Raw genomic sequence first — 144,179 nt, forward strand, 5'->3', positions numbered from 1 at the left:
TTTTTGTATAATTAAATTTTTTTCCAAAAACTACATTTTTTTTTGTTGAAAAATTTTGTGAAAATTTTTTTTTACATTTTCTTAAGAAGCAAATGATAATACACAAAGTGTGGAAAATTTAATCAAGCTATCGGGAAAATTTTTAATTTTGAGATTCATTCAAAGAGAATTGAGAATTCAATTTTAGGACTTTTCTAACCTAAAAAAAACAATGTTAAGTATATTTTCTCCTAAAAAAGAACTTTTTGTTTTCAAAATAGATCTTTAAAATAATTTTGTTTTCAAGATGATTGTTTTTTTTTTCTAATAAAATTTTTTTTTTTTCATAAATAACTGTTTACAAAAAAAAATTTTTTTTTATAAATATTTTTCAAAAACAATTTTTTGTTTTGTAGAACTAAATTTTTTCCCAAAATAATTTTTTTTTTCAAAACCTCATTTTTTTGGTTGACAAATTTTGGGAAATAATTTTTTTACATTTTCTTAAAGAATTTTTTTGCACAAGGTGGCGCAAAATAATTCACCCTATTGGACAAATTTTAATAACTAATTATTCAATGTTTAAGACTTTAGTATTCAATTTTTTTCCAAAATTTTAAATTTTTTTCTTGAAAAATTTTGGGAAGCACTTTTTTTCATCATCTGAAAGAATTATTTACACAAGTTTGCGCAAAATTAGTCCCCCTATTTGAAAAATTTTTAATTTTCAAATTTTTTAATGTTTATAATAGGACTATGAATAAGTTCGTGCGGTTTTTTCGAAATTTGAAACTTTATTGACGTAAAATGGTTACAAATTTAATATTCAAAATATTGTCCATCGCTTACTACTACTTTTTCCCATCTTTCTGGCAATTCACGGATTCCCTTTGTGAAAAATTCGGTCGGTTTTGCCGCAATCCACGAATCGATCCATTTTTTGACTTCATCGTAATTACGGAAGTGCTGGTCAGCCAGGCCATGTTGCATCGATCGGAAGAGATAGTAATCGGATGGCGCAAGGTCTGGACTATACAGCGGGTGGGGTAGGACATCCCATTTGAGCGTTTCTAAGTATGTTTTGACCACTTGTGCAACATGTGGCCGAGCATTGTCATGTTGCAAAATAACTTTGTCGTGTCTATCGGCGTATTGCGGCCGTTTTTCTCGCAGTGCTCGGCTCAAACGCATCAATTGTCGTCGGTAGACATCCCCCGTAATCGTTTCATTCGGTTTCAGTAGCTCATAATACACAACACCCAGCTGGTCCCACCAGATACACAGCATAACCTTCAGGCCATGAATATTCTGCGCCGACGTCGATGTTGAAGCATGGCCAGGGTATCCATACGTTGCCCGACGTTTTGGATTGTCGTAATGGACCCACTTTTCATCGCCAGTCACAATTCGATGCAAAAAACCCTTTCTTTTGTGCCGTTGAAGCAGTTGTTCGCATGCCATAAAACGGCGTTCAACGTCTCTTGGCTTCAATTCATACGGCACCCAATGGCCTACCTTTCGGATCATTCCCATGGCTTTTAAACGTTTGGAAATGGTTGATTGATCAACTCCCAAAGTTTTTGCAACCTCTTCTTGCGTTTGAGCCGGATCTTGATCGAGCAATTCCTCCAATTCGGTATCCATGAACTTTGGCGGCGCACCCTCGCGTTCTTCGTCTTCCAAGCCAAAATCACCACTTTTAAAGCGTGCAAACCACTTCTGGCACGTTCGCTCAGATAGAGCATGCTCACCATAAACTTCCACCAAGATACGATGACTTTCGGCTGCTTTTTTCTTCATATTAAAATAATGAAGAAGAATTCCCCGCAAAAACACATTATTTGGCACGAAATTCGACATTTTCAAGTGTGGTAAAAATATTGTTGTTTACGCTTCAAATAAAAAACTTATACTGACGTTTGTGCCTTACGACAGTAGCTCTCCAATGAATGTTTGGAAATGTGGATCGATGGAATAATAATCAAGTTACGCCATCTGTTGTAAAACCGCACGAACTTATAAATAGACCTATTATTTTGGTAATATATATAATTTTTGAAAGAGAAATATAATATTTGTAGACTTTTCTACATTTGAAAAAAACATACCGAATATATTTTCTCCGAAAAACATAATTGTTTTTCAAAAAAAATTTTTTTTTTTTTTTTTTCAGAAATAGTTTTTTCCTTTCTCATATATTTTGTTTTTTTGTTATCACGCTAGGGACCAAAATGTCTATGCGTGGCTTAATGCCAACCAGGCTATCAAACTTAACTTTTTATTGAATTTTGTTTCAATTTTTTGTTGAATTCTGTTGAAAAGTTTCGATGATTTCGTATATTTCTCATAAAAAGTTAAGAATATGCTCAGTACTACCTAGAAGTTTCATAGTGCGATTTCTTTAACTTTCTAAGTTATACTCAAATGCTTATAGCGAACCAGTGAAAATTCAGTGCAAACTACCTGCATTAGGCTCTCTTCTCAAATAACTATGTCTGCTTTTTCAGGAAAAGTGTGGCACCTAATTGTTAACTCTCGGAGAAGTAAAGCCGTGCTTAATTGACTGCAGTTCAATTGAACCGCCCGGCTCATATGCCTCGAATGCATTCATCTAAGCATATCTGGGTTAAGTCTTGCAAACGTTCTATGATGTCCACTTTTAAGTGCATGTGAACACAAAGTCATATGCAGGCATTTAGCTGCTACTGTTAAATTTTACCTTCAGTGCGGTAGAGCAAATTAGCATAATTTAATTCGCACTGCTACCAACTTCATATGTAGCTACGTTGCTATGTCAAAATCAATAAATTTAAATGCAACACATCAACACAAACCAAATTACCACAGGTGAAGATCTTCAGATGTCAATACCCATTCACTATTAGAAGAGCGTCATTAAGGCCACTTTACTAAAATTGAAATGAAGTGGCTTCCAGCCGGTGTGGGAGCTATTGTCTATAATCAGCATCTGTGGATCAGTGTGTGGCATAAAGGTAGAGTTGCACGCAATTAATTGATAACTAGGAAGCAACGATATTTATTATTCGATGCGCAATTCAATTTCATGCACTGAATCCAGTTGATATCCAACTATACACTGGAAGTGTATTGCTGTCCGGCATAATTTTGATTTATCTCATTGATATGCCTTCCTTAATGCACTCCATGTTTGAAATATGAGATTCAGATCATCATTAAAATCAGATATACGATTGCCTTATACAAGGAGGCGTAAAATTATTCGCTCTATAGGAAGATTTATTGTCTTTGCAAATGGCATCGTGCGTCAATCATATTTCCCATTTGTAAAGCAGACAGCTACAGAAACAAAGCCATGGAGTGTGTAAAGGTTAGAAAAGAGATTTCCATCACTCAAGATAATTCCTTTTTGTTTAGTAAAAAAGTTATTCAAAAACGAAACTGGAAGATTAATTTTGCACCACCGGGTTCAAGGAACCACAAAACTGTGTGCCGAAAACCGGGAACAGCATTCGATAATCAGAACTCGGCGACTATGGTAAAATACGATGGTGGAGCTGGGCTGATGTAGAGGTGTATGGCAAGCTCGGTCGTTAGTAAAATGTAAGACATAGTAAGACTAAGACTAATAGTACTTCAACAATATTATAAACAACTGGAATATTTTTAACATACAAGTTTCTTAATCTAAATTTTACACCAGTTCATTTACGAATCAATCCAATATATTTAACTTAACTATAATAATAAGAAGAAAAGCAGTAGTAGGCAAAGAAAAAAAGGATTTAGAAAAGAAAGAACAAAAGTAGTAATTAGAGAATGTAGAGAGAAATTTAATGCCTTAATTTAATGCAATCAAACAGTTTTAAAGTAATTATAGACTTGTGCCCTGAAGTTAAATCTGTTAAGTCCAGACTTCACCGTGTCGGGTAATGAGTTCCACACTTTAACAGCGTTAATGAAAAATAATCTAGATGATGATAGGCAATTAAATTTTGTTCCAGCACAATTACGTACATCCTCACAAACACCAAACCTAAACCCATAGAGCACTCATCGGACGTACTCGAGAAGAGAATCCGGCAGCGTACTATAACCAGCAAAAAAGTACTCGTAGATTTCCTTAACCCTCCATTAGACACCTTTTTTCAAACCCTCGGTTCGGCGCCCGGGTCTGGCCAGACTTCTATGTACTTATATGCATTTGTGTGGGAATATGTGGCAAATGCGCCACATTTATAATTAAACTTTAATTAAGGCATATATTTTTAGTTTCTTACCCTTTTAATTGAGTTTGGCATGCATTGAGCTACCTACAGAAGTAGAAATAAACGCTGAAAATATTTTGGTTTGTGAAAAAAATCGATTTTTGAAGTGAAACTTCTTAGGCGTCGATGGACGAGTGAGAATGGAGAGTGTAATTTCAAGGCCATGCAACGTTTTGGGCATTTTCGTTCCGCGAGAGAGAAAAAAGATATAACGTAGAGGAAAAGAAGAGAGAGAACTGTACCTTATATATATCTTAGATACACTTTAGGCTATTTTTCCTTGTGGCTGCTAGTGAGAAATAGCACTGCCTACTTTTTGGCGCTTGTTTGTTGGTGCCTACTGATTGGAGCGTTTTTTGGTCCCAATTTTTTTGGCGTTTTTTTTTTTGTGCCTACTTTTTGCCGCTTATTTCCGTTTCCTGGCTACTGCTTGGGCGTACTGTAAAGTGCTATCCATTCCGGCGTCGGATTTATTGGTATTGCCTTGCGGTAATTTGTGCAGTTGCTGCGGTCCTGGAATTTCTGCATTTGTGCGGGTGATGAACGCTTGGAGTAGTGCGCGTTGTTACCACGGTGTGCCCAGCGTTTACCTACCCCAGTCGACCCTTCTCCATTTTTTGTAAATTTTGTCTATTTGTATTCTCTGCAAATGTTGTGAATTTATTTAGATATATATTCTTTCCCTCTCTCTCTCTCTCATTCTCTCTCGGGTCCCTCCCTCTTTCTTTATCTGCCTTGAAAGTTTCACTTCTGTTATGTGTACTACTACCACACGCACTTAGTTTTTTTTGTTTTGTTCTTTATTTTTACTCATATCTAAGAAGTTTGAAGAAAATAAAGTTGATTACAAAGAAATGTATGGTTCACTATGAAATGATCTTTAATATGAGTTCGCTGGAAGGCAAGCAAAGCATGCATAAGAGATTTTTGAGAGCTGTTGACATCCCGGATTATTGCATACAATCCAATAGAAACTTCGTTTTCGACAAAGCTTTTCGCCTCCTTGTAGCCAAAGACGACAATCTCTCTTCGCTACGGGTGTACCGGATCCGGTTGGTTGGGTGACTGCAATATTCCGAGAGATAGTAATTGATTTGCTGAAGAATCGTTCCACAGCCTAGCGAGTAGTGAACTGAGAAATAACGGCTGGATTATTCATACGATTTTCGTTGTTTGCAGAGACCAATGTGCTCGTTAAATTCGTCAACAAATTTCGCCTCGCATCACTTTATCTGAGCCCCTTTTCAACTTAATTGCAAATAAATTTAAATTGCTTTTTTTCGCCCTATTCGAGGATACTTTTTAAAAGGTTATATCAATGAAGCGATAAGAACTTAGTTTTACTTATAATAGAAATATGGTAAATTCAGGTCTAAAGTCGGAAAATGTCTGACCAGACCCGGATCCCAACCGGGAGCTTAAAGAGGTATTCTGGTCTAGACGCCTTAATTTTAGATATTTTTTAAACTAAGATAAAAAAAAAATGAAAAACATTTTTACTATCCATTTTTTTATGGTTCTTATTAATATTGGAAAAGTATAAAAAAAATTGTTGTAATAAAAAAAAAAAATAAAAAAATTGTGGAGTTACAGGCCGGCTGAGTGGGGACTACATGAAAAACGGTGCTCCTGGGTGACATGATTCCAACGCTTGTAGTGATCTAAAACACACAAATAAAAAAATTCTTTATTAGTTAGGAGTTCGCTATCGTATTACGCCAAATCAAAGAAAAAAAAAGACACAAAATCGAGTCAAGTTGAAAAAAAAAAATTTGTTTGCCCTCTTTTTTTACCTTTTCAAATTTTTTAAAAATACTTCAAACTTAAATTTTTCAAAATCTGAGGCAGGCGCGATAGGAAGATGTATAATAAACAATTCTTATCAAACTTCAAAGCGATCGGTTAAGTAGAACTTCAGATATCATGACGACCATCTCAAAAAAAGTAGTTTTGAGAAAATCGCTTTTGAAATTTGAGCACCAATTCTAATAGAATAACTTAGATCATAATATTTACTATTCACTCTGGATCAATCCACGATATATTTCCAGGTATACATTAGAGAAGTATAAATCAGATATATATGTATAGAATAAATAAAGGTTGTGTGGGATACAAAAGATTTTCTGGACGGAACGAGTCCTCAAGTCGTCCGATAACATCTGCCGTTCATTGTGCGATTCGCTCCACTCGACCGGCTTAGACGCCACGTCACAAAATCCGCTGTATCCCCGAAAATAATGCGAATTATGAAAACTCCGTTGAAGAGCATATTTTTGAATGTCTAAACTTTAAAAATATGCAAAAAAATCGATTTTTTTCAAATTTCTAGACCAGAATACCCCCTCAAGGGAGAATGGGAAGCAATAAATCCAGGAATAACTGCAAACTATTTGGGTCACTGAAAGATTGCCTTCTATAGGTTATAAAAAGACAAAGCTATCGGACTAGATACTGAATTTCTGAATTTCTATAATATTATTCGCATTCCTTTCATTATGCGCAAATCGAATTCCGCGAAATTCTGTGCATAGGCTCTTGAAATGATTATCTTTAATATTAGCAAACGAAAATTCCTGATAATTTTTCTATTCATATACAGAGCTTACCAATAACAGGTGTTATTTTGGAATGGATTGCGCTATCGACCGGAATTAGATGGTATTGATCTGGATAACGTTTTTTTTTCAACAAGACGGCTCTACGTGCCACACAAGCAACGAAACCATTGATCTCTTACGGGAAAAATTTCCAGATCGTTTTATCCCTCGAAGAAGTGATCACAATTGGCCACCGAGATCTTGTGATTTAACACCTTGACTTTTTTCTTTGGGGCCACGTGAAAGAGAAGGTTTACGCCAACAGCCCAGGGTCGACTCAAAACCTCAAAGATGGAATTCGTGGCGCTAGTGGGGCATAGGGCAGCCACTTTGCAATTCGGTTATGGAAATTTTCATGAAAAGGATATTGTCCTATAAGCGTGGTCGTGGTGGCCATTTGTCTGATTATAATGAAATAAACATCTGATCATTTATATTAAAAAATGACATTTTTCTGCTAATATCAAAATTACTCCTCTTATTGGAAAACCCTATATTTTTATAATTTATTGGCAAGGACTTGGGGTGCATTTATTGGGTGTTTGATCGAGCTTCTCCTCGTATTGGCGCTTTGCGTCTTGATATTTTCTACAAATGGAGGGATGTACGACTCTCCACCACCTCCGAATGGCAGTTGATTTTTTGTGGTAAGTTTTTTCATGGCAGAAACGCACTACGGGATGCGCCATTCTTTTTTATCATTTCTATCTCTATTTCACGCCTGGGATTTTGAACCTGTGCACTTCTGAATGGTAGTAATAGCAGCTAATTTGGCGACGGCACACGGTAGGGTTTTTTGGACGAATTTTGTTCAAAACTGCCTACAGGAACCAATTTTCAACCGATTCAAATATCTTCTTAATGCTCATAAATGATTTTGAAAAAGATTGTCTACGCCCGCATTTCAAATCGTTTTAATTTTTTTTTTTTTTTTTTTTTTTTTGTTTTGAACCGAAACAAACCCTTGAATAGAAATATGAAATATTCTGAAAAATTTAAAAACCAAAAATTATACATATGAACTCAAATTCGGTTGTTTCGGAAGTTTTTATTCCAGTTCTCTATCCAGTCAATAAGGGGAAACCGGTTTAAGAGGCCAAAATTTTGGTGTTTTCGAGGATTTTTTGAACAAAGAAGGAATAATCAGAAATTGTTTAAGTTTAGAGGGTATTTTATTTATATTTTTAGGTACACTTTTAAATTTTTTTTGGAAGCTAATTATTTCCACGGGAGATAGTGGCGTTGTCCATGCTGTCCATGGACGATCGCCATCCGAGTGTCTTGCTGGTAGGAATTCCTGAAGTTGCAATTTTTCTCTGAAATCAACAACACTTTTTTTTATTAACAACATGTTTCCTAAGAATATGAACCTAATTGTGGTAAAAAAATTTTGAAAATTGCATGCTTTTGAGGCCCTTGAACACAAAGTAGTTTTTTTATACCATATTTTTCATCTATTTTGCTTAAAAAAACATATTTTAAATAATAATATAATCCCAGAATTAGGTTCATATAGATTGGAATTGATTTAAAGACAAAATCCCGAAAAATTTTACAACGATTGGTCGATAACTTTTTAAGCTAGTTTCGAGAAAAACGCCGTTCTAGCTAACGCGCGCTACGGTGCGGAACCGACAGGCAGTCACTTAAGTGCTCATAGAATCGGGAATAATGCGAATTTCGCTTTAAAATTTTTACCACATATTCTTGAGTAGTTATACTAACGATTTATGCAATACAAAAAAATCGATTTTCTTATCGATCTAAACCGGTTTCCCCCTTTAAGGCGGGAAATTACTCTATAACTACATAAAGGCAGTCTAATCCCCTACCCTGCCTGAAATAGATTAACGAAACCAACCCAAGACTGAGTCTTGTCGAGACCCTATGCTCTCGAGTGGAGTGAACAAAGAACAAAAAAAAAACAAAAAGAAAATATATAAAGAGTTAAAGATTAATTTTGTTCATGCGGAAGCCTAGAATATTCATCGGAAAAATTAAAAAAAAAGTTATATATATTTTTGGGGTTGCCGAATCCGCATTCAGTGTCCGTTTGTCAAATTGAAGGTCAGTCCAAGGTCAGACATGGAATATTCACCGGAAAAATTTCGAAAAATGTATATCGCTGTTTTTGAGGTTGGGCACCCATACATCGCGCAATGTATTCATAATTCGCTCATAGTTAATAATTATCTCACAGCGGGGCACGCGCCAAACCTAATAACACTAACAATTGCTGATTACAAGTGACAATAAACACGAAGAATACAACAAACCAAAAACAGGTGAGCGCAGGTACTCCAGCACAGCAGATGATTAAGCGCAAAAAAATGCTGGCAGCTGTGGCAACGAAGATAAACAAACTACTAACACACATTGCATGTGCATGTGTGCTTATATATGTGGGAATTGTGTGCATGTGTTTTAGCAATCTCTCGGTCATATCAGCCACGCTAAAAGCCCTCTGCTGCAAACGTTAATTACTTGTCGATAGTAAGCACTGAAATGAAAAGTTTCGCCAAGTGACTAGGCAAGCAACAAATGTGCCTCGAACATGAAGAGTAGATTTCGAAATTGTGCGTTTATTTATGTGCCTACATACAAACATATATTTGGAGACTTGCGTGAGAGCCTATTCGAAGTGAAGTAAGAGTAAATTTTATGAATTTCGAATTTAGTGTGAAAATCTCTTGAAAACGCGCTATCCGCTGATTGGAGTTAAAGAGAATTTGACGCTAGTGTGCGACTGCGCCATAACTGAAACTCTACACACAGCCGAAAACAGCTGATATCAATAAAGCACAGATGTAGGTGTGTTCGTGTGTGTCACACTAGCTGTCATTTTGGCCATACTGCCTGCCTATAACTTGCTCAACAATGGCAACATCAACATGGACAATGGCAACGACAACACCAACAGCACAGACGCACTGTTGAATTGAGTAGTCGAACAGTTGGTCTGACGTTCGGCGCGAGTTGAGGTGAATAAATCGCTAAGAAAATTTGCCGCAAGCCAAATCATATCTACGGTCGCTTGGATGGACGCTTGCTCGCTCGGTCGCACACAAAAACAAGTATATTTATTGTATTTTGTGAGCTTTGGTTACACGTAACAAAAAATAAGAAAACAAAAAAATGCAAAATGTGTGAAAACTGGAAAAAAGTTGTAGTGTAGATGGAATCTATCCATTTTGCGGGCGAGCGTACGACGAAGTGATGGTTTAACGCAATTAAGTGGCTAATGCAATCACAGACGTATGCAAATTGAAGTGTTGGATAATTGTGCGGGTGCGTGCGTGAGTGTGTGTGTGTATGTGTATGTGCGCTTGGCGGTTACGAGCAAACGAACCGCAGCCTAAAGTCCAGGAATTGAGTAAAATTAAGCAAAAACGAAACAAAATCAAATATTTATTGTATATTTAATATATGAAGAAAATTGGAAAAACAAAAATAGAAATAAAAAGTAAAACTAAAAACAAGCAAAATCAAAATCCAACAGTCAAATTTGTAACAAAAATGTATCGTAAGAAAATCCTATTTATAGTGAAAGCCTCTTAAGTAAAACTGCGCTAGTAAAAGTAATAAAAGCAATTCAAAAACATTGGCAGCCAGACAACGGACCTAAAATTCAGCAGGTGAGTGTTTGCCTTGAAAGCGGCAGGCTACGATAGGCAACAATCAAAAGTCGGTGAACACAAGAAATAAACGTACGCTTGGAATGAACGCACACACAACCATGCATGCTGAGTTATACCGAAATCCAATAACCTCGCTCCTTCCGCACTCAGTGGAAAAACAAAACAAAAAGCCAACACAAACTACCACCCCTTCCCTAAGCTTCCCTACGCCTCTATGCGCTAACGATTTTTATTTCGTTGCGTTGATTTTAATTTTACTACTTTTCAGCAAAATTTCTCTATAGTATTTTCCACCAGAAACAATTGCCTCAAAGCGCGTCGTTCCCCTTAATACCTGCAAACGAAAACAAATAAAAAAAAAATTTAGAAATACCCAAAGTCAAAGCCCTTTTATTATTCCAACTATAATTTGTATGCAGGTCGCACACTCACCCACCCACACATTCCACAGGGTAGACAAAAACAAACAAAATGATTTGCGACCAACACAATAAGCGACAACAACAGCAACAACAACAAGCACAAATACGCACAGCAGGCAGCGTAGACACAACAGACATAAACTACAAGTCAATCGTGAATTCACGGACTGTGACCAAGGCGGCGAGGCGGGCGCACAGCGAACGTGTGTGTGTGTGTGTGTGCGTATAGGGAAAAGACTTGGTAGTCGCTGCCTTCGTTGTATGGGCTATGTAGGTAGGGGAAAGTGGAAATCCAGCTATTGAAACTGTGACTTGTGACCGCCGTATCGCGTGCACAAGCAAAACATAAACACAAAAAAAAAAAAAATAATTAAATACACAAACACTTTCACGTTTATATACAGCATTACACGCACGCTTTTCATACTGTGAAAATTCACATTTACTGAATCATTCTATGTTTGCGCTCACAGGTGGATACACACACATACATCTAAGGCGTACGATTACTACAAGCAGCGCGTAACCTTACTGTATCTCTCGCCTCTCGCATTGCCCACACACGCAAGCAATTCTTACGCACTACTCCTTCGCTACGCACGCCAAGCATTTACACTTAAATTTTAACACTGATATGTTTTCCTTTAGTATTTCCCTTGCGTTTATGTTTCCTATATTTAGGTAAATCCTCAGAGATTTCCGCGCAAACAAGAATTCTCAGCTTAAAATGGAAAAAAAATTATGATAAAAAAAGTTAAATAAAAAGGTAAAAATATATAAGCGCACGAATACACAATGGCGCTACATTTTTCTGTATCTTATTTTGTAGTAAATCTTAGTGAAAATATTCTAATGCACGTACAATACACTGAGAATCTCAGGTGTGTTAGGGGACGAAATGGGGTAGAAAGTGAAAGAGGCAACGTAGCTAATATGAAAGGAAGAGTCGTAATAGACTTGTAATAGATATTCGTACAGGGTGCGCGCTGGCAGAATGAGGAATTGAAAACTAAATTTAATAAAAATTACTAGTGTTGAAAATTTAGTAGGTAATTCAATTGCGGTTTGATCGGAGAGGGCATTGTTTCTAGCCCAATTTTTTTCTTGTTAATATATGTTGGCACACTCACGAGTTCATCAAGGGCGTCCAAAAACAGTAACAACACCAGAAATCGTAGAAAAATTACAGGATATCGTAACAGAAAATCGTCGAATGACTGAAAGAGATTTAGTAGCAGCTCTAGGCATCTCATTGGCCAGTGCAAGCAATATTTTGATTGCAGTATTAGGTTTCAGTGTTGGCGGCCACCGTAGCCGAATGGGTTGGTGCGTGACTACCATTCGAAAGACGTAAATTAGATTATATTAGATTTGTGCGGGGTTGGACAAGTTCAAGCACTCAGTCAGTAGACCATTGTACTACACCCGGATAGATTCCAGTAAAAACAATAGAGATAGGAATGATAAAGAGTCGAGGGTAAGACGGAGGTCTTGAGGTGAAATTGAAATTTAAATTTGAAAAGGTCGAGCCAAGAAGCACCAAGTGACTTGGTGGCTCCTAAAACACTCAGGCTAAAAAGCCCATTGTATTTAAAGCTCTGGAAAGGGGGTTGATAGTCAAGGAGGGAAGGAGAAAAGTATCAGAGAAAGTGACAGGAAAGAATAGAGACAGAGATAGAGATAGAGATAGAGACAGAGATAGAGATAGAGATAGAGATAGAGATAGAGATAGAGATAGAGATAGAGATAGAGATAGAGATAGAGATAGAGATAGAGATAGAGATAGAGATAGAGATAGAGATAGAGATAGAGATAGAGATAGAGATAGAGATAGAGATAGAGATAGAGATAGAGATAGAGATAGAGATAGAGATAGAGATAGAGATAGAGATAGAGATAGAGATAGAGATAGAGATAGAGATAGAGATAGAGATAGAGATAGAGATAGAGATAGAGATAGAGATAGAGATAGAGATAGAGATAGAGATAGAGATAGAGATAGAGATAGAGATAGAGATAGAGATAGAGATAGAGATAGAGATAGAGATAGAGATAGTAGGTAGGTAGGTAGGGTGGTTGTCGCAAGACACACTTAGACCTTCGGCAGGTCCATTGTGATACCACTGGAGCTTATCCTTACTCTACGTGTTCCCTTTCAAACCATCCGGTTGCTTTAATAAACGAGCAGAGCTTCGTTAGTTTTAGATGGGCTATATCCGCTACATCGGTTAGAAATGCTGTATCGAGGGTGCGCAGCCTTCTCCTAGCTAGGCTTTCACACTCACATAAAAGGTGTCTGACTGTTTCCTCTTCTTCTGTATTTAGACAGCTTCTACAGAAATCGAAGTATGGGAGTCCTAACCTTCTAGCGTGGCTGCCTATTAAACAATGACCTGTTAATACACCTATCATTTTTCTTATAGATTCCCTGTTGAATCTTAGCAAGATCTTCGATCGACCGCTGTTCCAGTTCGGCCATGTCTGTCTGCTTAGTTCGCATGTTGTGAGGTTTTGCCAGATTGTATTTACCTTTTTGATGGTTTCCCTGTCTATAAGTAATTTACAAGTGGCTATAGGCATGGGTAACAGCGCCTTATCCGGTTCGAGATCGAGCGTTGTACCGGCTCTTGCAAGTTCATCCGCCTTACAATTATTATTTAGAGCTACCGGTATTATAGAGAATTATAAAAAAGTGCATTTCAAACCATAAATATGATGCTTTTCTCAACGAACTGCAAGCCTTGTTGAACAGTCTAGTATTTCAATAACTCACAAAGAAGACAAGTGCAGTTTTAATTTTTTAAAAATTATTTCTTCTAAATCTTAATGTTACGTCGTATAACATCTTCGGATCTGGCCTTCGTACTCCTTGCCTTTCACTGGAGCAGTAATATCGGACAGTCAGTAACCTCGCAAAGGGCATTTTCTTTTAGCGCTGAGGTGGTTGCTGGATTTGTTTCGCAGACTCCACTTTTGCGGAGGTCTCACAGAAAAAAGTCCACAGAGTAAGTTTAGCTGACTTGGTTGAAAAAAATATGTCACCGAAACAGCTCATCAGTTGATTAGCGACAAAATCACGGAGTATCGCCTTGGTCTCACTAACCGTGTGCGGCGTGACACCATTTTGCTGAAGCCCTGTGTGTGTACCGCAGGAAGGATGTCTTCCCATTATTATTATCACTTATTTCGTACTCCTTTAGGAGCTTTTCCAAACATTTTTATTTCTAGTCACAGGTCCCAGCAGATTAAACGATTTTCCAATTTCATTGCGATTAGTCCTTTGACAAATCATCAGTGCTCTGCCTCTTCTTCTTATTCGTTGGCGTATGCAAGTCAAGGCGGGATGCGGTATTTCATCATAAGGCCTTCGCAGAGTACGCCCTGCCAAACCATATTTTTTCTTCTGTGACGATTAATTCTTCATAGTTTCTCGTTCGGTATTACTTTTGGCCGCCATGTCTTAAGTATATTACGCCAACACCTGCTTATAAACGCTTGCAGGTTTGCGTTCGCGGTCGATGTCAAAAGCCAAGTTTCAGAATGGATTTAACGCGCGCGTTAAAAATTTTAAATTTTATGCAATCTTTGGTGTTGTTGGAGTGTCATATATTTCGATACCTAGCAAAAGGGATACGTGCTTTATTAATTCGGTTACAAATGTCACCTCTTGTGCCACCGTCGATGAAGATTATGCTTACGAAATAGCAAAAACTTTCGATGTCAGCATTGGTTTTTTGTCCAAAGCGGCGTTTTTACTTTTGATATGCATAAACGCCGTATTTTTAATTTTAATTTAGAGTCTTGCTTTTGCGGAAGCAAGTTTAACTTCATCTGCATTTGTTGATATGAATGCGAGCGCAAAAGAGCGTCATCTGCATACTTCGGACCTTCGAGTTTGGTGGTCACCATCCACTTAATTCCACGATTTACAGAGTCGGGTATTGGCAAAATATGACTTTGAAAGACGCATCGTTTGCGAATGCACGTTATTAACCCGTCCATTGCGACATTGTGAAGAAATAACTCATAAGAATAACAAGGCCAACGCGCTTCCCGCCTCGCTCAATCGCCTAGCAGTGAGGAAGAAGCTTTAAATATAAAACCTAATTCTGCCACCGAACACCCTGTACGTGTGGTACAGGTACGCCAGCTTTCTGTAAATATGCTGAGCGGGCGAAGAAGTTGGTAGCAAAGCAAGCAATCCATAGTAAGTCGTACGCAAACATGAGCCGGATACATACAACACAAAGTAGCAACAGAAAAGTATGTGAAATAAAGTATTCTATAGCTGTTTCAAATATTTATACTTACAGCAAAACATACTAATACTAGGTACTTATATAAATTAGTTGGGTGGATCGAAAGAAACGCTCAACAATGCTACAACACCACGCCGCCAAATACCAATGCAATATTTTGCACACCGTGGCGTATACGTAACATCCCAGCTCAGCTGAGTTGTTCGAGTGACGCTGCGACACCAGCGTACACACAAACGTCCAGGTACTTGTGTATACTTCTGCACCTATACAAGCACATTTTTAGATGGGCAAGTGGTTTGTGTGCTTATGTTGTTGGTTTTTTTTTTTGTTGTCTTTACACTTCTGATAAATGTGTTACCGTCTTAAGTGCTTTGAATATTTGAAAATATTTTATGTGCATAAAATGCTGACCCAAGTTGAGAGTAATAAATAAAACGTAACAACAAGTGCAGCTATGTAGGAAGCATAACTGTACGCTCTTGAGCCCAAGCTTGAACATATTAATTAATTTAGTTAAAGACAAAAGAGTGGCCTTGTGCGTGGCGATGCGCGCAGTTTGCCCGAAGCATGTGAGTGCAAGCCCGACTAGCGCCAAGTAAAACTCTGTTGAATTTCCTTAAATTGTTCTCTTTTTACAAACTATCTGGTTACTCTCAGGAGTAAGGAGCCAAGAGTGGGGGGTGTATGTCTGCAGGAACGTTAACTTTAAAACGGAATTTATAATTATTTCCACTTAAACATTCCAAGTATTTAAATTAACTTTAATACTCCTCTGGACCGCCGGGTGTGACCAGTCTGGCCTTTTTCACTTCAATATATTTTTAGTACAACTAATAACTTGAGCTTCCTGGTAGCTTTCTAGAACTTAATTTTCTATCAATTTATTGATATAATCTTTTAATAAGGGTCCTCAAACAAGACGAAAAAAGGCCAGACCCGGGTGCTCAACCGAAGGTTTTAAATCAGGTGTCCAACGGCGGGTTAAAGTTATTCTTATATACCACCTGAAATGCTCCAAAATTGGCGAAAATTACCAACTAATTGAAAGTTTTTAAATGAAACTTTGCATAAAAGTGCTTTTGAAATATCTGATTACAAATTTGCAATTAATTTTTTAAGATTCAAATCGGTGAATTCAATATGCCGGCAAACTGTGCAAATAATCTTCCGAATTCAACTTCATATAAGGCGTCTCTCTAGTTTCTCTAAAAGAAGGACTTAACGCGGCTTGCTGAGGAGTCATGGCTTTTCCTTCTCACACGGCAAATGCCTGAATTTTTTTCGAAGAAAAAGCCTAACATCGCCAACAAAACAAAAAAAAAATTAATAAAAAAAATTCTAACATAAACGACATTTTGTAGTCACTTGCAACTGGTACCTTCTGCTTCTTCTTCTTCTTCTTCTTCTTCTTCTTCTTCTTCTTCTTCTTCTTCTTTAACCCAACCTTATTCTAACTCAGCTCGGCTCTCCTTGTGCGAAATCTCCAGGGCACGTGGTGCTGAGTCTCCTCTTTGCTGACGTTTCAGCACCGCATGTCGTTTTAAATGGGGCTTTTCCGGTTTTCGGTGCTCTACCTGGTCCTCTTTTCGCTACCTTCATCTGCAATGCTTGCTTCACTGCGTGATCCTCTGGTCTTCTCATTAAATGACCGCACCAGCGTGGGCGGGTTTCTTGGAGCTTGGTGCTGATTGGAGCAACTTTATTGCTACAAAAAATAAAGAATTGAATTTAGTCCAGCAGTGTAACGTCGCTGGCTCCCCTCAGCATCCGCATTTTTGCTGTGTGCAGTTTCAGCTCTAGTTAACGTGGTACAGCCCAGCACCCGGATGCATTTGTCATTGCCGGCCTAATCATGCTTTTGTAGATTTTACCTTTTAATTTTTGTGGAATTTCGTTGTCGCACAAGATACTGGAATCTGCTCTCCAGCTTTGCCATCCATATTGAATTCGGTGAGCAATTTCTTGTTCGAAGGAGCCGCCATCTTCGCTGGCATGCAGACTCAAGTATTTAAAGCTATCACCGATTTTCAAGGGCTGTTATTTATTGTAAGCATTGGCCTCTCACAACTCGCGATGGCAGAATGAGACTCCTTTGCTTTGGTCTTTGTGCGACTTACTCGTATCCAATTCCATTCAAGGATGGGTTATCGTACCGGCTTATATTTTCTTAGAAGATGACTTTCTCGCGTGCGAGAAGGACAAGATCGTTCACATACTCGTACAGCAGTGTCCAAGGGAAATTGCTTTAGATTTCGGTCTTTTTATAATTTTTTATAATCTTTTCTTTTAATTCTTTATAAAATATAGGGGTGCGTTTTTAATTTCGAAACGGAGTGTATATGAAAAAAAAATTGTAGAGCTACGAATTCACAGTCGGTAGTGCAAGCACGAAAAAGCTCCACGAAGACCAATCAGGAAATGCATTAAAAGAATTTGAGCTTACCGACACAAGCATTGCAAGCGACGCCTCATCGGATGTTGTCATCGTCCAAGCTTCTGCGCCATACGTTAGAACGGGCATGATGAGAGTCTTGTAGAGTGTTAGTTTTGTTCGTCAAGAGAGGACTTTACTACTCAGTTCCTACTTAGTGCAAAGTAACACTTGTTGGCTAGTGAGATTCTACGTTGAATTGCAAAGCTGACATTATTATCGGTGTTAATACTGGTTTCTAGATAAACGAAGTCTCTTATAACCTAGAGATCATAACTGTTAACAGTAACGCGGGTGCTGATACGCGAATACGCCGACTGTTTGTTTGATGACAGAAGCTACTGCGTTTTGTCCTCGTTCACCACCAGGCCCATTCGTTTTGCTCCTCCATTCTATGTCCCTGCTTTCACTGCTTGAGTTTTAACCTTATTGACGAGATCTATTTTTGATGTTATCATAGTTTTCAAATATTGAAAACTTATGACTTGTTCCGCGCTCCGTCTATACGCGGCAAGTTTGCCGAGATATGCATGTGGAGTTTGGTTGCTGATTGTTCGAGTGCAAATAAAAGTACTTATTTGCGCATTATGCTCCATATCCGATAAAATAACGGCATCATCTGCATAGCATAAAATTTGTACATCTTTGCCACGAATGTTGATTGAACATCATTTATTGTTTTGTCCATTATCACATTAAACTGAACGAGACTGTCGCCTTGTCTGGTACCTATTTGTGCAGGTATTCTAGAGGAAGTTTCTTTTTTTGTTCTTATGTATGTCCTTTATGTTAATTGATATCCTTCGTAATTGAGGCCAATGCTGTAACAAATCGTTGAAACAGAGAAACAACTGCTTCTTATATTCGACTGCTTTTTCAACTAATTGTTTGATGATAAATATGGCGTCAATTGTTGATTGATTATGACGAAATCCTTATTGTTCGTCATTGAAATAATAATTTTATTTATTTCTTTTACGTGGATTTTCGTGAAAAGTTTGAGGGTTGCGGTTAAGAGAGTCTAGAATTTTACCAGGATCTTATTTGTGTCTCTTTTTATTTATATAGAAAGTTGTCGTACCTCCCTCTATTTGTCTGGTACTTAATTATTTTCAAGTGTTTTATTAAATATATCCTTTATTTCTACTATCAAGCTGCTTCCTTCATGTTTCAGCATCTCATTATATAGGTATGTTGTCAAGCCCTGGTGAATTTCTGTTCCTTAGTTTGTTCACAGAACTTTCTACATATAGAAGTGATATCTGATAATTTTCAGGTACGTCGTCGTAGGAAACATATGAGACTTTGTTGCTCTCTTGTTCCACATTGCTGAACAGCTGTCGGAAGTGAGACGCCCATATAGATAGAGGGATTTAAGAAAATGAAAGCTACCAATTTATACTCGTATGCTTGTTTCTATTTCTTCGCATGTCTCATACTTTCTTTTGTGTTCCGTATAAGTCATGTGTCATGTCTGCTGAGAACTTTGCCCAGTGTGATCTTTTTATTACAGCTATTTCGCAATTAACTGATTTTTTTACATTCTTCTACTCAGTGTGCGTTATGATGTTCTGTCTGAATTGCAGGAAAGCATAGAATTGCAGGAAAGCATAGACTAATACGGTATTTAATCCTCTATTGATAGAGATATTGCACAGATGGGTCTTGAACGGACTTTATTCCGTTTTTCAAGTCTTTGAGCTGTGTCTCAAACTCAAAGAAATTAAATACAAGTTGGGATCACTGTCCAGCCCATGGTAAATATCCTACAAGTGTTTGGGTTTCAAACGTGGTGTTGTCAATGCCTTTCACTCATCAAACAATATCTTTCGGCATAGCAATATTTGCTCCACATTTTGCTTCACACATATTTTTCAGTGATGGCTTAGCTAACTTTTAAAGTTTTGTCTGCTGTTACAGCTTCTTATATCGGCTAGCAGATCGTTCTATATTTTCAAACGTTCATAGTAAAAATCTTGCTTTCGATTTTTTGTTTAACCAAACGGAAGTTCAAAATTATCCCGAACTATTGTTTGATAAATTTGAATATCATCGAGGTGGGTTCAGTAAGTACCCGCGTTAGAAATGAAGGCACATTTTTTCAAAAAACTTGTTTTTTTCAACATACAGGGTGGCTGATGAAAGCCGTTACCAAAAAAAAAATTGAATAACTTTTTTTCTTTTTAAGTTATCTGTTCCATTTTTGTTTTAATTTGCAGATTGATCTTTAAAATTTATTAAAATGGATAACTGGGACACGCAAACAAGAATTTGGATAGTCCGCCGCTATCACGCACTGGAGTCCGTAGTTTTGGTACAGAGAGAGTACAGTCGGATGTTTGGCGGCGATCCCCCGAGCAGATGGACCATAATGAGACTGGTGAATAATTTTGCTGAGCAAGGAACAATCGCAAGAAGGCCTTATCATCGAAACCCACCAGTTCGGACGGAGGAAACGATCGCTGCTGTGGCTGCAGCTATACAAAGCAATCCAAGGGTTTCAACAAGAAGCTTATCTGCTCAACTTGGTGTCAGCCGACAGTCTTTGCAAACAATAATGCACAAAGATTTAGACTTATTTCCCTACAAAATTCAAACGGTTAACAAACTGAATGCAGCAGACTTGCCGATTCGCTTGGAATTTTGCCAGAAGATCCTGCAAATGGTGGAAGAAGACCAAAACGGGTTAAACTGCCTTTTCATGTCTGATGAGACCCATTTCGATTTAAACGGCAATGTGAACAAACAAAATTGTCGAATATGGAGTACTTCTAACCCACAGATACTCCACGAGACGGAATGGCATCCTCTTCGCGTGACAGTGTGGTGTGCGGTTTCTTCACGCTGTATTGTCGGGCCTTATTTTTTTGAAGAAAATGGTCACACCGTTACGGTTACTGGAGACCGTTATTTGAAAATGCTAAAAGAATTTTTCTATCCAGAACTACGCCGAAAGAGAATTCCTTTCAACTCTGTGTGGTTTCAACAAGATGGGGCAACGTCTCACATAGCCCAGACTGTTATGACAGAGTTGCGACGAAAATTTCCCAATAAACTGATTTCAAGAAACTCCGAATTTCGTTGGCCCCCAGGTCGCCTGACCTTACTGCACCTGACTTTTTCTTGTGGGGTTTATGTAAACAAGAAATTTATAAAACAAAGCCAACAAATTTGGATGAACTAAAACAATCCATTCGGGCAACAATTGCGGCTATTCCTGTCGCAACTCTCAAAGCAGCAATGAACAACTTTTTACTAAGATGCCGCACTTGTGTCAACGAGCATGGAGGGCATTTAAATTCAATTATTTTTAAAACTAGTTAAGCTACATTTAATAAAATTTAATGACCTTCAACTTGAAAAAAAAAAATAAATGAATTCCATACACTAAAAAAAAAGTTATTTGAGTTTCTTAATGTAGCAAAATTCATCAGCCACCCTGTAGTTCCCTTTCAGAAAGATGCACTTCTCCCAACGCTCCCGCCTTTTTCTAACCCCTCCAAAAAATTGGATTTGTCGAACTCTCTAAAACACGCCTCTATTGCGGCAACGACTTCTTCATTATTTTCCTGCGAGCCATTTCTTCATGTTAGATAACAAGAAAAAGTCGGAGAGAGCCAGATTGGGTGAAGTCGTGGGTTGCGGCAGCAATTCATAATGCAATTTTGGCGGCAACAGCTCCGGGTGAATGGGCTGATGCGTTATTATTGTAGTGAAACAGCACCTTCTCTTTCGCCAAATGCGCCATGTATCCTTCATTTTTTCCTGAAAGCGATCCAATCACTCACTTTGGTCCAGTTATTATTCTTCCTTTTTCTAAAAAGCTCAATGAGGATGACGCCGTTCGCATACAAAAAAAAATCGTTGTCCTTACCTTTCCGGCCAATGAGACTGTATTCGCCTTCTTTGGCGCAGATTCACCGGGAGAGATCCATTGTTTTGATTGTTGCTTAGTATGATGAATTCAGGTTTCATCAACGGTGACAACTCGATGTAAAAATTCCATCGAATCTCGCTTGAATTGATTCAATCACTGCTTCGAAGTTAATAGCTTCGTCCGCTTGTTGTCTACCGTGAGCAATCGCGGCACCCATCAGCCCGACAATTTTTTCATCGACTTTTCATTCAACTTATAATGTAAAATATTAACTGCCGTTCCGGTCGGCACATCTATGGCCTCGGTTAACTCACGCACTTTCGTTCGTCGATCAGCAAGAAACAAGTCGTGGATTTGTTGAATGATTTCCTCGGCAACCACGTCTGCCGGGCGCGCGGGTCGCTCTTCATCAAAAACGAATATTCGCCAACGTTTTTATTTGTTGAACCAATATCTAACCCTCGTCATAGATGGCAAAGTGGCCCCATAGACAGCATTCAACTTTGCTTTTATCTCCTTATATTTTTTCCCATTCAAAAACAAAAGCGAATTACCGAACACTGCTCTTTTTCCATCTTAGCGAAAATCACGAAGCAAGTCTTCGAGTAAGAGCTGCCAAATCCAAACTAGCCTATCAATCAATCTGAAATTTGTTCTGCCGTCGTTTGATGGATGACAGCACACGATGCTAACACCAATTTCTCTCAACAACAGAGGGCGTCTCTGTCATCAAAGACGGGTACTTATTGAACCGCCGTCGTATACCAAAACTTATCAATCAAATATTTCGGTAGAACCCCATTCTTAATATTATATATAAATTTCATTTTAAATTATACAACATCAAAAAAGTGCTGTTAGACTACCTTTTAAGCAAGAGAACTACATACCAAAACCTCTGAATACACTACAACTGATTCAATGCAGGAAATACAGAGAGGATGTTGAGGAAACTTAAGAACACCTTCTGTGCATTTGTTCGGCATTATTAAAAACGCGTTTAAAATGCCTGGCAGCTTCACTTTTTGAAGATAGTGAGGACGTCTCAAAGGCAGATCTCCCAGCTCTGCTTAGACTCGCCAAAAGCGCTGACGTGCAACATGATGCCAACTTTCGGCTAGCCAACCAGGCTAGCCTAACCTAAGCTATACAACATCGATCAAATGCGTGCGTGGAGTCTATGTCTCAAAGCTTCTATTTTGTATGTTTTGCAGTTTATCGTTGAGATGTGTGTCTGATGTCATAAAGAAAATAGTAGAGCAGCATATGAATTATGCCGCAGTAATGGATGTATACAAAACGTTTTTACTTACTGCGCAAACTTTATTGCTTTATTGGTTTCTGAATGTGTTGAAAGGCCTTATCACACCTGGCTTACTTATGCAGCAGCATAATATTTTTGCTTTATTATTGAAATGCCACGTCTGTTGCTTAGTGAGCAAAGCCAGGAGAGAGAGAGCAATATTTATTATGTGATAAACTATTGACAAGGAATACATGTGTAGGTATGTATGCGCATACAGTAAATGCAGGATATTTACAACTATTATGAATGTAGTTATATTTACACATACATGCATGTATTTCATACACAAAGCTAGTGGAATAATGTACCGCACAAACAAGCTCTAGGTTCGTACTGCAGACACTGTACATGCAGCTGTTGTACTTAATAGTCGAAATACAGACTGGATACATTGAATGTATTGCCTTAATCCCATGCGGCAAATAAAGTTATGTAACTCTACCCTAAGCAATGAAATGTTAATTAAAATTTATCGACACTAAATCAGCAAACACACAAGCGGACTAGCAAACAAGTTACAGATATTCTAACACCTTTTTGGTGCACATCACTGGCTAATATTTGTCAACGCAATGTCATTGCCAAAAAAAAAAATGTGTTCACACTGCGTTAAATAATTTGTGATACAAGGACTTGTTGGCAATTTATTTATGCCTCGTTTAATTCTTATAATTACTTTTATCCAAGTATAGTTCATTCTCTTACTAAAACCAAATAAATGCAGTTCTTTCGTTTTGTGAAAATTTTAAAAATACTTGATAAAATTTCACATTTTCTAATTAGAATTTTTAGAAAATTTTCCGGTATGCTGCTGTATTGTTCATTACATTTTTATGGATAATGAATGGTTCCGTAAAAAAAATGGATTAGACTAGGGAATAAGTTCATAGCGTTTTTACCGAAGACTTTTATTTAAACAAAAAAACAATAACTATTGTATATCAATAAGTTAATCAATAATTTAAACAATTATACATATATTCGCCTTACTGTTTGCAACCTCTTCCCACCTGTCGACCAATTTGCTGATGGCGTCCCTCTAAAAATCGCCTAGTCTGGTGTCAAACAAATTGTTGAGCCAGTTTTCAGTTTCTAAGGACCTCTTTGTTATCGAATGTAACGCCCTTCATAGGGTTTCACAGGGAGCGGAAAAGATTGTAAACGGTCAGTGTAAGGTTCGGAGAATACAGCGGATGCTGAAGGACTTCCCATTCGAGCTCCTAGAGTGCAGCTTGAATGACTTACGCTACATGGGGCCTAGCGTTGTCGTGAAGGAGTATGGTTTGACCATGTCGATCAGGTATTTTCAGTCGAATAGCCTCATTTACGACGACATAGACAAGGCGCAGCGAATAAAAATCCAGCGGCTACGTTGGCTGGGTCGTGTCGTCCGAGTGGATACAAACGCTACGGCTCTGAAAGTATTCGGTGCGATACCAGCTGGTGGTAGCAGAGGAAAAGGAAGGCCTTCTTTGCGTTGGAAAGATCAGGTGGAGAAGGCTTGGCTTCACTTGTTGTGTCCAACTGACACCGGTTAGCACGAGAGAGAAACGATTGGCGCGCTTTGTTGAACTCGGTCAACTCGTAAGCGATTATCGCGCCAATTAAGAAGAAGAAGAGCCTCATTTACGCAGTGTAACTAGGCAATGTAGAGCTCCTTGTTGACCATGGCATTCTTTTAGAGCATTCCACAGTACACCATGCCCTCCCAGTCCCACCAAACGCATATCATGATCTGCTTTGGATAAAGGTCCGGTTTGACTGTCGGCTTTGGAGCCACCCATTCCTTTCACATTGATGTATAGACACCACTTCTCATTTTCCGTAATGATTCGGTACAAAAAACGCTGTTTGTAATCGCCTGTAGTTCGATGGCGGGCGTGATGCTTAGAAGCAATTTGAAGGCGACTATCTTTGTTTTTTTTTTTTTTCTTTGAGCTCGTGACGTATTCAGGCTCCCAGATTCCCAATTTTTCGGAAAATCCCATTGAAGGCAGTTGAGTGAGAATCGTCTTATGATCGCAGTTCATTTTTCCGCCTACAACTGGTTTCGCGACCGTTCCTCTGTTCTTTAAAAAGTGATTTGAGATGTTCTTCATCAAATTCAGAAGGCCTTCCGCTGTGTGACATGTCTTGGACGTCCAAATAACTGTTTTTGAACTTTGCATTTCTATTTCCATGCTATAGACTCACCTATGACACCTTATCCATACATGTCGTAAATGTCCCGGACTTAGCTGCTTTTTGACCTCGCTGAAAAGTAAGGAAGAGCAGGTGTCAAAAATATTGATTTCTGCCTTCTAATTATTCCATTTTTGAGCCTCAAAACTAATTAAAAATTAAATAACTCAAAAAGGCATTAAAATGGTTTTGCAGAGCAAAAAAAATTTATCGAATGAATATTTACACTTTGACAAACAACAAATAAATCATTGCAAAATAAAAGAAAACATAAAACGCTTTGAATTTATTCGCCAACCCGGTATAAAACCTTTGGACTATTTATCGTTCATGCGACTTATTGCAGGTAAGGTTAGGTTAGGTGCACTTATGCTAAGTTTTAATAGGTATTCATCATTCAAGAGTGATGATTTTTCACACTCCTTAAATTTGCTTACCAGTAAATTGCAAACGGTTCTGCTGTGTCATGCAAGCTTCGGTTGGTCAGTTTGGATTAGGTAAACTTGGGTTATAATGAGTTTTGATATTTGAGATGCATTCATAGTTATGTAAACTTATTACTGACTTTGAAAATTAGCCACAATGAGCAGTAAAGCACTAGCGGCCATGCGGTATTCTCTCGCAGTCTCGGTTCAGCTGGATTTTTAAAAATGTGGAAAAAACTTTTTTTAAAAAATCGTAACTTTTGCAGTTTTCAATATATGAAGATGAGCTTATTTCGAGCATATTTTATTGGAGTTTTATATTAAAATGTTTATATCTTTGTGGTGGGTAAGGGAATAGTGGCCAAAAACTTGCATCACATTGAACAAAACATGGAAAAATTGCACAAATCACAGCTTGTTATTGAATATTTGTTTTGAAAGTCAATCGTTCAATCTTAAAATTATATAGGGCAAAAAGTATGGTGAATCTGGTTGTAAAATGAAAAATCTTTATTTATTCTTGTAAATCAATTTCAGCCCCTTCTAAATAATCCCCTCTCAATTAAATACACTTATGCCAACGATTTTTCCAATCCCCGAAACATGCCAAATAGTCCATTTCCGGTATAGCCATCAGCACCTTTTTCGATTCAGCTTTTATCTCCTCAATCGACTCGAAACGAGAATAGCCAGAAGTCACACGGAGCCAAATCTGGCGAATGCGGTGGTTGCGGAACGATATGCGTGGAATTTTTGGCGAAATGATCACGAAGAACGAGTGCAGTGTGAGACGGTGCATTATCGTGATGCAAAAACCAAGAGTTGTTGGCCCATAATTCTGGTCTTTTTAGACGAATTGCTTTACTTAACCGACGCATAACGCTCAAATAATATTCCTTATTAACAGTTTGGCCAGGTGGGAGGAATTCATAGTGCACCACACCACGAAAATCGAAAAAAAAATGTCATCATGACCTTTATTTTTGAACGACTTTGACGTGCCTTTTTCGGTCTGGCCTCGCCTTTAGCACGATATTCGCTTGATTGGTCGGTTGTTTCAGGGTCGTAAGCATAAATCCAAGTCTCATCTCCCGTAATGATGCATTTGAGCTTGTCCTGATAGTCTGAAAGCATTGTTTCACACACATCAACGCGACGACTTTTTTCCAAAAAATTGAGAGTTTTCGGTACCAAACGAGATTTGACTTTTCGTAGGCCCAAATGGTCTTTCAAAACGGTTTTCAAAGATCCTTATGATATTCTGATCATATCAGTAAAGTCTTTAACAGTCAACCGACGATTTTTGACCAATAACTCCTTCACTTTATTGACGTGTTGGTCATCTGTTGACGTCGATGGTCGTCCGGAGCGCTCCAAGTCATCAACACGTTCTCGACCCTCTTTGAAGTCTTTGTACCACTTATAAACATTTTTCTGCGACATGGTCGAATCACCAAATGCCTTCTGCATGCTAATCGTTTCCGCAGCCGAAATTTCATTCCGCAAACAAAATTTGATGGCACTTCTCTGCTCAATCAAAGCAGACATTGTAAAAATCGAAAAATGCACTCTTGGTCGTTTGGTAAACACAAGCGTAAATATACTACTGATAATGACATTCACATAAAAGTTGGCCCAGATGTTATTAACAGTGCTGCCAACTCATGAAAAAAATAACTAGAGCGAAATTTTAATCCCGCGAAGTTTGACAAATAAATTCACCTTACTTTTTGCTCACAGTAGTACATTCATAACGCACATACACTCACGTTCCCAAGACCATATTGAAATAAAAAATCGGTTGGAAAATGGGTTAGTTATGTAGTTTTGCTTTATCAAAAACACCAAAAATTGGTTTCTTAACAATAAATACAAAATTTGAGAGTGATTTGAATTTTCTAAACACAAGTTTTGTGTTGTACTGGTCTTCACCTAAAACGTGCACTATATCACTTGAAAAGTTCTTTAGATTTTTTTTAATTTTTTATTAAATAAAGCAACATTTTTCTTCAACGCTTTATTAATTCATGCAGTAAAGGGTTAATAAGCGCCATAGTGCAGCTCCTGTTTGATCGAAAACCAGCTTGTTATTGTCTCACCAAATCATTGAGCCTCAGGACAGAATTTATCTGGGAATGTAATAACCGCTCAAGCATTTTTGAAAGGAAAGGTAATGTTGTGAAAATGTACTCTGAGAACGAAAGTACTTGAAGCACAAAAGGTACTAACAAAGTATGCCCTGAAAGCCTTCATGATGGGTCTTCACCCACAAAAACTTAATGCGTTTACAAAAATGCGTTTAAAAATGTTTAGTGTCAACATGGAAAAGTTGGGCATTCGCTATATGGCAGAAAACAGCCACCATCGTCAGCAAAAAAAAAATTGTCAAAAATCAATGCGATTTTTGAGCCGCTAGAGACATGCAATTTATTCTACTAAATTTAGATAGCAATAAAACTTATTACCTAATTTTAGTTTTATTATAAATTAAAATACGCTTTTTTAATTATTTTAATATAAAAAAATGTGAAAATGTGTTGAAATTTGCTGATTTTTTGTTGATTTTTTGTTTAATTTGCGTTAAGTTCCAGACTTGGATTTAGATGTACAAACTGTTTTTTCGCACAAAATTATTAAAATTAATTAAGAAAGAAATAAATCGTTAAAATTTGTGAATAAATCTAGTGCTACAGTGACTAACGCAGTGTATAAGTCATCATCAGGTAGCCTTTTTGTACCTCGATTTTTTAGTCACTTTCTGGCATGCGAAACATTCGTTCAAGTGTAAGTATTTACACTGCAGAGTTGTTGTTGCTATTAGCTTTTACTTTGTTAATATTGAAGTAGCCTCACCCACTTAGAAACTTCCCATATTCTCAACAGAAGCCACAACTTCATGAGTGTTGACTCACATTTGACGCTCACAGTACTGTGTGCGCTCTGATTTTTTTCTCTTCGTATAAAATAAATATGAGCAAATGCATTCCAGCAACACGGCTGTGTGTAATAACTATAAATGATTACAAAGCCCTCATTGCAAATTCACTTGTGCGCGTAAGATGTGGAGCCAATCAAAATTGCATGCTGCGACACAGCGAGCAAAAGGTTAAAGTGCCACAGTGGATTTCTCCTTCAGTGCATTGCTGAAAAGAACACCAACGCAATTTCTACACAAACACACAAATACATACATGTATGCATATGTATAGGCATGATAAACATATTTATAAATTGCAAAGATGCCATGTGGAGCGAGTTTGCTATTAAAAGGGATTCTGTTTTTTTTTTTTTTTTAATATTACAATAGTAAAAATCTTATATTAGAAGGGGCATAAATAAAAATAAATTTTTTTAATTTTAAAGAAAATAATGCAACCACTACCATTAACATTACCATAAGCTGCAGCTTTTAGAAGAACTTGGTACGAAGCTCGAAAAAATACGAGTCCTGGGAAAGCGACAGCAGCTTGTAAGCATTTTCAAATTTGGCGAGATCTGGCATGGCTTGACTAGTTGAACAGTGTACGATGCCGACGGCTTGGTTACATGAAAGACACGTCACATGCAAAGCCTTCATGCTGTAGGTACTCCTTGTATCTCTAGCAAGTAACTGTAATGACGACACACAATCAGAACAAAGAAACTACTCATACGAATATTAACGTTAATTTATGCGTTGCACAGTAGTTGCGGTGTAGAGACACAAATGTGCATATAAAAAAAAATCACACACACAAATGGATGGACTGTGGATCTAGTAGCAGTTTTAAAGCACACTTTTTTCGCTGAGGTGGCACACACTTTTTTCCTACAAAGTACAAGATCGTTTCTTTTTATATAAAAGGTGATCAATTTATAGGTATCGGCTTTTAAATTGAAATAAAATAAGGCAAATTTATATTGGTTGGGCAGTCTTTACTAGTTCTGTGTAGAACTACTCATGGCATCTGTTTTTGAAATGAAACTTCTTAGGCTTCGATGGACGAGCGAGAATGGAGAGTAACATTTCAAAGCCATGCAACGTTTTGAGCGTTTTCGTTCCGCGAGAGAGAAAAAAGATATAACGCAGAGGAAAAGGAGAGAGAGAGAGAGCTATACCTTATATATTTTTTTTATTTATATCTCGCGTTACGTTTGAGTGACAAACTAGACGCGTAGTTAGACGAATTAGTGGATTTGTTGGTTTTGTTCGGTATTTTGCGACTGATGGCAGCGACGTGATAAGCATCAAATTCTGTGAGGCCAAATCTGAATGCTGGAGCCATGATTATTAGCACTGTTGGATTTATGTGAGTACGCGCATGTGTGTGTATTTTATAAGTCAAGTACAATATATCTGAAGTGGCTTTCATGTGAGCGCTTTGCAGTGCTTTGTATCCGGTTCCGCATAATGACCGTAGACTCAAAGCACTCACTGAAATCGTAACCCTGAATGTTGTTTAATGTTTTTCATTGAAAAATTTTGTAATGAAGTTCTTGTACAGATTTTATGATTTCCAATTGTTCCAACTAGTGTCGTTTGAAACCTCGGTAAATATAATATTTTGGATCTACAGACCAAAGAGCCTCGGTGTGCTTACTCGAACTACTTCCATATTTATGCGTAAAATCTATAACCGAGAGGAATGGTAATGAAATCGCAAGTAGAAAAAGTTACTCTGCTGCGATTATCGCTTTGGGAGATTTAATTTTGCTTTGAATTAATGGACTAATTAACCCAATGAAGCTAATTAATTGATGGACTGGCAAACTGACGGACTTATAAGAAAAGTGACTGTCATGGAAATCTCTATCCCTTTCAAAAGGCTTATGAAATGGTAAATTGAAAACGTGAACTACGCACATACTAGAACTCTGCTTTGCATTCATGCTCTTCCCATATGAGCAAGACTGTTTTTGTAAATTTTGTCTATTTGTATTCTCTGTAAATGTTGTGTATTTATTTAGATATATATTCTCTCTCTCTCTCTCTCTCTCACTCTCTCTCTCTCTCTCTCTCTCTCATTCTCCCTCTTTCTTTATCTGCCTTGAAAGTTTCACTTCTGTTATGTGCACTGCGCTACTCGCACTTTTTTAATGCTCCTTTTAAATGGAGGTCGCAACTAACCGCAAATACCATTTATGAATGAATCGCGGGAGGACTGCGTTGGTAGTAATGTTGGCTTCCAATGCCTCAATCAGAGCTGGTTTATCCACAAAGTATTTAGATTTTACATCCCACAAATAAGAGTCGAAAGGTGTAACATCACACGATCTTGGTGGCCAATCGACTGGTCCGAGACGAGAGATAAATTGCTCACCGAAACGGTGATGCAGAAAATTTATTGCTTCGTGGGTTTTGTGGCAATGAGCTTCGTCCTGCGTTTTTTGGAACCAAATGTTGTGGAGCTCATGAGCTTGAGTTTTGGGCATTTAAACCCATACTTATGACTTCGTACAAACTTTGGGCAACTATTTTTAAATTAGTTTGTAGTGAACATTTCAAATGCCTGAATGGCTTTCATCTGCCTCCCCCATTTATGTTCACTTTAATTTCTTCCAAAACATTTCTTAGCTACTTCTAATTCCAATTCCATTTCTCTTTTTTACCAAATTATTTTATAATTTTGCTATCAAAAGAAAAAGGTCCTTTAACCGAACTGAATGCTTTACCCCACCATTTTCACTTATTTCCATAGAATGTAAATTTTTTAATTTGATTCAGTTATACCTTCATTGAGAAGTTCACCTTTTTTACTCACTGTGAACGACTACATACCGCCATAGCGTTACTGTTAATCTGCCTGTTGTCAGACAGGGTGCTGTTGTTGCTTTTATTGCAGCGGCACTCCAGCACTGGCGGTTGATCCTTGCCAAGTGTGTTTCACATAAAAAGCGCACGCAATATGCACTCGAGATATTAAAATGTCACCCAGCGGCGCAAAGCGGCAAGACACAAAAGACAAATCCACGTACCACATACAGCCATGTGGTTACTCATACACAAACACAAACATAAGTGAGCCATATTGAGCAGTCAGTCTAAAGGAACTGAAGCATGTATGTGTGTGTGTATGTATGTACAGCTTTCTTTTAACTATTATTTTTATAATATTTCACATTTACTTTCTTCGGATAATTTCTCATGTTGGCAGTTTATCGGCTTATGACTTTCCTCTACACCCCTGGTTAACAAATACATTTGCAATCACACTTTTGCATACATTTTTTTAAATTAAAAACAAAAAAACCTGATTTCTAATAAAATATATTACAAGAATTAGAAAGTGTGTTAGATGCTCGAAGAAGTGAGAAGAAAATTAAATAAAATAAAATAAAATAAAATAAAATAAAATAAAATAAAATCAAAATAAATTGAAATAAAATAAAGTTAAATCAAATTAATTAAAATGAGCAAACAATTGAGGAGATAAAGCTTAAACACTATTTCGGCTTCAAAAACAGTGCGGTGAAGCTCATGGCCAGCTACCTTGGTGGTAGAACGCAGAAGGTGAAGACTACAAAATTAACATCTCAGCCTAGATATGTACATACTGGTGATCCCCAAGGGTCTATTCTTGGTCCACTTCAATTTAGTCTTTTTATCAATGATATTTTTACCTTTTGTCAGTATGTGAATGTCCATGCGTATGCTGATGATATATGTACAAGTGTACTTGTCCAGTCGTATTGGTCTCGTTGAAGATTTATGTTTCAAAATAAACAGTGATTTGTCTGCTATTTCTGTATGGGCTAATGAAAATTCGCCTGGTTTCCCAAAAACCGACGCTATAACCTGTCCAGCTGGCGGTTGCGTCTTTGGTCGCTTTGGACGGCTTTCAGCGGGTCTAGCCCACTCAGATGACTGCCGTTTCGACTCTGGTGTGTAGCGGTTGATCCATGTTTCATCCATTGTCACATATCCACGAAAAAACTCAGACTTATCCTGCTTAATAATGTCCAAACAGCGATTTGAATCATCAAGTCATTGTTGTTTTTGTTCCGGCGTGAGCAAAACCGGGACCCATTTCGACAACAGCTTTTTCATATCCAAATGTTCGTGCAAAACAAAGAACGCACTGCCTATTGATATTTTCAGGATGTCAGCTATCTCTGGCAACTTCACTTTGCGATTGTCCATGACGAGGTTTTTTTCAATATTTTCTGGAGTAACTGCCTCATTTGGACGACCAGGACGTTCAGCATCATCGGTGTATGTACGGCCTCGTTTAAAGTCAGCATACCATCGCTTGATGGTTGTTTCCGATGGAGCAGAGTCCGGATAACGTTTATCGAGCAATTGCTTTGCTTCAACGGTATTTTTTTTTCATAGGAAAACCATGATAAATCAACACACGAAATTGCTTTGAATTCATTGTTTTTGAAAATAGCACAAGTAGCGTCATCTAAAGCGCTGTAACTTGGTAAATAATAAACCGCAAGTCTTGTAATTTTGACAGTGTACCTTTAAAGCACTTAGCACTATTAAATGACAGAATCGATATGATATTGGTGGTGCCATCTAGAAATCAGGCCCGGGACTTATGGACCCAAGTGTTAGAGTCACTTTGAATCAACGCAGTCAGCTTCACTTACTTGCCAACTGAACTAGCTGGCGCGTCATACATTCTCCAGCATTGCGTAACTTTTGTGCAGTTAATATTAAATAAAATCAAATGAATAGGTTAGTATCTATACATATGTACAATGCCCGTAAGTCAATGGATAATTTTATACGATTTTTCAAGACTTGCCAAAGAAATATGTCTATCTGCATTATTTACCTTTTGATGCATCCATTCATTTCAAATTTGTAGCTTCAGAAATGCTTGAAATGTTCACAATTTCATTTTCCATTTGCACCGCAATAATGCTTATAAAAATATTTTAGGGCATATGGAACTTTTCAATACACAAATATTTGGAAATAGCTCACTAATTACACTGAATGCAAAGTTCAATGTATGTTCACTAAAATCGGTTGATTAATTTGAGCAAAAACATCATTCAACTAAAGGCATTAGGAATTCACACCTTTCTGGGCAAGAGGGCAACGAATTTCACATACAACTACGTGCAACTTCCGCGTAGAAGGAAGTAAAAGCCTAGCACGGTTAAACAAAAACATAACCAAATCTAAACGGTATTTCGTAGTCACTTGAAACTTGCAACTCGCTATACTAACATCTCACGGGCTATAAACCTACACACTCTAAAAGGTCCTTAAACTTCTGGTTTAAAAGTTTAATGTTTAGATGAAATTCTGAAAATTTTTTTACAAAGTTTGAAATTTTGCTTTGTAGGGTATGAATTATATTTGGTCAGAAGAAAAATATTTGCGTTTTTTATATTTCTGCAACGGGACGCATATGGAAAGAAATCAATAAGTGAATGGTGGTCACAGGAAGTTTGCCACGCGTTTGCTCGCGTAATTAAGTCCCTTTATCTGTTTACGATTTTTGCAATACTTATTCTGGAAAATATTTTTTATTTTTACTTTTTTTAATATGCTTCATTATACAAAAAACCCTCTAAAACAAAGGTTGTATGAAATTCACGAAAAAGTATAAATTTCAAAAAATATTCATGAAGATTCTCAACTTCGTAAACAGAATCTGTAGAAAACTTCTGGGTATGCGATGCGATTTTAGTATAATAAAGAGCAAGTTTGAAGTGACTCAATACACAAATGGTGTTGAATTTTTATATTAATAATTTTTTTTATGTACACTTTGTTGTGAATTTTCTTCCATATGAAACAGAAGTCGGCATCAAAATATTAGTTTGGGGAATAGTAGTGGCTGTACTGGTTAGGCTAAGGCCTTTATGCACTGCGACCAGATTAATCTATTGTGCGCCCCTAAGTGCTTAAATTTAGTCATTATGTATTGCCAGAAATGGAACCAGCTCCTTAGGAGCGGTCATTTGTATGTCTTCATCCTCTAGTAGGTACGAGCCCAGGATTCTGTGTCTGCTGTGAGGAAATGCTTCGCAATTGGTGATTAAGTGTTGCATAGACCCATCTTCAGCTCAGCAGAACCTGCATAAACTAGTGCTGGATAATCCAATTGTGCTGAAATGTTTACTGCAGTCAAAGTGGCTTGTAAGTATCCCACAGTGTAGTCTGAGACCGTTTTTTTTTAGAGTTAGAGCAGATTGTTGGCATTACAATTCAAAAAATGTTTGGCGTAGTAAAATCCGTCTGTGCCGTTTCAGTATTCCTTGATTTTTATTACGATCCATTTCTAAGTTGCATGTTTTAGGTTTTTTCTTGTTAAAGCAGAAAACTGGGGTGGGTCCAATATATGGCCTTTCCGCCCCCTTTTAGGCATACAAGTTTGTATTCTCTTCTCTTTCGTGTTCCTCGTGCACTAGTACCCTGGTATCAGGGAAACCTGATTGAGAGTCGCCAGTTTTTTGAGTGCTTTGTTACACTCTATTAGGACTTTTGAATTGAACGTAAAGCTATTTATGGCTTTAAGGCCTGATTGAGTGTCCGAAAGTATTTTAATTTTTACTCTTTCGAATCTTCTTTTGGATACGATTTCCACTATTTCCATTATGGCAAAAAGCGCCGCATGTAAAATTGTACCATCTGTAATCAGTGTTAAAGATTTGTGTCCTCTGTGTCCTTCTGTTTTTGCTCTTTTCGTATGCAGGGGAAAATGAAATGAATTATTTCTTCGTTAGATGTCTGTAGTGATCGATATCTCGTGAAGTATCGATCAGTCTATTTCAAGTTTATGCTCGTTATCCAAATGACATTTCACACTAAAAAATTCCTTTGCTGTGTTTTGTGTGTTCCATTCAGTTGTGAGTTACAGGGTGTTAGCGAGAGAAGTCAACAAGTTCAATTTAATCTAGTGTATTCTGGTACTGAGTCCGAAGCCTCCTGCTATTCCATCAACATATAAGGAGCCTATTTTAGCGTTAAAATCACATTGGATTGTAGTGATTTCGTAAGGTTTATTCTTCTATTTCAGTATAGAAGACCTCGAGTTCGTCACTGGATTTGTCAGATGTTGGCGCATAAACTTGTAAGATTTTGATATTCAATGGGTTTGCTTCTAATTTTGTCAACATTGACCTATCGGATTTAAGGACAAAGCCCACTACGTTGCGCGCTATCGACTTTTTCATAATAATAGCGACACTCCTGCTGTGATTTCCTTCTTGATTGCCAGAATAGTAAATTTTCATATCATCTGGTATGAATTCACCACTATCCTCCCACAATGTTTCGCTAGCACATAGTATGTCTATTATCAATCTTTCCATTTCTATTATTGCATTTTTAAGCTTACCAGCTTCGTATAAACTGCGAACGTTTCAAGTTGAGTGTTTCTTGAGTTTTACCTCCGGGGATTCTTAGCACTCTCGTATTGCCGGAGACTGAGGGTCATTTCTGCAATTAAATTTGTAAATCACTATTGTTTGATTTCCGTGGGAGGTTACTTTAATGGTTTCCCGTTGCCTTCTAAAGGGTTTAGAGTTTTTCTTTTGCAATGTACAGCCGCGCATTCTGAGTCAGACGCTGACCAACAACCGCTTATCCTAAGATGGATGGACTTATTTTTTTTTTTTGCAACTCGATGACAAACAAGCAATCGAGTTGATATTTGCCTGTTTTGGTCCGCTGGTGGTATTTTATTTCCCACCTACCATACATATCTGTCGATCATTCCACACGGAGTTACTTAATCTAGTATAATTTTATTTTATTTTAATTCATTTCAAACTGTTGTTATTTAATACTAAACTATTTTATTTTGTTTTATATTATTTTGATTTAATTTATTTAATTTTATTTTATTTTATTTTATTTTATTTTATTTTATTTTTTTATTTTATTTTTTTTATTTTAATTTTTATTTTTTTTTTGTTTTATTTGATTTGATTTGATTTGATTTGATTTGATTTGATTTGATTTGATTTGATTTGATTTGATTTGATTTGATTTGATTTGATTTGATTTGATTTGATTTGATTTGATTTGATTTGATTTGATTTGATTTTATTTTATTTTATTTTATTTTATTTTATTTTATTTTATTTTATTTTATTTTATTTTATTTATTTATTTTTATTTATTTTTTATTGCATCCCAATAAAAGAGTGACTTACATTAATTGGCGACAGCTTCGCTGCAAGCCAATAATTTCTAACAGGTACAAAAATTACAATTAAATTAATGTTTATAAATACTATATAAAATAGTTAAAAATTTTACCAACAAGAAAAACGTTCACTGTAAAAAGTTTCGGACTATATGACAAGAATTGAGTAAAGCTGCTTTCTGCATGTCGAAAATTAAATATAGTTGAAGAGTTTTAACGTTGTCTGCTAAGTTTTTATGCACTAGTCCGTGGGCTGAGATGATAATTGGTAGTATGTGCACCTTCCTTAGCTTCCACTGGCGTTTGACATCAATGCCTAAGTCAGAATATTTGGATATTTTTTCTGCATATGTTTTTTGCATGTTTCTGTTTAGAGGAACAGCAATAACAACAATAGGTCAGATATTTTCCTGATTGATAAATCTGAAACTAACCAGTCGTTTATAAAAAGATCGACGATGGTCTCTTGTGGCATTTGTTAAAATTGTTCGGTCGTAATATAGAAGGTAGTTGGAGTCTTCTTGAACAGGTTCTGGGGTGTATCTGAAGTACGGTATTTTGCTTGGATTAAAGTTGTATTATTTTATTTTATTTTATTTTATTTCATTTTATTTTATTTTATTTTATTTTATTTCATTTCATTTTGTTTTTATTTTATTTTAAAATAATAAATAAATAATTGGCGCGTACACTTCTGTTAGGTGTTTGGCCGAGCTCCTCCTCCTATTTGTGGTGTGCGTCTTGATGTTGTTCCACAAATGGAGGGACCTACAGTTTCAAGCCGACTCCGAACGGCAGATATTTTTATGAGGAGCTTTTTCATGGCAGAAATACACTCGGAGGTTTGCCATTGCCTGCCGAGGGGCGACCGCTATTAGAAAAATGTTTTTATTAATTTTGCCTTCACCGAGATTCGAACTAACGACCTCTCGGTGAATTCCGAATGGTAATCACGCACCAACCCATTCGGCTACGGCGGCCGATTTTAGATTTACTTATTTGATGTGAAATCAGCAACTAAATTTTTCTTAAACTTAAAAATATAAGCACCAGTGTGATTGTTGATTATATTTTCATTCTTACCCAGAACATTTTGAGAGCCTATTAAATTTAACTAAAAAATCACCTTCCCTCATTCACATTATAGTCATCCTTCTCCGCAATTTATAAAATATCGATGCATTTACTGTAAGAAAATCCGTTACTTACATCACCTTCCCTTGTCGTACATTTACAGATGATGTCCATTGAAAATCAGCCAACGGCGAAACTTGACAAGGCAAACGAGACGAAGCCAAGAGAGATAATAATTCAATAGCAATAAACTGGTAGATAACAAAAGCAGCTGATGTAAAATGCAGCAGGCGCACCAACACCAACTATATAATTGAGAATAAAAACACCAAGACACCACCAACAGCAATACCAGTAAGACACCATTACAAGCAAAAATCAAATACAAACAAAATACTAGCCCTAATTCAATCAGTACCATCAAATACAACAGTGGCACTAACACCACCACCATTACCATCACCATTCCCATCAAGAACACCAATACTACCTCCCCATAAAGTTAGATGTACAACAATATGTTGGGTGATATAATTTCACCGTCAATCGCCACTTGGAGTACAGCGCAAAACTTTTACACTGACCTGGATGTTGACATGTCTTTGGTGCATGGTGGCGTCTCCGACCTGAATGCACCACTCCTACCTACCTACAACACGTACAATACAGCATACAGTAATGCTACAACAATGTTGTTCGACGTCAATGAAACGAGCGCATATCAAATTGTATTGAATGGCACAAGCGGTAACATCAGCAACAACAACAACAGCACGAACCTCTTACTAGGCATTGGCGATGAGGGTATCAGCAGTGGTTTCATCACATTCAACAGCACCAGCGGTGTGCCGAGTGGCAACAACAATATAGTCGATCTTTTCATAAGCGAACATAATGAGTTTGATGACCAGCAACGAGTTCTGGATGATATCATTGGCGGCGGCACAAAGGATCCGATGGTGGCGTTCGCGAAAATGATTGTGATGTCCATTGTGTTGGGTTTGCTCATATTTATAACCATAATGGGTGAGTAGTCGGCGACAAAATGCGAGCGTGTGTGTGTGTGTTTGTGGTTGAGTGTTTTAATATTTTTAGTTTAGTAGTTTTTTTCCCGTACAGGAAAAGCCTGACCTAGTGCAGTAAGTTGTTGGTTCTAGTAAAGATGGAAGATGGAAAGGATTTTCGAATTGTGTTGTGTGTCACATTTGCATTTTAATAAATTTAAGTAATTCAATTCATATATTGTATAAAAATATATAATTGGCGCTCATAACCTTTGTTAGAGGTTTTGCCTTTTTGTGACGTGCTTTCCCACAAATGGAAGGGCCTACACTTTTATGCCGCATCCGAACGGCAAATAGTTTTTTATGAGAAGCTTTTTCATGGCAGAAATGCACTCGGGGGCTTGGCATTGCCTGCCCTGGGGCGACCGCTTTAGGAAAAACGTGTTCTATCATTTTGTTGTTTTATGTTATGAGACTCAAACCCGTACATTTCCGAATGATAGTCACGCACCAACCCTTACGGCTACGGCGTCCACAATTGTGTTGAAACGAACGAATTTTCAGACGGGAGTAGAGCTGTTGTTCACCACCCGTCAAACCGTTTGCCGCTACCCACAGCAATTTTGCTTCAGATGTTAGGTATAAGAGCACAGCGTTGAATGTTATTGGGGGAAAACCATAAGTCTATAAGCAGTTTTGGTAGCAGTTTTCGGTAATAGAGCAAATATTTTATTAACAACGTTGTCAATACCTGAAAAAAAATTATGACTTTCTTCAATTTTTTGTATTGAGCGATGAAGACTTTTTATTATTAGACTAAAATAAACATATTTTTCTTAATTTAAATCAACTTAACTTAAGTTAGCTTGACATTATTTAACTTAACTTATTTCAACTTAACTTAACTTTACCTGACTTAACTTGACTTGACTTGACTTGACTTGACTTGACTTGACTTGACTTGACTTGACTTGACTTGACTTGACTTGACTTGACTTGACTTGACATGACTTGACTTGACTTGACTTGACTTGACTTGACTTGACTTGACTTGACTTGACTTGACTTGACTTGACTTGACTTGACTTGACTTGACTTGACTTGACTTGACTTGACTTGACTTGACTTGACTTGACTTGACTTGACTTGACTTGACTTGACTTGACTTGACTTGACTTGACTTGACTTGACTTGACTTGACTTGACTTGACTTGACTTGACTTGACTTGAGCTTAACATGCTATATTTTTCAATATAAATCAGATTTATTGAACAATGTGTGAAACAGATCTTTGAGGAGCCCGTCTTTGAAACTGTTCAAAGTAAAACATAAATGGCTCTATAAATTTTTTCTGTTAAAAAAAAATTTCAGCGAAGAACAGAGAAAAACAAACAGCAAAGGTTATTCTCAGACCTATCATATTTGCCTTTCACTGAGAGTTTGAATATTTTCCTTAGATTTTTTGTTTCTTTAAAAACCTTTGAAAGTGTTGATACATATTTTCGAACCCTGTATGTGTGGCCCCTTTATTAGCAACTCATTTACTTTTTTATAACTTTGAATAATATATATGCCAAATAGACTCGGAAGAGGCGGACACAGGATTTGCCTTGTTTTTGTTTATTTTTTATTGTTTTATTTTTTAGGCCCTTCTTTGCATGCTGACCTCTTTGCCGACGAAATTTTTGGGCGCATCGCACTCAAGGAGCTGATGCGGCAATTTTTAAAGTTAAGGACTCTGGGGAAGCTTTACCAGAGCTATGCGCTCATCGAAAATTATCTTAGGATTTTAAGGAAGAAAAAAAACTAAAAAAATTTCGTCATTTTGTAATTATTTAATGTTAGACATTTTTTTATAGAGTTTTCACAAGTGAGATATCTTCAGTACCTTTTGCCATCTTTATACGTTTCCCTTTCCTTATTATAAAAAAATTATTGAAAAAAATTTGTTTGTTTATAACTTTTAAAAAATGTTTATATTTCATGCCTCACTCTTCCGCTGCTGCTAAGATGTTAAAAGAATTATTCAAGGTGATTTTGCATTCACTTTTGCTTATAGGTCAGGAGGAATGCACTTTTGACTGCGGTGTTGCTTTAGGCCACGCAGTATAGATTCTTTGATTACCCTTTTTTCAATAGCAAAAATATCGTCAAGCATGCCCAAGCACGTCCAGCTTTTGTATCTGTCAAAAACAAACTAAAAATAGGAAATTCAAAATGGCTGGTATTGCCGTGCATTTATTAGGTGGAGAGAAAGCAAAACAGAGTCATGGAAAAAAATTATGGAAATGCTATGGGTTTTTTTGAAATTTTCTGGTTTACACTTTTTATACCAGAATTTAATAGCGTGATTGATTACCAAAAAAAAAAATTGTGTTAATTATAATTAAAACCTAATGGAATTGCAATGAAAAGTTTTAGGATTTTTTTTTTAATTTTTTATAAAGTTTCAAACCAGGATTATAAAATAAAGACAAAATGAAAGGAAGTAAAATGAAATGAAATTTAATGAAGCTAAGTTAAATTAGATTAATTAAAGTGAACTAAAATAAAATGAAATAAAGAGAAATGAAATAAAACGGAAATCGAACGAAGTAGAATAAAAAAATGCGAACCAAAATTTGTTTAGGAATTCTATTCAAAAGTAGTGGAAATTCGCTGAAAAGTTTAAGGATTTGCTCTAATTTTTTATAAAGTTTTAAACCTGGATTTATATACAGGTAGTATTTATTAGACATAGGGCTATACTTTTGTAAAAAAAAACACTATAAATATTCAAGAAAAAACAAAGCAGAAGAAGAAGATTCTGTTTAAAATTTAAATCACTTGGGACTTGATGATTTTTTTTTTTTTGATTTTTTTGCTAACGTTGAAACTTAAACTTGTATGGATTTTGTAGTAAATATATAAAGTACATATCTTATAAAAAAATATAATAATTTCTTAAAAACTATGTAAATAGTCAAGACTCCATATTAAATAGTATTTATTACCCATTTATCCATTAAATAGTATTTATTTACATTCCTTCTTCGCTCAGCCATCAGCACTTATGATGAAACTTAATGCACCACATTTTTTAGTCCCACTGGCATTAGTTTCTTTTCATGAGACATTTGTAAATGTTTAAGCAAAAACTTATCCACTATCTATGAATTATTTGTACTGAAAATTACAAGATATTGATTTTCCGTCAAATCCCATTCCACACGAAAGCGAACATTTGCCACAAGGGCATTGTAGATGCTGTGAAATATTTATGTATATATATGTACGCAAGTGCCAGGGTATGCATGTAAGTGTCAGGGTATGTATGTAAGAGTCAGTGTATGTATGCAAGTATAAGCACATGAACAACTGCAGAGAAATCTATTAGCGCCGAACTGGTTAGCTTTCTAGTGAATTTAGGACCATGGAAATGTTGAAGCAAAAATCAATGATACTCATCTCCGTACTGTTTCGAATGAATCGGAACTTTTTATTAGTAGTAAATACAAAAAATATTACATATTTGTGAGATAACAAAAAATAGTGGCCTAGCGCAAGTTGCTGCCGCACAATACTCAATCTTCAAGCGGTTGTGGATTCTATTTTTTAATCAAAAATTTTCTAATATGTTTTTAATTTTAAATTCGAAAAACACATCGTCTTCAGCTCGACTCGAAAACACACGTTTTGAAATAAAAAAATATTCTAATTTTATTTTTTGCTGAACTTGAAAAAAACAACGTTCTCAGCTCGACCGGAAACATCACTTTTTGAACTCAAAAATTTTCTAAGATTTTTTTTTACTTTTTCACTATACTTTTTGAACTCAAAAATTTTCTAAGATTTTTTTTTTTGGTAAATTCGAAAAAAAAACATCGTCTTCAGCTCGACTGGAAACATCACTTTTTGAAATCAAAAAATATTTTAATTTTATTTTTTGCTGAACTCGAAAAAAGCACCGTTTTCAGCTCGACCGGAAACATCACTTTTTGAACTCAAAAATTTTCTAAGATTTTTTTTTTTGTTGAATTCGAAAAAAAACACCGTTTTCAGCTCGACTGGAGACATCACTTTTTGAAATCAAGAATTTTTCTAATATTTTTTTTTTTTGACAAATTCGAAAAAAAAACGTCTTCAGCTCGACTCGAAACATCACTTTTTGAAATCAAAAATTTTCTAATATTTTTTTTCCGGTAAATTCGAAAAAAAAACACCATTTCAGCTCGACTCGAAACATCACTTTTTGAAATCAAAAAATATTCCAAAATTTTTTTTTGGTAAATTCGAAAAACAACAACGATTTCAGCTCGACCGGAAACATTACTTTTTGAAGCCAAAAATTTTCTAAGATTTTGTTTTTGGTAAGTTCGAAAAAAAAACACATCGTCTTCAGCTCGACTCGAAACTCACTTTTTGAAATGAAAAAATATTCTAATACTTTTTTTTTGCTGAACTCGAAAAAAAACCGTTTCAGCTCGACCAAACACATCACTTTTTGAACTCAAAAATTTTCTAAGATTTTTTTTGGTAAATTCGAAAAAAAAAATCTTCAGCTCGACTGGAGACATCACTCTCTGAAATCAAAAATTTTTCTAATACTTTTTTTCTGGTAAATTCGAAAAAAACAACGTCTTCAGCTCGACTCGAAACAACACTTTTTGAAATCAAAAATGTTCCACAATTTTTTTTTGTTTTTAGTAAATTCGAGAAAAAACAAACCGTCTTCAGCTCGGCGGGAAACATAACTTTTTGAACTCAAAAATTTTCTAAGTTTGTTTTTTGGTATATTCGAAAAAAAACACCGTCTTCAGCTCGACTGGAGACATCACTTTTTTAAATCAAAAAATTCTGGTAAATTCGAAAAAGCCCATCGCTTTCATCTCGACTGAAACAACATTTTCTTGTACTAGAAGCCGATACAGCCGCAATGTACTAGGAAAGGTTTTACGTAACAGTACGCAGACGAAGGTGGCTACTTGCTGCATGAATAGCGCAGCAGCAATCGAAAAAATCATACCAGTTCTGGACTAGTACTTTATTTAACTAGTTTGGGGTTTCCCTGCTTGGTAGTAAGTACGCAGTAGGTGAGTGAGTGAGAATAAAATATTGGAAGTACAAGCATAAAAAGCATTTCAATTTCAATCAAATACCACAGTATAATTCCGACTTCTCATAAAAAGTGTTTGCTCTAGAGCTGTTTAATGTCCCAGGCGTGGTTTGGACTACTGCCAATAAATTTGGCGACTCTAGTTAAGTACACAAGTGCAACGATGCAAGTACGTAAAATAAATATATTTAAGAGTCCTTAATCGATTCTTATACATTTTTTTCACCTCAAACTAAAATTTACTGCAATGCCTTAGGTAGTGAAGCGTAGAGAACTCTATTCGATTTGGTATGATTTTGATGTTAAGTACGAGTATTTAAGATATTAAAAAGTAACTTTTTTTAGTTCATGTCGCACGCTAAAGTATATTACCCGCTTCGCATGTACGTTGATGATTTTCAGTAGCTGCCTCCGATCTTTGCAGGTGTCTAGCGGACATCTTGGTACAGATACAGCCACCAAGTTTGTTGAGATTTTATTTAATCTTGCCGTTAACAACGTCCACAACTCGTTAAAATATTTAAAATTTAGTACCAAAACTGTCAGTGCTCTGTAAGCCATACCTTCGCCCAGACTTCGGATAGAAATAATCTTCAGTATGAGGCACATTTTTGCTTAAGTAGCTTTGTAAATAAGCAAACTTGATGGATTTAGACTAAAAATTTTATATATAAATTTCGGAGCAACAAACATGGAAATGATAATCACCATACGGTTCTTCACTGAGTATTTCGTGTGAGTTTAGGTACACCGCGTCGGTATTCCAGGATGTGACAGTGAAAGTTGTCCCTGAATTATCTCATTTGCTACATTTCACATCAACACCTCCACATTCCATTACAGCGAACCAGAGCTGTTGATGTAACGGATAAGGTTGACGGATTTAGGTTGGCGCACTGACCCAGGCTGTCGAAGGAAGGAGCACGCAGTGACTTTAATCGTATAGCTGCCAAGCCCAGATATTTAGATATAATGTGAACAAGAATCTTCTTCCAGGAAAGATCCGTACAGCTTCTGCAATGGGGGTTGAATGGAATACCTATGTTTTCCGCGTGTGTGTCGATCGTCCAATAACACAGCTAGGAGTTTGGAAATTGTATGGCTTGGAGCTCACAGAAATACAGGGTGGCGCACGAATCGTGCTACAAAAACAAAACGTAATAACTTTTTTTCTAATCAAGGTATTTAACTTTTTGTTTTTTTATTGTATAGATAATTCAATTTTATTTTATGTAACTAATTAGTTTTGAAAATAATAGAACGTAAATGACCTCCATGCTCATGCACGCATATGCGACACCTGATGAGAAAATTGTTCATTGCGCACTGAAGGGTTGAAGTCGCGATCGCCTCAATTATTATTGTGATGGACTGCTTCAATTCAGTCAAATTACTTGGTTTTGCTTTATACACCTCTTGTTTGAGATAACCCCATAAAAAAAAATCTGGTGCAGTGAGGTCAGGTGACCTTGGGGGCCAGCGGAAAGTGGAATTTCTGGATATCAATTTATTTCTAAATTTTCGTTGGAGCTCCTCCATAACCGGTCTGGCTATATGCGCAGTTGCTCCATCTTGCTGGAACCAAATGCTGTTAAAAGGGATACGCCTTCGCCGCAGTTCTGGATAAAAAAACTCCTTCAACATGTTTAAATAACGGTCCCCATTTACAGTCGCTGTTACACCGTTTTCTTCGAAGAAGTATGGCCCGACAATGCACCTTGATGAAACTGCGCACCACACTGTGACTCGTTCTGGGTGAATTCCATCTCATGGAGTATTTGCGGATTTGATTGACTCCATATACGGCAATTTTGCTTGTTTACATTGCCGTTTAGATCAAAATGGGCCTCATCAGACATAAACAAGCAATTTATGAAGTTGTTGTCTTCTTCGGCCATTTCAATAATTTTTTGGCAAAATTCCAGGCGAATAGGCAAATCCAGAGGGTTTAATTTGCTTGTGATTTGAACTTTGTACGGAAACAAGTTTAAGTCATCATGAACTATCCGCTGCAATGACCGTCTGCTAACTCCAATTTACGCCGACAAGTTACGAGTCGAAACTCTTGGATTTGCCTGAATTGACGATGCTACAGCCGCGATTGTGGCTTCTACCCGAACATGGGGATCTCGATGGTACGGTCTGCGTGCGATGCTTCCAGATTCAGCAAACATGTTCACCAGCCTCATAATGGTCCATCTGCTCGGGGGAGTGCCGCCAAACTCCCGCCTAAATTCCCTTTGGACGGAAATGATGGACTGCAAAGTATGGTACCGCTGCACTATCCAAATCCTCTTTTCGGTATCCCAAGCCTCCATTTTTTGTAAATCTAAATACTAATCTGCAAAATAAAAAAAAAAAAGCCGATTACTCACACAGAAAAAAAGTTATTACGTTTTGTTTTTGTAGCACGATTCGTGCGCCACCCTGTATCTGTGATCTGCGTCAATTGTACTGGCGCCAAAGAGTTATCTAAATAGAATGCGAAGAAATTAAGCTCCATCTTTTCTGCGCTTTCCTGAGAAATAAGTTGTGCGATTCTCCTTCAACAAATGTCAGGGAATGGCGATAATCATGTGAGAGGTCTCTGAAACCAATTCAGTGCCCTTTCTAGCAATCTCATCACATATGTTTGCAAATCCTGGAACCCAAATCATAGAAATGTTACCTGCACACCCAAGAGATTTGATCTCCTCCTTACAGAGTCTTGTTGGCGGCCTGACTATAGAAAAACATGTTAATATCTCCCTCGCCCCCACGGTCCCTAAGCATTTTGCATGTCTGCAGGATCTTCTGTCTGAAAAACACTAGCAGTATTCGGCTGATTTAAGGATATAAATAGATTTGCTGATTTCGAGAAATCCCCTACACCGACTCCCGATCCAACGTTCAGTCCGATGGCACAGTCAGTGAAAGCAGAGGTAGTAATCTCGGTACCGATTTCCCCTCGTTCCTATTCCGTCTACTTGGAAAGATTGTCCTAGTACGACCCTCAACCTTCAGTTTAGGGATAGAGAGATATGTGCGAAGTTCAGAAAAATACAGTGTCGCGGAAACTTATAGAAAGTAGTCTGTGACTACTAACTGCAAGATCTCCAAAGCGCCTGGTCAGAACTGAATCTTACAAGAAGGAAACATTTGCTTGGATTCAGCAGATTAACTACCAGTGCCTTCCCAGGTATTGTAACGGGTCAGTTCACTAATGGCAAGTTAACGAGTAGAATTGGTGTGCCTCACTATGACTTGTGCAGGAGTTGCGAAGATGAAGAAAAAGTCAGTACAGCATTTCCTCTGTAAAGGTCCTGTACTTCAAAGAAGCCGTGCCAAATATCTTGGCGATTGTTTCTGAGAAGGCCTGGAAAATTGGCAAAATGTCTGACTGGAGCGACTAGTTACCTCCTTAAAATGCTCCAAATGGTTTAAGAAACTGAGTGTCTTGGGATAGACGAGCAACCTGGCTTACCTAACCTGGCCGAATTGACATAAATGCCAACAATGTTTTATTGGAAATGCATAAAAGAGGAATTATAATATTTTCAACCTTTTTCCACCCCTTTTTTTTTGTATACAAAATATTTATTTCACATATTTTGTAAGGTACTATGTGACAGTAATTTTGTGATGCTCCACATTTTGTGCCGCAGTACATCCGCTATACACGCCTACATACGAGTGTATCAATTAAATTTTTTAATATGCTCCAAATTTCCTTTTAACATTCTTCTACGCACACAGAGTTAGTTTTACTACTAAACATAGAGCAGACAGTTTTTTTTAAGGAAAAAAGAGAAGAAAATATTAAGAGAAAAAACGACTATCTCAACAATAAAATGTTCTATCTTGAACATCTGCCAAACAAATGCGACCAAACGCCATTTTCTAGATCCGCCCATGTATTTATGTGAGTAGTAGTTTAACATATTCTTTCTCATTTGTTGCACATTACTTTTTGCTGATTGTTCCTGGCGAAGCATTTTTACCCTCCTCTCCAAGCTCGGAGGTAAGCAATTCCATAACCAGTGGTTTTCTCGTAACTTATCAAAATTGAAACACTTGCACTTGCAAGAGTGCAGTAGTAATAAGTGACAGGTGAAGTTATTTCATAAAAAGCGCCCTGCAAAAATCGAATGGGTGAACGATCAATGTAAGGAAATTGACAGATTTCAGAGGTTACACAACGCCTTCAACCTTCACAAGAAGCTTAAAAAGGCGGCCGGTATATAAATGACGAGCATGTAATTACTAATTCGAATCTCGGTGAAAGCAAAATTAATAAAAACATTTTTCTAATAGCGGTCGCCCCTCGGCAGGCAATGGCAAACCTCCGAGTGTATTTCTGCCATGAAAAAGCTCCTCATAAAAATGTCTGCCGTTCGGAGTCGGCTTGAAACTGTAGGTCCCTCCATTTGTGGAACAACATCTACACGCACACCACAAATAGGAGGAGGAGCTCGGCCAAACACCTAACAGAAGTGTACGCGCCAATTATTTATTTATTTATTTTTTATGTAATTACTAACGAATCCAGCGAAAAGAAAAAAAAGCTGGCAAAAATAAATCTATTTCCTTTCTTCGGACAACCATAGATCGATGTATGGGCCACAGTCAATTAAGACGTTGATGTGGCCAGATATAACAAGGAAAGAAATCAGAAATGCCATCAAAATGTCTACGGACAACAAAGCAACAGGACCCGATGACTTGCCGTCTGAAATATTACAGCTTTCTGACAATGGCAATAATATTCAAATAATATTCAATTATATTTACGATGCGGGAAAATATCCCTAAGATTGGCTAAAATCTACTTTCGTAGCCCTTCCAAAAAAGATTTCTGCAAAGAAGTGCTGTGATTACAGCTTAAAAAGTCTAATGAATCACTCATTCAAAATATTTTTAAAAATTATTCATAACAGAATATACAAGGAATGTGAATTAGACCGGCTGAATGGGAGTAAAGCAATTCGGTTTCAAAGCAGGCAGGGGACTACGGCAAACTCTGTTCTGTATAGACGTTCTGGTTAAAAATTGCAGAGATATTCAAAAACACGTATTTATGTGTTTCATCGATTATACATGGTGACAAAAAATAACTGTATACAAACTTCTCTATACATTTCGATGAATGTAAAATTTGTTTAGCGAATGCTCTTATTTTGTGATTGTTGTGTGTGTTCTGAAGTACAAAAACAAAGTATTTGTTTCTGTTCCAGCTCTTTTTCAATACCTTGTGTAACGATGTCAAGTAGTCGCTCAGCTATTATAGCCCTGCATCAGCGAGGAGCACGCAACTGCGAGATAGCACGGAAGCTTGGAATTGCACGTTCACTGGTTTCTCGTGTAATCAAACGATTAAAGGAGCTTGCTACTGAAGGTGACCGTCTTGGAAGAGGAAGAAAACGAACTGTTAACAGTTCCAACAACCGAAAGATCATCAAAAAAAAGAGTTCAACGAAGTTCTATGGCCTCGATGAGGAAAATCGTTCGTGAGATAGGCATCAATATTGAATCAGTTCGCCTTATAATTAGCAAAAAAAGAACTTGGATTAAGTCCAAGGCTTAAGCCTTATAAACTACAAAAATGCCAGCTGCTCACGGATTTTTTTTATTTCTTTTTTTTTCTTCTTCTAGTTCTTTTCTATTCTATTTCTTTTTTTATTTTATTACTATTGCAATCTAGTTAACAAAACTAATAAGCAATTCATTTTACATATGTATATTGAATTAAATTAAAACATCTCAAGTAAAGACAAAATTTTATGAAAAGAGATCATGCGGTTTCGTCATTTTCAATCTTCTCGTGAGGTCACCAGTTACAAGTAGTTTGACTGCTTAATCATTGATGTGCTGCTGAAGTCTTTCTTTATGTTTATTTGCGAATTTTCTTATGATATCCGTAATGGTGTCTATATTAAGATCCTTATGTAATATAGATTGCAATTACGAATGTACCAAGGCGCTCTAACGATGTCGCGTAATACTTTATTTTGGAATGGTTGAATGATGTTTTTGTTGCTTTTACTGGTGCAGTCCCAGAGCTGTTTGCCATATGACCACACTGGTTTCAGTATTTGGTTGTATATACACTGAAGAGCAAAACTGTAACAAAATGTAATACTTTCTATTTCAACACATTTTTTTTTTTAGACATGTTTTAACAAATCAAATATTTTTTTTGCATAACTTTATTGGCATGTATGTACTCTCTCTCTCAAACCGGTTTGGTGTCAATGCAACAACAACAACAGTAGCAAGCAATAATGCAAATAAAGACAAATGTTACAGTTCTCCACTCAACCCATTTTTTATTTTTTACAATAAATAAAATAAATATTAATAAGATGTCCAATATCCTTTGGATTTTTTCAGCTCGTGGATACGATTGGGCATACTTCGTGTATACCTCAAGACAAAGTCAGTCGGAATAGCATCCCATACATCGCGTGTTCGCTCCCACAGCTCATTAACTCCACTGGGCGGGCTTGAATATTCGGCAAGCTTCGATTTTACATGACTCCATAAATTTTCGATTGGGTTCATGTCCGGTGATTGTGGAGGCCACTTCAAGTTACGAAATTTTTGGCGTTTCATCCAATTTCGTACAACATGTGCGGTGTGCTTAGGGTCATTGTCTTGCTGAAAAATTACTTTTTCAGCAGCAAGACCCATACTTTCCACTACACCCGGCAGATTTTGTTGCAATATGGCCAGGTATTCCTCTTTCCGCATTATACCGTCTATTCGTTCTAAAGGACCCACACCATTTTTGGAAATGCAGCCCCACACCATAATGGAGCCACCACCATGTTTTACTGTCTGCTTGATGTGATGTGGCTGGACTGCATTTGGGTCTTTAACCCAATACCAGGCCCGACCATCTGACTGAAATCGATTGATTTTGGTTTCATCAGACCAAATAACCTGCAATCGTTTTGAAATTTTATGAAAAAAGGTCTTTTATAATCCATTTATAAAGACGTACCTGATCCCAATCTTCAACTGTCCAGCTTTGGTGAGCCGCAACAAAATCCCGCCTCAACCGCACATGTCTTTTTGTCAGCATTGGCTTGGTTTTCTTCTCCGCTGCCTTTAGCCCCAGTTTTGACAGGCTGCGCCTGGCTGTCCATTGACTGGCATCAATATCCAGCATCTTTAGTGCTTCTTTGGGAGTGACCGCCTTGCTGCTTGTTACCAAATTTGCCAGATGGCGGGCATCGCGGTCGCTTATCTTCCTTGGCCGGCCTCCTTTGTTACTGGGAACATTTTTCCGCAGCCTTTGCACAGCCATGTGGCTCACTTCGAATTTTTTAGCTATTTTTCTTATAGACACGCCCTTCTTCAGCAAATCAATTATTTGGCGTTGTACTTCCCGATTTAACATTTTGTCTTATTCACGGTCACGTTTATAATAATTAAAAATCCACCAAATATATAATTACGAGAAAAATAAAGGAAAATTTGAAAATTAAGAGTGAGTGCAAAACTGTAACATTTGTCTTTATTTGCATTATTGCTTGCTACTAGTGTTATGCAAAAAAAATATTTGATTTGTTAAAACATGTCTAAAAAAAAATGTGTTGAAATAGAAAGTATTACATTTTGTTACAGTTTTGCTCTTCAGTGTAAGTATTTTGTTATAAATAGAGAGTTTAGAATGTCGGCCTAACAGCCAAATACATTGTCTTCTATTTAAGAATTAACTCCTCCTGTTTTTTCTTGACATGTGCTTTCCATCTCAGCTTAGCATCTAAGGTCCTTCCTAGATATTTTGCCGTATTTGCATGCGGTATTGCCGTATTATTGATAAATATTGGTTTATAATTTATATTTCCATTAGTGAAGTCAACATGCACAGACTTGGTTTCGTTTAACTTGACACGCCATTTTGTGGTCCAGTTTTGAATTGCATGTACTGATGCTTGTAAGTTCTGAATTGCTTCCAAGTATTTTTCATCATTTGCTAATACTGCAGTATCATCGGCAAATGTTGCAGTTGTTGTATTGCTGCATGTGGGTATATCGTTAGTATACAAGAGATACAAAACTGGCCCGAGTACACTGCCTTGCGAGACACCTGCATTAATAACTTTCAGTTCTGAATAGACATCTGCTTGCTTTATTCTAAAGTATCTGCTCGTTAAGTAGGATTTTAAAATGTTTGAGTACTGGCTTGGTAGAACTGCTTGAAGTTGACGGATTAGTCCCTCATGCCATACTTTATCAAAAGCTTGCGATACATCCAGGAATACCGCAGAACAGATTTGTTTTTGTTCCAGTGATTTTTCAATTACATGAGTAATGCGGTCAATCGTTGAGTGCTCATTTCGAAAACCAAATTGATGGTTTCGTAGAAGGCATTTTACATCTAAGAATGGTTTTAATCTTTTTAGCAAGATTTTTTCAAAAAGTTTAGATAAAATTGATAACAACGGTATTGGTCGGTATGATGTCACATCATGTGGTGGCTTTCCTGGTTTTGGAAGCATAATAACTTCCGCTATTTTCCATTGTTGCGGTACATATTCTAAACGAAATGCAGCGTTAATCAAATGTGACAATTTGACAATAGCATTATTGGGCAATTCTTTTAATATTTTCCCTGTTATAAGGTCATAACCGGGTGCGTTTTTGCCATCTATTTTATTTTTAATAGTGTCCTTTACCTCTTTAAAGGAAGTCAAGCGGATTTTATCGATTTTTTGTCGAATAGGATGAGGTATATTTTCTAACTCATCTCCTTCGTTAGGATGAAAAATGTTTTGAAGATATTCGGCAAATCTCTCACGCATTAAAACAAGAAAGTCAGACTCGAAAGATCTCGCTCGCTCCAACGTCGGGCCGCAGGTACTGGCTGGGAAAAAATCGTCTTAACGGATGAGAAGCTGTTTACTGTTGAACAAGCTCACAACCATCAAAACGACAGAAATTGGTCTATAGAAGCCCCTGCACCTTCGTCCATTGTTGAACATCGTCAACAGGACTCGACACCAGCCCACAGAGCAAAAACAACCCAAGAGTGGTGCAAAGCCAATTTCCCCTCTTCCATTACTTCCCAAGAATGGCCACCCTACTCATTGACTCTGAATCCGCTAGATTACAGCGCATGGTCGATTTTGAAAGCAAGGGCCTATGCAAAACGCCACAAAACTTTGGAGTCCCTGAAGCAAGCGTTGCGTCGAGAGCGCCTAACGGTAGACGAACTATGGCCTATAGCCCAAAAGTTTTTTAAACGTTTGAGCATTGTCTATCAAAATTTCATAATTTGTTTTGAGCTACTATTAATGATAAATTTTTTTCATTAAAATGTTGTATACACTTATTTTTTGTCTCCCTGTAAAAAAGTAGTCGACACTGTGCAGCACGATAAGCTTATCAATATTCTTAAAGCGATGGATACTGACACTAAATATGTTCAACCCATAAAGAATAAAAAAAAAAACATAAAAATTCAAGTTTCAATCGAACCGCAGATTTTAAAAAAAATTCCACAAATTTTCTTCAAAATTTTTCATTTTTCATTTGTTTAATTTTGATTTCTATGAGGCCCCGAAAAGTGAGAAAAAGTTGCATATAAAAAACTTGAAAAATAAAAAAATTTTATAATAATAGTTACTTTCTTTCATTAAAAGAGAATCCAAGTGTAGTACAATGGACTTAATTAATATCTGAGTGCTACACTTGCTAGTTGTCCTGACAAAAAAGAAAATACTTTTTTTCACACACTTCTTGCATATATCCACTTCTACCACTATTTTTTCTCCCGTCTACGAGTCTTTGAAGTGGATTATGCATTTTGCAAAAGGGGTTTTTTTGACATTCCACGCAACGAGATTTGTTTTTATCAGTTGCACTGTCGTCATCATTGCCTTCATTGCTAGTTGCTAGCCTTCTTGCAACATGCGAGTACACGTCTACTTTCATCTGCTCATCTGAGTGCACCTACACGGACTTCCATTCACATTGTCTTCTACTATTCTTCGCAATTGTTTACTTTATTATGTTCCTGTTTATTGTTTAAAGTTTTTATTTTCATTTTGTCTCTAGTAGGTACTTTTAGCCCAAGTGAATGCTGAGAAAGAGTTTCATATGCCAGCAAAGATGTGGTAGTAACACTTAGATGAGGAGGCACTAGGATGCCAACAGAATGGTTTGAGCATTTAATGGACTATCTAGCTAAAATAGTTTTTTTGTTTTTGTAACCCATTCGAACATCTAATATCAGTTTCTTTTGAAATGTTTACTTTACAGAAGCGTAAATATTTCTTATCTAAAGTTGATTCCTATGGATTATCAGCTATGGTCATAAATATGCTTAAGAAATATGAAATCGGTATTCTGAATCTCTTGCACCGAGAATTTATATACAACCCAACTTATTTCATCAATTGCTTAGGTAGGAAAGCGAGTGGAATTCCATAGAGCATGTAGATTCCTCATTCAATGCCCTATTTGCTAATGTTCATTTTCGACGTAATTATCTGACCGATTTCACCCCGCCTGTAAGAATATATATTCCAGGGCTCGTGAATCTGGAATCTGTCATCATCATTGTTTCCTTGATTCCCTGGTGGAACGTAGGGCACCAACACCAACTACGCGCCATCTCATCCAATTACAGGATAACGCCTTCACCTACTTCCAGCTTAGCCCGAGTTTAGCCGTCTCGCGATTCACAGTTCTTTTCCAGGTTTCCCTTGACCTGCCAGGCGTTCTTCCTCCTGAGTGACGCCTTCACCTACTTCCAGCCTAGCCCGAGTTAAGCCGTCTCGCGATTCACAGTTCTTTTCCAGGTTTCTTTTTTCCTGACAGGGGCTCTTCCTCACGCTGTGAGTGAATTCCACTCCATCGCCTTCTTCGCTACCGTTACCGTCATCTGTGCGTAAAGTGTGACCAATCCATTTCCATTTCTGACTTCGAATCCATATGCCTAGCGGCTCCAGGTTTGCTTCGTCGAGCAATTCCCTGTTTGGCATTATTTTTGGCCGGAAAATTTGGAATTTGATCCTTAGACAGGTAGCGCTACTATACAGCAGTGCCGACAACACATTCGGCGTGAAGAGCCCAACCTTTAAACTGGAGCTCAGGTTGCTATTTCGCCATACAGGGTGCAACATCCCGAATGCCCCTCAGTCTTTTTCAATTCAGGAGCCTTGCCATAGGAAATAATATGTCAAGAGCGATGTGTTTAAGTCACTGATTTGAAGTCCTAGTTTTTATCAATCTTCAAAGTTTGCTTAGCTAAGCTCGCTAGTTATGGGGGTAGCTGAGAGTTGTATTTATCTCCACTTGGAGTCTCTATCTTTAAGAAGGAGCTTCATCTGCCCAAGCTACTTTATCTGTCTGATATCAGACATAAAAAATAAATAAATAGTAGGCGCGTGCACTTCTATTAGATGTTTGGCCAGTCTCTTCCGCCTATTTGTGGTGTGCGTATTGCTGATGCTCCACAAATGCACAGACCAACAGTTTTAAGCCGTCCCGAACGGCAAATGATTTTTCATGAGACGCTTTGTCATGGCGCAAATTCACTCGGACTGCAGCCGTCTAATATCTGACCTACGTACTTTTGGGATGAAGTCGCTTAACGGGCAAGCGTCGCTGAGGACGGGAGGTATTGGAGTGCGCTGTAAAGAAAATAAATACGTTCAACGGTAAAAAAATCGAAGGCTCTATTTAACACAAGAAAAATAATTTTCATAAAATCAAAAATGGACTTCACTTCTACTTGATGAAGTAATGCCGTCATCTTCCGTCTTATCAAATTAAAAGTAATATTCGTCAGAAGTGCCACTGTTTAACGTATACTCTCTAGGACGCTTAGCCATCGTACGTAAGATAAAATACAAAATATATAAAAAGCCTGTTGGTTCGTCTGGCAGTGAAATTCGTTCTGACTCTACCGTGATCTCACATCATATATAAGTGCTTGGGAGCTAAATGCCAGACCGTTGAATTGAAAGATTCATTTGCGACAAAAAGGATGTTGTGGCTTTTGATCAGTCGAGATCAAATGATGATAAGTGGCCATAATCTCCTTTTTCATATCATCTTTCGACTGCGCATTTCTTCGTATCGCAAGACCATAATATTTTGCTAATATTTTAATCAAAAGATCGGTTAATTTGCCTCTTGCAGCGAGCTTTGCGTTCTTTTTTACATTTGGAAAACAGCTTCTCACACGTTTTTCTACATGACCTATGCACTCACTGTTTTTAACGTCAATGTCGCCGTATGGACTAGCATCTAATACAACTTTGAAGGTTTCTGTGTCCCCATCTCCATTATAATTAGTGTAACGTACGCCATACTTTTCTTCTGAACGACGGAACATCTCAAGAATCGCATCGACTTCCATCTTGCCTGCAGAGCCTTTATGATTGATGGTACAATTTTCTCTGGATTGTCAGGAGTATTTAAGTACTTCACTGACTTTATAGGGACTTTTTAGACTTCCTATTTAAGTCATTGAAAAGATATTTCTTAGGAAGAGCTGCCCCCTTAAAATCGTTCAAGGAAATATGAATACAAAACCTGCAAATCGAATTTTAACAATAATAATTTGAAAAACTTTAAGACTCTAGCTAAACGAAAGCTAACATAAAGTTTGGCTTTATAATTCTCACTACTTTTTTATTAAATCATATACGAATACATGCATAACGGTAAAACCAACGGACCAGCCTAGATTTTGCGTGCGATTTGGTGTCACCCTCACTCAAACTTGTAAACGAGTTGATGGCTTTTATTATAAAAATGTATGCAACAGGAAACAAACGAGAAGAAAAAAGGCTGCAAGCAAAGCCATAGGAAATGTGACAAAGACAGAAATAGAAAAGGTCTAAATTCAGCAACAATGTATTTTTCTAAGAGAACACCATGTAAACGATACTCGTACAGACATACACACAAATACATATACACATGTGTGTGTATCAGTAACATGAAATTGCAAGTTAAAATTGTTTATATCAAACATAAGCAAGTGCAAACTTGTCTATACACACATGCGTGTTTAAAAATGTCAGGCACTGCAAATCTATGCATAATAAATATGTACATATACAGGGTGTTTCATTTTATTTCATCTATGTTGCTGTTTACAACCTCTCGACCAATTTACTGATGCCGTTCCGCGAAAAATCGTCTGGTCTGGTATCAAAGCAGTTGTTACGCCAGTTTGAAATTCGCGGACCTTTTTGTTATCGAAGGTAACGCCCTTTCTATGTTTTGGCGGAGAGCAGAAAAGATGGAAATCGGTCGACGCAAGGTTCGAAGAAGACGGCGGATTCTGAAGAACCTCCCATTCAACCTATTGAAGTGTGGTTTTGACGACTTGTGCCACATGGGGCCTGGAGTTGTCGTGAAGGAGTATGATTTGACCATGTCAATCAGGTCTTTTCAGTCGAATAGCCTCATTTACGTGGAGTAGCTGGGCAATGTGGAGCTCCTTGTTGACCGTGGCATTCTTTTCGAGCATTTGCCAGTGCACCATGCCCTCCCAGTCCCACTAAATGCTTATTATGATCTTCTTTTGATGAAGATCCGCCTTGCCTCTCGGCTTTGGTGTATATCCTGGAGCCACCCACTCCTTTCTTTGCTTCATATTGATGTATAGGCGACATCCCTCATCTTCCGTGACGATTCCGTACAAAAAGCCCTGTTTATGGCGGAGTGTTGATCAATGGCGGGCGAAATGCTGGGACGCACTTTGAAGGCAAATTTCTTTGTTGTTTCGTTTGTTGAGCTCGTGAGGCACCCAGGACCCTAACTTGTCTGTAAATCCCATTGAATGAAGGTGAATCAGAATCGTTTTATGATTTCACCAATTCACGACTGGTTTGGCGAGCGTCCTTCGCTCCTTCAAAAGTGATTTGAGACGTTCGACGTGTCATTGACGTCAAAGTCGCTATTTTTGAACTTTTCAAACCACTTCCGTACTGTAGACTTGCCTAAGACACCTTCTCCATACACGTCGCAAATATTGCGGGCTGCTTCAGCAGCTTTTTGCCCTCGATGAAAAGCAAAAAGAGCAGGTGTCGAAAATGTGGACTTTTACCGCCTGTTTTGACGTTAAATGGATAGTAAAATCGTAAAGTCTTTTGAGGAACATTCAAGTCAATCCGTTCGAGAACTTCGGTACAATCAACAGAACCACAAATAGCATCAAAAACAAACATCAAGCATTGAAGGGTATCTATGGCCAAGGGACCTCAGATTTATTAGCATGCACCGAGCACTTTAAGATGGAAGTGGGCCAGAGGAATAAAGAGCTTGCAGAGTGAATCGAATAAAACTTCACTCTACCCTTTCAATTCTATTTCAACGAGAGGCATAAAATGGATTCCAAATAAAAGTTGCATATGAGCGAACCAGGAAACCGCTGCTCTTCGAAGTTAGTCGATGAATGTAAGACAAAACGGAACAGTGTTGCAAAACACAACAAAGTTAGTCTTATTTGTGTGAATGGACATTATGGTACCACAGATAATGAGTTAGCTTATAAATTGGCAAATGAAGGCTCTGCAAGAATGCCAATATGCCACTAGGCCCTGAACCGTTTCTAGGTGTAAATTCCGCATCGATTCAATTATGGGTTGGCCACTTTATGAGGTCTACTCATAGAGGACGTTGGTCTGAAAGAACCAAACAGGAAAACTGCGATCTTTCTCCTAAAACTCAGCAGAAAGAACCTGAGAGTACTGGAGGGTGTAATCACAGGGCACAACGTCTGTGGTCAGGTTATGGCTACCATGGGGGTCGTGGACAGCCCGATACGCCTATCCTGTCTTGAATATGACGACACTGCAGGGCATTTTCCTTGTAGCTGTCCGACGTTTTCCAGCATCAGACTTAGGATATTGGGTTGCGATATACTGAGTATGGATAAAGTTCATAAGCTTCCTATTCCGGATCTCTTAAAATTCATCAAGGAATCCAAGAGATTTGCGGAAAAGTGACCTCAAACAAATTTGTCCGTTTTACCATCCACTTGTTATCTTTCCTATCTCTATTATTTCTGCTGGAATCTATCCGGGTGTAGTACAATGGTCTCCTGAATGAGTACTTGGACTTGTCGAACCCCCACAATCTATGTAATCTAAAAGTCCATTGTACTGCACTCAGATTCCCTTTTTAATTTTCTTTTAATCAACCCGACCTCTATAGAAATCTCAATAGATCTTGTGGTGCCAAGGAGCCAAGATGGTACCTTCCTAACACATCAGTGCCAAAGACCTCAAGCCTGCTTCGAGCGAAAGCCGGGCAGACGCGCAGAAAGTGATCCGTCGTCTCATCCTCTTCTCCACATACTGGGCAATTCCCATAAGGAAGAAACCAAAGTTTCTAAGTATACTTGAGGGTTCGTAATTGAGGTGAAGCTTGTAGCTTATGACTCTCCGTTTGATTGCGGCGCGTGTAAACGCAGCTTTTCCTGCAATGCATAGAGGTACCACATTTATATATATACAACTATAATTGGCGCGTATACCCTTTAAGGGTATTTGGCCGAGCTCGTCCCCCTGAAAACATGGCATAATTGAGCAAATCAATCACATCAGCTCTAAAATGAGAAATGCTTTTGAACGACGGGAATATTGATCAGCCATATTTCTTGATGTAGCTCAAGCGTTCGCCAGAGTATGGTACAAGGAACTTGTCTACAAAATCCACCGCACACTGCCACAAAGCTCACACAAAATATTAGAATCTCAGAAGGCCACTTGAGGGTAGCGCGCTACCACAACACCTATGAAAAAAAAAAAACAAAAAAAAAACATACCTTGGTATTCGTATGGACGAGCGCCTGACATGGAAAAGGCTGACATTGAGGACAAAAGTGGACAGATAAAGCTAAAAATGAAAGATCTTCATTGTTTAATCAATTCCCGTTCCAAGCCTAGCCTTGATCGCATAGTCCTTGTAGTACTTCATCAAGCCAATCTAAACGTATGCGTCATAAGTGTGGGGTAGTGCCAGCTATATTGCAAGTATACAACGAAGGTAGTCTAAAATATTAAGAATGGTTACTGGAGCGCCCTGGTACATAACCAATGAAAATATCCATCGAGACCTAAATATTCCATTAGTGGCAGCAGAAATAGCAATAAGCCCACAAAACTAATAGGGCTATGAATAAGTTCGTGCGGTTTTACAACAGATGGCGTAACTTGATTATTATTCCATCGATCCACATTTCCAAACATTCATTGGAGAGCTACTGTCGTAAGGCACAAACGTCAGTATAAGTTTTTTATTTGAAGCGTCAACAACAATATTTTTACCACACTTGAAAATGTCGAATTTCGTGCCAAATAATGTGTTTTTGCGGGGAATTCTTCTTCATTATTTTAATATGAAGAAAAAAGCAGCCGAAAGTCGTCGTATCTTGGTGGAAGTTTATGGTGAGCATGCTCTATCTGAGCGAACGTGCCAGAAGTGGTTTGCACGCTTTAAAAGTGGTGATTTTGGCTTGGAAGACGAAGAACGCGAGGGTGCGCCGCCAAAGTTCATGGATACCGAATTGGAGGAATTGCTCGATCAAGATCCGGCTCAAACGCAAGAAGAGGTTGCAAAAACTTTGGGAGTTGATCAATCAACCATTTCCAAACGTTTAAAAGCCATGGGAATGATCCGAAAGGTAGGCCATTGGGTGCCGTATGAATTGAAGCCAAGAGACGTTGAACGCCGTTTTATGGCATGCGAACAACTGCTTCAACGGCACAAAAGAAAGGGTTTTTTGCATCGAATTGTGACTGGCGATGAAAAGTGGGTCCATTACGACAATCCAAAACGTCGGGCAACGTATGGATACCCTGGCCATGCTTCAACATCGACGTCGGCGCAGAATATTCATGGCCTGAAGGTTATGCTGTGTATCTGGTGGGACCAGCTGGGTGTTGTGTATTATGAGCTACTGAAACCGAATGAAACGATTACGGGGGATGTCTACCGACGACAATTGATGCGTTTGAGCCGAGCACTGCGAGAAAAACGGCCGCAATACGCCGATAGACACGACAAAGTTATTTTGCAACATGACAATGCTCGGCCACATGTTGCACAAGTGGTCAAAACATACTTAGAAACGCTCAAATGGGATGTCCTACCCCACCCGCCGTATAGTCCAGACCTTGCGCCATCCGATTACTATCTCTTCCGATCGATGCAACATGGCCTGGCTGACCAGCACTTCCGTAATTACGATGAAGTCAAAAAATGGATCGATTCGTGGATTGCGGCAAAACCGACCGAATTTTTCACAAAGGGAATCCGTGAATTGCCAGAAAGATGGGAAAAAGTAGTAGTAAGCGATGGACAATATTTTGAATATTAAATTTGTAACCATTTTACGTCAATAAAGTTTCAAATTTCGAAAAAAAACCGCGCGAACTTATTCATAGTCCTATTACTACCAAAGGCTGAGAGACCTCCCAAATCGTTTCCACGACAGGCGGTTCTACGTTACCGAAACGACCTGGATTTTTTTCCGGCCAAGGACTGTCACTCCAGCAACATTTCCCGTACATGTATGGGGAATTTTTATGCTGCTACAACAACAACAACAACAACACCCAAATCCATTAGCTCTGTCGCTGTTACATACCGTCAATTCGTCACGTCTCAGAAGAATTGGCCTGTGACGCAGGGTTGAGGTCCCCACAACAACCTAAACCTTCTTCATAGTCCGGTCACTTTAGACATTCGAAGCTACTAAAATTCAAACCAAGCTAAAAATGGATGACGGATGGAGTTTCACCCCTACGTTTTGACCGAATTTGGCCTGACTATTCAAGAAGCTGTACGTACTCTAATTTAGGTTAAAAGTCGAAAAGTATAGTGCATATAAAGTAAAAGTATAAAGTAAAGTATAAAATTATTGAAATAATTCTTTTGTGTTTAATTTGTTGCGCAACCCTGGTGGCGAATAATTTGCAACAAAAGTTTTGGGGAACTCAAACACTCTAGGAGTTTAGTAATTTCTCAGAACACACCCTGTTGGCGTTTGTATTTTGTTGTTGGCTAGGTTAAACTTCCATCAACTAAATGAAAACGAAAGTTTACTCAGCGTCACACCATTCCATACAAATACATGCATGATTCACACAGAAGTGTCATTTGCATATGAGCTCTAAGGTTTTGTTTTCCATAAGCACGTCTATTATGTGTTCGTAAGCGTATGTGTGTGCGTGCGTTTGTTTCTGTAAGCAAGTGAAAAGGCGTTGACAGCAAATCGCTTTTGAGATTGCACGTGTGTGGTCTCCAGCAACAACACCAGCTGCAGGCTGCAATAAATAGACATTTGGGATCATTTATGTACGTACGTACACCTGCAATGGCGACACGAGGTATGTATGTGGAATGTGGCATGTGGCATGTGACATGCTACATATGTTTGGCGTATGTGTAATGCCGACTGTTGCATGGCGTTGACTTGAGTTGAACGAAAAGTCATTAAGTGCACCAAGGTATACTTTAAGTGCATAAGCATAGACAAGCAAACTATTTGTCTTTGATCTACACTCAAGCGCACATGCATGTGTATGTGTGTATGTGTGTATATGAGTAAGTATCATGCATGCATGTGTGTACTACACAACAAAGCAATTGTAAATCTGTGAATGTAAGCTTCTGCTTTCTGCTGCAATACGCCCGTATCAGCTGGCTATGGAAGGTATGAAGAACGGGGATGTCTTTGCCACCTTAACTTTTACTGTTGGATATGCACAAATCCATTTGGAAGATTTTTGGTAACATTTATTACTTATTTACAGTGCCAGTTAGACATACATACACACGTGCATGCATACAGACTCATATAAGCAATGACATTCACAATCAATTTCCTTAGACGGCAACCATGGCAAAGTTCACGGTTGTTTGAAATAAAAGTGTTTACTGACCCTGGCCTAAGGTTAAGTGCGAGTAGCGTTGGAAACGAGTGAGCTGCTTTTGGAATTCATGAAATTCAGATTGTGATACAAAATTCATATTATGGAAATATAAATTACAAATACTGCAAGCACAGAAAAATGTTGAATGGAGATATGCAAATTTTAATCCATTTTCTCTTAATGCCAGTGGGTGTCAGTCGTCTAAGCGTGCATTTCCAGAATTTAAAACAATTTTGCTTTTCCTTGATGCAAGCACATCTTGAGAGAAATTCCGCATACTTAAAAAAAAACTAAAAAAAAACGCAAAAAAACACAAAAAAAAGTAAAACAAAAACAAAATTATTCTATTAATAGTATTACTCAGACGAAATATTGAACTGAAAAATACAGCTTGTGCAAAATTGATCATTAGAAATATTATGAAGAGTTTTTAAGCCAATTTAATTAGACCTGCCATAAGTTCCGTTACAATTTAAGTCCGTTACAAATGGTGGTTAAGTTTCAAGGGCCGGTGTTGATTTTGAATAAATACAACTTTTTCAGGAAATTATTGTCATTTTTCCATATTATGATAATATTAATATGGCTCAATAACGCATGGGAAAAAATATCGGCCAACCGGCCGCCGCGGCCTCTGCGGCACACCTCCATCCGACAGTCCAAATTTTCGATCACGCTGAGGCATAACTGAGGTTCTATGCCGTTAATGTGCCGAATTATCTTATCCTTTAGCTCTTGAATTGATGCTGGCTTATCGACGTACACTTTTTCTTTCAACTAACCCCAAAGAAAGAAGTCCAACGGTGTCAAATCACATGATCTTGGCGGTCAATTGACATTGCCGCGACGTGAGATTATTCGGCCATCAAATTTTTCGCGCAAAAGAGTCATTGTTTCGTTAGCTGTGTGACAAGTGGCACCGTCCTGTTGAAACCACATATCGTCCACATCCATATCTTCCAATTCGGGCCATAAAAAGTTCGTTAACACCTCCGGATAGCGAACACTATTCACAGTAATTGCCTGACCGTCCTCATTGTGGAAAAAATACGGCCCAATGATGCCGCCGGCCCATAAACCGCACCAAACAGTCACTCTTTGTGGGTGCATTGGTTTTTCGGCAATCACTCTTGGATTATCATTCGCCCAAATGCGGCAATTCTGCTTATTGACGAATCCACTGAGGTGAAAATGTGCCTCATCACTGAAGATGATTTTCTTCACGAAGTCCGCGATATGCATTTTGATTTGAATGAACATTTTCATAATAAGCCTGAATTACTTTAACGCATTGCTCGATTGTGTATCTTACCATGGTTCAAATTGAATTGGTCTAGAATTGGAAAATGTCAAATTAAATGTAGAAAAAAACTTTGACGTTTAGGTGTGGTTCACATTCAACATCGGACCTTAAAATTTAACCACCCTTTTGATGTGAAATTATAATACTTTTTTTAATGAAGTTAGTATTATTTATCTATGCACATATTAAAAAAAATTTAATTTAATTCGATATGGTCACGACTGATATTGACGTCGCTGCCCAAACCAAAGGACCGAATGGTGGGCACGCACCACTCCAATCGGCGACGTCGGCTGATTAATGTTATGAAAATCATAGACGCCTACGTAAAACACTTTCACTTCACTTCACTTTCACTTCACCTCCCTTTCACTTTACTTTCACTTCATTTTCACTTCACTTTCACTTCACTTTCACTTCACTTTCACTTCGCTTTCTCTTCACTTTCACTTCACATCACTTTCACTTAACTTTCACTCTCACTTCACTTCACTTTCACTTCGCTTTCTCTTCACTTTTACTTCACTTTCACTTCACTTTCACTTCACTCTCACTTCACTTCACTTTCACTTCACTTTCACTTCACATCACTTTCACTTAACATTGACTTCACTTCACTTCACTTTCACTTCACTTTACTTTCACTTCACTTTCACTTCACTTTCACTTCACTCTCACTTCACTTTCACTTCACTTCACTTTCACTTTCACTTCACTTTCACTTCACTTTCACTTCACTTTCACTTCACTCTCACTTCACTTCACTTTCACTTCGCTTTCTCTTCACTTTCTCTTCACTTTCACTTCACTTTCACTTCACTCTCACTTCACTTCACTTTCACTTCACTTTCACTTTCACTTCACTTCACTTTCACTTCACTTTCACTTCACTTTCACTTTCACTTTCACTTCACTTTCACTTCACTTTCACTTCGCTTTCTCTTCACTTTCACTTCACATCACTTTCACTTAACTTTCACTTCACTTCACTTTCACTTCACTTCGCTTTCACTTACTCTTTCTATTTCGCCGCGCGCCACTTAAGAAGTCAGAGGGAAACCTAAATTTCTTGCTCGCGTCTAAGGTTAGGTTGGCTTATGGTGGCAGCCGGTCTGTACGACGTCACAGGTCCGTCGGGATACCACTGTGCTGCACGGGGACCTCATTTACTTTCCTTCATGAAACCATTTGTGGCTCTTATGAAGCGCAGAACTGGTCCTATCCCCACGCCAGACAGCTCTGTAAGAGAATTGAAAACGTGTTTACCTAGACAACCTGCGTTAATTTTAGCTAAGGCTGAACAATTGTAAAGGAAGTGCTCAACTGTTTGTTCATCTTTCTCATAGGTATCCCAATAACCCTTTTATCACTTGAAGAACAGTACCTTTCCTGGCTAGCTCGTCGGGTTTACAATTTCCCTCAATATCTTTGGGACCCGGAGCCCAAATAAGGCGGACCTTGAATGCGACGCTAATGTCATTTAGGGCTGGTCGGCATTTCTGTGCAACCTTTGATCTGAGTATAGCCGCTTTCATTGATTTAATGGCCGCCTGGCTAACCGAGAATTATAGTCGTTTTTGTAACGCCATGCGTACGAGTATTTAGACATTTAGGCACTTATTTTATTACTAGAACTTCTGCCTGATAGACGCTGCGGTAGTCTGGTAGTCGAACGGATAGTCCAGTTCTAATTCCTTCGAAAATCTTCCTTAGACAATCGTCTTGCTTGGAATCATCTGTATAAAAATTTAGTTCCCACCTTCTCCATGGAGTTGGTGTTTACCACTCCCTTCGTGACGGTATACTCGTCTTGAAGAGCTTGTCGAAGGTGAGTTTAGGAATAGAGTAGTCTATTTCTTGTTTGTAACTATTCAGAGTGTGCAAAATAGAGGAGAGGCCAAGCCACCGTCTTTCCATAGCACCATACTTTTAAGTCTAAGCGCTGAGGCGGCGGTCACGTGTTTTCCTACGAGATTTAGTGCAGGCAAATTGATTAGCACTTCCAGCGCTTTGTTTGGGGTAGTTCTAAAAGCACCAGAGATGCATAAAGACATGTTCTTTGAACCTTACTCATGATTTTAGCGCAACTCGCCTTTCGAACAGATGGCCACCATACAAGTATTCCAAATATTAAGTTTGGTCTAACTAGAAAAGTATAGAGCCGATGTGTAACACGAGGTGTTAATCCCCATTTAATACCGTCCGCTTTTTTGCAAGTGCATAATGCAACGTTGGACTTCTGTACTCTTTTCTCAATATTAGGTTTCCATGGGAGTTCCCTATCTTATATGAGTCCTAAGTACTTGTATACGCATCTAAAGGGCAAATAAGTTTTATGTGAAGCTTTCTGTGTAATAAAAATGCATTCTGATGCTTTCAATTGCCTGCGGAGGCTCAACCGCAGTTGAAGAAAACTTGTTCTACTACTTTCATGCCCTTAGTAGATTCTAACTCTGGCTGGCACTGCTGGTTCGATACAGCAAATATATTCACCTACAGCTAAATGTGATTAGTGCTCCATTTTGCGGCATAAGATAAGCAATCTAAGGACTAAATTTGTTGTCTAATAAAAGTTTCCCTTCCATACCATAACAACATTTGATCCTTTAGTTGCTTTGCAACGTAACGCTGATGGCAGACCTCGCGCTGCAGTTCAGTTCTCAGTAAGTTTGCAAAAGTCTCCAATTATTCCTTGCTACTTTCGTGCAAATTACATGCTGTTCCTCTTACAGGTGTACTCGTATATGTAGGTGTGCATATATGCAGCTGTCAATACTCACGTAAACTCTCGCTCCGAAATAAGAGCTCAACCACGTGCCACCTTCGCACTGCTTACGCGGCGAATATTGATCGTAACATGAGTCTCACCGCAATTTGAAAATTTTCGCAAACGGTGGTGTGCACTGAGTACTCAATAAGTTTAGAATCTAAGCTTTAGATGCATGCGAATGCGTTTGTATGTTGGGCAAGAGGGATGCATATTATGAGCGCAAACTACATCACTCGTGCATATCTCTATTGTGAAGTATTGCCGCTGAAATTTGTTTTAATTCCTCCGCCGCTTAGAAGATCTCCATCATCATGGCACCAGGCACATTTTTTCATATTCTCTTCAGTCGTACTAACATGAGAGAATTGGTTTTTAGGCCCTCACCTTTTAGAAATAAAAATAAAAAACTATCTGTGTCAAACAGTAAGCAGCACCTAGAAACATTTAGCCACCAGATGATTAGAGCTCTTATACATCTAAAAATTAAATCAGTTAATAATTGGTGCTTACAACCTTTGTTGGGTGTTTGGACGAGCGCTTTCTCCAATTTGTGCTGTGAGTCTTGATATGACTCTATTAATGGAGAAACTTACAGTTTTATGGCAGTTTTTTATGAGAAGCCTTTTCATTAAGGAGCGTCCACTACTACAAACATTTTCTTCTATTATATTATTTGGATTTCCATGAACTTTCGAATCCAGACATTACTGTATGGTAGTCAGGCTTCAACCCATGCGGCAACAACGGCCGCTAGAGCTCAGCTGATTTCTGCTCAATTCACTCAACTTAATTAACAAAATTTAAGAAGCTGTAGGTTAGCTTATACTGCTTAGCTGTTGGTTTTAGATGCTTTCTGGTTTCTTTTTCTTCTTATTCTTCATCATCTTTTTCCTCTTGATTTGCGCTATAACCACTTACGCGATTTTGGCCGAGTTTAACAAAGCGCGCCAGTCGTTTCTTTCTCGTACTAACCGGCGCCAGTTGGATACAGTCCTTTTCCCCCTGAACTTTCCAATACAGAAGAGGTATTCCTCTTCAACTGCTTACACTAGCTGGTACCACATGGAATATTTTCAGAGCCGCAACGTTCGTATCCATTTGGACGATATGACCCAGCCAACGTAGCCCCTGGATCTTTATTCGCTACGCTAATTCTATGTCGTCTAAGAGCTCACACAGCTAATTGTTCCATCGCCTGCGATATGCGATACTCGCCATCACCAGTGCAAAGGTCCAAACATCTTGCGCAGAATCATTCTCCCAAACACTCTAAAGGACGCCTCATCGGTTGTTGTTATCCTCCACTCTTCTACGCCATACGTTAGAACGGGCATGATGAGCGCTTTGTAATGCGTTAGCTTTGTTCGTCGAGAGAGGACATAACTACTCAATTGCCTACATAGTACAAAGTAGCACTTCTTGTCAAGAGAGTTATTTCGATGGATTTCAAGGCAGACATTGTTATCGGTATTAATGCTAGTTCAAAATTGTGTCTGGGCGATTAAGTTCAGCAGCTCGCTCAATCTTTTCCATCCTCTGGTTAAAGAAGTTACACGACAGCGAGTCATCCTATATGAAACCTCGTTTGGTATCAAACGGATCGGAGAGGTCCTTCCAAATTCTGACGGCGCTGCTGGTATTAAGCAACGTCATTTTGAATATCCATATTAGTTTTGTGGGGCTACCAAATTCAGACAACACGGCCTATGGGTAACTCCTTTTTGGTACAGTCGAATGCAGCTTAAAATCGACGAAAATATGAAGAAGACAAGGAAGATCGATTCTCCTTCCATGAGTATTTTCCTAGATTTGGCGTATTGTGAATATGTGTTGGATGGTGGATTTTCCAGATCTAAAGCCACAATGATAAGGTCAAATCATTTGGTTGATGATTAAACCTTTCACTATTCAAATACACAAATACCGCCTATAAGGTTTTAGCGATTGATAGGCGATATTTAGAAGGCTAACTCCGCTATAATTGGCTAGGTGTTCCGCAATATCACCTTTCTTGTGGATTGGACAGAGCACACTTAAATTCCAATCGTCAGGCATGCTTTCATCCGACAATATTTTGCATAGAAGCTGATGCATGCACCTTATCAGCTCCTCGTCGCCATGTTTGAATAGCTCAGCCGGCAGTCTGTCCGTCTCTCTTGGCTTTCTTGTTCTTTAGACGCGTTTTCACTATCCTCACCTCGTCATGGTCGGCTGACGAAACGACAGTGCCGTTATCAACGAGTCAAGTGTCGGGTTTTTCGCATTCTCTGCAACATGCGGAGCTGTCACTATTTCACAAGTTCAAGAAGTGTTCGCTCCATAATTTAAGTATACGCTGGATGTCAGTCACCAGATTGTCGTCTGTGTTCTTAAAGGAAGAAGAGAATGTCTTTGGATTAAAGGTGATAATAAAAATAATTTTTTTGCCACGTCCTTTATTTAGTAGCTATACCTCGTAACCCGAATTAATTCATGAATCTGAAATGCAACGAAATTTGAAAACCCAAATAATTGCAGTTTAATATTATAAGGTTTTTTAATTTCTAATTGGCAAATGCTAAACTCGTAAAATTTTAATGGAAGCATCAGCTACTTTTGATGCTGGAATTTTAAATTCTGTTTTTTGATACCAAATATCTAACGGTGCGTTTAAAATTAATTTCAATGAATGAATGAATATGAAATATGCAGAGAGTGTAAAAAAATAAATGTCTTGCAAATGCTTGAATGTATATGTATTTAAATATATATATTATGTAACATTTATGTACGAGTATACAAAAAATGACAGCCATAACTCATATTTAAATTAATAATTAATAATTTCTCTCATTTTCCTTCCCTTCTCATTACAATACTATGCGTAATTTAACTTCACTGCACTCTTCAAAACAATCAACTCCAAACAAAAAAAAAACAAAATTAAATAAACTTTCCCACAAAAAACGGTGGCCGCATTTTTATTGCTCCTGTTACTGCTAAAATTGCCACAAATGAAATTAAAATTCACAAAAAATGTAAAATAATAAATATCAACACGCAACGTTAATCCGAATTAAATAAACGAAAAAACTTGTTCCACTACAAATACAAAAACAATAAATAAAACAAATGCAAATCATGCTAACAAAAAAATGTAAATGCAAATGATAAACTTTCGGTGCGCGTGTTGACAACTACGAATAAAAAAACAAAAAAAATGCAAAACTAAAAAACTTCTTGCAACAGGCAACGTTTTTGTAATTGCGGCAATTATACTCGAGCGCAACCTGCAGAATGTAGCTAATTATTTGGTGGTATCACTGGCGCTGGCTGATTTATTGGTGGCATGTTTGGTGATGCCACTAGGAGCAGTTTACGAGGTAAGTGCTGTATAAAGTTAACGCAAATTGGTGTCATATTGTGGCAAGCTCAGAAAATACTACATAAAACTTTACAAAATTATTTCCAGGCTTTTTAAGTGCCGGTTAACGCAATATGAAAGTATTGGGTAGTCTAAAAAGTGCAATATAGAGGCTACTGCTTACATCGCGCGAAGCGTCGTGCTGGTCTAGATTTAATTAAAAGTCAATCTGCTATATGGAAAGTATGTAAAAAGAATATTCCGAACGTTGGTTTTTGTGAAAAAAGTGAGAGTTGTAGATTTATTTACCATCTCTAGTAGTTTGAGAGCGGCGCGAGAATCATTAAATACTAAGCAGAACAAAGAAGGGGCAGACAGATAAGAAGAAATTTATTTTGTTTAGTCAAAATAGAGATAAAGATAATTTTGAATGACCACTCATATGATATGTATGGCATGCATTATGTATTATTTCTATACATTCTAGAATGTCTTAGAAGATAACAGAATTAAAATCCAAATACTTGAAATATTTAATTATTTGACCGCTTGTTTGGGTTATGTTCCACTTTTTCTTCTTAGCATCACAGTCCTTGGTGATTCATTGCTTCATTCTTTGAGAAGCCCCCTATATTTTGAGAACCTTAAACTTATTCTGATATTCTTATATTTATGAGTAACAATCACAAGAAAATGGTGCGACTTCACTGAGTTTCAGCACCTTTTTCTGTTCTACTTGGAGCCCATTAAATTTTTCATTCTTAAGTGTTACAAGGCGGTCGCCGAATTCGTTGGTGCGTGACTACCATTCGGAATACAGATAGGTTCGAAACTCGGTGAAAGACCAAAGTGAAGAAAAAGTTTTTTCTAAAGCGGTGCTCCGTCGGCAGGCAATGGCAAACCTCCGAGTGTATTTCTGCCATGAAAAAAACTGCTCATAAAAAATATCTGCTGTTCGAAGGCGGCTTAAAATTGTAGGTCCCTCCAACATCAGATCGCGTAACGCGCAACAAATAACTTATGATAACTCAAGTTGGTTAATGTATACCACAAATGACTTCACATAAACAAAATTAACATAATAAAAGTGAACTTAGCAGAAGTTTTTTTAACTTAACTTAGTTGAACTCAACTTAATTTCAGTATGAACTCAATTAACAGTTAGACAAGTTAACATATCGTTTAATGTGGTCAGCTGCATGCCGAAAAAACAATTCAATTTTACGTAAATTTAGTAAACTTAACTTAATTTAACTTAACTTAAAATAACTTAACTTAACTTAACTTAATTTAGCTTAACTTAACATAACTTAACTTAACTTAACTTAACTTAAATTAACTTAACTTAACTTAACTTAACTTAATTTAACTTTACTTTACTTAACTTAACTTAACTTAATTTAACTTAACTTGCCCTGCTGGAGGCCGAATAAGGGAGCGCCCCAGAAAGAGATGGCTCGAAGACGTGGAACTTAACTTAACTTAACTTAACTTAATTTAACTTAATTTAACTTAACTTAATTTAACTTAACTTGCCCTGCTGGAGGCCGAATAAGGAAACGCCCCAGAAAGAGATGGCTCGAAGACGTGGAAGTTGACCTTGAAAAGCTAAACGTGCGGCGGTGGAAGGAGGTGGTCTGTGTGATTGTTGAGATCCGAAGACAATAATACCGCCTCACCTGGTCAAGCACAAGTTGATTAGACACAAATGAGCAGTTTAATTGAAGCGAATTCATCACCGAAACAAAACGGTTATGCCAATTCATTTCAATTCTATGACAGAAACAGGCGAGGTTGACTGCGAAGTATTTATGCAGCAGAATTATTTATGAATTGACTTGACTACCTAGAAAATTTCCTTTAATCAGTCTTTGCAAATAAAGGTTATTATTAAATTTAGAACAGTTTTTTATTTAAATCAGTTCTTCGCTCAGAAATCTCACAAAGGCTACACAGCAGAAATATTGCGGCACACGAAAAGCCACAAAAGATCATTGGTCCAAACTGCTTGAACCTAAAACAAAATAGTTTAAATTTGTTGAAAGTTGCTAAAGAACTTTTCTGACTACCCAATAAAGTGAAATATTAGTAGCAGGGCAGTAAGTTATTATGTAATTTTGTAACATGAAAATAAAAAAGGAAAAAACAGATATCTGCAGCAGTCTTTGTTTTCCCCTTTTTCATTCGTGCAAATATTTTTACTTTAAAATGTCGCGCAATAAATTTCATTGCAAAATTAGAAAGGGGAAACGTGCCTGTAAAAACATATCGTTTTTCATAAGTAACGCTTAAAAAAATTTACCCGCTTAAAAAAATTTATCCTCTGTATTTTAACGTGATTGGCAAATTTGCACGTTTTTTGTATGAAATAAATATTACCCTTTTAAATATTTACAATTTTATTTTTTCCCATGCAGATCAGCGAGGGTTGGATACTCGGCCCGGAGCTGTGCGATATTTGGACATCGTGCGATGTGCTCTGCTGTACAGCGTCCATATTGCATCTCGTGGCGATTGCAGCTGACAGGTGAGATGTCATACCCATTTCTCATTTCATGTACTTAAATAAATTAAAAATGAAATAAAATATGTGAGGGGATACAATTTATGAAAACAACAACCCACACACATAAGTGCTTGTGTGCTTCTTTCCCACAACATATTGCGAAAGCGTAAAGGCATTATTTAAATTTAAAAAAGAACTCTACTCCTTAAGTAGAATTTAAATCTTAATTGCATATTTTGTATGATGTATGTATTTTGGATGAAATGGTGTTGTTGAGACGCTGTAGTGGCTCTTCCTCGTGTTTTAAGATATATTAAAGTGACTTCCTAATTTACTTTTTGGTCGGTTCCGAAAATTCGTGGAGTAAATCGAAATTTAAGTCTTTCATATGATTTTGAAGGCCAAGTTATTAATTATTTCGCACAAAGACGGCGATCTGATGACTGGCATCCAGGGCGTGTTTAAGTTATGGAGGGAATACTTCTGGAACCTGTTAGATAGTGACAGCTGCGCATGTTACAGAGAATGCGAAAAGCCCGATACTTGACTCGTTGATGACGACACTGTCGTTCTACTATCCGAGCATGACGAGTTGAGAATAGCGATAACAAGAAGGCCGCGGGAGCCGACGGATTGCCGGGGGGCTATACAGATATAGCGACGAGGAGCTGGTAAGGTGCATGTTTCTATGCATCAGCTCCTACGCAAAATATGGTCGGCATACCTGTCGATTGGAACTTAAGTGTACTCTGCCCAATCCACAAGAAATGTGATTGCAATATGAGCCAATTATCGCGGAATTATTCTTCTAAATATCACCTGTAAAGTTCTAGCGAACGCATTATGTGAATGGTTGAAGCCCATCATCAACCAACTGATTCGACCTTATCATTGTGGCTGTAGACCTGGAAAGTACACCATCCAACAGATATTCACAATACGCCAAATCTTGGAAAGGACGCATGAAAGGAAAATCGATACACACCATCTTTTCGTCGACGGCGATGGATTTGGTATCTTAGCAAAACTAATACGACTATGCAAAATGACGGTGCTCAACACTTGCAACGTCGTCAGAATTGGGAAAGACCTCTCAGAGTTATTTGGTCCCGAATAAAGATCCAGCGGCTACGTTGGCTGGGTCATGTTGTCCGAATGGAAAGAAACACTCCGACTCTGAAAGTACTACTCCTGTGTGTTGGAATGATCAAGTGGAGAAGGACTTGGCTTCACTTGATGTCTCCAACTGGCACCGGTTAGCACGAGAAGTAAACGACTGGCGCGCTTTGTCAAACTCGGCAAAAATCACGTAAGCGATTATCGCGCCAATCAAGAATAAGAAGAAATGGGCCCTATGGACGACTCTTCGACCTAATAGAACTTGTATGTCCTACTACATGTTTTAAAAGTAGTTACTTATCTGTAGCAATCTTTATGACCATTAACACTGAGTCTCGTTCAGTCACTGCAAATGTGCGATTGTGCATAGCTCAAGAGTTGGGCAACCAAAAAATTCATTTGTGTTTGTTGAAGATAGAAAAGCAAAAAATATTGTCTACCACAAAGCACGCGAGTAGTAACCCAGTTGAACTTACTACAATTTAATCGCCTGTTTTCCATATGATTTTTCACCTAAGAAATAGTTCTAAAATTTGCAGTTCTAACTTCTTTTACGCTAAATTATAGCCAAAAAGACAAGAGCAAATTTTTAACCCTCGTTAGAAGTAGGTTTTTCGGGAGTTATTAATTTTTTTTTAATTTTTTTTTTTTAAGCCGCCCGCTTGATATATCTTTGATTATCTACTACTTACATTTCAAACGATATTTCCACAATTACTTTCTCTACATCAGAAACGCGCTGGAAATCAGCCACTACTTTTTTTCTTATTCATTTTATAGAATCTTAATATATGTAAAAGAAAATGAATATGCAATTATCATTTGATAACTTAGCTAGTTTTAAGAAGGATTTTACAATACAATCGCTACTCTCTCTCCATAAGGTGTGCTACAGTTGTGCGGTTTAAACGTCTTTGAGAAGAATGCTATATGTGGAAAACTACACTTCATTTCTTAGCCCATGTAGCAATAAGTTGAACAGCTTCTTGCGGCTTATACGTTGCGTTTCGATAGTGTCCCCGACTGAAAATTTGGCAGTGTCATTCGCAAATGTTGCAGTTACTTGCTGAGGGTATACAGAAGATGTAGCAGAGGACGAAAAATGCTTCCCTATAACTTAATGGCCTGCCAATTAGATATGAGGAGAATGCTTCGCAATATTCTGTTGGCAGCATGGACTTGAGATTTTGTAGGAGCCCTTCGTGCCATATTGCGTCTAAGGCTTGCGATACATCAATAAAACCGGCTGAACACACTTTTTTCTTTTCCATAGCACTTTCTATGGTACTTACGACTCTGTGAGTTTCATCGGTCGTTGAATGATGTTTTCTGAAGCCAAGTTGGTCAATAGAAATTAGCCTTTTATTTTCAGTAAGTGACTGTAGTTTCAAAAGCTTTTTTTTCAAAAAGTTACGACATTACTGGTGACAGAGATATTGGCTTGTAAGACAGCAATTCGCTCGTTGATGCACCAGGCTTAGGTATCATGGTAACTTCGGCGAATTTCCAATGTATTGGTGCGTACCTACAGCTTAGTCACTTGTTAAGTAAACTGGTCAAGTAAGCAGTGCAAGTTTTTGGCAGACTACAAAGGGCTTCAGAGATCAGGCTACTAAGATCAAAGGTTGCACAGGAATGTCGGGCAGTCCTAAATTATATTAGCGTCATATTCAAGGTCAGCCTTATTTGCGTTCTAGGGCACGGAGATATTGGTGGAAGTCAATTAGCTAGGAAGGATAGGTACTGCTCTGTGATAAAAGTACCATTGGAATACCCATGGCCACGTGTAAACTAATAATCAAAAACAACTTTATCCAAGAAGTCAATAGGTCATGGAGAGATGAAGATACACGCGTAACAGCTAAGCTACTATGGCCGCATATAAACAAGTGGTATAACTGGTAATTGGCCATTTCGCAGGCATTCCTTGAGACTAGGAGTATTCTCCCATGAATATTGGAAAAGTTGTAGAGATGGGAAGAGGAAGAAACAATTGAGCAATTTCTTTGTAACTGCCCAGCCGTAGCTAAAATCAGAGCAGGTTGTCTAGGTAAACATTTTTTCAATTTTCTTACAGAACTGTCTGGCGTGGGGATTATGAAGATAAATTCATGAAGATAAATAAACAAGGTTCCCGTGTCGCACAGTGGTATCACAATGGACCTGTAAGTTCTAAGTGAGTTGATCATACGGGCCGACTATCACCATAACCTAACCTAAGGGCTTCAGCAGTAATTAAATCAGATCCAGGGGGCATTTTAAGCTTCATTTCGATAATTTCCTTACCAACTTCTTCTGGTCTAACTGAATAATAAATTCATCGTTCTCAGGACAGTCTCCAATAGGTTCTACTTCAACAGTGCCTTTATTGGGGCTAATGGTTTATTCCAAATGCTCAGCAAACAGATTCAGTTTCTCTGGCCGATTTTAACGAGAGCGTTGTGCTGAATTAGTGGATTGAAATGTAGTCCCTTTCCACAAAGAATACTTTGTGCTTTTATCAGCTGTGAGTCCAAACAGAATTCGATCGAATTCATCATTTTTAAACGTTTTGATCGCTGATCGCTTCATCATTTTTAATTTCAATTTCGTTTTAATCTCCGGAGATCTGGTTTGCTGCCAGCGTTTCCGTTTTCTGCTACTAGAAGGTTGATGATAGAGGATTGATACTTTTTCTGATTTTTCTAGTGTGGGTGTACAGTTCCATACTGTCAACTGAAGTTGCTGCATAAAATGAAGCGCAGCTTCATTGAGCTGCTCGCCAGTAGTGCCGTAGCTATATTTGTCTAAATACTCAAGCCGAAGTTGCAAATACTTCCGAACGGTAAAAGCGTTGCCTAACTTTGTTGTCATTTGCTTTTGTGCTGCAACTTGAGATATCAATAGGTGTACCAATAAGTGATTTAAGCTAAAATCAAAACCTTCTTAATTCTTAATTGGCGCGATAACCGCTTACGCGATTTTGCCGGTACCTTCAGTAACAGACAAATGGGCTGTCGGGTGTTTGGATGGACTGTTTTAACGTTTAAACGGAAACGGATTTGGAATTTCTTCATCCAAATAATGTTTTTTTTTTTTTGTATTTTTTATTAAAACTGCGCTTCCACCATTTGTGCAATTTTCAGGATGTGTGCTGTGGTATAGGAAGTAGTTCTGAAATTTAAATCCGTTTTTTTCGTAAAATGAGTTTGAACGATTAAAGCAATGTCCCTGTCTTCGTCATAAAGTACTATTTCAAGGCCTTTTTGTGCTTCAATTTTGCACTCCAAAAAATAATTCTAAGACATTTAATCATAATCTAAAAACTGAAAAGAGCTCAAGCCCGTTTCAAAAGGGCTGATACTGAAAAGAAGTAATACAAGTTCTGAAATTGGGGTTTTGGCTTTTTAGTTTACTTATTATTACTTGTATCAATGAAATATAGTCACATTCTCTATTGGCAATATTGATTTTCTCTAATGGAGTCAATTTGCCTATACACTACGCGGCAGCTGCGAGCTTTTAATGATTCATTAATATAATATTTCACAAGATGCGAACATAAATCACATCTCCTCCACAGTTGGAGCTTAATAAATATGAAATCCTACAAATTATAATTGCCAATTGTTCTCATTTTTTTTTTTGCTTCGCTTATTTCATTCGAATTATAAATAATTACAGAACGAAGTCTCTAAAAGCTGAACGTCTCAATCAGTTGCTCGTCATTCGCTAAAGGCGGAAATAATTAATGCCAATCAGCAGCGCGCACTGAAGTTATAATTGTAGCTGATTTATAATTAAATTCTACTCGCTGCCGAAATGATTTGCATTTCTTGCGTATTTTGTTTGCTGCCACAAAATCTTGCCAAAATATTTAATCCCAGGAACTGGAGCATGAAATCTGCTTTCTATAATTTTGTTGTTTTTCGCTATTCGTAATTCAAATGAAAAGTAATTAAATGACATTTGCAGTAATGCGAAAATGGTTTGCAATTAATTATAAGTGTGCGTTGTATGCTGTATGTATGTGTGTGTGCCTGTGCGTATGTACGCGTATTGTTTGCTGTTTCGAGTGCAAAGCACAAGCGTCACTATGCCATGTCATTGCCAGCTTAGTTGAGGATGTTTACTGTACAAATTTAATTTACTACTACTCCACATACATACATACATTTATGCATACATACACACATACATACATACATACACTCATACATACATACATACAGATAAAAGCGTGCGCGCATATTTATAGCTTCCAGAGTCATGCACAGCTGCTCTCCATTGTTGGCGCCCCCGCCAGAGCGCCCGGGCAGCAACAGCGTGTAGCAGAAATAACATTTTTGGGAAAACAATATGCGAGTAAAGGCAAATATTAGTTTTACGTTAGGCACACACAGACACACATAGCCACACATAGCCACGCATAGCCTTTAATGTAAATTAAAACTTGATATTTATTTTTAATTTTTACAATTTTCCGCTGTTGCATAATAATAAATAAAACGCGCTTATGGGTAATTTCAAAGTCAATGTCAAAGTCACTCACCTGTGATTTTGGCGAGAACAACAAAAACAAAGTCGCTGCAAATACAACATATTTAGGTATGTGTAGTCTGTTCAAAAAGTGCACAGAATTTGTTTATAAAATGGAAATGCCTAAATTATGGTTAAATTACTCAATGATATTTATTTGATTCCCTTCAAAGTAGTCTGCAGGGTAGCCAACATACAGGGGCGCGTACAGCTGCGCGCATGATTTTTTTTTATTATTATTTACAATATTTTTCGACCTAAAGTATTTTTATGTTTTTTCTAACCAGCGCATTATAAATCTAACTTTGGAACTACATACGAAATTAGGAAAAAATCAACAAATTTTCAACAAAATTTTGAGTTCTTCAAACTGAATCTTTAGAAAATGTTTGGGTTCATGAAAGTTTAGCACTCTAAATGTAAGTTTTAAGCGACTAAAAATTGTCCGGACCTCTTTTCGCATTTTCCCCATATAAAAATATATTTTTTATGGGAAAAATGCGCAAAACAAATTAAAACGAGCCAACTTCATTTTGATAATTTTTTCTTTTTTTTGAAGAACGAACTTAATTTTTTTTACAGGGCGAGAGAACAATAAATTTTCATCCAAATTTTGAATTTTTGAAACTGAATCTTTAGAAAATTTTTGGGCTCATGAAAGTTTAGTACTCTAAATGTAAGTTTTAAGCGACTAAAAATTTTCCGGACATCTTTTTGCATTCTATTCCATATAAAAATATATTAATAGGACTATGAATAAGTTCGTGCGGTTTTTTTTCGAAATTTGAAACTTTATTGACGTAAAATGGTTACAAATTTAATATTCAAAATATTGTCCATCGCTTACTACTACTTTTTCCCATCTTTCTGGCAATTCACGGATTCCCTTTGTGAAAAATTCGGTCGGTTTTGCCGCAATCCACGAATCGATCCATTTTTTGACTTCATCGTAATTACGGAAGTGCTGGTCAGCCAGGCCATGTTGCATCGATCGGAAGAGATAGTAATCGGATGGCGCAAGGTCTGGACTATACGGCGGGTGGGGTAGGACATCCCATTTGAGCGTTTCTAAGTATGTTTTGACCACTTGTGCAACATGTGGCCGAGCATTGTCATGTTGCAAAATAACTTTGTCGTGTCTATCGGCGTATTGCGGCCGTTTTTCTCGCAGTGCTCGGCTCAAACGCATCAATTGTCGTCGGTAGACATCCCCCGTAATCGTTTCATTCGGTTTCAGTAGCTCATAATACACAACACCCAGCTGGTCCCACCAGATACACAGCATAACCTTCAGGCCATGAATATTCTGCGCCGACGTCGATGTTGAAGCATGGCCAGGGTATCCATACGTTGCCCGACGTTTTGGATTGTCGTAATGGACCCACTTTTCATCGCCAGTCACAATTCGATACAAAAAACCCTTTCTTTTGTGCCGTTGAAGCAGTTGTTCGCATGCCATAAAACGGCGTTCAACGTCTCTTGGCTTCAATTCATACGGCACCCAATGGCCTACCTTTCGGATCATTCCCATGGCTTTTAAACGTTTGGAAATGGTTGATTGATCAACTCCCAAAGTTTTTGCAACCTCTTCTTGCGTTTGAGCCGGATCTTGATCGAGCAATTCCTCCAATTCGGTATCCATGAACTTTGGCGGCGCACCCTCGCGTTCTTCGTCTTCCAAGCCAAAATCACCACTTTTAAAGCGTGCAAACCACTTCTGGCACGTTCGCTCAGATAGAGCATGCTCACCATAAACTTCCACCAAGATACGATGACTTTCGGCTGCTTTTTTTTCATATTACAATAATGAAGAAGAATTCCCCGCAAAAACACATTATTTGGCACGAAATTCGACATTTTCAAGTGTGGTAAAAATATTGTTGTTTACGCTTCAAATAAAAAACTTATACTGACGTTTGTGCCTTACGACAGTAGCTCTCCAATGAATGTTTGGAAATGTGGATCGATGGAATAATAATCAAGTTACGCCATCTGTTGTAAAACCGCACGAACTTATTCATAGTCCTATTAATTACAAGCTAAAATGAGCCAACTCTATTTTGATGTTTTTTAATTTCTTTTTTTTTTTCTTGTTTTTTGAAAATCGTGGCTAAGTTTCAAGGGCCAATGTTAATTTTGAATAAAATTCAATTTTTTAGCAAGTTATTATCATTTCTCAATATTATGATAATATTGGTATGGCTCAATTACGCATGGAATAAAATATCGGCCAAATGGCTGCCACGGCTTCGGCGACACACCTCCATCCGATGGTTCAAATTTTCGATGACGCTGAGGCATAATTGAGGTTCTATGCCGTTAATGTGCCGAATTATTTCATCCTTTAGCTCTTGAATTGTTGCTGGCTTATCGACGTACACCTCCTTTTCTTTCAAATAACCTCAAAGAAAGAAGTCCAACGGTGTCAAATCGCATGAGCTTGGCGGCCAATTGACATCGCCGCGACGTGAGATTATTCGGCCATCAAATTTTTCGCGCAAAAGAGTCATTGTTTCGTTAGCTGTGGGACAAGTGGCACCGTCCTGTTGAAACCACATATCGTCCACATCCATATCTTCCAATTTGGGCCATAAAAAGATCGTTATCATCTCACGATACCGAACACTATTCACAGTAACTACCTGACCGGCTTCATTTAGGAAAAAATACGGCCCAATGATGCCGCCTGCCCATAAACCGCACCAAACAGTCACTCTTTGTGTGTGCATTGGTTTTTCGGCAATCACTCTTGGATTATCATTCGCCCAAATGCGGCAATTCTGCTTATTGACGAATCCACTTAGTTGAAAATGTGCCTCATCACTGATGGTTTTCTTCGAAAATTGGTCATTCACTGTTGCCATTTCATGCCACCATTCCGACCATTGACGATTTAGTTCTTGAGTCAATTGCACCTTTTTTTTCTTTTTTTATGAGGAGGAAGCATCGAAAGCCTCACCCCGTCAGTGTGGGACTTTGACCCGAACTAAACCTCCGACCGTCAAAGTACCGATCCCCCCGGTACAACCGTTAAGTATTCGTCGGGAGGCGGTTTGAGCACTAAACTCAACGCCCGTTATTGTCCTGATGCAATCCGTCGAAAGTAGCATCTGCTTGTTACCACCCACTGATTTGGTCATCTGATGAGAGAGCCACCCCTGTCATAACAGTACTCCCCCACCCACCATGTCTCTGCCCATACCACAGAAAGGTAAGTTTCTATGTCTGGTATCGTCAGTTTACCTGTATCCAAATAAATGTATCTAGAAAGTGGTCCTACATCACAACCGTAAGTTACTAAATCTACTACTAAAGGAAAAGTTACTACATCTACTACTATGGAATTTCAGCTATTTAGTGCTATGCTTTCGCTTTTTCGCCTTCTCTCTATTTGTCTCAAAGCATTGAGTACGAACGCTGATAGTTTTTTGATACAATCCCATACTTCTTTAGATTGTAGCATGTGTGGAACAACATTGTCCGGTGTTATTGGTTCTGCTATTTGGTTCTCCAAAAACTCTCGTTCTTTACTATATCTCTGGCAGTGAAAGAAAATATGCTCCGCATTTTCATTAGCCTTGGTACAAAATGAGCATATAACTCCATCATCATGGCCATACTTGTGGAGGTATTCTTTAAAACAACCATGTCCTGTCAGGAACTGCGTCATATAAAAGTCGACATTACCATGTTTTCTATCGACCCATGCCTGCACATTACTAATGAGTCGGTGTGTCCATCTTCCTTTGGTTGTTATATCCCAGCGTCTTTGCCATTTAGATAGACTCTCGTATCTGATTTCTTTGCACTCTTCAGCTATTAACGACCTACCAAGGCGACCTTGTGAGCGTGTAAATGCAAGTCTTTATGTATAATGTTCATCAACGACGAGCATGAGAGGTGGAATTGTTGGGCACGACGACGAGTTGAGGTGGACGGGTCTTCAACCACACTATCGCGAACAGCAGCAATATTTTCTGTAGTACGAGCTGTACGAGCATGCACTGGTGTTTTTGCATCTCCTACAGGCCCGATTTGCTCAAACTTTTGCACAATTTTTCCAATTGTACGCACATTTGGACGATTAAATTGACCGAAAAAATCACGAAGTGCGCGATATGCATTTTGGTTTGAACGCCTGTTTTCATAATAAGCCTGAATAACTTAACGCGTTAAAGTATCGATGGTATATCTTTCCATGGTTCGAATTGAGTTAGTATGAAATTGAAAAATGTCAAATGAAATGCAGAAAAACTTGACTTTTAGATTTGGTTCAAATTCAACATCGGCCCTTGAACCTTAACCATCCTTTATATAATATAAAATACATACAAATATACACATACGCTGCCACCGACATTGTGTTAATAAAAACAAATTTAACAGTCAGTAATGCTGAAGTTTTTAAGGGCAAATTTCTCTAACCAAGCAAAGCATGGCTTTGTAATTCGTTTAAGGCATCGCCAGATTTACCCATTTGCTAAATTTCTCTTCCGAATTTAGAAATTTCCTAACAAAATAAAACCACCAATTCACCAGCGTATTATAATAAACACACATACACATGTAAAGTATTCTTGTCTATAAATCAATATTTTTTAATTCCATAATTCTGATTTGATAGGTAAATATTGGATTGTTTTTGTGTCAGTGGCAAGGCGCGCTATGATTTATTGTTTTTTGGCATTGATTTGGCAAAGCCAAAAGGTAAATTGGAATCAAAATAGATTTATTGCTAGTAATCAGCGACCGGCTGTGCATCCATAAACAAATAAATGTTCCTCGCACCTCTGATGCACTACAGTCGAATTGTGTTTGTAAATAGCCATTGAAGTAGTCATAAATACGCATAGGTGGTGGATGTGTTTGACGAGCAAAGGTAGCTAAATGTGTTTATTATTAATAATTGTGACTTAGGCGTAATTTCCCCATTTAGTATTGAACATTTATTTCACTTTATTTATGCGCTAATGTGATTTCACGTTACATTTTGCTCAAATGGAAAAGCAGATGAATTCCAATTACCACAAAAGTAGTTTGTATGTATAGAAAATGCATAAACTTATTTACTTGGATTTAAAAATCGCACGCCAAAATGAGGTTATATAAACTATGAGCCATTCCATCTTGATGACAAGTTGAGGAGAGATATTTTAAGCTATTGTAGACCTTCGACACCTTGGGTTCCGAATGAGAGAAATCTATATTTTTGGTCAAAACCCACAAGTGGAGTAGATGAGAAAAGAATTTAGTTTTCTTTTAATGTCCTCCCCATCAGGGAAGGTCACTCGTGTGATGCCAGCGCTTTCCTATCTCTCACCTGGGACGCGCCCGATGGGAGATCAGGCAACTCCTCACGTGCCCTTATTTAAAACTCTCTTTTTCTCCGGGATGACGCCCGTGAGGAGGGAACTCTCATGAGTACTGCTATACTGGCATAGCAGTATGCCCGACTTGTAGCCTCGCAGCTACAACTACGTACTAAACACCTCTCCACTATCTACCACTCTCTCGACGGAACAGTCCAAAAAAGGCATTACCTCACGGGGCTGGTTGGTTCATAAAGCTACTAATTCTTTCGTCTACGAACCTCCGAGCGTCTTAAATCAGTGTGGATATGTTTTACATGCGCGTAGATTCGCTTCCAGTTAGCATTCGATTTTAGCATAAAATCAATGATGTTCTCTCCGCTTAATATGCTACGGATTTCGGGAGCATAGCGTGGGCATTGAAATAAGACATGATCAGCGTCTTCTTCCCTCTCCTTGCAGATTGAGCAGTTTGGTGAACTATCATGGCCGAATCTATGAAGGTATTTTCGAAACACTCCGTGCCCTGAAAGGAATTGGTTTAGATGGAAGTTTGTTTCCCCATAGTTTCTTTCTAACAACGTCGTAAGAATAGGTATTAGCCCATGCGTCCATCTATGTACCTTTCGGTGATCTGTTCCATCGGTCTTGCCAGTGGGCGATCGAACGACGCCTTTCCTCTTCTGCAATATTTTTACGACTTGCTCTACCGTCGGACTTGGATAGCCTTAAATACATTCTCTGCATTTCTTTCGTCAAAATATCTACGGGGACTAGACCGGCTATAACGAAGGAATAAGCATCATCCGAAATTGTACGGAAGCTGCAGATAGTCCGCAAAGCGCTTAGCCGATAGACGGCTATCAGTTTGTTTTGTGTAACTATTTATGTTCAGTGCGTCAGCCCAGTGCGGCATATAAGAGAACCGAGCTGACTACCCTGCTATATAGTATTCTTTTGCTGTGGCTTGGTCCGCCGTTGTTTGGCATTATTCACGACAGACAAAACTGCACACTTGATGCCTTCTTCGCAGAATATTCCAGATGCGTTTTGAAGTTTAAGCGACTATCAATCATCACTCCTTGGTATTTAATAGCGGGCTTTGAACTAACAACCCAACATTTACATTTATAGTTTCCACTATCTTTCTCCTGCTAATTAGGACTACATCGGTCTTATGCTCTGCTAATTCCAACTTCATAGACCTTAGCCAAGTCTTGATATTGCTTACTGATTCGCTGGCGATCCTCTCAATTTCGTGGATTTGCTTTGCCACCATTACCACCGCGATGTCATCCGCAAATCCAATGACTTTAGTTCTAAGGGGCATATCCAGTCTTAGAACACCGTCATACATTAAGTTCCATAGCAGTGCACTCAGAACTGATCCCTGGGGAACCCCTGCTGTCCCGCAGTTTACGGTCCGTGAAATAGGTCTCAATTATTCGGATAATATAACTAGGCGACCCTATTTTTGTGAGGGTTTCCAGTATACGTTGCCAGCTTCTTCTTCTTTCATAGCGTTACGACGCGGTGTGTGTCAAAGCTTCCTTCAAAATGCTCCTACAAAGCGGTCTATCTGGAGCTGTTGCTTCGTATTTACGTATTCCCCGCTTCTTAAGATCGTGTTCCACTGCGTCTATCCAACGGTTCCTCGGTCCGCCTTTGGCCTTCACGCCCATTAGCTTTCTTGTCAAGGCTTTCTTCCAGGTACAGTCAACTGGTATTCGGATCACATGACCTAGCCATCTTATGCGCTGCGCTTTAACAAAACGCACAGCTGTCTCGTTGCCAGCTAGTCGTGTTAAAAGCGTTTCTAACTTCCAGAGTCACCACAGCGCAGTACTCTTTTTACCCGCCGCGCCAACTCTATTTAAAGCTGTCTAAATTCATATATAAAATTTGTGTGAGTCCTGTATTTAGTTTCCGCAAAGGCATTTCTTTCTTCGGCGACCGCCGTAGCCGAATGGGTTGGTGCGTGACTACCATTCGGAATTCACAGAGTGAACGTCGGTTCGAATCTCGGTGAAAAACCCAAAATTAAGAAAAACATTTTTCTATGTAACAGCGGTCGCCCCTCGGCAGGTAATGGCAAACCTCCGAGTATATTTCTGCTATGAAAAAGCTCCTCATAAAAATATTTCCCGTTCGGAGTCGGCTTGACACTGTAGGTCCCTCCATTTGTAGAACAACTTGAAGATGCGCACCAAAATAGGAGGAGGAGCTCGGCCAAACACCCAGAAAGGGTGTACGCTCCAATTATATGTATGTATATATAAAGACATTTCGTTCTTAAAAAAAGTGCACTAGCATTTAAAATAAAAACTCTTTAGCATTTTCATAATATTTGTTGGCAATACTTACCTACATAGTTTGTACTTATATTGATTACGTGTCTATAACATCCCCTCGGAATTTCCTTTTCAGATACTGGACCGTCACCAACATTGACTATAGCAATGTGCGCACGCCTAGTCGTGTCTTCTGCATGATTTTTTGCGTTTGGTTTACGGCGCTCATCATTTCTTTGGCGCCACAATTCGGCTGGAAGGATCCCGAGTATATGCAGCGCATCGAAGAACAAAAATGCATGGTTTCACAGGATGTTGCATATCAGGTAGGAGTAAATGCAAAATAGACCATCTCGCATATGCGAAACACAATAATTTATGAAAAAAAAGAAAACCTATCGCTATTTTATGTTTAACTATTTTTTTATATTTAAATTTTTTCCTTTGCTTTTTTTTATTCTCTGCAGATTTTCGCAACGTGTTGCACATTTTACCTGCCACTTTTGGTTATATTGGCTCTCTATTGGAAAATTTATAAAATTGCACGCAAACGCATTCAACGCCGCATCCAACAACGGCCACTTTCAATGGCGCCTAATAACAATCAAGTAAGTGCTTCTGGCCAACGGCCAATATCCCCCGCCACCTTTGCAAGCAATCGCAATTTTTTTTTACTACAACTATACTGTTGCTTGTTGCTTGGGGCACTCGGTTGAATCGTGGTCAATATGCAATCGTTTTAGAGCTTTTAATGATGTTGCAAGCATACAAACAAGTTGCCACTGTCATTTGCCACTGCCCCTACCGCTGCTTCTGCTGCTATTCATGTGCCACATCATTAGCCTCGAGGATGGTTGGCAATTGAGTTGCGCACCAAATGCGTCCACCTACACCTACTCGTACATTTAGCAATTGACGGCGCCTACAGCTATTCATCATTCGATCTACTCGCCGGTGATGAAATCACCCGTGACCCAGTCGCATTGACTCATTTTACCCATTTTCTGCAAATTGAAAGCGTTCAACTGTCGAAATGCATCGTTGCTATTACAGCTCAATGGCGCGTGTGTGAGAGTAAGCGGGCGTATGTAAATTATGTACACGTAGTGCTAGGCAGGAATGGACCTCTAGGCAAATGGAGCAATGTTGCGCCATACAAATGGCTAGAAGGGATATTAATTTTTTTTATTTTCGAAATTACGGGATTGTTGTGAAATTTTGTCGGGATTTTCGGGAATTGTAATTTCTTACGAAACATATGAAGTAAAGACAGAAAAGTCCGCTTTGAAAGCAAAAATGCAAAACTGAAAAGTACTTTGTTTTTAGACCCGAAATTCCGGGATTTTTGAGAAATTATCCCGAAGTTTTCTGGATTTGTAATTTCTTATGAAATGCAGACAAAAAAGTTCGCTTTGAAAGGAAAAATGCAAAACGGAAAAGTTCTTTGATTTTAGTCCCGAAATTCCGGGATTGGTGGAAAATGATATCGCGGTTTTCGGGATTTGTAATTTCTTACGAAACATATAAAATGCAGACGAAAAAGTCCGCTTTAACAGCAAAAAAAAAAAAATGAAAAGTTCCTTGCTTTTAGTCCCGAAATTCCGGGATTGTTGAAAAATTGTCGCGAGGTTTACGGAATTCATAATTTCCTACGAACCGAATAAAATTGAAACAGAAAAGTCCGCTTTAACGGCAAAAATGCAAAACTGAAGGCAATTGTGGTACTTTTTTTTTTTGGATGAGAGGGTTTAAAATGCCTAATGCATCATCAAAGCTGCCCTCGCTGCAATGATATGTTCGGAGACTAAAAAACTCCTCCTGGTTTAGAACCGTCGCCCACTCTCGGACCACTTTCGCGCATAACATCAGAGTGGCGTTCCATCTTCTTCATTACATAGGATGATGTGCTTGCGTCCAGGTCCCGCTTTTTTATACGGAGAATTCTTTCCGCGAATCCACTGATGATCTCCCACGTTTCCTCGCTACTTCCCTTCTTGTCGATTACATTTTCAGTGGTTATGTGACCGTCTGTTTTTTCCAGCGTTCGACGTTCCTATTCCCAACGCATGCATCGGAAGAATGTGTGTTCAGCGTCAGTTTCGGCGGCATCCGGAATTACTTATTTTCAGCAGGTATTTCTTGAAATACCCGTGCGGCGAAAGCATTTCGGCTGTATAAAAACTGACGTCGCCGAAGTCCCTGCTGTTCCATGTGGCGACGTCTTTTACAAGCCTAGCCGTCCATCTGCCACGTGTTTCGTTAATCCAGCGGTCTTGACATAGCCTTAGCGTTTCATCCCGTATTTCGCCCGCTGCAATTTTGCTTACTCCTTCGTCCTGCGTCCATCGTCTCGTTCTTTAATACCCACAACTTTTTTCTCTCAAAAGCTAGTAAGTAAGTCTATCGGTATTGAAACGTTTATTACAACTGGCCCTGGTACTGTGCGGTAGGCGGACACAACTCTCAGGGCTTCCGTTCATTATGCCGATGCTAAAAGCTTGCATCGGTGATTTACCTTTAGCACCTTTTCCCCCAGTTCAGCTCCGTACAAGGGAACGGAGAGCGTGGTAGACATCATTACTTTCTGTTTCCTTTGGGTTGGACCCCCTATGTTTGACCTCAGTCTACTGAGTAGGGATGCCATCTTAGCGGCTTTCTCTGCTTCTCCGCTTATTTGGACTTAGAAGGTTAGTCTTGAGTCCAGTCTTATGCCTAGTTACTTTAGAACCTTTTTTGTGGTTTGCGTACTTGATCAAATTGCATGCTAATTTCTAAGGGGATGTGCTTCTTGATTGAAAATATAAGCTCCATTTTCTCTATGGCCAATTTGAGTCCATGTGAATCTGGTCACGTTTGTGTGCGTATCATAAGTTGGTTAAGTTTTCTACGAACTTCTTCAAGGTTTCGTGCCGTGATGACTGCTGCGATATCGTCTGCGTATTCGATTAGAAAGGTACTAATGGACATTTCTATATTAAGTATCTTGTCATAACTAATATTCCACAAGTTGGGACCGAGAATTGATCTTGGTGCTGCTCCGGATGTTACGTCTATACAACGAGAACTCTCTGGTGTTTGATTGACGAGTAACGTAAGTAATTCCTCATTATGCGCTGTTGGTATGCCGTAGTTTTGATGATTAGCTCTGAGGCGGCCAATATGTCCGCCCATCTTACGCCATTGGGCATTCCTTACATCTAAGGTGATCTATACTTCTGGATTGTATCCTGCCCTATTGCGCTGCTCCTACGCTATTTATGACAGTTTCAGATTGTCCCTATTGTAGACACTCCGCGACCAAAGCCGTGCTGTCTTGCTGATAGTCCTCCGGCGTTATCTATGCCTGCGACCAGTCGAGGCTACGCCATCCGGTGCTGGTGCCTTGTTTCTTTTCAGCTTTCTCGCAGCTAACTGGAGTTCCTCACTAGTGCATATTGAAGGCTCTTCTGTCACGTTTATTTGACACTCAATACTTTCGCTTGATTCGTGACTTGGAAAGAGTTCTTTTACGATGTAGTCCATAATTTTTAGTCCATATAATTTTTAAGCACAGATGTGATCAAGTTTTCCATAGAAAAGCAGGATAGATAGCAAAGGGTTGCACAAACACTTAAAAACTCCAGATGCTCGAGCTTAGCTCGCTTTTTTAACAGCAGGAGGTTGGCGTGAACAGCTTTACATTTTCATCGTTTGTAAACGCGAAGAACTCCGAGTTGTAATAAGAGCGAGTGGCTTTGATATTTGCATTCAAATACTTTGATAAGATTTGTGGAAAATTATGCAGTGTGAAATGCAAAAGATCAAAAACGATGTCTGGAAATTCAACTTAGTGTTTCACGAGTGGACTTTCATGCCCAACAAATACTTTTTGGTTGTCAATATTTGCTCAGCATCGATCTTTTTTATACCTCATATACTTTCTAATCAATAATTCAAATCTGCGGGCGACATATTCTAATGTAGATCGGAGAAAAGCAGTAAATCGCGACTAAAAGTTATAAGGGTCAGTTAAGCTCCAGCTAGTTCGAGCTTGAAAGGCCAAGGGCAGAGTAAGCATTAGATAGAATAAAGTCGGTATGGCTTAGAAATATAAAACGCGCATCAAAAAATGCTTAGATCTTTGAGTTCTTCAACAGATTGAAGTGTATGATCGGCGATGATGTCACAAAACTACTAATATTGCCTTTAAAGATAAATATATTGCTTTTATGGCCCACTTCGATGTCTGGACAATATTTTGTACAATAAATATATTTCGCGGTACAAGGTAGAACTAAAAGGAAACATAAAGTACATCAATTCGTTAAAGGGATGTTCTAATATTCAAACCAGAGTGAAATTTGATGCCACTTTTTCAGAAATTTTGGCTGACTCCGTCAACCTTTTTGCCGAATTTTCCTCAAATCCAACTATGTCAAGCACTCAAAAAACACCAACTATGAAATTGGGACCGAAAAGCGCCCCAAGCAGTAGGCTCCAAGGAAATATAACGCCAAAAAATAGGAACCAAAAATATATTTCCTACAAGTTTGCACCAACAAACAAGCGCCAAAAAGTAGGTAGTGTTATTTTTCACTAGAAATTAGCAACCTCAAGGAAAACTCAGGAAAAATAGTCTAAAGTGTATCTAAGATATACATAAGGTATAACTCTCTCTCTCTCTTCTTTTCCTTTACGCTATATCTTTTATCTCTCTCGCGCAACGAAAATGCCCAAAACTTTGCATGGCCTTGAAATTTTACTCTCCATTCTCGCTCGTCCATCGACGCCTAAGAAGATTCTTTTCAAAAATTGTTTGCTAATTTTCGATTGTTCCTTTCAGTTGTGAGTTATAGGGTATTCACAATGGAAGTCAACAAAGAGAAAATTCGGTACATTTTATCAGATTTTCTTTTATAAAAACGAAAATGCAAGTCAGACCGCTGAATGAGTGAATTGTGAATGGAGTTTATGATGCTGATGCTGGAACAGCTACTTTCATACAATTTTGGTTTCGTCGATTCCGTTAAGGCATTTTTGATGTTAAAGAAAATCTCGATAATATTAAAAATGTCGATAAAATCATCGACAAAATTTCGAATTTCACCGGCCTGTTAGTAGTCGTAGTGACGCTCAGGAGCTAAAGCTCGACCATAAAATAGTTTTAAATCATTTGCGCAAAAATTGTACGCGAAAATAATGGATTTCTTTTTCCCCAAAATAATATATTTTTATAGCAGCTTGGTTCGATCGTGTAATTCGCGATGACATCACCTTGAAAAGGAAACATTTGGCATATTGAATTCAAAGGTCAACTTGAAACACCCTTTCTCCACACATATATATGTATGTATTGAAGTGAGCTAATATAGTTGCATATGTTTCTCATCACCAAAGTGCCAACTCGTCTTTGACCTATTTTGTTATTTCCTCGAACATTTACTTACATAAGTGTACATATAAGCGCATAGCAACACGCGCCCCCACATCGCACAAAACCAGCGCATTGATGGTCAGCCACTGCAGCCAATTAGCTCCGTCTGTCTACTGGCGTCCGATGATTTGTGCGATAATTGCTTCGCTAATTCAATGCTACTTTGGCCAGATGATTTGCTGGCCACAAAATTATCCAGCACACAAATGTGTCAAACGTAGCCTTTAAATTGGGTTGTCATTGGGCACGACGAGTCAATGCACTGCGTTTAATAACTACAGCACAGGGACTTATTCTTTCTCATTGAATTTAAATAATTTTTTTTTTTGTTTATTTTGGAGAAAATATAGTTCATTCTGCTATAAAAACTATATAAATTCGAGACTCAATTGTTGTGCAAATAAAAAAAATTCAAAAAATGTTCTTAAAAATATCACACATTTTAAACTGAATTATAACAGCAAACTGATAATAAAAAAATAGCATAACTCGATTTCCGGAATCTGCGAGCGATCCTATTTTTAATCTCGTGCAGTTGTTCGCACACTGTACCAAAATACGAGGGCGGTGCAATAAGTACCAGTTTTTGATGACAGAGGCCGTTCCTGAGGGAAGTTGGTATTGTTGCAATCTATCAGACGTGATTACCAAGATAATCATTCAAGAAGTTCACGACGTGACTCTCGCTGATCGAAGAACGAAAGTGTGCGAATAGAGGCCTTAGGTGTGTCGACCGGAACGGCAATTAATATTTTGTATCATAAGTTGGCGATGAAAAAAATGTCGTCCCGATGGATGCCGCAATTGCTCACGATGGACAACAAGCGGATGCAGCTGTTAACTTCGAAGCAGTGATTGGGTCAATTTAAGCGAAATTCGAAGGAATTTTGCATCGACTTGTCACCGTTTATGAAACCTGGATTCATCATTGCACACTAGAAACTAAGCAAAAGACAAAACAATGGATTTCTCCCGGTGAATCTGCTCCGAAGAAGGCGAAGATAGTCCCATCGGCCGGAAAGGTCATGGCGACTATTGTTTTGGATGCGAATGGCGTCATCGTCATGGATTTTGACGTGATAACGTCTTATAATTCGATTTAACAGGCTGCACGCACGAAAAAATGTGTCGTTACCTTGCTCATTAGTGTTACCTTACTCATATGTAGTTACCTTGCTCATTGCCGTTACCTTGCTCATTTGTCGTTACCTTGCTCATTCCATTGAATGAACTGCAAGCGAAAGCACGGAACGAACGACAAAGCAAACAAAGCAAACGAACGGCAACGTTCGACATCTTGCTCTCTCCTACTTAAGTGAGCGTATATATGTATGTATATGCGCATATGTACATATATAAATTCACGTATTTGTATTTGCATATGCCTTCTTATTGATTATTATTAATTTGATTCACTTGAAGAATTTAAAATAAAACCAAGTTTGTTAATAATACCTGTTGTTTTAATGTTATTATTATTAATTTGTTTATTATATATGAAGGAAAAAATGTATGGTAATATTTACCATATACCTTATAAGATATGTTGTCTATACTAATATTATAAAGAGGAAAACTTTGTTTGTTTGTAATGAAGAGGCTCAAAACTACTGGACCGATTTTAAAAATTCTTTGACCATTCGAAAGTTACATCCTCCACGAGTAACATGGATTATATTTTATTTTGGAAATAGGGCTCGAGATATAGGTCAAAACGTGGACCCGGGTAACCTTCGAATGTGTATGTACAATATGGGTATCAAATGGAAGCTGTTGGTGAATGCTTTAGTTCAGAGTGTTTCCTTCCGCTCCGTGACTAGGGTCTCGAGATAGAGACCAAAACGTGGACCCGGGTAACCTTTGGTTGTGTATATACAATATGGGTATCAAATGAAAGCTGTTGATAAGTGCTTTAATACGGGGTAATTTTCATACCTATTGATGACTAGGGTCTGGAAATATATGCCAAAACGTGGACCCGCCGTGTCTTTGTACCGAATTAAACCAAACTTACACACATTGTTAAGGAGGTATTGAAGATGGTTTCCGTATAGTTTGGATACCTATTGGTAGACAGGGTCTCGAGATATAGGTCAAAACGTGGACCCGGGTAACCTTCGGATGTGTATGTACAATAAGGGTATCAAATGGAAGCTGTTGGTGAATGCTTTAGTTCAGAGTATTTCCATCCGCTCCGTGACTAGGGTCTCGAGATAGAGACCAAAACGTGGACCCTAGAATGTGTTTGTACAATATGGATATCAAATGAAAGCTGTTGATAAGTGCTTTAATACGGGGTAATTTGTTATGTTATGTTATGTTATGTTATGTTATGTTATGTTATGTTATGTTATGTTATGTTATATTATGTTATGTTATGTTATGTTATGTTATGTTATGTTATGTTATGTTATGTTATGTTATGTTATGTTATGTTATGTTATGTTATGTTATGTTATGTTATGTTATGTTATGTTATGTTATGTTATGTTATGTTATGTTATGTTATGTTATGTTATGTTATGTTATGTTATGGTATGTTATGTTAAAGTATATTATGTTATGTTAATGTTAACTCATTCTCTATATCCATACAAAATATCTATCAAACAAATAAAATTAAAATTTTCTTTTGAAAAATGCAACCATTCAATCAGTATTTTCTTATGACGTTATCACGTTAAACTATCGTCAGTAAACCGACTTTACAGACAACCTCTTTTTTTAGAAAAAGGAAGAACGATCGCTGGACAATACTACAGTGAGTGAATTATTGGACCGCTTTCACAAAAACTTGAGGGAGACACGGCCGCACTTGGCGAAAAAGAAGGTGTTGTTTGACCACGATAACGCACCAGCACATTCATCCGGGGTTGGCGCCGCCAAACTGCGGGAATTACGCTATGAATAGCTGCCAAAACCACCGCAAGACTGCTCGATGCTATATGCTCCCGAGTGGAGTGAACAAGGAAAAAAAAAACTTGATGGCCTACGCCCAACCACATATAAAGTATGTAGTAGTGGCAGTCGGTCCCTAAACCAACTCACTTAGAACCGTTGCCGAGCCATTGTGGTACCACAGCCGCAGTTTATCTGCTACTTCTCATTAAACCACTTTGTTTTAAGTGCAAATCCATTGATCTGGCTGACACTTATATGGCACTAAGGTGATCACTATAATTTAAGAGAGATGAGTCGAAGTATCTCAACCTAGTAGCATGCCACGCGGGTCAGTAATAGAGAAGATGGCTGACAAAATTTTTCTTCTCCTCATTCTAGTAGCTTGTGCAATAGTCGAAATTAGGTGCGTCCAATCTTTGAGGATATCGCTCTATCAGACAGTGACTAACATAGAGATTGTTTACTTGACCGATTGAGCAACGCTTTTGAGCGCCTGACGTTCCCTCCTTCTTTTTGTAGTGTTGCATGCTAGACTCTCAACAGATCTCGTGTTGGCTTAAGTGCGAATGCTACTTGCACCACGCAGTTTGTAGGTTGAGAGGGGTATACCTAGCATCTCCATATAAAGGGCAGGCGAGTGGTAGTGCCCTCTCTTGCTAATTTGTCTGCCCTAAAATTCCATGGTATGTCACTATGTAATGGCATCATCTCGTTAAGAGACACACGGCATTTGCAAGCAATGGTGGCATTAGTGAGAACCCAACAAGGGGCCTAGTTAAATGTCTAGGAGTAATCTTGAATAAGAAGCTGACTTGAGAGGCACACGTTTCACTGAAGGGGAATCGCGCATTGAGGATTTTTCAGCAATGCCGTAGAGCCTTTGGTAAATCCTGGGGTCTGAAACCTGCTGTGGTCCTATGCATATACACATCACCTATCAGACCAATCATCACTTACGCTTCTGTGGTATGGTGGCGACGGAGCATGGTTAAGTCCACAATCCGGGAACTATGCAGGCTACAAAGAAGTGTATGTTTATGCATCACGGGTGCCATGAGTACAACCTCTGGTGATGCCCTAAATGCTATGCTTGATTTGCTCCCCTTGGATCTTAAGATACAACAGGAAGCAATAAAAGCAATGTGTAGACTCCATAAATATGGTTTCTATCACGAAGATGGAACTTCGGGACACAGAGAAATCCTTAAGTTGCTATCTGAGCAGTATCCTCTGCTCAATTCTGTCGCAAGACAAAACAGGCTTGTACTTAAATGGGTTCCAGGACACTCCGGAGTTCAAGGAAACGAAATCGCCGACGAATTGGCCAACCGTGAATCAGCGGTGCCCTCACAGTGGCCACAGCCAATAATCGGAATCAGTTCCACAGGAATCAAGAATTGGATCAGCGATTATGTAGGCAATCTACATAAAGAGCGATGGTCCGGTCTAGAACGCTGCAGAACTGCAAAGTGTTTTGTGGCAAGTCCGAACAGAAAACTGTCAAACTTTCTACTAAAACTTGGAAGAAAAGACATTCGGTTGATGCTCGGTATCATTGCAGGACACAACCCGTGGGGTCAGCATATGACCACCATTGGAATCATTGAGGACTCAATGTGCCTGTCATGCTTGGAGGAGGCGGATAGCACTGCGCATTTTCACTGTGAGTGTTCTGGCTTTGCTAGAGCATGGCTACGAGTTTTGGGTTCCGATGGCAAGAGAATGAGTAATACTCGTTCTCTAAAACCGGAGGATATTTACAGATTTGCCTAAGAATCCAGAAAATTCTCACAGGACTAACTATCTCTGTCTCTGTCTCTATTCTTTCCTATCTCTTTCTCTAATACTTTTCTCCTTCCCTCCTTGACTATCAACCCCCTTTCCAGAGCTTTAAATACAATGGGCTTTTTAGCCTGAGTGTTTTAGGAGCCACCAAATCTCCTGGTGCTCCATGGCTCGAACTTTTCAAATTTCATTTTTCAATTCCAAGGGACTTAATTGCCGCTTGGCTATGGGCGTAAATATATACTTCTCGAAAGGTAGTCACATTTTTGCCTTACCAGACAGCTATCTCATTAAGGCTAGAGTTTCAACCTGAAATATGCCGGAGTGATTCGGAAGACGAGCCGAAAGGCTTACCTTTGGGTTCTTACAGTGGACACCAAAGCCAAGTTTAATCAGAATTTCTTTTCTTTCATAAAACATTTGCTTCAAAATTGCTTTCACTTAATGCTACTTGATGTCAATAATTCATTTTCACCTACTCATTCCATATTCACTTCAATCATTGCTAGAAGGCTTACCGAAAAATCACTCAGCTTCTATGTAGGCCGGTATAGTAAAATTGCATGTGCCACATATATGTAAATTTACCGCTCATCGTGCATACATGAAAATAGACAAGCGGCACAAAAAACGTTATAGCAGCTGCTAAGTCAAAAACTAAAAAGAATGAAAATCAAAATATAAACAATAGACACTTGGCAACATCGGAAGATTGTCAATGCAGCCAGAATGAATAGAATAAGGAAATTCGAAACTGTGATAGTACTTTGCCACCGTCTGCCACATAGTGTTTCTTCTATTTTGTGTTTTTTTGTTTCTTTGTTTTTTCCAGTTTTTGTGACCTCCCCAAGTGTCTCCACACACTTGTCCAAATTTGCCAAAGTGTTGAAGGAGGCGCCTTGCATTTTTTCCTTTGTTATTCGTACAAGTTATTTTGCATGCTTTACAAGCCTATTCACATGCAAAGTGCAAACAGATCTCATAAATTAGTAAGAGTGCACTCAACATCTGTACAGACACGTTGCCAAAACGTGAAACGAAAAAAAAAAAACACCAGCCAAAAATGCGAAAAAGAAAAACACTACCGTTAAAGTGAAGCAAAGAAAAGAAGGCGAAAGTGAAAGCGATTTTTTAACATTTTTCCAGCAATCTCCAGATGGGCTACGCTGCAGCAGCAGACAATTGTCTGGTTATTGTTTGTGCAGCTTTGCGCTCAATGATGCTTTTTATCGCTTTTCTTCATCGCTTGTGGATGGGCGTGTGTTAGTGGGCATATGTGGATGCTTTATTTCTTTCTCTCTTTATTTCTTGTTGAATTTTTAATATACATCTAATGCACTAGAGATGCCAGTCCCGGAATCCCGTTATGAAAAAAAAATAAAAATTTCAATTAAGGTATAAAAATCGCTGAATAAAATGTAGGAAATATTTGGAATAAAATGCTATTGAAAGTACGTCGCTCTTAGCAAATTAGGTGTTGAAAGTTGGCAATTTGAGCACAAACCGTCCATACGAGAGGTGCCTTGTATATGTCGGGATTTGGCAACCCTGGTGTTGCAATCTGGCAACTGAAGGCTGTATCGTAAAGTTTGACATTTTTTGGCTTTTACGTACTCAGAACGTTTTGAAATACCAGCGCTAATTGTGTTGCTTACAGTACCTTAAAAAATTCATCTCGGTCCAAAACTGGAATTAATTCGTGAACATTTTCGTGCAATTATTTTTTACAACTTTCGACGTGGATTAACTCAACAACATTGCATGGATGAACTTAATTCATTCTTCGGCGATGAAGCTCCATCAAGGGCCAGTGTTTATCGATGGTATGGTGAATTCAATCGTGGTCGTAGTTCACTCCAAGACGAATTTCGTGAAGGCCGTCCAAAATCAGTTGTTGTTCCGAAAACCATTGATGCTGTGCGCGAACTGATATTGCAAGATCGTCATGTGACCTATCGTGAGATTGAGACAATCTTAGGCATTAGTGGGACCAGCATACATTCAATATTGCATAAACATTTGACTGTCAAAAAAATTTGTTCGCGTTGGATCCCACACAATTTGTCAATCGCTCAAAAAAAGGCTCGTGTCGATTGGTCGAAGGAAATGCTCAAAAAATACGATCGCGGGGCTTCGAAAGACGTCTATGATATCGTGACACGTGATGAATCATGGATTTACGCGTAAGAGCCCGAAAGTAAACAGCAGTCGACTGTATGGGTGTTTCAAGATGAGCCAAATCCAAAAAAAGTTGTTCGCGCACGAAGCACTTCCAAGCAAATTGTCGCCTGTTTTTTCGGAAAAACTGGACATGTCACAACCGTACCACTAAAACAACGCACAACAGTAAATTCTGAGTGGTACACAACCATTTGTTTGCCAGTTGTCTTCCAAGAAGTTAGGAAAACCAATCGCCAAAGACGGATCACTCTTCACCAAGACAATGCGAGCTCTCACACATCGGCTCAAACAACTGCATTTTTGAGCCCCCAAAACATCGAATTAATGGGCCATCCGCCGTATAGTCCTGACTTGGCACCGAATGACTTCTTTTTATTCCCGTACGTAAAAAACAAACTGAGAGGTCAACGTTTTTCGACACCTGAAGAAGCGGTTGCGGCATTCAGAATGCATGTTTTGGAGGTACCTCATTCAGAGTGGAAAAAGTGCTTCGACAATTGGTTCAAACGCATGCAAAGGTGTATAGATCTTCATGGAGAATATTTTGAAAAACAATAAAGTGATTTTCGATGATTAAAATTTGTTTTTGTTCTCTAGTCCCGAAATATAAGAGACACCCCTCGTATTCTCACAGAAACACGAATCGGAAAATTTTATAATTTTGATTTAATGGGTTGACTTGATTTGATGGGTTCATCAAAATCCAGAATACCTCGCGTAAAAGGACAGCCAAAATCAGTTTTCTATTCCACAAACCAAACTTTGTAATTTCCATAGAGTAATCTACTTTCGGTCGTCGCAGCCGCAGTGCGTAGATTCTACTTGTATCTGTCGCATGAGTATCAAATAAAGAAAAACAAAGAAAAAAGTTTCTTTCTAATAGCGCTCGCCTCTCAGCAGGCAAAGGCAAGCCTTCGAGTGCATTTCTGCAATGAAAAAGATGCTCATAAAAACAACTAATACGAGTAATTCCTTCTGGCCTGTTGGGAAAGAGATTGAGGAGTCTCTTTTTCAGAAAGAGTTTGCGGTGGGCGCCTTCCTCGACATTTAGAGGGCTTTTAACAACGTCCTCCCGGAGGCAATTACCAGGGCTCTAGGTAAACTGGGGGTCGGAACCGACCTTATAAGATGTATCTACAAAATGCTTAGCGACAGAACTGTCGCGGCAGAGCGGGGCGGCATCTCTATCCACCGGTAGGTGGGTAGAGGCACTCCACAAAGTGGTGTCCTCTCACCATTCCTCTGGGTTGTTGTTGTAAATGACCAGCAGGAGGAGCTGCATGGTAATTGCCTACGCGGATGACGTGGCACTAATTGTTAGAGGAAAATTTTTGGACACTCTGTACAACTTGATGTAGGGATATCTGAACGCAGTTGTTAGAAGGGCAACGGATTGCGGCGTGTCGGTGAATCCTCTTAAGATGGAGCTCGTCCTATTTACGAGGAAATACAAAATACCCAGAGCTCAACTCAACCTCATTAGGGGGCGCTCCTCTGATGCTTTCTGACAAGGTACCAAGGTACCTAGGTATTATCCTTAACAGCAAGCTTACATGCTAGCCCAATATTGAGGAATGAGCGAGGAAGGCAACAATCGCCTTGTATGGGTGCAAAGGCGCAATAGGCAAAAGATGGATCCTTTCGCCTAGAGTTGTTTTTTGGCTATATAATACTATTATAAAGCCTATATTGTTATATGGAGTCATAGTCTTGAGGAACTCACGAGAGAGGACGACATTGGTTAAGAAGCTGGAGAGAGTTCAGAGGTCGGCACTCATTGAAATCAGTGGAGCGCTTCGAAGGACATCTACTCTGGCACTCAATGCAATGTTAAATGTGGTACCCGTAGACATCGCAGGCAGAATTGCCGCTACACGTACCGCAATCAGACTGAGGGGCTCGGGCTATAAGCTCAACCTCACTTATGTGCCCTCAAGCATCCTTAGAAACTTCGAGTTCATCCCCCCATCAACGGATCAGTGTATATCCTCGCTTAGTTCAACCGGAACCTTCTCCACTCGTATTCCATCAAGGGAAGAGTGGACGGGAGGCTACACTTGAGGACAGGGTTTGGTAAATTTGTTCATGAATGGATGTTCATGGAAGGAAAGGTTGGCGGAGGAGTTTTTGGCGAGGAGCTCCCCATCAGACTCAAATTCAGGCTACCGGACCACTGCATATGTTCCAGGCAGACTTAGCCGCAATCATGGAGGCAGCAGATTAGCTGCTCACATAAGTATATTAAATATTTACTCCGATAACCAACCGGCAATAAGGGCTCTCTGGTCGATGGCGGTGCATTGGAAACTGGTCAGGGAATACCTGACCTTACTTTCGACTGCCTTTGAATTCTTTGACATAAGCCTCATCTGGTTTCTTGGTCCCAGCGACACTGCGGGAAACTGTGAGGCGGATGAGCTGGCCAGACAAGGGGCACGTGAGGTAATCTCCCCGCGAAGGGAGAGAATTGGGATCCCCCTGACTACCCGCGGTCTGCTTCTGGAAAGATGGGTATCGCGCCAACTCAGCGAGCGTTGGGCAAGAACACAAACTTGTAAGGTCGCGAAATCCTTCTAGCCACGTATGGACCGGGGGCGCTCGGGCGAATTTCTGAGGTTGACAAAATATCAGCTCTCGAATCTCAAGGGTTTTCTCACAAGTCATTATGCGCGAGGAATGCATACAGGTCCTTTTTGCGATGGAGAAAGAGGTGGAATCATTTCAGCCACTTCTCCTTAGCTGCCTTGCTCTGGCGGGTCTAAGATTCAGGCATCTTGGCTCTTATTTCTTTGCTACGCCTGCTGATAAAGCTGGCGTTGACATTAAAAATCGGATGAATTTCATCAGCTGCACAAAGCGGTTGACGCAAACGCAGCACAGTCATCGTTCGTAATCCACACACTTTTAACCTACCCTCCTAACCATCCCAGCCCCACCTATCCCCGCTCTGTCTCTGCATTCCATCGCTCTTCTTCTTTCACCTCACTTTTTTCATAATGGTACCAGGAAGGACGAAACCATTTTTCATCGTCCAGGTGTGCTCATTCCTTGGGCAACCATACCAACTTAACCTATTCCTTCATGCCTATATCCAGCCTGTGCCATTGAGAAAGCTTATAAGGTTGTTTACGTCTATACCAGCCAGCTCTTCGCTGTTTTCAAAAGGCGTTTTGGCAAGAGTTAAAATTCGTGCCTTCCACAGGGCAGAGCATTCAAAGAGGAAGTCGAAGATAGTTTCCTTTTTCTCCGGTTGCTTGCAACTTTTTCTTATTGATTGGCGCGATAATCGCTTCAGCTAATATATTTTGGTCAAGTTTAACAAAGCGCGCCAATCGTTTCTTTCTCGTGCTAACCGCCGCCAGTTGAACACACCAAGTGAAGCCAAGTCCTTTTCCACCTGATCTTTCCAATGCAGAAAAGGCCTTCCTCTTCCTCTGCACCCACCAACTGGTACAGCATCGAATACTTTCAAAGCCGGAGTGTTTGTATCCATTCGGACGACATGACCCAACCAGCGTAGCCGCTGGATCTTTATTCGCTGGGATATGTCTATGTCGTCTAAAAGTTCATACAGCTCATCGTTCCATCGTCTCCGATATTCGCCGTTGCCAACGTGCAAAGGTCCAAAAATCTTACGCAGAATCTTTTTCTCAAACACTCCAAGCGTCACTTCATCTGATACTGTCATAGTCCAATCTTCTCTGCCATGCATTAGGATGGGCAGGATGAGCGCCTTATAAAGTGTTAGATTTGTTTGTCGAGCGATGCCTTTACTACTCAATTTCCTACTTAGTCCAAAGGGGCACTTGCTATCAAGAGAGATCCTCCGTTGGATTTAAATGCTAACATTGTTATCGGTGTTGGAGGATGGTTCAGTTTGTAGAAGTGCACGCAAGTGCGGAAAGTCCCTGATTGCCATTCACTTGGGAGTGGCCAAAACGATTCTTCTGCATGCAGTCCAAACAGCTCACAACTTCCGGGCTTCACCCAAGTATCTATTGTGAAAAGGTGCAGCATCCTAGAATATCAAGTTGTGCACTGGGTTTGGGATCCGCCAGGTCAAACCCTTCCCCAGTGAAAACGACAACAAAGCCTCGGATCATAACCGCATACGCCTTACGCTCTTATAAAAAATTGTGCCGAATCGAGTAAGTTCTGCGGCTCAAACGATCTATTCCAGCATCAGGTGACTACGAGTCTCCCTGTCTGAAACCTCGTTTGGTATCAAACCGTTCGGAAGGGTCTCTTCCAATTCTGATTGCGCTGTAGGTATTGAGCAACGTCATTTTGCAACGCCGTATTAGTTTTGCGGGAATCGGACATCACGGCATATAGGCAACTTATTTTCGTGCTGTCGAATGCAGATTTGAAATCGACAAAAAGATGCTGTGTGTCGATTTTCCTTTCATGGACCGTTTTCCAAGACTTGTCGTATTCTGAATATCTAGTCGTTTGTGGATTTTCTTCCTCTGAAAATCTGAAATTTCATATTTTCTTATCAAGTTTAGCTTTGGTTTTTGATACCGGGATTGCATTCAAAAAATCCCGACATCCCGTGCACAGAAATCACCACTAAACGGGGTATTAATAATGCACATATTTTTGTATGCTTTCCTTATTTTGGGCAAGTGTGTCATTAAGTGAAGTAATGATGCCACTTCAGCGGAATGCATTAGGAGGCTCGAGTCTGCACTAAAACAACCAAGTGTCTTTGCGCTCATGAGCATACAAAGGCATGCAAATAAGTACTTATTTCTTATACACAGCAAAAGTAGTTTTTTTAACACCGAAAAGAAGAGAGTGAGATTTTCTTATTTTGCATATTAGCAAACAGAGGAATACTTTTTTTTTGTTAATTTTACCGTTTTAGCTGCTAATATTAGTAACTGTAGTTCTCCTTCAAAACCTTGCCAAAGTGGGAGTATCGAGCAAATCGAGCCAATCGTTTGTAAAAATTCACAAAATTTTAACAATTTTGAAAAGATTATCATTAAAATGTATAACTTTTAGAAAACTTCTGGGTATAGCCTTCTGTATCAAGCGCATTCAGTTCTAGTGCAAAAAACTGAAAGTTTGAAGTCGGTCAAAAATTGCTTGAATTTTTTACGATTATTTTTGCTTTTACAAATTCTCAATTTTTAGAAAACTTTATTTAATAGTACTCAGTTTTAGTGTAAAAATTGAAAATTTTACAATTATTTTTGCTTACGATTTGGATTATTTTCTTCGGAAGTCTTTTATAGGAAAGGAAGTGCCCAACATTGCATACAAAAAGTAACCAAAAACCAATGCGATTTTCGAGCCACTTCAAACATACACTTAATTGTATGTATTAAAACTAAATGGACTATAAAACTGCATACCTGTAATTTTTCTAAAACTTCTGATTAAAAAGTTGAAAATTTTCTTGATCATTTTTTGGAATTTGTTTTGGAGTTTCATTTATAAAGTGTTTGCTGTGCTTTTATAACAAATTATCGAAATAAATTTTCTTGAAAAATATAGCAAACATTGTACAAGAATGAAGTGACTTAACTATATGAGCACAGGTGTATGGGGTGAGCTGGCTTTCAAAAGCTCAAATTTCACTGAATTGGTTAGGTAGTATTAACGTGATTATTTTGGTTTCTCTGCGACTCATCAGAATAAAGATTCGGCATCTCAGGCTAGGCAACAGCACTGCGCTAGATAGCAAGAAGAAAGGGGGCGTCCATAAATTACGTGAGGTGTTTTTTTTCAATTTTCTAACCCTCCCTCCCCCCCTGGTGAGATGTCGTGAGATTTTATTCAACCCCCTCCCCCATCCCCCAATCTCACGTGAGATTTTTCAAAATGTGGGTTTCTTATGTAAACGCGTTGGATTGTTATTGTAAAAAGAAAAAAAAGTTGCTTCGTGCTTTTATTTACGACTAGTTAAGACTAGTAATCAATATTGCTGAGAGTTATAAGTGTAATAAAAATTTAACAATAGAAGACTTAAATCGTAACTACTGCGATTAAAAAAAGAATATCTACTCTAATTCAGTCCATGGAGAATCATGCGCGGTTTCAAGAGAGACTATTGGGACCAACATGTCCATATGATTTTCAGTAAAATCATGTGCTCCTTCAACTTCGTTCTAATCTAGCCACTCTAAGCCGTTGACGCTTGCGCACAGTAACTCATTAGCTCGTCTTGTGACAATCCGTGAGGGTCGCACTTTGCGGAACATACGCGCTTGCTTAGCTGGTGCAATGTGAGCTGCTCTCCTGTGCTCTGCAGCTCTTGTGATAGATGCGAAGTAAATACCGCATGTACTGCAGCATATTTTCTCTAAATCATCACGTATACTTGGGCAATAGAGATCAATAGGCGTGCTGATGAAGGCATTCAGCGGTTGAATCGGTACGCGTATTAGAAATGGAGCAAATGATTTTCCGTCATGTTCTTTAAAGTCCGGAATTGTCAAACGTCAACCTGAGTGATAGGGCGTTCGGCTCATAGTGGCGCGAAAACAACCGACGGGCTACACTGTACCGCAAATTCAGATTAAATTGAGCTATTTGGTATAAAACAAATATGGTGGTTTGACAGTAGTAATGTATAACGTCGAAGTATGAATGAAATTATTTTCTTTCGAACGAATTAGTGAATGATCTTAATCATTCTACGATTACGCTTAAATCTAAAGCATGTACAATTTTTTTGTTTCAATCAGAAAAAAAATTGCGTGATATTTGCCGAGACCCCCCCTCTCTCCAACGTAAGATTAGATGAGATTTGACTCGACCCCCTCCCCCCCTAAAACATCTCACGTAATTTATGGACGCCCCCAAAACTCATGGATGCAGCATAACCTACAGACCAAGAATCTAATTGCTACTTTTGCTTGACTAATAAATTTGCTTAAATAATAAATTGCATTTCCTCATAGTGCTGACTTACCAATCCTTGATATCCGAATGCTATCCGTCTCCAGAAAGCCTTAACAAAAGATGACTCATACGGAATATGTACCCTGGAAGAGCCAAACGGTAGCTACCCCAAATACCCAGAGGAAACCAGTCAACTTCTACTGGGCACTCATTTTTAGCCCAAACAAATCTCCTTGCCTTCTGCAACAGAGAATCGAAAACATTGTCCCCAAGACTATATAAAGCAAGCCTATTGCTAGGATACATATTTACCTACGAAATGGGCTGAAGCAAAGGTTGTATTTATTCCAAAGCTATGGAGAAAACCCGAATAATTGCTTAAGTCTTACAGACCGATTAGCATTAGCTCATTTTTTCTCAAAACTATGGAAAAAATCTTAACAATGTCCCACTCAAAAGAAAGTACCTAAAGCAAGGCGGTAAATGATCTGAACAAATTGCACCGCCCCCTCTGCGTCGGTATAACAGGAGCAATGAAAACATGCCCAACTGGTGCATTAGGTGTGCTCCTATGCATACCACAGCTTCCCATTTTAATTGAAAAAGAAACACTGGAGGTGGGAGAAGAAGAAATTCATTGGTGAGTGTGGCCACCATAAGCATGATGATTGGCGCTCTCTGCGCTCTGCGATAATGGTTGTGGTTGCTAATTTCTAATGACAAATAACACTGCCTACTTCACTGTAGACATAACAGAGTTGGATAAGCCATAAAATTGCATACTCGAAACTTTCCTAAGAATTCTGACTAAAACCCATGGAATTGGTACGAAAAGTTTTTTCAAATTTGTGTATAAACTTGAAAACTTTCTGTGGTTTTTGTTAGACAATGAGCTGTATTAGAAATTATGAACAATCACAAAAACAAAAGAAACCAAATTGGCCAAAACTGATCACAAAACTCTGAAGCTCTCTCGTTTTATCGCGGCCTGTATGAACATCGAACTAGAGACCAACCCAATTCTAGTCACAGGTCACTTGCTTACGGCTACGGCGTCTGTCTGTAACTGATTTATTTATGCAAGTGCTACAACAACTACTGTTGCTAAACATTTTTCTCATTTTGGTGGCAAAAATTTATTTCGAGAATATTCGGCAACTTCGGCCATAGGAGCAACACCAAACGGAACAACCACAGAAGAAATCAAATGGATATTAAGACTGCCTACAAACACCTTTTAAGTCCCTCTGTGTATTTTCGTTATATAATACTTACAGCACACACGCACATTTTTAAAATTAAAAAAAAAATTGTTTGGGCTTTATTAAAAACATTTTTTTTTTTTTTTGCAACATTATTTTTAATTCAGAAAAGCGCCACCGCTTCTATGCAGCGCAAGCGTAAACGCCTCAAAATATGCTTTGGCAAGGCGGAACAGAGTGCGGTTGTCACCACCGAAAAGGAAACAAATGTAGGCAATTCACTTAGCATCAGCAACATGCGCGAGGAGACGGAGTACAGCACGAGCAATTTCGATAGCAAAAGTCATGCGACTGAAGTGACAACAGCATCGGGCGATGCTGAAGAGGTGAGTGAAAAAAAGTCGAAAAATGAAAGTCTTAAACGGAAGTACCAAAAACGTATTAGATTATATATTCTTACATACGCACATATGCATGCCTATACAAGTATATGCATATTAAAATGCATACTCGATTAAATTGTATGTAATGTGGGAAAAAATAAAGTGCGAACAAAATACGATTGTGGAGGTCTCAACTTTATAAATAAACATTCCATATATGTATATTTTTTTTTAGTTCTTTTTTTTTGTGAAGTTTGCTGATTGATTGATATGTAAATCCCACAAAGTTTCACAGGAAATGAGATATTTTTGTTATATCAACAAATATTGCATACATATTTTTCGTTATTTCCTCCTTTTCGCTTACGTAGCATTTCTAAAATTAAAAATAAGCTTAAAATTGGTTGAGGCTGTCGTCATTTTAATTCTCCAATGCTATTAACACCATTTCTAGTCCAAAATAAAATTGAACAGCAGCCATCACTTTAAAATTAAAACTAATTTCATATGCACCTGAAGACCACAGTTGAAACATTGTTGTTGTTGTTGCTGTAGTAGGAAAAAAATATTCCCCGTACATGTACAAAGGAGCGCTGCAGTTGTTGGCTGGATATAAAGGGTGGTTAAGTTTTAAGGGTCGTTGTTGATTTTGAAAAAAATACAACTTTTTTAAAAAATTATTGTCATTTCTCTCTATTATGGTAATATTGGTTTAGCTCAATTACGTATGGAACCAAATATTCGCCAAATAGCCGCCGCTGCCTCGGCGGCACACCTCCATCCGATGGTCCAAACTTTCGATGACGCTGAGGCATAATGAGGTTCTATGCCGTTAATGTGCCGAATTATCTCATCCTTTAGCTCTTGAATTGTTGCTGGCTTATCGACGTACACATTTTCTTTCAAATAACTCCAAAGAAAGAAGTCCAACGGGGTCACTGACGTGAGGGTATGGTTCACATTCAGCCTCGGCCCTTAAAATTTAACCACCCTTTAGATAGAATTTAAGCCAATAGGATTTTCAATACCTCCAAAAGCAAGCGTTCTCCTTGTCTATGAATGTATATCAATAACTCTAAATAATTAGTTCAAATATTTCTGGCAACTCGCTAATTTAAATCTTAAATCTTAATCAAATGCTCCCAATAAACTTTAGCACTAAGAATAACGTAGCGCTTACTTTAATGTTAGTATATAATTAGCGCTAAAATCACATCTGCCCATTCTCATGCTCACTCTGCTCATGCCATCCACCGCTGTGTAGTCCCAAATATCTGCAATCGGTGAAATCTCAACAGTCTCACAGGAGGTGGCCAGCACTGCGCACCAGCAACACACCATCGCCATTACAATAACGAAATCAGCACAACAATTGGCCGCTGCCGGCGCCGGCGGAGCCTATCCCACCGCATGCAATCAGACGACACCGACCGCACCGACCAACAAGCTACTCGCCAGCATCCCAAACCCCTACCACAAGCTGACCAAACGCCGTCAAATGCTTGAGGCAAAACGCGAACGCAAAGCCGGACAAACACTGGCCATCATAACGGGCGCTTTCGCCGTCTGCTGGCTACCCTTCTTCGTGATGGCGCTGCTGTTGTCGCTCTGCAAAGAATGTCACATCAACGCCGTACTCGCATCGCTCTTCCTGTGGCTGGGCTACTTCAACTCAACGCTCAATCCAATCATTTACACCATCTTCAATCCGGAATTTCGACGCGCCTTTCAACGCATTCTGTGCGGTCGCAAACGTACGCTGCACAGCCGCAGTGGGAAAATATGATACACTTTTGTATCGTCACGCTACAACACATGCAAACAAGGTGAGTCAAGTGCTAATACTCACTGCACCACCGCCAGAGTGGTGCATGAAGTGGCGCGTCAAGTGCGTGTATTACAGGCCCTTTGTCCTCTTACGTAAATTCATTCTTATGTACATAGAAATAAAAATAAGGAAAACAAGAAAAAAAAATAAAGAAAATAAAAACATAAAACTTTATTTGTTCGCTCATTCGTGTTCGCAGATTTTAACCAAGCAGAGCGTACCGAGATACACAGTATGTAAGCATGACAACAAGAACAACTGCATAGTAACCTGCAAGCACCTAAACCCCGCGCCCAGTGATTCCATTGATGTTGCACGTCTTCCTCGCCAGTTGATTTACAAGAAGTTCGCTACTTACGAACGCAAACAAACAAACAAACAGACAGATGAAAGTCGCTAAGGAGTGGTGCAGTCGCCTATGGCAACTTATAGTGTGCGGCTTCTACGTTGTGGCGCTTTGGCCACGCATACTCACCAACACACACAGCCATACGCACGCACACAATGCAGCTAGTTCGAGTGTAATTCCCTCCTTATGCAAATATCAGCCAAGGAGGAACTTTGAACAGCATATGCGATACACAAATACTTGAAAATGTGATGTGACTTGAATGTAAATGCCGACATACACACATAACTATATGTGGATGGATATGTGAGCGGTGAGTGTATGTATGTATGTGTGCGTGCTTCCGCATACAAAGCAACATTACCATACACTCAACCGAGTGTTTGCTCATGGAAGTGAACTCGCCTGGAAATTTGGCAGCAATTTTCGTTGGTAAGTAAATGCAAAAAAAATTTTGTGGTGAGTAATTGCTATTTTTGGTTGCTTGGTTTATTTTTTCCCATTCCCAAAGCGTTAATGATTTCAAATAAATAAATAAAATAAAATGTCAAGAGCCTTGTGGGGTCATGTGTGGCATCAGTAAGTCAGTTGGAAATGACATTAGTGACATCCAAAAAAGTCAGAGGTAATTGGGTGTGAAGCAGAGATTTAGCATTGAGAAAAAACACAACATTGGATGCACTTCCAAGAAACTCCCAAGAGCAGTGATTTAAAAAATGAGTTGACTTAAAAACGTATTAGGTAAATACGCGTACTTCAAAAAAAGGTTGCAAACTAATCGGATATGCCATATCCCCGGAGCGTGGTTATGCAATGCCGCCTAAACAGCTAACAAAATATTTGCTTTACATGCAAATATTTTTGAAAAAAACCTTTAAAAATTTGTCTGCATTTAGCTTGGGCCTATTCCGCTTTAAATAGTAGACGAAATGTAAGTAATATAAATTTATGGGTTTATTAGGTGCGCAACTAAGTTCTCGCTGTTTTTTTGATGACGAAAATACAACTTTATTCTGAGAAATAGTTACAAGTGAATCATTGAAAGTATTTCCCATCGCTGGCTACTACTTTTTCCCATCTTTGTGGTAGATCTCCTATACCGTCGCGGTAAAACTGTGCATCTCTTGAGGCTATCCACGGATCAAGCCATTTTTTGATGTCTTCATATGAATGGAACTGCTGATCAGCTAGACCATGTGCCCCGATCGATGGCAGGTGATAATCAGACGGCGCAATGTCTGGAGAATATGGCGGATGGGGTAGGATTTCCCATTTCAGTGTTTCCAGGTAGGTTTTAACGAGTTTGGCAACGTGAGTCTAAGCATTGTCATGCTGTAGGATCATTTTTTCATGCCTCTCCAAATATTGCGGTCGTTTCTCGCGCTGTGCTCGGCTCAATCGCATCAATTGAAGTCTCCAGTGATGGTTTCGCTTGATTTTAACAATTCATAGTAAATAACACCAACCTGGTCCTACCAAATACATAGCATAACCTCCGCAGGGTGAATAATCGGTCGAGACGACGGAGAAGCTTGACCGGGCAGTCACCATGACTTTCTTTTCTTTGGATTGCTGCAATGAATCCATTTTTTATCACCCGTCACGATGCGATGAAGAAACCCCTTCCTTTGTTGTCGCTGGAGCAGTTGTTCATAGGCGGAAAAACGACGTTTAACATCCCTTGGCTTAAACTCATAAGAAACGCAAGTCCCCTGTTTCTGACTCAGTCCCAAAGCATGCAATCGCTAGGAAATGTAATACTGAAGCAAGCTCTTCTTGCATTTGACACGGATCCTCATTGATGCCTCCCATTAGGCGACTTCGAAGGTTTTTGGCCTTCCTTTACGCGGACGGTCGGACGGCTGGACAGTCTAAAGAAAAAACACTTTCGAATATCTTACAAGAACCACATAAAAAAATATTGCAAACTGTATGAGTTACCATGCAGACCGTGCCCGAAAAAGTAGTTTCGAAAAAAACGAGTTTAAATTTTCAGGTGCATTAAACGAGGGCAGGTACCTGTGCGCATCAAACTCTCGTCGGGCAGTTACATTTTCTCCCACAACTTTGTATCTATGGAGAGTTTTTACAATCGACTTCCACTGAAATATGCCTAAAATTATAAAAAGATTTTTTTTTCCTGGTTCACTCCTCTCGGAAGCATAGAGCCTCGAGAAGACTCAGTCTTGCGTTGGTTTCGTTAGCCTTGTTTTGGTTTCTGACAGGGTAGGGGATTAGCCTGCCGCTAGCAGTCCTAGATAGTGGGAATGCCCACCTGTCGTAGCTTAGAAAGAACGCCATCTTACTGCTTGGAGTGCCATCTGTGTCTCACATTTTTCTGGCGGAAGGATCGCACAGATGATTGAGGACTTCGCTAAAGTGGTGTGTCTGCGCTATTACCGCAATCGTCTGCTTCCTCTTGCTGGCGCCACTGATGCAATGTGTAACTGTTTGTTTTTCTTTGTTTTTTTGCTTGTTTTAGCAGCCACAATGCAAATAATGCGCAGACTATTGTGCGGGAGTAAGCATGGAAAGGATAAGAGAAATGGAATCGGAGGCTTTTTTTCTTGTTTTTTTTTTGTTTTAGAAAAAGGGAAAGTAGGGAAATTTGAAAAATTGCGAGGACCGTGCCTTACTTTAGAATAATAATCTGTAAAGAAAATTAAGCATATGTAAATTCTGGTAACCCCTTAAGCAAGCCGTTCAAGGGTATACGATTTTTAAGTATTTGCAAAAATAAATTCTCATTACTCCATCTGCGAAGTTTTCTAAGCGTAAGCCTCTGAGAAATCGTAGAGTCGTATTGGCAGCAATTACTGAAAAAACCAAAAGCAATCAATAGGCATTATTTTCATGCTCTTACTAACTTTTGTATACAAATTCGTCGTTAATTTGAAATATTTTGTAACTAGTCGCAAGACTTAATAAGAAAAAATATTAAAAAAAAATCAGTATTTTATGTATTCTGGCTACTCACTTCGACGATAATTCAATAATTTATGTCACATTTTACATTTATTTACACATTTTAATGACATTTGCTTTACTTTTATTCTTTTCTCCCAGCTCGCATTTAGGAAACCATACATGAAAATTAACCTACATACAAATAAATGGCAACAAAAAGCTATGCAAAAAACCACATCCATACCTACTCGCCGAACTGCGAACTTTGAACAGAACTGTGAAAAAGGACTACGAAACACGGAGAATCGAACTTTATCGTAAATAAACTTTTGCAGCAAAGTGAAATGGTACAGAAGTCAACATATGGTTATGCATGCATACACATGTACATACATACAAGCATTCATAGACATATACATATATACATACATAAATACATACATGCTCTCATATATATATACAAATACACATCCATACAAACATACATACATACATATGTTTATACTTACGTAGTTTCAGTGACAGTTGCCACTTTATTTATGATACTTTCACTGCACGCAATACAATTTCACTTCCTCAAATGTTCATTTGTATGAGCAACACAGTGTGGCTATGCGTGCGGTTGAGTGTGTGTGTGTGGGTGTGCGGGAGTGTTAAAAAGTTGGCTTCCTCGGCGGTGCCATATAAAGTTAATTAAAACTGCATTTTCTGTCCGCACGAAAGTGAGAAACCGACACTCACACACACTTGCGCAAATTCACACAATTACGCGCACACACAGAAGCTTTCAGTTCTCTTACTTACAAACTCTTTTCATACGATTTCATTTAATTTTCTACTTACACTTTTATGTGCAAGTGCATGTGTTTGTATACATGTGTGTATGTATGTTTGTGTATGTGTGTATGTACGTGCTGTCAGTCACCTAAAAGTAAATAACACTACGAAAATTTCGTTGTTAATAAGGTTACCGTTTCTTTATCTCTCATTCTCTCGTTCTCTCCCACTCCCACTCACTCTCACGATGCGTCTCGTCCTGGACTCGTCTGCTACTTACAGCGCGCTGACAATCTGGACACAAGTTGCAGGTCCCAGCTATCTTCCAAAAGCCAATTAAAAGATTTTTGTCATTAAACGTACCCTGGCACATACAACTCTGTGTATATACATACATACATACACGTGTATGTGTGTATAGATGAGTTCTATGTCACATATACCTATACATATATATATTCATACTGTGTTTACATGTATGTAGCCTGTAGTTGTATAAGTTAAGTAAAAAAGTAAACGATACGCTTTTGAAGAGACACAAAAACAAAGTTTTAAATAGTCTTTAGAATGATTTACTACATTTTTTAAGAACTTGAAAAGTCTTCTGATACTTGGTCATGAAAACACATATATTTGAATATAGTGGGTGTGTATTTATGTAATTTAAGAAACTATTTAAATGGAACTAGACGCTTTTATATATCTGTATGTAGAGTTACTCACTCGTATTTGCATAAGCCAAAAATCAAAAAAAAAGTTTTTAGCTCTCAGTTACTTCGGCGTTAGGCATCAAGCGAGCTTCGCTACAAACACAAACTCTAATTTGTTACAGCCTGTAAATGTACATAGATAAATGTGGTTTTGCGTATTACATACATACATAAATAAGTAGATTCGTGTACAAATGTTTGAGTATTTTTTTCTTTCTAAAATTGATTCATAATTACGCTTTAAAGGTCATTGGAATATTTTCTCTCCGACATCGCAAGTGTGTGTGTTGTATGCACACACTTACATACATTTATATGAACGGAATTGCTATCATCCATTTACGTAAAGTAAATGATTTGAATAATATATTTGTAAGCAGTTTATTTATTGTTAATAATAAATAAAATAAGCAGTTTATTTCCCCACTTTGTATTCACTAATTTCCTATTTCTAGCCAAGCGCTGATTAGGTTAGCATTTAAGCCTTGTTAACTGCAATTTTGTACTTGTAAATATTATATAATAAAAATGTACAGCTAAGTTACGCTTAAGTACGCTTAAGGCATTTTTTAGGCAACCCTTAAGCATCATTTTACTGTGAAACTAACAAATAACTCGTCTAAGAATAACTAAAACTAAAACTAAAACACTGACAATGTATAGACTTGAAAATAAACTAGCAAAGCGAAACTGAAATGCGTTTAATGGTTTTATTTATCGTACAAGACTTGTCTTCGTAATCGCAAGGTAAGTATGTAAGTGCTAAGTTAAGGGGGTATTCTAGTGTAGAGGCCCGAACTTCGAGCATGTTTTGACGGTGAATAAAAAACAAGCTATTGAAATTTTTACTATCCAGTTTTTTACCACTTATTTATTTATATATAATATTAAGAGCACACAAAATGAATTAAAAAAAAAAAAATTCATAGAATTATGCGACCTTGAAGTGGTTAGGTTAGGTAGTGATGGTTGCCCAGAGAGTAGGGCCCACTTGGACGAAATAGTTTGGTTCATCCTTTGTGATACCATTGACGGAAAAAAGGGGAGAAAGGGAAGGGAAGGGATGGGGAGTGGTGAGTGTTTGTGGACTACCTTGTAGACTACCTTGAAATGGAAGGGGAAAACAAAAGGCAGTGTTCTCGTCGTCACGATTTCTACCCTTGTGGTCATCTGAAAACAAAACAAAAACGATGACAAATTCTTAATTAATATGAATGTCATTTTCGTTATGATGCAGAAAGAAAGGGAAACATTTTTTTTTTTTTCATAAAATGGCGACTACTCAAAAATTGAGCTCAATTTTTCCTTAATTTTTAAGCTTTCTCGAATTGTTTACACATATTAAAAAATTCAAATTTCCAGTTTTTCGACCGCCATCCGATAGAGATATATTTAAAGAATATTCATGATAAACCTCAAGCAAATCGGTTGATTAGAACTAGAGATGTCGTGCCGACCGTATCGAAAGAAGTAGTTTCGAGAAAAACAGGTTTAAAGTTCGCCGTCCGTTCAAACTAGTCTAGCTGTTGCGTCACTAAAATATTTGTAACTTCGAATTTTGAAAAATCCTTTTAAGGAGATATTTTGGAATACTTAAACTATCGAATTTTAAAAAAAAAAATTTCGATACTTGTAAATTTCTAGACTAGAATACCCCCTTAAAGAATAAGTTCGTAGCGTTTTTAACCAAGTCTTTTATTTAAACAAAAAAAAAAAAGAATTATATCAATAAGTTAATCAATCAACTGAGAGGTCAACGTTTTTCGACACCTGAAGAAGCGGTTGCGGCATTCAGAATGCATGTTTTGGAGGTACCTCATTCAGAGTGGTAAAAGTGCTTCGACAATTGGTTCAAACGAATGCAAAAGTGTATAGATCTTCATGGAGAATATTTTGAAAAACAATAAAGTGATTTTTGATGATTAAAATTTGTTTTTGTTCTCTAATCCCGACATATAAAAGGCACCCCTCGTAGATACCTATAAACGGCCATATTTTCCCTGATTTTCATTAAAATTACTTAAAATGAAGAAGTCCATATATTTTTTTCAAAATTGGCATACAGTTTATTTATACATTAAAATAATATACATTTTCTTTTTTTTTAATCATTTAAAAAGGCGGATGTACAAGCAATTCTTCCAGGAAGGTCGCTGCGGGGCTTCTCAATCGGCGGGCATTCTGGCATCGGCGTCAGTGACCTGAATACAAAAAACCAAACGTTTTTTTGTTTATTAATGTCACAATTTCTATATGAATTAACACAAATGGAAATAAAAATTCGCCAAATAAATCGCTTAAAAAAAATGAATTTTGGGGCGAATTTTCTTATCATTTTTGCTTCGAAAAAAAAATGTTTTGTTTTTAATTTTCGAATTATAAATTCACATAGAAAGTAATATCAAAAAGATATGTGCAAAATTTCAGGGAGATCGGTCAATAACTTTTCGAGTTATCGTGTACGCCAATTCGAAAATATAGTTTTCAAAAAAATGTGTCTAAAGTTTGAATACAACGTAACTAGACCTCTCCCAGCGTTTCCCTCACTATCCTCATAAAGACTGTGAAGATGGCGGACGCTACCCTCTTCCATTCCTTCCTAGATATAGGAGAGAGTGATCGAGCGCGCCTGTTTAGCGACTTCGCTAAATGATTGGCCACCACCAATCCAATCCACCACCGAATTGCGGGCCACCACTAATCCTGGGCCTCTGTTCTTGGGGTTTCCTCTTCCTGGCAGCGTTGCATTTTAACTCCCGAGTCCAATTATGGCGCATTCGCTTCAATTCCCTTTCCGTTGCACTCCTCTGCTCCTCTGATGTCCTTCCTGGCCCACTCGAGCGTCTGGGAATGCTCAGATAACTGAGAGTAATTCTGCTTACCGTAGCGCCCCAGGAGCTTAGTAGCCGTACGAAGATCAGAGAAGGACCGTTTACTCTGCCCTTGCTGCCATTTAGGCCTAGTGGAGGGTCCCCGGAGAGATACCACCGAAGTCCCCAGAAAACTGGGGGAAAGTGCCTTGCTGGTGCTGGCTTTCCCATTCAGCGCCCCTACTCTATGAATAGCAGACGGTTCCGATTGTACTCCGCTACCTATCAACTGTGGATTCCCACCCTTTACCCCCGGATTAGTATTGGAAGTCGGTTCCGACTTTCCCTCGGTGTCTCCCTTCGTTACTGCCTTACGCATCGATTCCGACGCATTACTCTCACTAGAGACTACCCACCGGGGCAAAAATTTTCCAGGAGGCGATTTCGCTCCTCCTGTCTTGAGAGAGGTGGTTTTGGAACTCTACGTAAATCGATAGCAAAACTTTAAATAAATAATTTTTTTTTTTTTAATTTTCCTAAAGTCAAGTCGAAATATGGTGAATGAATGCTATGTTTTTATTCTTGTAAAATAAAGGTATTGATTAGCAAAAAACAAATTATTGAAAAACATCGTTTCCAGCCTCTGACTACCCTTAACCCCTTAAGTAATTCGTCGTTACTGTTTACAACCTCTTCCCACCTCTCGACCAATTTGTTGATGTCGTTCCGCCAAAAATCGACTGGTCTGGTGTCAAAGAAGTTGTTGAGCCAGTTTTTAAACGTGCGGACCTCTTTGTTATCGAAGGTAACGCCCTTCATATGGTTTGACAGGAAGTGGAAAAGATGGTAATCGGTTGATGCAAGGTCCGGAGAATACGGCGAATGCTGAAGAACCTCCCATTCAAGCTCTTAGAGTGTGGCTTTGACGACTTGTAAAGGAGTATGGTTTGACCATGTCCATCAGGTCTTTTCAGTCGAATAGCCTCATTCATGCGGTGTAGCTGGGCAAAGTAGAGCTCATTGTTAGCCGTGGCATTCTTTTCGAGCATTTTTCAGTGTGCGATGCCCTTTTAATTTCACCAAACTCAGTTCATGATCTTCTTTGGTTGAGGATCGGGCTTGACTCTCAGCTTTGACGTATCTCCTGGAACCACTCACTCCATTATTTTCTTCACAGTGATGTATAGGCACGATTCTGTACAAAAAACGCTGTTTATGACCACCTGTTGCTCGATGGCGGGCAAGATGCTGAGAAGCAATTTGAAGTCAACTTTCTTTGTTTTCTTTTCGTTGAGCTCGTGAGGCTCCCACGCTCTCAAATTTTTAGTAAATCCTATTTAGTGAAGGTGATTCGAAATCGTTTTATGATCTCAGTTCATTTTCTCAGCCAATTGACGACTGGTTTGGCGACCGTTCCTGCGGCCCTTCAAAAGTGATTTGAGAAGTTCTTCATCGAATTCAGAAGATCGCTTCCGCTGCGGGACGTATCATCGACGTCAAAGTCGCTGTTTTTGAACTTTCCATTTCCATATCCATTTTGCAGACTCGCCTATGACTCTCTTTCCATAAACGTCGCAAATGTCCCGTACTGCTTCGGCAGCTTTTTGACTTCGATGAAAAGCAAACAAGTGCAGGTGTTGAAAATGTTGGTGTTTGCCTTCTGGGTATTCCATTTCTAAGCCTTAAAACCAGTAAAAAATTAGATAACTCAAAAATATAATTAACATAGTTTTGTAGAGCAGAAAGAGTTCTAACGACTAAATATTTACCCGTTGCCAAAGAGCAAACAAATCGTTGTAAAATAAAAGAAAATTTCAAAATGCTTTCTTCCCCAAACCAATATTTTTTTAAATTTTCTTTATTTTTTTCCCCCCATAATTATTTGTCTCGTCCGTTGTCTCAATTGATGGTTCAATCAAGAACTTTCCTATATTAGAACCAACATTTCTCTTCCAATCACTGCAGTAATGTGGCAACTTTGTTTCGGAGATTCTGGATAAGCTTCAAAAGCCCCTGTTTATCGACTATTTTTACACAAAAGCAGCACTTCGCAATTAGTGCCACAGCTCCTGTACATGCAAATCCGGGAAGCAACTGTGCCCCTTGCATACGAGTTACGTTGCACTTTTTCTTTTATCTCGCATGTTTTCTGGGGATAAGTGTTGCCATGCTTAGTTATTTTGTTCTACTCGTACAATTCAAGTAAGTACTAGCACAAGCAGCTTTAAAGACAGCCACAGGCTCTCAGTGACGCGGCAGAGAAGGCGATGAAGATATCAAGTTTTTAAGGCGCTACCAAATGCCTAGCAGCAAAAGGCAGCGGTGTGTGTGTGTGTATTTCTTGCTGCTTAAAAGTAAATATGTTGTTGGTGTATTTTTCGTTGGTTTACTAACTGAAATGAGTTTTTCAAATATGCTTCCTATTTTCTTCCCTGAAATGTCAAATTGAATTGTGCGTAACTAAAAATTTGGTAAGACGTACTAACGATGATGTAGCAAACTGATACTCTTAAAACAGAGTCCAGAAAAAAATAACTCATATTACGTGAAGTAAACAAGATGTGCTTCGCTGATCGTTTGCACTCGTAATAAAAGTGTAAAGTTTGGCATTGGCGAAGTCGGGCAGCAAAAAATTCGCAAAAGTAAATTGAGCTGGCTCAAAAAGCATCAACAGCGGCGATTTTGTTGATTTTCTATTTTTCAACATACAACGGACACATTCATACATACCTACGTACTGCCACAGACTACTGCCATCCACTACTTACATACGAAGATGCACTTAGTTTCAATGCTCGCCGTCGTTAAATGAGCGTAGAATATTGGAGCGCTCGGAATAAGTGCATACCCATGGATGTGTATGTATGTATTGATGTGTGTGTGTAGTATTTAAGGAATTTAAGAACGCGTTGAGTAAAAGTAAAGCTGTATTTTATTAGTGTGCATTGTAGATATGCAGTTGTTCACTTGTGTTGGCAGTAATAGCAGCACGAAATACGGCAAAGGTTTGAGTATTTATTTACTTTTTTATAAAAATGTGGTTTGTACTACAACAACAATCATATAACTTAAGGTCTCAAATTTCACACAAAATTTTTTTAAATTCTTTATCGAATGTATCAAACTTTGTGAAAAGAGTCTTTGGAAAAATTCGAGGCATGCATTTTTTTGGCCCACAGAATTTTAGTCCAACAAAATGCAAGTTTAACATGACTCAAAAGTCGCGTTGATTTTTAATATTTTTTTTGGCGGTGATTTTGGGATTTTTCTCTACATAAAAAAAATTTGGTTCATTCGTCATATGGAAAAAAATGCATAACACTTGCAACAAAAAAATTATTAAAAATCAAAGCAAAGTTTCAAACTAAGTACAAAATTTTAAAAAAATTCACCAAGTGTTAATAATTTTAAATGTTCAGTTATCAATTAAATTTCGTTTAATAAATGTTTCTAAGAGAATTTTCCTGTTTTGTAGCCCATTACATTGTGATATAATAAAGTGCAAGTTTCAGGGGCTCACAATGATTGTTTTTTTTTTTTTTTTGCAATATAATGCATTTTTTTTCTTCAGTGTAACGAATGCTAGAAAGTTTAGGCTCTTGAGCTACTACAAACTTTGAACTTGCAAACTGAAATTCAAACTGAACACAAGAAATTTTTCTAAAGGGTGGTTAAATTTTAAGAGCCGATGTTGAATGTAAACCACACCTAAACGATAAGCTTTTTCTGCATTTCATTTGACATTTTTTAATTTCAGACTAACTCAATTTTAACCATGGAAAGATACACAATCGAGCAATGCGTTAAAGTTATTCGGGCTTATTATGAAAACGGGTGTTCAACTCAAAATGCATATCGCGCACTTCGTAAAAAAAAATCATCTTCAGTGATGAGGCACATTTTCACCTCAGTGGATTCGTCAATAAGCAGAATTCACCCACAAAGAGTGACTGTTTAGTGCGGTTTATGGGCCGGTGGCATCATTGGACTGTATTTTTTCCACAATGAGGCCGGTCAGGCAATTACTGTGAATAGTGTTCGCTATCCGGAGGTGTTAACGAACTTTTTATGGCCCGAATTGGAAGATATGGATGTGGACGATATGTGGTTTCAACAGGACGGTGCCACTTGTCACACAGCTAACGAAACAATGGCTCTTTTGCGCGAAAAATTTGATGGCCGAATAATCTCACGTCGCGGCGATGTCAATTGGCCGCCAAGATCATGTGATTTGACACCGTTGGACTTCTTTCTTTGAGGTTATTTGAAAGAAAAGGTGTACGTCGACAAGCCAGCAACAATTCAAGAGCTAAAGGATGAGATAATTCGGCACATTAACGGCATAGAACATCAATTATGTCTCAGCTTCATCGAAAAATTGAACCATCGGATGGAGGTGTGCCGCCGAGGCCGCGGCGGCCATTTGGCCAATATTTTGTTTTGTGCATAATTGAATCATAAGAATATTATCATAGTAAAGAGAAATGACAATAATTTCCTCAAAAAATTGTATTTTATGCAAAATCAACACGGGCCCTTAAAACTTAACCACCCTTTATATACATTTTTAATTTTTACAGGGGTTAAAATACATAAATATTCATATTTTCCAATAAATAAGGCGTAAGTATATATAAAATAAAAATTATACACCTAAAATTCGTATAAAAGAATATAAATAAAACCCAAAATGATACTTAGAATATAAAAAAAGAAAAAACTAAAAGAAACTGACTTACCACAATGTTATTCATTTAATATATAATGAAGGTCCGTGAGCAATTTCTTGATCCATTAGGAATGCATAAGGAGAACGGAAAATCCAGTTTATCTTCTCCTCCTACATTTTTATTGCACTCTGCTACTATGTTTGGTTGTGCTATTTGGTTTATATTTTCTTCTTTGCAGGAAATACTGCGAAATACTGCATTTAGAAATCTATCTGAGAAGAAATATACTATCTGCTCTCTCAATATGATAGTTCAAGCGTCAAGTTCCCGCAGAATCCTCATTGTTAGCAACATCTATATCCTGTATGTTTACCTCATATGGGCCTGCTTAAGAAACTCTTTTAATAAAATAATATACTTTCATTGTTCTTAAGCGCATCTAATAAATTTTTAGCCAGGTTATATTCGTACGATTCATCTTCTACGTCAGAAATATCGGAGTGGACGAATAATTAAAAGTTGCTCAATTTCAAGATCTCCCAATTTTCTAGGCATTTTCCTTAATTTATGTTGCTGTCAGTAGAGGTAATAACAAATACCGGCATGATATCAGAATCAAACGCAAAAAGATTTTATTTGTCACCTACTAACCTAACTACCTACCATTCATATGGATACATGGAATGTTTAAAAACGGACAGGGTTTTCAGATATTAAATTAAAAAAATAATAATTCGAAATGTACTGCGAAATGTAAAATATACTACATATATGGCCACATATAAAGGGTGATCAGATTGGACATACTTTTTCCAATAGGCTTTTTTTGACAAATCACGCGTGACTACTGTAAAACTCAATACTTACTTTACTTCAGTATTAATGATTAATGGTTAATGGTAGTAAAGGGTTAAGGTATGAGCCTTTAGCACTGCGACCATATTGATCTATTGTGCACCCTATGCTGTCTATTGACTGTTAAGTATGCTTATGAATTGTACCAGCTCCTTCTGAGGGAGTGATTGAAGGTCTTCATCTATAAGCATGAACTTGTTTAAAAACTTTTTCCTTCTATGCGTTAACCCCGGACATTCGATGATGAGATGTTCTATAGACTTCTCATCTTCGCAGCAAAATCTGCAGGTGCTGGTGTTAGTTATGCCTAATTTATGTAAGTGTTTGTTGCAGGTGAAGTGACCCATGAGGGCGCCTGTCAGAGTGCGAATGCTCTTTTTGTTTAACGTGAGGGCCATGTTAGCTCTTTTAGCATTGAAACTTAAGAACTTTTTTGAGTGTCTAAGACCCTCTACCCTCTACGTTGTTCCAATGCTGATTTATTAGAGTTTTGGCCCAGTATTTTACTTTTTGTTCTAGGCTATTTTTGTTAAATCCAAACTTGGGACTAGGTCCGATGAAATTTACATCTGCCCCTTTTTGGCTTGAAAGTCTGCCTTTTCGTTGCCGTCATATCCCCCATGTCCTAGTACCCAAATTAATGAGACATTGTTTTTGGATGCCAGGTACCCAAATTAATGAGACATTGTTTTTGGATGCCAGGTTATTGAGTGCCTTGTGACATTCTAAGAGAGTTTTTGAGTTGTAGGTATAGCTATCTAAAGCTTTTAGAACTGATTGACTGTCCGGGAGTATTCTAATCTTTACTCTCTTGTGGTTTCTACGTTGCATGATGTTTGCTGTTTCCAATAAAAACTAAATAAATAATAGGCGCGTACACTTCTGTTAGGTATTTGGCCGAGCTCCTCCTCCTATTTGTGGTGTGCGTCTTGATGTTGTTCCACAAATGGAACATTCCATTATTGCGTATAATTTTGCTTGAAAGACATCACGTCCCTGGAGAGAGTGAATAATTTGTGGATTCTGGGCCCCACTACTCCTGCTCCTACAGCATAAGGTGTTTTTGATCCATCAGTGTACCAATTTTGTGAGTCGTCATTCATCCATTTTGGGTTTGTTTTCCACTCGTTCCTCTCAGGAAAGGTAACTGTGTATCCTTTTGTGAAACAGAGGGTTGGGTCAATGTGGTCTGAAACTTGAGCCATGCTTATGGTGTTTTTGATTTTATTTAGGATAGGTTGCCCAATTTGAAATTTTCTTTCATGTGTAGCATGAGTGCTTGCGTATTCATTGGCAATTCATCATAGAAAGACTTAAGCCTCAACAACGTTTACAAATCGTACATTTGTATTGTGAAAATCAACGCGCGCTCAGCCAACTTATGGTGTTCCGCGATGAGGACCATTTTTGCCTTAATGGCTATGTCAATAAGCAGTCGTACTTGAGCTGAAGAAGCCAGTTGAAGGTGAAGCTATTCACGAATAGCCATTACATCCATTTAAAACAATCGTTTGGTGCGACCTATGGACTGGCAGAATCATCAGCCCATATTTCTTCAAAGAAGAGGCTGACGCCAATGTGGCAGTGAATGGCGAAATTGAAGCCCGTGATAAGACGGCGGACGCCGCCATTTGGGACACAGCCCGTTAAGTAATGAACCTAGTGGGTCTTCGTTTCGATAACCAATTTACCTCCCGTCTCGGACCAGTGGAGTAGCCGATTGTCCACTAAGATCGTGTGATATCACAACTTTGGACTTTCATTTGAGGGGTTGAGTAAAGTTCAAATGCATTGTGAATAAACCAGCTTCGATTGAGGCATTGGAAACCAACATTACTAAAAGTTATTCACGAGATACCGACCGAAGTCGTCCAGCGAGTCATCCAAAGTGGTTTTTACGAATTACGGCGCACTTGTGGCCACCATTAAAAAGAGATTATCTTTAAAAAACAGATGTCATGAATGGTTAGGCACAAAAATATTAAAGATAATCCAGCTTCAATTTGAATTTTCCTTGTTTTATTTCAATTGAAAATCCAATATTGATCGCCTTTTAGATTTATAATCGAGGAAACAAAAATTAGTTATTCCTGTTAATCCTGTCGATCTGTTTAGCTTTAAATTTTAGATTCTCAAATGTGCAGCTCTATAAGATCGCGGCATGTGGTGAATCATGATTCTATTCGCATTATTCGTATTTTATGCGCTTTATGATGGCTAAAGCTGGCTAAATTCTCACAATAAATTGGTCGAAAAATAAACCAAATTACCGATTATCGCGCTAAAATGCAATTACATGCGTGTGTATGTATGTACACGCGTACGTATTTGGTATTTGTATGTCAGGTATTTGGACAAAGGCCAGACGGCGCTCACGATAACCTTCTCGCATAGGTATTGTAAATATTTCCATTTGTCTGCATTTGATTGTTTTGTTGCCGTCTGGTCACAATTTTCTGTTGTTCCCTTTATGTTTTTTGCTGCTTTTGATTTATAGCCAACCAGCAACATAAAGGTCAACAACATAAACCCTTGGCTTTACGAGTATTCAGGTAATCAAAACCAAAAATTCCATAAAGCAGAAGTCATTAATGTTTATGGAGAAATCTCAGCTCGATTACCGTGCCAAAGAATTGCAAACGATTCTGACATTTCTATGGTTAATAGCTTTGGCATCAATCATTTTATTGCTGCCTTTATTAGCAGCCTTCGCTTAGAACTAATACAACTACGAAATTTAGTTTCCTTTAAATTGTATGAGCAGCTTCAAGATTTTATTTTCCCTTTATAAGAATAATACTAAAACTTGTTATAGAATGGCGTTCTTGATATGAACGTCAATGTTTTTAGTAAATATTTTTTCATGCTAAAATTTCAAATTGAAATTGTGAGTTGATCAATAAAACCGTATAGTAAAATAGCCAGTACCTACACCGCCAAAGGCAAGACCATTCAAAAGTATGCCATAGATATGTGCCAGATTCGGTGTGCAAAGGAAATGGTACCACCGGTAACAAGAAAGCAGTCGCAGTAGGTGTTGAACAAAGACTATTACAGAGTTTGTTGGCCTCAAGTACTTCTTCCATTTGTGTAGTGGGCGATAACAGTTATATAGTCATCCACCAATCAGCATAACTACGGAAGGCTTCGGTAAAGAAAAAGTGATATCTGCTAAGAATATGGAATTGCCTAGTCTGCAGCTCCCACTGAACCAGATACCCAGAGATGATCATTTGTGCCAACGTTTTTTTCAATCTTCGAACAACTTCAAAAAATCATTTTTTTTTATCTTGTTCAGCTCCTCCTTCGATGCCGTCTTTATCTCGTCAACCGTAGCGTAGCGTCATCCTTTCATGGGCCTCTTCAGTTTAGGGAATAAGAAAAAGTCGCAGGTGGTCACATCTGGCGAATACGGAGGCGGTGACATCGTTAGTGTGTTCTTTTTGGCCAAAGAGTCGCGCACAAGCAAAGATGTGTGAGCAGAGGCGTTATCGTGATGCAAGAGCCAATTTTTGTTCTTCCACAAATCCCGGCATTTCTGGCGGATTGCTTCGCATAACTTGCAGGTAATATTCCTTATTGACCGTTTTACCCTGTGGCAAGAACTCATGATGCAAAACTTTTACATTAGACCGAACTTGGCGCGCTTCTTCCGGGCGTGGTTCATGCGGCAGCTTCCATTGAGATGATTGAGCTTTGGTCTCCACGTCATGACGCGTCATAATCCTAAAACTACGATTCATCACCAGTTATGACCCTTTGGAGCAAATTTGGGTCGTCGCGGACAGAGTTCAACATCTCATTAGCAATATTCATGCGATGCTGCTTTTGGTCGAAATTGAGCAGTTTTGGGGCGAATTATACGGTGACCCCTCTCATGCCCAAATCATTGCCGAATCAAATCGAATGTCACGAGCCAATGTATATGTCTAGGTACTCAGCAACTTCTCTAACGGTGATTCGATGATTGGCCAATACCATTTTCTTCACTTCATCAATTTTTCCGACTGTTTTTGAAGTGCTCGAGCGTCCGGCACGCTTTTCGTCGTTCACATCTTCTCGGCCTTCTGAGAACATTTTGTATAACCGATAAACGTTGCTTTGGTCCAAAGTAGCGCAGCTTCTCCGTATGACACAGTTAACATTCGGAATGCATCTGCGCACTTAATTTCGTTTTTCACACAAAATTTTATACAGGTTCTTTGATCCATCTTCTTGAATAGGTAAAAATCGAAGACGAGCCGAAACACGTGTAACCACCAAAACAGCTGTCAACAATTAACAGAATATTCAAAATGGTCGAACTCGTGGGCATGAGTACCAACATATTGCCACGAAAAAATCGAAATTCGAATATACGTAACCTGCGAAAATTCAAAATTCACGATACTTTTTGAACACACCTTGTATATGCACAATAATTAACGCAGACACCCTCTTTGAGTGTTTGGCCGAGCTCCCCCTTCTATATATGGTGTGCGTCTTAATGTTGTTCCACAGTGATCTACAGTTTTAATGCAGATATTTTTATGAGGAGCCTTTTCATGGCTTTACTTGTACTGCTGCTGCTAGGCCTTGCGCTCCCATCCGATGAATTGAAGGTAGTAGTAGTAGTAATTCTTCTTTATTTATTTATAAATATTTCATCTTACATTACAATAATTTTTACAATAATTCGTTTAAATATACATATAAATACATAAAGAAAGAAATAATAAATTTGTGGCAATAACAATGTTGTCTGTCACAACTCAAAAATTAATCAAAAATTGAACTCTGCAATAAGAAAATTTCTATAGCGTAAGGCTGAGTATATAAAGCAAGTTAGTATTTTCCAATTGTGGCCATTAAGTATATCTATTACTTCTGCTTCATTTAGCTTCGCTGCGTTTAGGTATTTTATTCTGATCTCCTTCAGTACCGGACATCTTCCTAAGAAGTGCTGCATATTTTCTTCCTCGTTTAAATTGCAGAGGGTGCATATTTTCTGAGCATTTCCATACGTAGTTGCATTTAGCTTCAGTAAACCACATCTTGCTTTGAAAATTGTCGTAATATCAGCTAGCCGCATATCTTCTTTAATATATGATTCCCCTTTTGAGTAGTCTAAATGTTTATAAATTCGCTTCTCGCTTGACTGTGCTTTTTGCCTTGCCATGTTGATATCTTTTACTCTCATTTCGGTAAGAAGTTGCACACAGCGATCTTGCCAGTCTATAGAAGTGATGTTTTCTTCAAACTTCAGACCGAACTCCATTCCCATGTCGTTTAGATGTTTAAGCCAAAATACATTTTTATTTAAGATGCCTTGTGTTAGTTTGTGTGGGAGTCTGTTGCAATTATATTTGTAAATAGTTTTCCAGATATACTTCATGTGTAATTCTAAAGAATACATGTGGCTATCTTCTATATTAGTTTCTAATGTTATTGCATAATTTGGAGTGAACTCGGGTAGTTTGAGGATTCTTTTAATAAAGTAGCGTTGAAGTTTATTTACCTCATCGAATAAGGCATATCCCCAAACTTGCGCTGCGTAGGTTTGGATCGCTCTGCATACCGCTTGGAACAGCTTCCATTTTGATTTTAATGAAATGAATGGCTTCGCTAAAAAATCGTTCCATGTGCAATTAATACTGGCTTTTGCTGAAGTATTTCTGGCTTCTAAGTGCTTGCTGAATGCCATTTTGGGTGTGAGAATGACACCAAGATATTTATATTCGGCCACCAATTTAATTTCTTTACCTTGGTACCACCATTTTTCAGCCTGGGAAAGTCGTCCACCTCTTCTAAACACCATCATCTCCGATTTATTTTGGTTTACTTCCATATTCCATTCAGCGCAGTATTTCTCCAGGTTATTAATCATGGATTGCATGACTTTAGGGTTATCCGCTAGGAGAACGATATCATCGGCATAAAGGAGAAGACGTATATTCATGCCCTCAACTAATAGACCACCTTCTAAATAGTCGTGCAAATCGTTTAGATATAAAATGAACAATAATGGCGACAACAGACATCCTTGTTTCACACCAGTGCAGGTTTCAAAATAGTCGGATACTTCTTTTCCTGTCCAAACCGCCGATCTAGTATTACCGTAAATATTTTCTATGAGGTTCGTTATTTTGCTAGATATTCCCATCTGTCGAAGCTTATAAATCATCGGTCTCCTCGGCACCCTGTCGAAGGCCGCCTTGAAATCAACAAAATATGCGTAAACTTTTTGATTTTCATTAAACTTTAGATGTACAATAGACGCAAGATTATAAATGTTATCTACAGTTGAATAGTTTCTTCTAAAGCCGGCTTGGAATTCTGTGAGCACGTTGTTTTTTTCTACCCAATTAGCAAGTCTTGCATTTATCAATCCCATTAACACCTTTGCGATAGAATTCATAAACGATATTCCCCGATAGTTACTGGCTGCATTTACATCTCCCTTCTTAAAAATTGGGAAAATTATCGTTTTTTCAAAAGTTTCATCGATTCTTCCGCTCTCAAAAATTATGTTGTATACCTTTGTTAACTCTAACTTAAATTCTGGCAAAGCAAACTTTAGCAGCTCATAAGGTATTCTATCTTCTCCTGGCGCTTTATTGATTTTAGCATTTTCAATGGTTTTTTCAACTTCCATAAATGTTATATCTTTATCGAGATATTCATCTTTACATAGCGCAGCTGCGTAATAAATGTCTTTTGTTAATTGCGGTTGGTTTAGTAGGCTTTGAAAATAGTATTTAAAATCGTTCGCAGTGATATTTATACCAACTTGAAATGACTTTCCTCTTATATCCTTCGCTAAACTCCACCATTCTTTTGCATTTGCAGTTTTGTTGATTCGTTTTTCAATTTTTTCGTAATATTCTTTCTTTGCTTTTTCACATGCGTTTCTATAAAATTGATTTGCTTTTAGAAATTTTTGCTTATCGTCTTCAATGTTAGATTTTCTAAAATCATTCAGATATTTGAAGGATAGCTCCCTAGCCTTAAAACATTTGAAATTGAACCATGCTTTTTTAAAAGTGATTTTAATATTTCTGGCAGGTGACTGTGGCACTGACATTTTTATTACGTCGGCAAGCTTCTTCAGATCCATAATTTCTCCTCCATTTTTAAACTTATTTAGGTATTGGTTTAGTTTTAATTGATAATTTATCTTATCTTTTCCTTTAAGCACTACTTTCGGCAATAAGTTGATGTTTTCCAATTCGTTTAGTACCATATTTGTTTTTAATATTAATATAATTGGCATGTGGTCAGACCATACCTTTGATTCAACTTCGAATCTTTCAATGTATTTCAAACCTTCTTGGGAAACTGCGCATATATCGTTTACGGAATTACCAACTGCACTTATGTAAGTCGAATTACCTTCCTCATCACCAGCTGTTCTGCCATTCAATATAATTAAACCATAGTCTTCACAGAAATCCATAAAATTTTTGCCTCTATTATTGAAGGCGTAGCATTATTTTTCCAGCATTATTTTTCCAGCAAACGCCTTCCACTTAGTGCTCGTTGAGCACGTGCTAGGTGAGTGTCCCAAAATGCACAGAATCTCTTCATCTTCTTCTTAATTGGCGCGATAACCGCTTAAGCGACAATTCCGTCGTCAACGATTGGGGTATCGGGATCTTCACATTCTCTGTGACATGCGCAGCTGTCACTATTTAATAGGTTCGAGAAGCGTTCCCTCCATAATTTAAGAATGCCCTGGATGTCAGTCACCAGATCGCTGTCTTTGTTCTTACAGGAAAACGCCCCGGTCTTAAAACCTTCTGTAAGCCGCCGAACTTTCTGGTAGAATTTTCTGGCGTTGTTCCTATTGGCCAGCATCTCAAGCTCCTTGCACTCACATATTTCGGCCTCTCGTTTCTTTTGTCGGATAATTGGCATCTCTTCCTTTCTTAGCTCTCTGTAGCGATCCCACATGGCTCGAGTTGCGCCCGATCGCAGCGTGGCTCTATAGGCAGTATCTTTTATTTCCTTGTCGTACCAACTGTTTTTTCGGGCTCGCCGGAATCCGAATTTTTAAGTGGCGCGCCCCAAACCCAGCGCACAACCAGCTATCCTGGAATTCTTCGCCTTCTCACGTTAGCTAACTCCCAAACGGGTGTTCGGAAGCTACTCAGGGGATACGTGGGCTAATCCCGGACGTTGTGAGCTGCTTGAACCATATGCAGAAGAATCGTCCTGGCCACTCCCAAGTGAATGGTGATCAGTAACTTTCCCCACTTGCGTGGACTTCTACATATGGAACCATCCTCCGCACAGAATCTCTGCTAAGCCAAAATAAGCGCAGTCTTTGCACGCATCATAACGGGGCACTACTTAGTAGGTAAGCAAGCCGAGAGGATGGGTGTGCACACCCTTGACTTCTGCCCAAGATGACTAGATGAGAAAGAGGAAGAGACGATCTGGCACCTTCTATGCCATTGTCCTGTTCTATCCAAACTTTAAGTTACTATTTCAGGTGGACAATTTTTTAAAGGATTCTCTAAAAATTAGTTATTTTCTAACAAAATTTTAAAGTACACTTTGGTTTCAGGAGAGATAAGGCAAGTACTCCACAAGTGGCATCACAATCGGCTATGTACAACCGCTTGGCAGTGTACAACCGCTTCAACCGAATCTAACCCAACCTTGGCCGAAGCAGCCAGTCCCCACCATATCACATCCTATCCTATGATTTTAAAAGCACGTCAATGTAATTCAGTAGTTTTTTTCTTTCGTGTTGCCGCTCAACCTAATACCTTTACACCCACCAGACGTACACTTTTCAATTACAACTCATTTCTAACTTCTGTAAATCCATTTGCAAAGCAGATGTCATTTATAACAATTTAATTATGCCACCCCAAAAACAATTGCTAATTTTAAAGAACGACACATTTATAACAAAATTAAAGAAAGTTCTTAGTTTGTTGCCCTGAAAGCGGTCAAATGAATTAATTACTTAGGAAAATCCTGTGTCTCGACTCTTTGGCGGACGAACATTTCACTTGTAATGCATTTACAAAAAAAGTACGAAAGTTGAAGTAAGTTGCAAACAATGAGAAAGTTCAAAAAAAGCGAACAGAAAAGTGAGTACAAATTAAATAAATACTCCACCCGAAAGTGTACACTCTCGATGGCATGACATGGCATGGCTGCGTGCAAAGTTGAAAGTTCAACAATACAAGTCGACCAACTCGTAGCTCGAGATAATCCGTTTAATATGCGTTACATGGGTTGATGAGGCTACTTATTGTGACAAAACTGCGCAGAGATATGACACGCACCGTACAAACAAACAAACAAACAAACAGACAAACAGACAGACAGACAGACAGGCAAACAAATATAAATGCTAACACACGTACATACATTCATATGCACATTCGTTTGTCCTCACTAGAATACAAACTTTGCTTAATAATGCCTGCGCTTAGGTGCTTATGGCTGTTAAACAGTGAACAACTGTTTGCGCGCAAGTGAAAGTGTGAGAGCGAGTGAGAGTGAGTGTGAAAGTGTTAATGGCAATGCTAAGTGTGTTTACCAATGGGTTTGTACGTAGTGGTGGTGGTGGTGGTGGTGCACAGATGCGGGTGTAATCCTCATGTTTACCTGTATTTCGTTGTATGTATGTGTGCATGTATGAGTGCGAGTGTAACTGTCAACTTAATGACTTCCACTTGGCACGTTTCAAATTCTAGTTGATGCACAACAGGCGCAATAGCATCAGCAACAGCATCAAAAACAGCAAAAACAAACATAAGCGGACAAACAACGATTATTGTCTTAAAGTGATGATAACTACTTTACACAACAGCAGCAATAATATTGCAACCGTAATAATATTACGGTGATGCTGTTTGAGGACTATTGCAAGCACATTGAGTAAATACAAAATAACATAATTGCATTAGAGGCACCACTTGGAGTGGCAACAACTGGCAACTGCCAACTGGAAGAGACAACGTTCAGCTAAGTACGCGGGAATACTGTTAAGGGATTGTGCATATTAGGGATGTCAGTCCCGAAATCTCGAGAATGCGATACATTTAAACTCGCTAAAATTTCAGGCGGCCGCCATAGCCAAATGGGTTGGTGCGTGACTACCATGCGGAATTCACAGAGAGAACGTAGGCTCGAATCTCGGTGAAACACCCAAAATGAAGCAAAAGTTGTTTTCTAATAGCGGTCGCCCCTCGGCAGGTAATGGCAAGCCTGCGAGTGTATTTCTGCCGTGAAAAAGCTTCTCATAAAAAATATCTGCCGTTCGGAATCGGCTTGAAACGGTAGGTCCCTCCATTAGTGAAACAACAGGAAGACGCACGCCACAAATAGGAGGAGGAGCACGGCCAAATACCCAAAAAGAGTGTAAGCGCTAACCATATACACTTCTCACAGAAATTAAGGAAACAGGAAAATTTCCTAAATTTCCTAGTGATTTTTGAAAAGCTGTATCTCGGTGAAAAATGGTCGCAAGGAGTTCGGACGAAAAGCAATTTGAAGCTTTAAACTTCTAGTTGTAAGATCTTGGAGCAAAGATTAATTTAGTTTACGATTATTTTGTCATCGTCAGTTAAAGGGCGACACAAAAATTTTCGAAACTTTCTCCTTTTTTTTTTGATTACTTTAGCTTGGGAAAATTTTTCCGACTAAAACTGGCCATACAGTCAACTAGTTTGATTATTTGGCTTCAATTTGCTTTTTTTTGATTTCTCGCTATGATCATTATTCTCCGCATTTTACGAAAAAAGACCATTTGGAATTTTTTTTTTGTTGATTTTTTTTTTGTAATTTAATAATAAAATAAAATAAATAAATATATATAAAATTTCGGGACTACTTACAAAGAACTTCAGATTTTCGGAAAATGGATGCAAATTTTTGAAAAATCCGGGAGTACTTGCTTACAATCAGCGTTTTCAAATTTCGGAATTTTTAATTTAAGATGTGGACTTAGAAAAATCTCCTTTTATGGCAAAAAGCCCATTTGGCATACATATCAGGGATGTCAATCCCGCGATCCCGAGATTTCAGTATCTTAAAATCCCGGAAATTCAAAGATTATTTGTTAAGAATTCCGGGATTTATTATTTGTAGAATCGCTTTTTCATGCCTCTCCGCGTATTGCAGCCGCTTCTCGCGCGGTGCTCGGCTAAATCGCATCAATCGAAGTAGAATCCGATCCCCAGTGATAGTATCGTTTGGTTTTAACAGTTCATAATAAATTACACCAACTTGGTCCCACCAAATACATAGCATAACTTTCGCACCGTGAATATTCGGCCGAGGCGACGACGTAGAAGCATGAACGGGCAGTCCCGAAGACTTTCTTTACTTTGAATTGCAATAATGAATCCTTTTTTCATCACCCGTTACGATGCGATGAAGAAAACGCCTTCCTTTTTTGCCGCTGGAGTGGTTGTTCACAGGCGGAAAAACGACGTTTAACATCGTTTGGTTTTAACTCATAAGGAACCCAAGTCTCCTGTTTCTGAATCATTCCCAAAGCACGCAATCGCTTGGAAATGGATTGGCGGGTAACTCCTAATACTGAAGCAAGCTCTTCTTGCGTTTGTCACGGATACTCATTCAGCAATGCCTCCAATTCAGCGTCTTCGAAGGCTTTTAGCCTTCCTTCACGCGGACGATCGTCAACATTAAAATCCTTAAAATCATCGTCTTTAAAGCGACGGAACCAATATCGGCACGTTGTTTCACTTAGAGCAGCATCTCGATGAACTGTTTGAAGCTCTCGATGCGCTTCAGCCGCCGTTTCAGCCTTTTTTTTCGATTGAAAGAGGAAAATCAACACTTCCCGCAAATGACGATTATTCGGCGCAAAATCAGACATTTTCAAAAAGCCAAAAGTATATGATACCAAAACAAAATCACTAATGTGTCGAAGCAGTTTGTTTATCATATGTCTAAGCTTGGTTTATGACGTTTAGGTTATGTTAATATAGAATCGACTAGCACACACTGCTGGCGGCATCTACTGACAAACAGCGAGAACTTAGTTGCGCATTTTAGGCTTTTCGCAACCAGGACTGGGTTTACTCTCGTTGCAAAATCCAATTCGGCAGCACTTTCTTGTAGACTTTTCAGTTTTGTCTGCCATCAGTAGTTCACTCAGGCTTTCTGGTTCATATTAACCTTGACATCCAGTGGAAAGTTCTTCCGCTAATAGAAATAATTGTTTTCGAGAGTTCTTTGTACAGAATCTAAGAATTAATTCGAGCCATGTCGAAGATATTAAAAAATACGTATAAATGCCATATCCGAGATCTCGACTTCATGGTGTAGTTTTTAGCCATTTGGTCCATTAAATATATCGACACCAAGAAAGCTTTTTTCTGCTCTGTTCAATTTTTGGAGAAGTGGGTTTAAAGCTAAGTAAAAGAACTTTCTTACTTAAATTAGTTTTGTGCCCCGTTAGTGTGCAAATATTATATGTGTAAAATACATAAAATGCATTTTGCATGCATTCAGGATCGCGAAGACCTTTGCTTGGAAAACACAAAAAGTTTAAAGGAGACTGAAATACTCGTATTGGCTGATCTAGAAAAAAAACCCCACTCCATTTCAATCCAAATTCTATTTTGGATCCATCATCGTCCTTTAAATCCAGCCTGCTTGGAGAGATAGCCCTAGGAAAACCCTCAAAACTCAGTTTGTGGATGGAGAGATCTGTATGAAGTACAAAGATGAAAGGGAAGTCTTCCTCAAAATGTTCCCATGTCCTACAGGAGATTACCCTCAAAGGCCAACATCCTGCAACCTAATAGCTCTGAACGGCAATAGATAGAACTGGAAAATCAATAGGAAGTAAGTGCAGAGTGACGTTAGGTGAAGAGGTGAGGCTCCAGTGTCGCACGCCCCAGCGATGCCAATGCATACAGTTCTCTGCACTCTTTCTCTAACTTAGTGATGTTATAGCGCTTTCGAAGAGCCATCCACCAGAGTAGGCAGCCACATGTCAAATTGGCAGAACCACTAAGTTGTACATCTAAAGTACGTACGGAATGTGGCTTGTGACCCCTTTTTTGCCGAACATTTTTTGACGAACTTTGATTTACAGGAGTAGAAAGCTATATTGGAATTCTTGACTCGATTTTCGAAATGCAGCTTCCAATAGAGCTTGGAGTTCAGTATTACACCAAGCTACTTGAACTGGTAATTTAATCTAGGAAGCCTAAAAGATGAAGGTTTGTATTTTCTGGTGACTCCGTTTGTAAAATTTAACTCTTAAGCCGCAACTGAGTCGACTGAGTACAGCCAATGCTCCTTCCACAATTTCAACCATGACTGAGGCAAAGGGTCGTCGACTTATGCTGGGGTGGGGCTGTTTAAACGAGTTCGAACTGCGTCAATAGCTACCAGCCAAACGAGAGGCGTGGAGACACCACTCTGCGGTGTACCAGTCTATGCACAAATCTAGTGATTCTGGTTTCTCCTGCCACAGCATTAACTTCCCAACAGCCTAGAAGGACGAGATCCCGAAACAGGCAGGTATTTTTACCTCTAGTCTATTTAGCGCACTGACAATTGACTCAGCCCTAATATTATTGAAAACGCTCTCCATGTCTATAAGGGCCGCCAAAGTGAATTGCTTCGCTTCCAGAGATTTCTCTACAGTTCCTACTACCTCATGCAAGACTGTGTCGCTAGATTTCCCTTTCAGGTAGGCATACTGAGCTGGAGATAATCTGGTTTCAGAGTGGTCTCAAATGTGATTATCGATCACTCACTCAAACAACTTCGGAATAAAGGAGGTAAGTCTTATAGGCCTGTAGTCCTCGACAAATACGTGATCCCTCATTCCGACCTTAGGAATGTAGATCACACTGGTATTCTTCCAGCTAACAGGGACATAGTTTAACGTAATGCACGCAAAAAAGATCTTATGGAGGATTGGAAACATCAAATTTTAATTCTCTGAAGCATCACCGGTATGATACCATTAACACTTGAAGATTTGAACGGGGAAAAGCATTCGATTGTCCAGTTGATTCTTTTACAGACAGGATAGATATCAGGGAAACCTGAAGTGAAATTCCTGACTGTTTCCGTTTTTGGCTCTTTTTTTGACATATCTTGAGTTGCTTTACGCGTATAAAATATGCTTCGAACGCTCCACAGTGCCCCAGCGCTCTTTGTTAATTGTTGAATAACTCAAAAAGTATTTGTCGGATTCACTTAAAAATTTCACACAATATTTCTAAGATAAAGGGTGGTTAAATTTCAAGGGCCGATGTTGAATGTGAACCACACCTAAACGTCAACGGCACCGTTGGGCTTCTTTCTTTGGGGTGATTTGAAAGAAAAGGTGTGCGTCGATAAGCCAGCAACAATTCAAGAGCTAAAGGATGAGATAATTCAGCACATTAACGGCATAGAACCTCAAATATGCTTCAGCGTCATCGAAAATGTGGACCATAGGATGGAGGTGTGCCGCCCAGGCCGCGGCGGCCACTTGGCCGATTTTTTATTTCATTCGTAATTGAACCACACCAATATTATCATAATAAAGAGAAATGGCAATAATGTCCTAAAAAAATTGTATTTTATTCAAAATCAATACCGGCCCTTGAAACTTAACCACCCTTTACTTTAAGAAAATGCAAAAAAAATCCAATTTTTTGAAAACTCTGACTACGCCTAACCCCTTAAATGGATACAAATTTAACTGTTGAAAACTGTAAAAATAATTATTTTGTGTGATGGAAATCTCTAATTTGACCTTTATAGTCCGGGAGTCAGGGGTCATTTTGACCTCATCATTTCATGCCGACTGATTTTAATACTGAAGGCAGATGCCATCCAATGGGCGACGAAACCAATCGTCAGCTGGTCCAGTAGCGGTAGGTACGTGCGTGGAATACTGCTAAAAAATTTTTAACAACTCATTTAATACCGGCTGAAATTTTGTTTGTGTATTGTCGACATTTAGTAGAATAAAAAAAATTGTCAGCTGCGCCGTAGAAGGGGGCAAATACGTCAGCTGAACAGGCGAACTTGTAAAATAAATTGAAAAGTAAAACTACTTTATGCCGATTGAAATATTTTTACATAATTTTGGACACATATGAAAATATAATAGTGATGGTCAGCCGTTTATATAGGTAAGAAGACCGTTAGCCGAAGCAAGAATGTATCAATGCTTCGGCTGACGGTCTTCCCACCGCTATAAACGCAGCTGACCATCACAAGTTTAGTCAAGAATTTAACGGTATAAAAACGCTGTCCAAAATCGACCCCTGGCTCCCGGACTATTAGGCACACGATTGTTTGCCTGTTTGTATACTGCAGCTGTGTAGTTCATAGGTGTCAAATATGATTGACGTACGACGCCATTTACAAAAATTGTAAAATTTCTCAGTAGGATGATTAATTTTGCGCCACTTTGTATATTTAACCTCATTTATTTAGTAGTAGTTATACCATACGAGAGCTTCTCGCACAATAAATGAGTCCCGAAACTAGTATCGGCACCCCGGTATTATAATAATGGGATCCCGCAAATCCCGAAAAATCCCGTTATTCCGCACTGCATACATATACCCATGCATGCTGTTAGCGTGGCAGCGCAGAATATCATAGTTGCTCGTAGCTGTATGTAGTTATGGCTTTTCAGTCACATTAGCGACAATAACTAAGTTTATAGGAACAAAACCAACAGAAAAAGGAAAACGTTTGAAAACAATCAAAGTGAATTAAAAACATCAAGACACTACGCCGCCACAGTAACGTACGTACGAGCATACTTTACTTTCAGAACACCTAAGTGCTTGGTAGACACCGCCAACACCCTCTGGCTTGGCAGCAACTACGCCATTAAGTAAAAATGGTGCGCGAACGTGACACCATAAAAGCGGCGAAAGTAAGAGCGATAGTGATAACTGGCGTGGGTAATAGATGCAATTTCAGAAACCACAAGTGAAAACACACATGGAGCAAGCATATTTGGAAAAAGTTGTTATTATTGAAGTGAAATAGTGCACGAATGTTAGTGCAGAGTTGGCGCTGCTAGACAAAATTAAGTGCCAATAAGTATTTTTCAGCGAATGCTGTTTTTGCAAATATCGCAACTCAACCGAATGCGTTCTAAACAGCTCCGAGATATTAAATTCCATTTGCCATTCTTTAAAATGGAAAGTTTCTTTGTATTATTTCAATTTTTTTAGTCAAATTAAGTTTAGCCATTTTTGAAAATAAAAGAGTGGTTAAGTTTCAAGGGCCGGTATTGATTTTACATAAAATACAATTTGTTTAGAAAACTATTGTCGTTTCTCTTTATTATGATAATATTGGTATAACTCAATTACGTATAGAATAAAAACCTGGCCAAATGGCTGCCACGGCCTCAGCGGCACACCTCCAAAGACCACGAAATGTAAATAGTTCCTTATCTCAATGGTGGTTAAGTTTTAAGGGCCGGTATTGATTTTGAATAAAATACAATTTTTTTTTAAATTGTTGTCATTTCTCTTTGTTATGATAATATTGGTATAGCTCAATTACGTATTGAATGAAATATTGACCAAATGGCTACCGCGGCCTCGGCAGCACACCTCCATCCGAAGGTCCAAATTTTCGATGACGCTGAGACTTCTATGCTAATAAAGGTTCTATGCCGTTAATGTGCCTAATCATCGCATCCTTTAGCTCTTGAATTGTTGCTGGCTTGTCGACGTACACCTTTTCTTTCAAATAACCCCAAACAAAGGAGTCCAACGGTGTCGCTGACGTTTAGGTGTGGTTCACATTCAACATCGGCCCTTGAAATTTAACCACCCTTTATTTATGCTATTATTTTTGAAAATATGCATGCACCTCAAATATAACAAAATTGCGAAGTAGCAACAAAACTTGAATTTCAAAAGTTTACCCACGTATGCCGCGCCCCACTTCCTAGCTTATTAGGATTATTTTATTTCTTTAATTGTTATATTAAATCTCTGTGATATTTTACAAAACACACCAAATTTAAACGTTGGCGCACATCAGCCCGAATACGGCTCCTGCCTGCGGGTTCGTTCAACACAATTCACTAAGGCTGTAATTCAAAAGACGCGCCTAGATTTTGTTTTAAAATAAAACCAGTGAGAAATAAAGGTTCGTTCAGGTTTCTCTAACTTTATTCAAAATACGGCTCTTCACAATTATATGTGAAAAATGATTTTATCTAAATGTCCGCCAAGAGTAAGTCTACCGTCTTTCATATGACAATTAAAATTTTCAAGAACTCCTTCTTCTTCTCGATTGCCGCGAGAACCAGTTATGCGATTTTGGTTGATTTTAACAAATCGCGATAGTCGCTTCTTTCTCGTACTAACGGGCGCCATTTGGACCGCCAGTTGATCTGTTCAACGTAGAGGAGGTCTTCCTCTGTTACCACCAGCTGGTACCGCATCGAATACTTTCAAAGCCGGAATGTTTGTATCCATTCGGACGAGATGAAATAGCCAACATCGCTGCACTCTGTCTATGTCGTCGTAAAACTCATACAGCTCATTGTTTCATCGCATACGACACTCGCCGTTGCTAACATGTAAAGGTAAAAAAATCTTCCACATATTCGCTCACTCAAACACTCCAAGGGATGTTTCGTCGGATGTTGCTATCGTCCAAACTTCTACGCCATGCGTTAGGACGGGCATGATGAGAGCCTTATAGAGTGTTAGTTTTCATCAGCGTGAGAGGACTTTATCACTCAATTGCCCGCTTGGTCCAAAATAGCACTTTTGACTTAAATGTGAAGCTATTAAAGGCTTTGAGGAATGATTGGCTGTCCGAAAGTATAGGGCCCGCCATCTATCGTTACGGATTTGAACTAGGTCTTATTTGAAGAATGGTAACGCTTAGCTGTCATCTGATTTGACAGAAAATTAGTTTTATTCTTCCGCTGAACGAAAATGGTTGTGTATACGCTCAAAGAACGCTGGGAAATATTGCGACATTACTTTGAAAATCATGGCAATGGGAAGAAGAAAATCACCGAATGAAGCGTATGTGCGTCGCTTTGCGAAAAAAGTAAGAGAAACTGTGTTACTTATTGACAAACCATCGCGTGACCGACCAAAAACCGTGCGTACACCCGAAAATATTGCTGCTGTGCCCGAGAGTGTTCGTGAATCACCAGGAACATCAGTTCACGTCGTTCTCAACAATTGGACATTTCGGAGACATCATTGAGACGAATTTTGCGTAAAGACCTTGGTGGCTAGCCGCGGCAGCCATATGAATGAAGTTGTGTTCCATCATTAACCGGAAGGATTGTACTTCAAAATAAAAAAAACAGTTTGGAAAAATATTGAATAGTTTCCCTTTTATAGCATTTTTAATTCCGTAAAGTAATATGGCGGGCCCTGTACTTCAATTTGTAATTTTCGAATCCTTTTTTGGATACGATTTCTACTTATATTTCCATTATAGCGAAGAGCTCCGCTCGGAAAATGGTGGGGTCTGTACTCAAAGTCAAAAATTTGTGTGCTCTGGGCCCCACTACTCCAGCTCCTACGCCTGGAGCGCTTAGGATCCATCTGCATACTAGTTTTGCGAGTCATCCTGTAGTCACGTTGGGTTTGTGTTCCATTCTACCCTAAATGGATAAACAACCTTGCATCTCTTAGTTAAGTTGAGTACTGGTTCCGTGTAGTCATTCGCCTGCTGCATGTTCAACTCTGTTTCGGATATTGAGGTGTCCCCCAGTTTAAACTTTTCGTTCATTAGAAAGGAGAGTGCTTGCATGTCAGCTTCCTCTTGTATTGCAAGTTTAGCGGTGGCAGTTTTAAAAGTAGTAGGATAAGACCTATAATGGTCAGTTTAGGGCTCAGGCTTCAAGATTTACACAAAAGTTCTTTTGTTGTTCAATGTTTTTTGCTTTTTGTTTAAGAAAGAATGAATAAATCTTTGAAAAAAAAAAAAAAAAATCATAAAATAAATGGTCAAAACTTTACATTATTTCAAAACTTATGTTAAAAGTAAGTTTTTGGCGCTTGACTTTTCCGCAAACCAATTGCACAACGCCTTTTGATATTTGGGAACCCGCAAATCTTAAGGGTTTTCCTCTTACTGGTCCGGATTCAGATCGCACAAACTTCTTTAGGGACTGATCGCATTTGTTTAAATACGAATTATTGTTGCTCTCTGCCCGTGAAGGTTTTTAGCTAATGCATTAATCGAAATTCTCGCATTTAATTTGTTCAGAAGGTCAGATTTTTCTTTTACTGTATGCAGCCTAAATTTTCTCTTTGCCTTCATGAGACCAGACCATGCTAAAGTTAACGCAAAACTGTATTTTCTTTGGCAAATGAACGAGACTATACTTTCCCTAAATTCATTCAGCTGATTCAATTAAAAAAATGTCATTACCAGAATGACATCGACGATACTTCCCCGAACTTTATTCCCAAATACAACGTAAAAGAGCAAAAATGAAAGACAAAGAGTGGAGAGGTATAGAGGTTAAAAATGTCTACTATCGCAAGTACCAAGTACGCAATGTAAAAAAAACAAATTGGTGTCTGTATGCCTTTTGAATCTTGTATGCCTTAACTTTGAAATCATTTTTCAGTATGCGGCGGATGCTACGGTCAGATATTTTCAGTTCTTTCGCCAGTTCGGGATTTCGCTCAACTCGCTTCTTCACTTTTTGAACCATTTCACGTGAAGTTACAATCTTTTGATGACCACCTCTATGACGTTTCGCGATGCTGCCAGTATCATTGTAACGAGTAATGGTGGGATTAACAAAAAACTCAATTTACTTTAAGGAGCTCGAGCTCACGAACTATCGCTGGTTGTGATTTTGCAGCCAAATATACTCTCCAGCCAATTTACGCTCGGCAAAATGCTTCCGCGGCTTGTAAGCAATACCCTGGACTGTCATTTAACCAACCAACAGACAGCTGATGCACGACGGTGTGAAGTTGGTTACACTCCGAGTGCTGAAGCCTGTATACTGTTATAGCCGCAACCTTTAAATTGGTCGACGCGTGACTACAAGTCAACTAGTTCAAACTATAAGTAAAGTCGAATATCTCGAAAATAGTTGAGTCTGGGACATCATGAGAGAGAAACTACCTAATGATAAAGTCTTTTAGTATCTAGGACGATTTTCCAGTTAACCCTATGATTATTCCAGCGAGCAACGAAAACAAAATATTTATTGAAATTTTGTTGATATGTAAATCTAAGATAAATGAACTAATTTCGAAACAAATTCTCTTAAGCAACAGCGCTCCAAACTCATATATATTTCCTACATATATGTAACTAAGCACGCAGTATTAGACCACCAAAAAATACAAACATACATATTTACAAATACCTGAGCCGTTATCGCTGTGGCGGTACTCCTTTGAAGTGCTTTAATCTCAGTGATAGTGAGAATTTACAACAGGCTTTTTTATACCTTTAATCAACGGAAATGGATGTATGTCTGCCGATAATTTTTGGCCACCACAGCTGAGTGATTGGACCCTTATTTAGCTAGTTCTGGGTTCGATACTCAGTGTAAATATGAAACATCGAATGTTAGAAATAGTGAAGTTCTGAAGTGAATATCTGCTTCGAAAATTATTATCAACGCCACCATTCAGTTAGATGAACATTTCGGCCAAGCAGCTAGCAAACGACGTATGCACCATTTATATACACACACATACATACATACATATATCACAATAAAATATTTTACTTGCTTTCGTTTGGAGCAGAACTATTTGAATTTCATTTAGCTACTCTTAAAGGCTTAAATACTTAAGCAAACATTGGGCATTTGTTGGCAGGCAAACCAAACTGGCACTAAAGCCAGACAAGCTACCTGTGAGACGAGTCGAGTCGAGCAAGTTTTACCGAAAAACCTCTCACTCTGACACACATACACTTGCAATATTTGCCGGTAATTAGAGCAACAGCTGTGGCTATTACCATAAATTTACCACTTTCCCACTGATTACACTTCCCTCAATAGCCTGTTTCTACGGCATCGCTTGTTTGTGGCAGAGTTGAGGTGGATGGGGCGAACGACGCTTAGAAGTGAAATGCACTGCAAAATGTAGCAAATGTTTGCGTAAATCACTGATGTACAAATGCGAATAGATATTCCAATTGCTATAGAGGAAAATATGTGTATATATACAATATAAAAATATACTTACATTAGGGAGGTCCAAAAAAAAATATTTATTTGTTTTCGAAATTATTTAGTGGTGATGCACAAATGCGCATAGATATTGTAATTGCTATGTAGGAAAATGTGTATAATATATATATAAATACTTAAATTAGGGAGGTCCAAAAAAAAATTTTATTTTTTTTTTAAATTAGTCAGTGCTGATGTAGAAATACGCATAGCAATTATAATTGCTATGGAGAAAAATATGTATATGTATACATACTTACATTAGGGAGGTCCAAAAAAACTTTTTTTTTTCGAAATTATTTAGTGGTGATGCACAAATGCGCATAGATATTTTAATTGCTATGTAGGAAAATGAGTATTTGTATAAATACTTACATTAGGGAGGTCTAAAAAAATTTTTTTTTGAAATTAGTCAGAGCTGCCGTGCAAATGTGCATAGATATTAAAATTGCTATGAAGGAATATATGTATATGTACAAATACTCACATTAGGGAGGTCTAAACAATTTTTTTTTTTTCAAATTAGTCAGTGCTGATGTAAAAATGGGCACAGATATTCTGATTGGTATGTGGGAAAATATGATATGTGTATAAGTGCTCACATTAGGGAGGTCAAAAAAAATTTTTTTTTTTCGAATTGGTCAGAGCTGATGTACAAATGGGCATAGACATTCTAATGGGGAATGTAAATATGTATACATACAGTACGTACATATATAATATTAAAGGGAACACCACTATGATTTTTCAAAAAAATCGCTTTTTTTTTTGCATTTTCTTAAGGGGTTATACGCAGTTATGACTTTCAAAAAAATCGATTTTTTTTATTGCATTTTTGTAATGTACATATATTCAAAAGTACACGCACGGAATTTGAAGTAGATCTAAGCAATACTTTCGGAGTTATACCTAAATATGTAGAGATGCCTCCGCACGCTTTAAGGCACGTTCAACCGGTATTGAAACTTTAAACGTGTTTTTTTCAAAACGGCATTTTTCAAGCCGGTGTACACGATATCTCGAAAACGGCTTGTTTGATCGGTCAACCGTTTTAACTCAATCTTTAAAGATACATTTTCTAGTAATTAATCGTTCCTTCTGTAAATCTGACACTTATTTTCCATTTTATAATCAATTTACGGCCAAATGTTAACGTAAAAATCGAAATCATTTCTTTTAAAAGCTGCCATTTTGTGAAAATTCACTATTTTGATTAGCCGAACGATTAATTACTAGACAATCTAATATATTAACAAAATTTGTTTGGTTTTTTGATTTCAGATAATCCAATCCTGAGTTACGATGTACACCGTAAATCGTCTTTTTTAAAGGAGGTTCCAGAAATCGCCTGCAGCGCGCTCTATAATCAACATTTTCATAAAGAAAAAATTTTGTTATATTACGTTCTTGAAAGATGCTTTTATAACCGCCAAAAATTTTCAAATTAAAATATTCTGAAGTTTCTTCAGGATAAATCCTTGACAACCCATCTTTTATTTGCTTCATAACTGCGTATAACCCCTTAAAGTAGATATTTATATTCAAAAATATGTAAAAAAAAATTTTAACTTAAAATATTGAAAACTGACGAAGTTATACTTAACATATCATTTCAATAATCGCTACCTAATACTCAGCGCTCCCACTCAAAACGACTTTTCTGAACACGGTGGCCTCGATTTCTCGAAGACTTATCAACCGATTTTAATATTTTTATTTTAATT

The 144,179-nt window shown here is 38.4% G+C and overlaps 1 protein-coding gene and 1 long non-coding RNA gene across 2 annotated transcripts; both read left to right on the forward strand.

The window, feature by feature from the left end:
• Window positions 1-9,920: 9,920 nt before the first annotated feature.
• On the forward strand, window positions 9,921-108,193 carry LOC128867553 (5-hydroxytryptamine receptor 2B-like). Its single transcript, XM_054108902.1, has 8 exons — window positions 9,921-10,461; window positions 37,702-38,564; window positions 69,830-69,963; window positions 72,362-72,471; window positions 85,824-86,013; window positions 86,155-86,295; window positions 106,192-106,410; window positions 107,672-108,193. The coding sequence occupies exons 2-8, from the start codon at window positions 38,045-38,047 to the stop codon at window positions 108,191-108,193; spliced, it is 1,836 nt and encodes a 611-aa protein (XP_053964877.1). The 5' UTR covers window positions 9,921-10,461; window positions 37,702-38,044.
• A 3-nt stretch (window positions 108,194-108,196) lies between these two features.
• Window positions 108,197-113,657, forward strand: LOC128867554 (uncharacterized). The gene is made up of 4 exons (XR_008454994.1): window positions 108,197-108,233; window positions 108,435-109,016; window positions 111,651-111,838; window positions 112,551-113,657. It is a non-coding gene; the product is annotated as an uncharacterized LOC128867554 (long non-coding RNA).
• Window positions 113,658-144,179: the final 30,522 nt, after the last annotated feature.

The sequence above is a fragment of the Anastrepha ludens genome, chromosome 6 (assembly GCF_028408465.1).
Source record: "Anastrepha ludens isolate Willacy chromosome 6, idAnaLude1.1, whole genome shotgun sequence".
Taxonomy (NCBI): Eukaryota; Metazoa; Arthropoda; class Insecta; order Diptera; family Tephritidae; genus Anastrepha; species Anastrepha ludens.

Bases quoted from the DNA above. Each gene is read 5' to 3' on its own strand.
- LOC128867553 (XM_054108902.1), top strand. From the start codon at position 38,045: ATGTACAACAATATGTTGGGTGATATAATTTCACCGTCAATCGCCACT. The intron at 86,296-106,191 runs GTAAGTGCTTCT...TTTTTAATTCAG, and splicing joins TGGCGCCTAATAACAATCAA to AAAAGCGCCACCGCTTCTAT. The intron at 106,411-107,671 runs GTGAGTGAAAAA...ACCGCTGTGTAG, and splicing joins CATCGGGCGATGCTGAAGAG to TCCCAAATATCTGCAATCGG.